Source organism: Acomys minous (assembly GCF_964271855.1).
Source record: "Acomys minous genome assembly, chromosome: 7".
Taxonomy (NCBI): domain Eukaryota; kingdom Metazoa; phylum Chordata; class Mammalia; order Rodentia; family Muridae; genus Acomys; species Acomys minous.
The window spans coordinates 19,844,186-19,988,364 of record NC_140488.1 but is presented as its reverse complement, the minus strand read 5'-3'; the positions used below and the strand labels follow the sequence as shown (position 1 = coordinate 19,988,364).

General features: G+C 42.2%; 2 protein-coding genes and 2 pseudogenes across 5 annotated transcripts; 2 read left to right on the top strand and 2 right to left on the bottom strand.

The window, feature by feature from the left end:
• Nucleotides 1-26,894: 26,894 nt before the first annotated feature.
• Nucleotides 26,895-27,209, top strand: LOC311601517 (non-histone chromosomal protein HMG-17-like; annotated as a pseudogene). Its single transcript has one exon. The product of its transcript is annotated as a non-histone chromosomal protein HMG-17-like (transcript).
• An 11,322-nt stretch (nt 27,210-38,531) lies between these two features.
• On the bottom strand, nt 38,532-51,873 carry MMGT1 (membrane magnesium transporter 1). The gene is made up of 4 exons (XM_084790095.1): nt 51,562-51,873; nt 49,192-49,244; nt 44,064-44,167; nt 38,532-42,274 (listed from the first exon to the last, which is right to left on the bottom strand). The coding sequence occupies exons 1-4, from the start codon at nt 51,638-51,640 to the stop codon at nt 42,115-42,117; spliced, it is 396 nt and encodes a 131-aa protein (XP_084646221.1). The 5' UTR covers nt 51,641-51,873; the 3' UTR covers nt 38,532-42,114.
• Nucleotides 51,874-64,428: 12,555 nt separating this feature from the next.
• Nucleotides 64,429-121,637, top strand: SLC9A6 (solute carrier family 9 member A6). Of its 2 annotated transcripts, XM_084790263.1 has the most exons (17): nt 64,429-64,786; nt 73,344-73,543; nt 76,445-76,522; nt 76,835-76,911; nt 77,216-77,328; nt 82,539-82,644; nt 87,591-87,732; nt 90,121-90,226; nt 90,517-90,605; nt 93,526-93,639; nt 102,202-102,313; nt 103,550-103,703; nt 108,219-108,308; nt 109,402-109,432; nt 112,438-112,517; nt 115,883-115,988; nt 118,965-121,637. In XM_084790263.1, the coding sequence occupies exons 1-17, from the start codon at nt 64,459-64,461 to the stop codon at nt 119,235-119,237; spliced, it is 2,199 nt and encodes a 732-aa protein (XP_084646389.1). In that variant the 5' UTR covers nt 64,429-64,458; the 3' UTR covers nt 119,238-121,637. The 2 variants fall into 2 exon arrangements, with proteins under 2 accessions (XP_084646389.1, XP_084646390.1); XM_084790264.1 differs by lacking the exon at nt 108,219-108,308.
• LOC311602337 (pyruvate kinase PKM-like) lies at nt 97,587-100,672 on the bottom strand (annotated as a pseudogene). The gene has a single exon. The product of its transcript is annotated as a pyruvate kinase PKM-like (transcript).
• Nucleotides 121,638-144,179: the final 22,542 nt, after the last annotated feature.

The window sequence follows — 144,179 nt, the reverse complement described above, 5'->3', positions numbered from 1 at the left end:
ACATAAACACACACACACACACACACACACACACACACACACACACACTCACAGATGATAGATAGATAGATAGATAGATAGATAGATAGATAGATAGATAGATAGTTTAAAAAGATGTTTGTCTTTATTTTCAGGAATGACTGTATCTCACACTTTTGCTTTCTTCTAATGTACTTCTAGCTTGACCATTCACATTTTTCTCTCTATCTCTGTCTCTCTCTCTTAAATAAATAAATAAATGTTTATTTCTATTTTCAGGACAGATTGTGCCTCATGATAGATCCAGCTAACAGATCTAGCTTATATACCAATAACTTAGAAAATCTAAAAGGAATGGATAAATTTGTGGGCACAAAATAAGCACTCAAGCCAACTTAAACAGATGAACAACAAGCAATGAGAGTAAAGCAATAAGAAAGAGCCTCTCAGCAAAGAAAAGCCAAGACTTGCTGTATGCATGGTTGAATTCCATCAGGTCTTGGAACAGTTAACATCAGTGCTCCTTAAACATCTACATAAAACAGAAAGAAAGGAAAGTAATGGTACCAAAGTATTTCGTGATCCTGTATCACCTGCACACCAACATAGAGAAAGAGAACAGCAGAGAAACCAAACTCCTCAACAGCGTATTTGCAAATCTAATCTGACGCCACATTAAAATGATTATCATCCTTTACCATGCTGGTTTCTTTCTGGGACTGCATCGTGGTTCAACTAATACAAAGCAATCGTGGTGGAAGGAGAGAACAAACTTCCACAAGTTGTCCTCTGATTTCCATACATTCAATGTCATTTTCAGTAAAGTAGCAATGCATGAAACCCAAATTCAGAAATCAGTAGTAGATTTGCTATACCCCAGTAACAAGCAGAGTGAAAATGAGGTCAAGGAAACAATTCTATTTTCTTTTTTTTTTTTTTCAATTCCATTTTCAATAGCCTCCACATATACCTAGGAATAAACCTCAGCAAGCTTAACAGAGCACTGCCATGGCAACTATAAGAGACTGAGAAAACAATTGTAAGAAAATGCTGGAAGATGGAAAGGCTGCTCATGTCATGGGTCAGTTGGCAGAAATTATGTTGGCAAATTTCCCATATTACCTAAAATAATGTTGTACAGGTTCAATGCAATCACATTCAAAATTGCAATAATATTATTCTTCAAAGAACTATAAAAGTCTAGATAGAGGCATAAAGGACACCAATAGGATAACAATACTAGCAATCCTGACTAAACAAGTCCTGGAGACATCATGATCCCTAGGTTCAAATTATACTGCAGAATCATAGGAACAAACGCAGCTTGTGCTGACACCCTGGGTGGGGGTGAGGAAGAGAGAGAGAGAGAGAGAGAGAGAGAGAGAGAGAGAGAGAGAGAGGGAGAGAGAGGAGACAAGATCTGGGAGGAGAGAGACCAAAACAGAAAAAGAAGGGAGAAGAGAGGGGCAAAAGAGAGAGACATAATGAAATAGAAAAAAAGGACACAAGAAATAAGACCAATAAACACAACTATTTCTTTTTTTCCACTTTTATCATTGAAAAATAAAATCATTCATATTATATCTCAATGGTTATCCCATCCCTTGTATCCTCCCACTCCTCCCTCCCTCCTGCTTTCCCCTTATTCCCCTCCCCTATGACTGTGACTGAGGGGGACCTCCTCCCCCTGTATATGCTCATAGGGTATCAAGTCTCTTCTTGGTAGCCTGCTATCCTTCCTCCGAGTGCCATTGGGCCTCCCCATCAAGGGGATGTGGCCAAATATGGGGCATCAGAGTTCGTGTGAAAGTCAGTCCCCATTCTCCATTCAACTGTGGAGAATGTCCTGTCTATTGGCTAGATCTGGGTAGGGGTTTGATGATGACTGCACGAAATACAACTATTTCTTAACAAATGGGCCAAGATACATAAATTGGAGAGATGGAAACCTCTTCATCAAGTGGTGTTGACAAACTGAGTATCCACTTGTAGAAGACTCAAACTAGATTGGAAGACCGAAATTCAAAATGGATTAAACTCTGACCTGAAACACCAGGACTGCTACAGGCAAACAGGAATAACACCTCAAGATATACCCATAGACAATGACTTTTCAAAAATGATCTCACTAAAGCAGGATGGGGAAGAAATAGCAAATAGTGTTGCATCCAGCTGCAAAGCTGTACACAGCAAAGAAACTATTACCTGGAGTGAAGAGACAGGACACAAGCTGGCGTGGTGGATGCTGGGTGTAACCCAGTGTTCAGAGAGTGGAGGATTGCTGCAAATCTGAAGGCAATCTGGGCTACAGAATGGCACCCAGACTCAAAAACAAAGCAGAATGAAACAAAATAACGTATAACCACCGGAGCAGACATGGTGAAGTGGGAGAAGCAAAACACTATTTTAAAAAAAAACTTAGGTTTAAAAACTGAGATAAAACAAAATGTAATACAATTCCCACAGAGCAAAAAATCTGAATGTTTTTGTATTTGGTAAGATTCATCAGGACAAAAATTGAAACCTTTGTATCTCTAAGGCTTCTAGTAAGGATTGTTCTAAACATTGGGTGAAAAGTTATTTCACAAAACAGAAAAAACAGACATGTTTCTAACTCATTCTCTGAAGTATTAAAAGTAAACAAAACTGTGTAGCATAGTCTCTACTGAAAACAGACACAAATATGAAGGAGAGGTAAAGATGGTTTTTGTTTAGATCCCAAGTGTGGGGTGAGGAACAGACTTGTGAGAGAGCAGGTGAGTTTTATCCCCTTAGAAGTCCAACCACCTTGTGGGGGAGCTTGACTGTTACCAGGTGAAAAACATTCTTGAACAAATTCTGAGAGGAGGTATAAATGTGAGCCAAAAACAGGGGAGTTGGGGTCTTGGGAGACTTGGGATAGTTTTGCTGTTAATTGCTCCACTTTGAGATGCTCCTTGGGAGAACCTCTGAAGGGAAGGCTTTGGGGCTCCAAGCTCCTACTGAGGTTCCCCAGGTTCCGGTTGCTCCAGGTTCCAGCAGAAGAAATCCTGCTGACTACGCCAGGAGAATAGTTCCTAGCAACTGATACCAAGAAGGTTTCAGTCTTGTGTTCTTTAGTCTCCTTTTCCTTTTGTTTAGGTTAGTCAGGTTATAAGTGAAGTACTCTTGGTTAATAAGTTCATAATAAAATATAATTGTTAAGAAAATTGAGTCTACACAAATATCTTCTTGAACATTTATTTGTGTGTGTGTGTGTGTGTGTGTGTGTGTGTCAAGTGTAAGGATCAGAGGACAACTTGTGGGTTCCACTAGGTGTGTTTCGTCTGGGTGTCAGAGATTTAAATGAGGTCATCAGGCTTGGCAGCCAGCAGCACCTTTACCCCCTGGTCATCTTGCTGGCCCTCAGACAAACAAATAAATGGCTATCAAGCAAAAACCAAAGGTGGGTGGGAACCATGCAACATGTTGCAGTTCAGCTCAATGTAGAAAGGCAAATCAGGCAACAGTAAGGACAAGAAAGGGGTCAGGGAAATAGCAAAGGTCATTGCAAGTTCTCTTTTTTTTTTTTTTTTTTTTTTTTTTTTGGTGATCTCAAAGGATCAGCAACTGAGAACGCAAAACAAATGATGTACTCATTCGAAGTGTTTGTACAAAAGCCAAATTAGCCTGTGTTTTCTCTCATACGACAATCTAGATTTAGCACTATGTATACACAACAGGAAGCAGCAGCAGGCCCATTTGGGTAGAAGAAGTGCAGTAGCAAAGGGAGAAAGAGGGGGAGGGGAGGGGAGGGCGAGGAGAGCAAGAATAAAATGCAATCATGCAGCTGGGCGCAGTGGTGCACACCTTTAATCCCAGCACTTGGGAGGCAGAGGCAGGCGGATCGCTGTGAGTTCCAGGCCAGATTGGGCTACAAAGTGAGTCCAGGACAGCCAAGGCTATATAGAGAGACCCTATCTTGAAAAACCAAAAACCAAAAAGAAGAAGAAGAAGAAAAAAAAGAAAAAGAAAAGAAAAACTGCAATCATGCATGAGGGATGCAGTCTTGATACCCATCACTATAGTGCAGGCCTACTCAACGATTAACAAATACTAAAGTATAGACAGAGTGTGGTGGTGCCTGCCTTTAGTCCCAGCACTCTGGAGCCAGACGTAGGAGGATCTCTGTGCGATGAGGCCAACCTTGTCTTTATAGGGAGCTCTAGAACAACCAGGACTTCATAGAGAGATCATCTCACTACCCTGCCCCACCCCCCAAAATCAAATAAATAAATAATGCAGTGTGTTTGCAAAACAACCCAAAAGACCTACTGTATGCCAAATCAAAATTCACTTCAAAATAGCAAGCATTTTCTCCTCAAAAATTCGAACAAGGCAAGGATGAATGAATTCCCCCCAACAAAATGTTAAGCATACTGATGCTGTGGCAGACCAGGGAAATGTGAAAGCACAGAGGCTGGAAAGGAGCAGGAGCAAGTACAAGTGTTATTACTTACAGGTGACATTTTTTTTTTTGCCAAGACAAGGTTTCTCTGTGTAACACCTCTGGTTGTCCTGGACTCTTCTTTGTAGACCAGGCTGGCCTCGAACTCACATCAATCTGCCCACCTCTGCCTCCTGAGTGCTGGGATTAAAGGCGTGCGCCACTACACCGAGCTACAGGTGATATTTCTATATGGAGAGACCATTTGAAATTATATAAAGCCAGGGGCTGAAGAGATCACTCCACAGTAAAAAGCATATGCTGCTCTTCCAGAGGACCGAAGTTCAATTCCCAGTACCAACATTAGGCTGTTCACAACCACATATAACTCCAGCTCCAGGGGGATCCTCTGTCCTCTGAGGGCAACTGCAGTTACAGGCACATACCCACCCACCCATACGCACATACATACACATAATTAAAAATAATAAAAATTAAAAATAAAATTATACAAAACCAGGGCTAGAGGAATGGCTCAGAGGCTAAGAATACTTGCTGTTCTTGTAGAGGACCCGTGTTAGGTGGCTCACAACTCCAGCTCTAGGGCATATGATTCCTTCTTCTGGCCTCTGTGGGCATAGAGAAAGAGAGAGAGACAGACAGACAGACAGACACACACACACACACACACACACACACACACACAGGGTGTTTGTGTACCATATGCTGGTGGAGGTCAGGTGCTTGTGTGTCACAGTGTGCTTGTGGAGGTTAGAGAACATGTTTGTAGACTCAGAGACTGAGTTCTCTCCTGGATCTTGGATTTGCCGTACTTCCCTGACGTTGTCAGGCTTCTGGAGTAAGTAACTAGAACTTGTCCCCAGCCATCTGTTTTTAGGGTACCGAGGACTGGACCTTGATCCTTAAACATGTTAGCAAACCCTGTACCCTGTGCCACAGGCCTGCTACTTCTTGAAATTGTTGTTTTTGAGACAGGCCTCCCTAGGCTGGCATAAATTTGCTATGTAGCCCAGACAGGCCTTGAACTTGGCAGTCCTTCTGCCTCAACCTCCCTTCCCAAAAGTTCGGATTACAATCTTGCACACGCATGTCCATACACATGTGGGGCATAAGCGAGGCACAAGGCGAGCTTGAGATGTGCTTTACTATTCCCTCCCCCCACCCTCCATCTCCCCTTCTCTTCCCCTTAGCACCTCTGCCTTCTCCCCTCCCTCTTCTGCCGCACTCCCTCCTGCCCACCTCTTTCCCCTTCTAGTCTCCCATCTCCCTCCTTTCGCCTGCTCCTACTCCTGGTAACCTTTGTGCTAATAGGTGCAGTCAGCTGCGTCAGCAGCTCTTTAGGTGTGTGCTGGAGATGTGAGCTCAGGTCCTGTACCCCCTTAACTCCCCCATGCCCCTCATACTACTATCCTCCCCGATCCGCCATAACATGGCCCAGACACATAAACAAAGGTCAGCAAAAATACTGAACTGTCTTCTATATTGACCCCTCTTTCCAGGCTCTGTCCCACCCAAGCTGAGCCTGCTATAGCTTGTTGACCCAAGGAAACCCTTTGTACTTTTGCCTCTGCACAGCTGGGGGAAATTCCCTAAGAAATCATGCTCATGTAGGTCTGGGAAGGATTACTCAAGAAAGAACCAGCTTTGTTGCAGAAAGTTACGCTTGACGGTACAACTCCCCATTTTCAAAATCGGCAGTGGAGACTGGACAAGCGGGCTGCAAAGAATCCTTGTGCTTGTGCAAGAAGAGGCTGAAGAAACAGTGTGTCACCTGCTAGGATACCAAGAAGTTCTGTTCCCATCCGGGTTAGAAGACCACACACCGGAGGGGCCTCCACTGACAGAAGTTGCTGGCTGTGAGGAGGGACTTCCCGTAGAGCACTGGCTATGTCTAGAACACCAGTTCCAAACAATTCTTTTGAGAAGTTTAATGGTTACAAATGGAAGTTTGGGTCAGTCCACCAGGAAAAAACAAATCACTGGACAGTCACATCACCAAATACAAAGGAAGTATGAAATAGTTACTGAAAGTTCCCGTGGGACATGGGTCCCTCTGGGGAAGAGTTGGAGAAAGGCTAATGGGATTTTATCAAGGTCCTTCCTCAGGGGAACCTGGCCATCCCTGCATGCAAGGGGTTCTGGATCGGCCAACTGGCTCAAGCCTAGAAATCGGTTCATGGGCTGAGATTCCCTTTTGCCATGATCTAATAGAGCCTTTTTTTTTCATTTGTTTGATTTTTTTCTCTTATATGGGTCAAACAGGCATTTAGTAGATTATCTAGTACCAAAGGTTCGTACAGCTCACTTTGCCTCTGCTGCCCGTTACAGGTCAGGCCGTTGTGAACATTGCTTTATTGGTGCTGCCTGTTACAATAACTATGATCACCTTGTCCTTGGGAATTTAGTGCGACCACCTGGCCCCTGCTCCTTTGGGGCCCAATTAAATCTATTGTATTAAATTCATTCAGCTGAAAGGCAGCATCTCCAACCCTAAGGCCTGACACATCCTCTACCACCACCACCAACAACAATAATAACACAACAGTAACACCACACATTCACACAGTCTAATTCCTGTGAGGGGCTGAATTCAAATACAAATTACATTTACAGCATTATGGAGATTCTTTTTTTTTTCTTATGGAGAGTCTTAATGTTGGGTCACTGGAAGAAATGGGATTCTGAAAATTGAAAAGGCCTATACTGTACAATGCATTATTGATCCTCTGAAAGACCTACTGCCATCATGAACCATTGCTTCTTAACCAGTACCCAGCTCAACTTCCCACAGGCAAAATTTGAGTTAAAAAGTGAGAAGGTATGATTACCCCCAAACTATGTTTTCATATATATGAAATATGTATTATACTATATGCACATACATGTGTACCTGGGAAAAACATATGAGTCTGGTTCTTAAAGATAAAAGAGGGTGCCAGTTGGTAGTGACGCATGCCTTTAATCCCAGCACTGGGGAGACAGAGGCAGATGGATTGCTATGAGTTCAAGGCCAGCCTGGTCTACAAAGAGAGTTCCAGGACAGGCAGGGTTATTACACCGAGGAATCCTGTCTCAAAAAACAAAAATAGAGCTGGGCGTGGTGGTGCACGCCTTTAATCCCAGCACTTGGGAGGCAGAAGCAGAGAGATCGTTGTGAGTTCCAGGCCAGCCTGGTCTACAAAGTGAGTCCAGAACAGCCAAGGCTACACAGAGAAACCCTGTCTCGAACCCCCCCAAAAGACAAAAAACAAAAACAACAACCAAAAACAAAAACAAAAAAGATATGAGAGGGTGGGTAAAGACACTTGTCTTGCAACTCTGATGACCTGAGTTCAGTTCCAGGAACCCATAGTAGAAAAAAAGAACCAACTCTAGAAAGTTATTTTCTGACCTACACACACACACACACACACACACACACACACACACACACACACACACGGGGGAGGGGCAGGAAAGAGGGAGGGAATAATAAATATTTTACATATTTATCTTTTATTATTTTAAATTATGTTTAGGTGTTGTCTTAGCCACTGTTCTATTGCTGTAAAGAGATACCATGACCAAAACAACTGTTAAAAAGAAAGCATTTAATTAGGAGTTTGCTTAGTTTCAGAGGTTACTATTATCATGATAGGGAGCATGGCGGCATGCAGGCAGACCCTGGAGCAGTAGCTGAGAGCTACATTCTTATGCATGGGCAGAGAGAAGGGGGGTGGGAGAGAGGGGGGGGAGAGAGGGAGAGAGAGAGAGAGAGAGAGAGAGAGAGAGAGAGAGAGAGAGAGAGAGAGATCAACAGGGCCTGGCATAGGCTTTTGAAACCTCACCGCCTACCCCTAGTGACACATTTCCTACAACAAGGCCACACCTCCCAATCCTATCAAATAATTCCACTCCCTGGTGACTAAGCATTGAAATATAGGAGTCTCTGGGGGTCATTCTTATTCAAAGTAGCACAAGCCTGTATGTCTGCAGGTAAGCATGTGCATGGCATGTGCATGCAGTGTCCCTGGGGAGGCCAGCCGTGGAATTATAGACAGTTGTGAGTCATCTGATGTAGGAGCTGAGAACTGAACTGGGGACTTCTTGAAGAGCATCAAGTACTTTTAATTGCCGAGCCGTCTCTCCAAACACACATACACACACATGCACACATACATGCACACACACACACACACACACACACACACACACACACACACACAAACACAGAGGCGCGCGCGCACACACACTAGTGCATGAATGTTGAAACCAAAGGTTGGCTCTGAAAATGTTTTTATTCCATTTTATTTTTAACATTTACTTATTTGTTAGGGACACGTCTCAGCACACATGGAAAAGTCAGAGGACAAGTTTTGAGAGCTGATTCTCTCCTACTACCATTGAGGATCCTGAGGTCAAACTCAGGTCATTGGGCTTGGCAGCAAAAGCCACCTAGCTGTTCCCTCCCTCTGTCCATGTTTATGTGCAAGTCTACGTGGCCGTACTTCCCCCATCCTCTTGAATACATATCCAAAAGCAGAATCGCTGGGTCATTTAATAACTTTAGGTCTCCTTTTTTCTAATGTTGGTGCACTGCTTCAAATTCCTGCCAGTCATGGTTGAACCCTCTTAATTTCGTTACACCATCTGCAACACCTATTAACCCCAGTAACATGAAAGGCCATCTCACTGTGCTTTTGATTTCTACCCCTTTAATGGCTATGATGGCGGGTACTTATTGGTGTGTTAAAGGGCATAGACATGAGATCCCCCACTTCATGGCTGAGTGTCAGTCAGGACTCTTAAGTCAGAAACTCCAAAGTTTCCCTGGCATTTCTTTCTTTTTTTTTCTGGGACCCCTTCTTTTGCAGAACAGTAAAGCAATGGAGTAATCTTTTTTTAAAAAAATTATTTATTTTTATTTTATGTGCAATCTATGTCTACGGGTGTCAGATTTTGGAGTTACAGTCAGTTGTGAGCTGCCATGTGGGTGCTGGGAATTGAACCCGGGTCCTCTGGAAGAACAGTCAGTGCTCCCAACCATTGAGTGAGCCATCTCTCCAGCCCCATCAGTGGAGTAATCTTTTCATCCTTGGAATACCTTCTTCTCTCCTTCGACAAAGACGTTTTCCTGTCAAGAGTCCATTTGAGTGACACGAAAAACCGAGAGTGAGATTTTACTATCTGGGAGAGTCTACCTCAGCCTATGGAGATCATGGCGACAATGACTGATGGACCTTAGTAATTCTCTATCATCTGGCACAAACTTGAAAGGGTACAAAGGAGATGTGTCACTGAGGAGCAGGTCCTAAGAAGAGACTGCTGTGATACTCCAGTGGGGACTTCTGAAGGCCAGGGGACGAACAAGGGACAAAGACTCCATAAGCACCAGGGTGGCTTCCCAAGGCACGCCAACCAGGTTCTTTTTTTTAAAAAAATGTTCCACAAGTCAGTCATGCTGGGCTTCTCTAAGCCCTGGTGGCGCCCCATAGCCCTCAGTTTCACTGTCCCTGGGATTGCAAGCTCCTGCTGGTCATTGCTTAAGCTGGGAGACAGAAATCAATGGTATGAAATGATCTGTCCAAGGTCCGCCCTGAGGAAAATAGTTTGCCTTCTCAGATTGTCGTATTGCAACAAGAGGGCAGAAGAAGGCAAAGGGCTTTTACGAAATGCTGCAGGTCAAAACGAGACAACTGGCACCAAGTCCATGAGCTCAGAGACTTTCTGTCTGCACCACGCATTTTCCTTCCACTTGTTCTCAAGAGTCTATTGGGAACTGGGGGAACTTCCAGCCCCAGCACCTGTGTTTTCTTTACCTAGAAGCACATTACTTTTCTACAAATTAAATCATATGAGCCGAGGAGGAGGAGGGGGTTGTTGAAGAGACTTTAGAGTTTAGAATTCTATGGCAGAAGGCTGGGTTGTTGAGAGTAGGGAAAGGGAGGCTAGGCACAGAAGGCAAATGTATCTTGCAGTTTGGGCGCAGTGACCTCAGGTTCCCCTGTAGATCTGTAGATGAGGTGTCTGAAAGCAAGGAACCCTGCTCTTTCAGCAGTCCAAGAGGTCAACCCTCAGCATCAGTGTTGCTTTTTGTATCAGAAAGTATCAAACTACCTCAGGAGGGGGCTGAATTTAGACTTTTGTTAAAAGAAGGTCTAGATTAGCTTAAGAATTTTGCCAGTTACAGGATTTTCCCACGGAGACAGAGAATTGCCTGATTCTGAATTGGAACGCTCCCCTTGGAAATACAGCTTAATAAGTGCATGCGTTTATTACATGGTTTAAAATGTTGGGTGGTACCAAGAAGAGACTTGATACCCTATGAGCATATAAAGGGGGAGGAGGTCCCCCTCAGTCACAGTCCTAGGGGAAGGGATTAAGGGGGAAAGCGGGAGGGAGGGAGGAATGGGAGGACACAAGGGATGGGATAACAATTGAGATGTAATATGAATGAATTAATAAAATATATTTAAACATGTTGGATGGATTTTACTCGCTGACGCCGCTGTCCCTACCTACTTTCCAGATCCATCCCACCCCCATAGCCTAGCTTAGTATGCCCTGCTCTATAGAGTTCATGTGGCATCCAGCACAGGGAAAATGCAAGCTGTACCTTAATAAGAATGAATTTCATCCACGTCCTTAGCAGAAATGTTCCCCGTGAACCCTGCCAGCCCCGGGGAAGGCTGGCTTTGTTTTGCTGCAAGGTGGAATGTAGCCTCAGCACACAGAACAACTAACTGGTAACCTCTGTGAAATGATGCTTCCTTGGCCAGATTTGGAGAACTAGTCTACACACATGCCCCCTCCCTTCCCCAGTTTTTATGTGTTTTTTCCTTTGGCTATTACTTTTGTTTACCCCACTTTTCAGATGCATTTTTTGATCCTTGGAGAGGGATTTACATGATGAATTTTGTTTTGATTTTTAAGGGATAAACACACTGGGACACTATGCCACAGCAACGGTATAAACTACAACAATCAAGGCTTATTCCTGGAACATCACAAACACCAATTGAGAGTGCATAACCTGGCATGAGGGAGGGAGGGTGGGACCAGGAGGAGACGAGGGAGGAGGCTACAATCAGGATGTCAAGTGAATAAATTAAAAATAAAATAAGAATAATGAAAACTTCCAAACCAGAATGCATGGCCTGCATTGTCCAATAGAAAGCCCAGTCATTGTGCAGAAGCACCATAGACATCCAAATATCTATGACATTAATAAGTCTTTAAGCCATTCACGGATTCCCAAAACAAAAGGGAATGAATGTATGTATATAGATATCCATATTGAGTCATCAATCAGGTTAGTGTGTCCTATACTTTGGTATATGGTTTTTTGTTTTGTTTTGTTTTTGCTGGATTTTGGTTTGTATCTGTGCTGGGGATTGAACCCAGACCTCATGTATGCAAGGCAAGGTTTCTACCTCAGTTATATCCCTTGAGACAAGGTTTTACTACCTGACAAGGCTGGACTCAAGCTTATTCTGTAGCGCAAGCAGACATTAAACTTGTAGTGCATATTTTCTCGCTACCGCCAAGGCTTGGATGAAAGTTGTCAGTTCTTATGCTCCCACTTACAGGAAAGTTCCATCTTGGTTGGGAACCCAAGAAAGCTGTTCCAACTTGGGTGCTTGTGGGAAGCATATTCTATAGTAGAATATGCCTGTTTGACTGCATAGGGGGAATTTACCACATATATAACAGTTGGTTTTGTTGTAGATTGCCATAGTGGTCACCACTCATTATGAGAAGAAATTCCCCTCAACTGTGGCTGGGAGCAGTAGTAATCTATGAGCACAAACAAAAATGTTTAGATGGTAGGTCCAGTCACATATTATATCCACTTAATAAAACAGTAGTAGCTTCTCTTTGTGTGCCTATGACTCCCCTCAGCACACATTTCTGAAGTAGCTTATTATACCAGATTCATAGATCCCCTCCCATAGATGGACCTAAGATCCCATCAAAATATAGTTGGTTGTACCATGCTGGTTGTGCCACTACCACACCAGTAAGCACATCTTATATAGCATAGATGTAGCTCAGCAGAGCCATTGGTAAGTTACTAGTAGCCCGAATAGCATCCTCTAGCACTGCAAATACTGTTTTTGCAGTCTTCTATTAAATCTCGCCTTTCTTTTTCCATGGCCTATATCTAGAGCATGTTCTGTCTTTAACATTAGGAACTTACTGCCCAGTTTGAGCTTGCACCTGGCTAAAGTACAGGGAGTAACTTGACTGCTTTCCTGGACAATGGCCCATAGGCCACCCACCCTGACACTGGATTTGTATTTAATAGGCCCATGAGTTTGTTTTGAAAAGCATCTTTAAAAATATTTTATTATTTTTTAAAACTTACATATGTACATAAGTGCTCTATTTGTATGTAGGCTTGTATAACAGAAGAGGGCATCAGATCTCATTATAGATGGCTGTGAGCCACCATGTGGTTGCTGGGAATTGAACTCAGGACCTCTGGAAGGGCAGACAGTGCTCTTAACTTCTGAGCCATCCCCTGGAAAGCATCTTTATTTACTCACATAGGATGCCTTTAATTAAACTCTTTTGCTGTTATTTTAACAACCCTTTCATAGCACCATCAAAATAACCTCTGGGGTTACAAGGCAGGTAGAGATACAACTGGAATATCAGAACGTCTGGGGACTCTCATTTCAAATGCAAGCAGAGACAGGAATTTAACCTTTAAGTTGCCGTTTGTTCAGAGAGCTGACAGTCTGGGAAGACAAAGGATTTGTGAGGATGTGTTTGCTATGGTGAGCATGTGAATGTCAGAAAATGACTTGCCAGAGTCAGTTCGCTCCTTCCACCGTGTGGGCTCTTGAGATGGAACTCAAGTCATCAGGCCTGGTGGCCAGGGCCTTTGCTCTTTGAGCCATCTAGCTGGCCTGAGGATGACAAGCTTCTCAAGACTTCCTTATAGCTCACCTCAGTCAGTGAGTTATAGGAGAGAGGGAACAGGGAAGATCTTCCCAGTCTTCAGTCTCTTTCCTCCGGTGAGCTAATCAGCCACACCTCTGAGACGTGCGCTATCTGTACTTTTGTCATCGTCTGTTGCACTCTCACCTTATTCTCTGCATGGCTGGGCTCAGGCTCTTATTGGCTCTCTGAATCTAGTTAGTATCTGTTAGTACAGGCCTTGTACTTTTCCAGACTATCTGAACTGGGGATAGGGTTAAGTCGGCACAAATAAGCAGTGAGGACATGCTAGGCTGTTAATAAAATGTATGTTCATATTCTTTTCTACAATATACAGTACAAATATGTCATATAATATAGAATAGTAAAGTGCCTCTGTTCCCTATCAAAAACAGCAACATATTTGGGTGTCCATTATATTTATGTTTTGATTGGTTGTTCAAATTTATACGTCAGTGTTTGTGGAACAGTTGTCCTTTATAGATACCTGCTTATAACCCTGAGCTGGATAATGCTTGTGGCTTAGCTAGTTGCCTGTTTATATGAGAACGCTTACAGGAATCCTGTGACAATACACATACCAAAGGCACAGCTATTCCTTACCCACAGGCTGAACCCCATGAAGTCCACCCGTCAATCACTTACTGGGCATATTGACTTATATACATACTGTTAGAGTCCTATAGTGATCCTTCAAGGCTGCATAGCCAGGGACAAGGCTGAGGTGCATACTCTACTTCAGTGGAGTGACTGTAAATGTTGCTGTTTGCCAGTCTGTGCTGTCCCATGGTCCATTTGTATTCTGACTTCACACCTACACAACGGATAACTTCTTCATATTTTGATGAGCAAATGGCTCACATGTTTGGGAAGGCATCCTCTTTCAGTGACAACAGGAGGGCCTGAGTCTGTGTGTTATAGAAGCCATAAGGAAGATTGTTAGTGGCTCTGGTTTATAATGTACTTTCTATGCTTTTATATCTGTAGGCCCAGCAAGAAGACGCAAGTGCTTTCCTTGGTACTGTGTCATTCATCCATAAAGACACGTGCCCCCCCTCCTGAAGATAGAGCAATTGGAAAAGCTAGTGGCCTTTCCTAGTGAGTCAACACTGTTCTTTGTATCCCTCCCCCCCTCCACTTTCAATTGGGCCAAAGTATTTTTCCTACGCGTATGTGTGTTTTGGCTGCATATATATCTGTGTACTATGTGTATACCTGTTGCCTACAGAGGCCAGAAGTTGCCTGACCAGAGTTACAGTTGGTTGTGAACCACCATATGGTTGCTGGGAATTGAACTCAAGTCCTTGGGAAAAAATACCCAGTGCTCTTAGCCTCTGAAACATCTCTTCAGCCCCACCATTATGGCCTGTAAGTGATTCTATTGGCTGATGTTTTCCTTCTTTTACCCAGATAGTTTCTATATTTATTTGAATTGCTACCACTGCCTGTTCCTGTTTTGTACCCCAGCTTACCAGTGCCACTGATGTACCAAAGCATCTTTAAAGATGGTTGGTATCTGTTCTAGCCCCTTATCTAATATGGCTATTTGGGTCAATCACTGGAAGTGGGTCAGTAGCTAGGAAGGACACCAAATGCCATTATGACACATTTGGTATTTGTCACAAGACTAGCAGGTGAGACTCCATGCTCTTGTAAGTATATGTGCCACTTCTAAAGAGTCTGAAATTTTGACATCTCTGGAAGGGGGTTGTCCATAAGTCTTTCAATACATCTCTTTAAAGTGTCTGTTTTACTGCTACCGTGATTAAGGTCCATCTGCTGCAGGGTTTTATATATAACAAGCAATTGCTGCTCTGTGCTGCATATGGGGCTCCTACCTCTTTCCAAGAATGGAACCCAGATCTTATCAGAACAATCTGTTCAGCTTGTTCTGCCATCACCCCCGCTGTAGCCTTTAGAGCTCTGTAATCTTAAAACAAATGGGCACGAGGACCCTGGAACATACAACTATTCAGTTTGTGCCACATCTTACTCAAAAGCCTCTTGAGCCTTTTTGGTCCAATCCAAAGTGATCCCTTATATCAGGTTATATAAAGGGCAGGCAATTTGACCAAATGATGTACAAAGGTGTGCCTGTGCTGGCTAGTTTTTATGTTAACTTGGCACAAGCTAGAGTGGTATTGGAAGCAGGAACCTCAACGAAATATTGTGTTGTGTAGCAGTTTCCTCTGATATTGAATCATTATATTAGGAAGCTCCTGAACAGAAGGTAAACAACTCAAAGTAGCTTCAGGAAGTCCCCCAAACTGAGCAGATTCACGAGGTCCCTCTTTTGCAGGAGTGAACAAGCTAAGCTGCTGAGAGTCCCCCTCAGAGAAGACAGCCTGCAAAGACCCTGAGACCAGACCAGAGGCTTGGAAGAAGCAGGAACCAGCTGAGTCACGTGGAAGAGGTTTAGACCAACTGAGACACTTGGAAAGGACACTCTCCAACCTGTTGAGCTGCCTGTAAGCTATACAGCATGCTCCAAGTTCCGAGCTTTGTGAGCCATCACCCATGCTGGGGTGGACTTTGGTGATGCTTTTGAGTCATTTCTACTCTTGTAATAACCCCTCACCCATAATCCTGAAAGTAACACCAATGCAACTCATTGGGTCACTGACCTGAACTTTGGTGTGATAATCCGAACTTTAGTCTGTCATGGCTCCTTATCTGGGGTGAGTAGACGTGTGTGTAGTATCTCCCTAGGAAAAAATCTTCTCATATAACAATGTCCTCAACAGATTGCCCTGTATAGTTTCTGCCTCCAGGTTTCTGTCCCTAGGTTCTTGTCATGCTTGACTTCCTGTCCTGATTTCCTTTGATGACAGGATGTGATGTGGAAGTATAAGCTGGAATAAACCCTTTTGTCCCCAAATGTCTTTAGTCATAGTGTTTCATCACAGCAACAGAAAGCCTACAACAGTTCCCATACCCAGAACTTATAGAAATACACATATCCACTTCACATTTATTGGTTGATGCTGCTGGGGGAAAAGTAGGCTGGAGAGACAACTCAGCAGCTGAAGGTCCTGGCTGTTCTTCCAGAAGGCCTGATCCTGATTTCCAGCAGCCATATGGCAGCCCACAACATATGTACTTTCAGTTACAGGGAATCCAATACCCTCTTCTGGCCTACATGAGCACCAGGCATATACATGATGCACAGACATACATGTAGGCTGTGTTACTTCCTTCTCAGTTGCTGTGACAAAATACCATGGCCAAGACAACTCATATAGAAGAAAGCATTTAATTTGGACATCATGATTCCAAAGAGTTAGAGTCCATGATCATCAGGATGGAGAGCATGAGAGTAGGAAGGCACAAGGCAGATAGAGACAGAGAGTGAGAGTGAGTGAGAGACAGAGACAGATGAAGAGCTAGAGGGACAGAGAGATAGAGGTAGAGAGAGAGACGGAGACTAGGAATGACACTGTGTGTGTGTGAGTGTGTGTGTGTGTGTGTGTGTGTGTGTGTGTGTGTGTGTGAAACTTCAAAACCCACCCCAATGACACACATCCTCCAATAAGGCCACACCTTGTATTCCTACCCAAACAGTTCTATTAACTGGGAACCAAATATTGAAACATATGACCCTATGGGCGTGGGCATTCTCATTCAAACCACCACACAGTGAAAACACCCATACACATGAAATAAGAATAAAATAAAAACGTCCAAAGTAAAAAGGTAGTGACTTTCATAGGTAGTGGTGTATGTCTTGCCAAATCACAAGAACCCTCCAAATTGTACAGCTCTGCTAGGCCCTTGGACCTTATACAGATTAACATCCCATCGTTGTTCTTATAGATGCACTTGTGTGACCTCCAGATGCTATTCTAAGTCTGTAAAATATCTAGAGGTTATAACATTATGTATATATTGAGTTATTTTTTCCCATGAGTATGTAGGATGACAAAGTGAGGTCCTGTGGTACCATCACATTACAAGAAGTGGGATTTGTGTACAGACCTAGAGGGATGCTATGAAGTCCCCCTGCAATCCATTGCCAGGCACTGTGCCCTGGTCATGGGACTCAGGGGTTATAAGAATATTAAAGAGAACATTAGCAAGATGTAAATGAGCACATGATCCCATCAGTTGTCCTAGCTGTCCCATCAGAAGAGCCGTGCTGTGTAGAGTAGAGTGGACAGTGGCTACCATTCTACTTAGCTTCGTGTAATCCATAGGCATTCTCCAGGAGCTGCACGCTCTCTTCGCTAGTCAGAGACTTCTTTTGCTCTTAAGGGACTTCAGGCTAAACAAGTGCTTTTTGTCTTTTTAAATGTTTCTTTTTCTTTACTCTTCTCTCATACAATACATTCTGATCACAGCTTTCTCCTCTCCTATTCCCAGCTGCCCCCCCCACACACACACACAAACCTCCCCTCTCGCCTAGATCCACTGCTCTTCCAATTCCTTCTTCAGAAAAGAGTAGGTCTCCCAGTGACATTAACCAAATATGGCATGACAAGATGCAACAAGGCTAGACACAAACCCTCATATCAAGGCTCGTGACACAACCCAGTAGGTGGAAAAGAATTCCAAAAGCAGGCAAAAGAGTCAGAGACACACCCGCTCCCGCTGTTCTTTTAAAATGTTTTGATGATGGCCATGATTTCCCTCTATCTCCCTGCAGTCTACACTGTTTGGTGTCATTACCCTGTGTGAGGTAGGCAGCTTTACCAGCGTTCATTCTGCCCAGCTGCGAGGTCCTATTTCACAGTTCTTATATTTACTGTTTGTCTGTTTAGAATAAAATCTCTGACTTTTGCGTGTAGACTAGTCCTCAGCACCACTTCTACCCCTAGGAGTTTGTCAGGAGGGAAAAAATATAAGCAGTATATTTGCAAAAGAGCATGGAGGGGGCGTAGTTTCTCACCGCTAGGAAAAGCTCCGATTTCTTGAACTATTTGAGCTCCATATCTGTTGATGGCTTCATATTGCCCTCTATGCTAGGAGAAATACCCACGACCTGATAGGCACTCTTACTTATTGGCCACTAAATCCCATGTGGCCTTTACATTAGTAGGAGGCCAATATGATTGCAGCTCAGTGTGGCACCTCCAGCTGCCCTGTATGCTGTGAGGAGTGGCTATGGGAATCCCACTGTATAAGGTCCTTTGATTCTAGCATAAGGACACCAGAGAAAGGATATACACTGTCCCATCTTCCCCTGCCTTGGGGACCCTTACCAAGACAGCATTGAGTTTCCTATCAATTGTACCTTGTGGCACACTAGCATGGTGAAAGTCCTACCATATTTGTTTCCTGGCCACTAGAATGGGTAACTTTTGGTTGTTTTCCCTTTTTATGCCCCCTTTTGGCTACCTTAACACTGAATCCTTGGTTTATACATCAGTTCAAATTGTTCAGGTTGGCCAAATCTTTTCCAACTCCAAAGGTCTTGTACTCTACCAATGGGCTTAATAAATCCACTAGAGATCAATACCTCTCCTGAGGCTCTGTTGCATTAAATATTGGGAGGGGTCTTAGTAAACGAAGTTCTATCTGGCCGGGTAACTTGACATCAAAAGCTGCCTCCTACATCCTCAGCTTTCATGACATCACCTGGTCCTCCTCAATGGTTTTCTAATCATTAAAATTTATCGATACATGCTTAAGCAGCATCGATGTGTCCCTAATGGCCCATACGAGCCAGTCCTTAAGGAGTGGGTGATGGCCTTCATACAATTGGAGATTCTGTAGGCATTGACAGAGAAAAGGATGGGCCATTGCGCTGCTTTGTTCCTTTGCCAGCAAGATGCTTAAAGCTGATGCTATTCACATTCATACAGTACAAGCCAATCAGTAAAGGGCTTCCTGTCTATGCCCATCGAAGAGCTTCCCTCTGTTCAAGTGGCTCAGAGGCAGAATATTCCCTAATGACCACAGGGTCTTAAATAGAGCCGTTATCACTATCTGTCTCCGTACTTACTTGGGAATGTTCTCTTTTTCTGTACCAAGAGTTGGGTATGCTGTGTGGGGATATGATCCACAGCTTTTCTCTCCCTGTTTTCCTCCTTACTATCCAGTTCTTTTTTTGGATTTTAGGGTTTCTGTACTCGTTTCCTTTTTGTTTCCACCGTCCTGAGAAACATGACAAACCCTCCATTTCACTCTCCTTTTTAAAATCAAAATTTCTTGTCAAGGCAGCGGCTAATGTGGAGGACACTCCTTGCATGTTGCTTTCTCCTTCAAGCCAATGACACCGAGGGTGAGCCTGTGTTATTAACCCTAACAGAGGTCATGGAACTGCAGCCGTGGGCTCTCCTGCAATCCCATCCCATAGGCGCTACTTGCAGGGATATCTGTGTATCCTCTCTTCCGTTAAGGGCTCTGGGCTCAGCACACTCATCAAGGAGGCATGCTGTTCCATAGCATATGGAGGATGATGTGAATTTTCTGGTATTTCCCCTGCAGTTGCTCCACCCTGACTCATTTCAGATCTGTGTGTGTGTGTGTGTGTGTGTGCGCGCGCGCGCGTGTCCCTGTTCAGGTGACAACTGCTGTGTCACTTTCCCAAACAAACAGAAAAGAAATGCCTCCTCTGAATCAATGGCTCTGAGTTTAGGGAACACTGGGGAGCGGGTGGAAGCAAACCAGAGAGAGCTATTGTGGAACTGTGTGTTTGGCTGTAGCCTGTCCTTCTTATAAAAAATGTCAAAAGTCTCAGGGGAGAGCATGTAGCTGTGTGAGGGATGGCTTGGCTTTGCTGCAGTCCGGCATGGAGCTTTAGAGCACAAAACAATCAACTGGTGCTCTGCTGGAAAAGGGGCTACTTTGGCTAAAGTCTGGAAGTTTATTCTCCCTTCACCAGGTCTTCAAAAAGTGCAAATAGTACAGAAAAGAGAGCAGTTGAGGGTGACAATAGGTGACAAGGAAGTCCTGAATGTAGGCCAAAGGGTACATGAGTCATGAAAGGGGATATAAAGGGTTTTTTTTTTCTACTTTCAACTCTGTGCTGCCTAGATTTATGTCAACTCGACACAAACTAGCGTCATTTGAAAGGAGGAAACTTCCACTGAGAAAATGCCTCCATAAGATCAGGGTATAGGGCATTTTCTTAATTGGTGACTGATGGGGGAGAGCTCCGCCCATTGTGGGTGGTTCCATCCCTAGGCTGGTGGTCCTGGGTTCTATAGGAAAAAAGGCTTAGCAAGCCATGGGGAGCAAGCCAGTAAGCAGCATCCCTCCATGGCCTCTGCATCAGCTCCTGCCTCCAGGTTTCTGCCCTGCTTGAGTTCTTGTCCTCACTGTTTTTGATGATGAATTATTATATGGAACTGTGAGTGAAATAAACCCTTTCCTCCCCAAGTTGCTTTTAGTCATGGTATTTCATCACAACAATAGTAACCCTAACCAAGACAAACTGTGTCATAGCTTTTTTTGTTGTTCCTAGTAAATGAGTGAATAAATATGTAATTAATAGTGAAAATAAAAAATGCTAAGTGATGCTCCATTGCTTCCAAATGGCTGGTCTAATAGTGTAGGTGCTCATTAAGGTGTAGACTGTTTACAACTGGACAAGTACTGGAGTGCCTTTTTAATGCCTGCTGTGTGGTTTTTTTTTAAATTAGTGAGTTAATTAGAATAAAGTGACTTTTTTAGTGTACAAATATTAGTACAACAAGAGTGCCCTGAGGGTGATGTCTTTTCTCTGCCAGTCACAAATTCTACAGTGTTACTCACAAATTAGATGTGAAATTTGGAAACCTGCACAACAAAATATGGGTCTAGCCTTAAATAAATATATATACATACACCCACATATATACATTTATGTGTTATAATGTATAATATATGTTATATATATTTTATATATGTATCAGAGATTCATTGGACACACAGGTTTTTTCTTTCTTTTTTGGTTTTTTGAGACAGGGTTTCTCTGTGTAGTCTTGGCTATCCTGGACTCACTTTGTAGACCAAGCTGGCCTCGAACTCAAAGCAATTCGCCTGCCTTTACCTCCCAAGTGCTGGGATTAAAGGTGTGCACTACCACACCTGACACATGGGCATTTTCTAAATAGAAAGTTATAATTGAGTCTAGACTCTAAAATAGTTGTGGCATAGTTTGACCTGATGGCACATACCCATGATCCCAGCATGTCAGAGGCTGAGCCACTAGAAGATCAAGGTAGAGAGGTTACTTGCGTTTGAGTCTGACATAGGCTACATATTAAGTTTTAGAGCAGCTTCAGCTAAATAATGCACTGTAAAAAACAACAGAGAGAGAGAGAGAGAGAGAGAGAGAGAGAGAGAGAGAGAGAGAGAGAGAGGGAGGGAGGGAGGGAGGGAGGGAGGGAGGGAGGGAGGGAGGGAGCGCACAACCATCTGTAACTTCAGTTGTAGGGGATCTGCTGCCCTCTTCTGGCTTTTTTGGGTACTGCAGATACATGGTGCACATCTGTACATGCAGGCAAAATGTTCACACACATAAAGTCATAAAATCAGTACGTTTAAAAAAAAGTTGTGAGACTGAACCTTTCAACTTGATTGTGTCTGTGACACTAGAAGCAAACAATGGTGATAGGAACAGCTTGAAATGGCTCCAGTTTCTTAAGCTTCCAAGGCTGCCCTCAGGGACAGGCCTCCTCCAACAAGGCCAGACCCTAAGCCCCAAAACTTGTATTTTTTCATCATGGTGTCAGATGGATGCTTTTTATTGTAAGAGATTCATAGATTACTATGCTAAGATTTGTTTCTATTTTTGAACAGCTTAAAAGACATCGTTTTTAGGTGGTTCAGAAGTTTAAACATTGTTTTCACCAAGAACGTGATTGTTTTGCTTCATTTTTTTTAGTGCTACCAAAAGAAAGAACTCATTTCATTTCTGCATTAAAAAAAAGTCTCACCACAACACTATTCATAATTAGATTTGACTGGATAGCCAGAAGACTAGAGTCCGGCAGGGTCACGACTGCAATAGTCTACCACACAGGCACAAACTATAGCTCCAACTGGGCTGGCCCTGAAGGTAGTGTTGAAGGCAAATCTTCTGGGAGGAACAAATGTGTATCATTGCACTAGGCTGCCCATTTTTCCAGAAGGAGAGGAATGATCGGTGTACATAGGCTGTGTTCAAGTCATTGGTCAACCAGCCAGCAACACTCAAAAAACACAATTTACCAGGAAACTGAGACAGAGTGGAGGACATTCTAGTGGGACTCTAGATGAGAGAAGCATGGGAGAATGGCAAAGTAAAAGGATCCAGAGGGTCCTAGAAGCCTACAAGTAGAACATTATGATAGGCAGATTTGGGCACAGGGGTCCCGCTCAAACTAAGGCATTAGCCAAGGACAATACAGGCGGTGAACCTTAAACCCCTACCCAGATCTAGCCAATGGACAGAACACTCTCCACAGTAGAGTGGAGAGTGGGATATTACTTTCTCACATACTCTGGTGCCTCACCTTTGACCACGTCCCCTGGAGAGGGAGACTTGGTGGCACTCAGAGGAAGGACAGCAGGTTCCCAAGAAGAGACTTGATACCCTATGAGCATATACAGGGGGAGGTAATTCCTCTCAGGAACAGTCATAGGGGAGGGGAATAAGGGGAAAATGGGAGGAAGGGAAGAATGGGAGGATAAAAGGGATGGGATAACCATTGAGATGTAACAAGAATAAATTAATAAAGGAGAAAAATAAATAAATAAAAATTCTAATAAGGGGGCTGGAGAGATGGCTCAGAGGTTAAGGGCACTGACTGCTCCTCCAGAGGTCCTGAGTTCAATTTCCAACAGCCACATGGTGCCTCACAGCCATCTATAATGTGATCTGGTGCCCTCTTCTGGCCTGCAGGTGTACATGCAGGCAGAGCATTGTATACATAAAATATATCTTTAAAGAAATTCTAATAAGGAGTCTAGAAAAAAGGTGTGCTGTGGTGTGGATGGGAAGACTCAAGTGTTAAAGTCCTGGTCTCTGTTTGTGGCACTGTGTAGAGGTGACAGGCCCATGAGAGAACAAAAAGTCCACTGATGGTATAATTCATGGGTGAGGTCACAGCTTAGTAGACGCCCATGATGCTATATCCTCATCTGCAATAGAGAGTGTGTTACAATTCAAGAAATTATTCGACCAGGGAAAACAACAATGACTCCACTGAAAGGGAAGTTGCAGCTGGCCACTTTGGATTGCTCATCCTTCTCAATGAACTGGCAAAGAGAGGGCTGTACTTGACTGTCCTCTCTGGGGTGATTGGAGTTGCGTATCAAATACAAGCTGAGCTCTTACTTCCACAAAGGGGTTAGTAGGGCGTGCGTGATGAGGCTAGACTCATCTTAGTCACCTATGGCCTGTGATGGGGCGCTGGGTCATGAGGAGAAGCAGACATGCAATGACCAGAGCATTCAGGGATAAGTGTTGGAGTCTGTCCTCTCTGGCCAAGAACAATGAATGGATGAGGTGTTGGCTGGGGCCATGGAAGGGAGGAAAGCAGCTCCAAATACCACATATGACATTGTAATCTACTGCAGAAACCTGATGAGTTGATCACATACCTCTCTCAAGTAGATAAACAAGAAAACCAACTGTATCTTTAAAGTAATTCTCAGAAGAATCCCAGATTTTACTGACAGAGACTCCTAACACACACACACACACAGAGAGAGAGAGAGAGAGAGAGAGAGAGAGAGAGAGAGAGAGAGAGAGAGAGAGAGACAGAGAGAGACAGAGAGAGACAGAGAGAGACAGAGAGAGACAGAGAGAGACAGAGAGAGAGAGAGAGAGAGATGCTGCTTTTTGTTGTTGTTCTGTTTTGTTTTTAGAAACAAGGTTTCTTTGTGCCACCCTGGCTCTCTGGAACACTCTCTCTCTGTGTAGACCAGGCTGGCCTAGAACTCACAGAGATCTGCCTGCCTCTGCCTCCCTGAGTGCTGGGATTAAAGGTGTGTGCCACCACACCCAGCCAAATCACCAATATCCAGCTCCGTTCTACAACAACAACAACCCTGTTGTTTTTAAAGGATAGTTGAGATAACATTATCAAATGGTTATGATGGTACTTAACTTCACTGTAAAAGTTGTGAAATTTCAGTTTTTACAAGATCTACACAAATGTCCCAAATTCAGGGTTTTCTTTTAAACCTCAAAATCAAAACACTTCATTTTCCCAAAGATATAAAAAAAAAATACCTGTAATATACAAGACATGTGATGGAACTTAAAATATACATAAGCTTATGACATAAATTTCATAGGAAGTTGCAGGGGAAAATTAATACAGAAATATTTGCCGAGGGCCAGCGAGAAGTCTCAAGGGTAAAGGAAGGCATTTGCTGCCGTGTCTGATGACCTGAGTTACATCTCCATGGAGTGGAAGGAGAGATCTGACTTCCAAAAGTTGTTTTCTGACCTCCACAGCAGGCCAGTGGCCTTCATGTACCCAAACACATAGACACACATGTGTACACACATACACACATCATAAAATGAGTGCATGTATAAAATTTTTAAAAATCTGCTGTGTCCATTTTCCAAGTGTGATGAATGATGCATTTAGAACCCACACCTGCTCCACTTACATGCGTAAAGAGGACTCAGCTTTAACCACTGAGCTCTCTCTGCTGATCTGCCAGAAAAAAACAGTGAGGATGATGGGAGTAGTTGGGTTGAGGCTGGGTCAGGGTCTATGACAACATCAGTGGAGGGGTGGAATGACATGTGCTGTCATATTCACAGTGTACAGTAGAGCCTATTTTGATGAAGAGCCATCAGATTGTTTTGTCTTCTTGCCTTCTTGAGGACAACATGAATGTCAGTCAGCTCTGCCTCCCCCTCCCCCTTTTTTTTAAAGACAGCGTCTCTCCCTATAGCCCCGGTTGACCTGGAACTCATTATGTAGTCATGGCCAGGCTGGCCTCTACCTCACAGAGATCCACCTGCCTCTGCCTCCCAAGGGTTGGGATAAAAGTGTGTGCCACCATGCCTGGCCCTAATTCCTGTTTCTTGTTCACTGCTGTTCTTCAGCTCCTGGCTGGTGCCTGGCATGGCAGACAATTTAGTCAGTGACATGGAGGTGTCAGACTGAGGACAAAGAGAATTCAGTTTTCTGAGGCAGAAGAGATGGAGACAGAAACTGCCCCCTCCCCTCCAGAACATGCAAGAGGGGGAAGAATACAGTGCAAGCACCACAGCTGCTCTCGTGAGGGGATGAGCCGAGCAACGATGGGAGAGGGAGAGGGCCCCTGGGTGCTGGCAGGGTTTTCTGGGAGGGTTCCTCTAGGTGGAGCCTGAGGAGGAGATAAGGAGAGTTCCTGGCTGTGTCGAGGACCAGGGCAGAGGATGCAGGGACATGTTCGGAGGCCATGGGGTAAAAGACAGAGACAGAGAGTGACAAGGAGACCACTGTGACCTAAGAGAGGAACGAATGGTGGGGTGGGTCATACAGGTTCCTGTAGACCACATTCAGGAGTCGGGTCGTGTCCTTGGTGCTAAGGACCACGGAGGATGGGCTTTGGACACAGGCATGGCATGTGCTCATTTACCTGTCCACATCCTCACTCTAATGCAGGGTTGGAGGAAGGATGAGTGGGGAGTAGACTAATCAGAACGGAAGTGCTGGGCCTTCCTGATGATCAATGACAAGAATGCCAGACTAGGCCAGAAGAATGGAGAAAACCCGTCTATTCTAAAAGTCTAGGTACAGAGCAGTGCCAGGGTTGGACAGGCACTGGGGCATGCCTTGTGAAAGAAGACTGTACCCAACTCTTTGTGACATCCATGGCATTTTTCATGGTGGGGGCTAGGCAATGTCTATCCCCCCCCTTCTAAGGCTCCAACAGCAAGACAAAATTTGAGTCCAAACTTGAGAATTTCAGACAGAAGATCACCCTTGTGGACCAATGAGTTTATTAGGTTTTCTTATACACCATGGGTGACTCTAACGTGATGCTGGAAGGTCTGATGCAGCACAGATGAAGGCTTTCTTTCCTATGGCTATGTCGATAGAACCCTCCCCAAGCCCTTTCCCATCTATATATTCTAGCCTCTGAGACTCTTAGGAAAAAAACTGAATTGCTGGTGAGGGTCCCATGATAGTCACTATACCTACCCTCTGGCATCAGTTGTCAACAAGTCCAACTGTGTGATCTTTTGCCAGCAGACCCAGCAGAATTCCCAAAGACGGCAGGAGTTTGTCTTAGGGGGATAGTCCTCCTTGTACAACATTGATTCACTGATGTTTTAAAAATATTTATTGTTTAAAATCTTTTCTTATGATTCACTGATGTTTTTAAATATTGTTTTTATGTTTTTCTTATGTGTGTGTATGTTCATATGTATGTGTTCAAGGGGTGGACCTTTGAATGTCGGATGTGCATGCTTTTGGGAGATTGAAGTCTTTCCTTCCACCACTGAGTTCTGGGTATTGAACTGATGTGACAGCAAGCAACTCCGAGCCATCTTACCAGCCGTGGATTTACTTTTCAAGAAATACATGTATGCACTTACAAAGTAAAGTTACAAGAAGCAGTGAGAGAACCCCAGGATGGACCAAACCTATGCGCTGCTGTACGCACCCCCCCCCCACCCTGCCCCCTGTTCAGCGCTGACGCCATGCCTAAAAGAAAGGCCAAAAGGGATGCTAAAGGAGATAAAGCCAAGGCGAAGGAGGAGCCACAGAGAAGATCTGCAAGATTGCCTGCTAAACCTGCGCCCCCAGAGCCAGAGCCGAAGCCTAAGAAGGCCCCTGCGAAGAGGGGAGAGAAAGGTGCCCAAGGGGAAGAAGGGGAAAGCTGATGCCAGTAAGGATGCGAATAATCCTGCAGAAAATGGAAACGCCAAGACAGACCAGGCACAGAAAGCCGAAGGTGCTGGAGATGCCAAGTGATGTGTGTGCATTTTTAATAACTGTGTGCTTCTGGTGACTGTACAGTTTGAAATACTATTTGTTTAATCAAGTTTTATAAAAGCAGAATTTTGTTTTACTTTTTTTAAAGCTATGATGTTAGCATAGAGAACACTTCATTGTTTGGGGGAAAGGGGCAACATGTGTCACTAACAAAATGTCTCCCAAAGTGGATTAATGATGCAAAACATCTTTCCCTGATAATTTTGAAAGGTTCCTGTTGGCTCCCAAGAGACATCCTAGTGTTGACATATGTGGCCACTATGGCACAAAATGCCTTGTGGTGTGGGAAAAGTCTAAATTCATTTTTGTATCCTCTTCCCTGGTACCATCAACATGGACTTAACTCCCTTAAAACCAGGTTGGAACCTGACCCCCAAAATTGTTTATCCAGTCTATTGGGCAATCTGGACTTTGCAGTGATGTCATTAAGTGTCCTCAGAAGAGCAGTGGTTCATTTTAGAAAAGACTGTGGATCTTCAGATTGATAATTCTGCCATTTCCATTTCATTTCCTGAAAGTCAGGGTCGGCTTGTGAAAAGTTGTAAAAACAACATCCTTAATGTGGAATGTCAACCCTCACTCTAAGCTGCTTCCTCCTTTTCAAAGCATTGAATGGAGATTTCGTTGGGTTTTATAGTGGTAGTCTATACAGGCAGGGAGTTTGGAAGTTCTTGTATACTGTTAATGATTGTCTGCCCACATCCTGTCTGAAATACCAGTTGTTTATGAAAAGTATCTTTAATAAAGCTGGATACAGTTAGAAAAAAACCAAAAGACAAAGTGAAGTTATGAGAAGTCTACATCACCCATTATTCCTGGGAGTGCAAATGAGAATCATAGGCCAAGCATGCTAGCACATGCCTTTAATCGCAGCACTTTGGGAAGCAGAGGTAGGCCAGTCTCTGTGAGTTTGAAGCAAGTTCAAGGCCAGCTAGGGCTGCATAGTGAGACTTTGTCTCAAAAAGTAATTAGAATCTTTCAAAGATAAGGGACAAGATGAATGTACTCTTTGTCACCAACTCTATTCAGCACAAGAATTCCTATCTTCCACCCAAAGATGAATGATGCTGCTGAACCAAAAGATTAAGTATAAATTCAGCATATGAAAATTGACTGAAGTTTAAAAAAAAACAGTACCCAAGAAACTTAGGAAATGCCAGTTTTTAAGATAACATTATGAAAACTATGTGAGGAGGAATAAGTATATAAACATATACAGAAATATACAACTTATACACATAGAATGCATGAAGTATATATATGTGACTGTATAATAAATATAACTACATATAAAAGCAGCATGAAATTAAGTATAAAATTTTACTAAAAGACATCAGAGAAGAACCACATGGTGGGTGGGAAGACTTGGTGGTCTTTTACTCCTGACATTGTGTGTGTGTGTGTGTGTGTGTGTGTGTGTGTGTGTGTGTGTGTGTGTAAAAATTACAATAAAAGGTATTCTAATGGAACTTGACGAGATGATTCTAAAATTTACATGGGAAAGAAATTCACAAGAATAGTTAAGACAAACAGAAGAAAGAACAAATTAGGTCGATCTGGCTTGTGCTTCTCAGGTCTTTCTGTTGACCCTGTAACTCGAGACTGTGGCACAGAGCATTAAGAACAGAACTATGGACAGGTGAGGGAGTCTGAGGTGGTTCTGAGGTGGTACTGCAGATCACTGTGGGAAAACACATCAGGCAACACATGGCACCAAGACAGTGAGCAATCTATCTAAAACATACTGCAAATGCCAGGGATATTGGCACCTGCCTAGAAATCATAGCACTCTGGAGGCAGAGCTAGAACGTCAAGAATTCAAAGTCAGGATGGGTATGTGGCAAGAGCTGGTCTCAAAACCACAAAACTAAACTGAGTAAATGATGCAATTAGATTGGGTTTTTAATCTCTCTCTTTCTGTCTCTTCTCTCTCTCTTTCCTTCTGTCCCTTTTTTTCTTTGTATGTGTCTGTATCTCTCGTGTGCTTTTCTATGCTTCTCTCTATGTATCTCTCTCTCTCTCTCTGTCTCTGTCTCTGTCTCTGTCTCTCTCTCTCTCTCTCTCTCTCTCTCTCTCTCTCTCTCTCTCTCTCTCTCTCTCTGTGTGTGTGTGTGTGTGTGTGTGTGTGTGTGTGTGTGTATAAGTGCAGACATAGCATGCCATAGCATCTGTGTTGAGGTCAGAGGAAACATTGGGTATCCAGCCCTTGCCTTTCTACTTTTTTTGAGGCAGGGTCTCTGTTGTTGGCCACTGCATACGCCATGCTAGCTGGCCCACAAGCTTCCAAGAATTCTTTGGTCTCCTCTCACATCTTGCTGAGGAGTATTTGGATTACAGCCTCGTGCTACTACATCTGGCTTTGTGTAGGTTCCAAGGTTTGAATTTAGGTCATCATGTTTGCTTACTGAACCATCTCCACAGCATCCTTGAACCATATATATATATATTTTTTTTTTAAAAAAAAACTTCTAAATGAATAATATACTAGAAGAAAAATATACTTTAAAAGAAAGTACAAAATAACTTTAAGACTTCAAAATAGGAAAAATAGTTCCATAAGAGGACATAGACAATGCTGAACATAACAAAGAAGGTTACTGCAATAGCATTGTCAGTACTTTCCTTTTTAAGTTTGGTGGTATATGTAAACACATGTCCCTTTTATTCAGTTTCATTTTATAAGCTCCTATTTCATATTGGCCAAATATTACATGGTAACACATTTAACTACAAAAAGAAAGGCATACTAATCAGGGCAGAGAAGTCAGTACTTTTAATAATTATGGAAAATTTGAGTGCCAAATTTGGAGGATTCTATGCTTATTTGTGAATTTGTGAAAGTATTATAAAAGCAGGTCTAGGGCCCACAATATAGCACAGTGGGTAAAGGTGCTTAGCATGCAAGTGTGATGAACCAAGCTCAGCCCTCAGATTCCATGGTATAAAGAAAGAGCCCGCTCTCCTGAGTTGTCCTCTGATTTCTATATGCACGCACACACGCATGCACAGGAGCACACACATACACAGAGGCAATACAAGTTCTATCATTTTATGTTATATACAGAATCTAGATTGTGTGTGTGTGTGTGTGGGAGAGAGAGAGAGAGAGAGAGAGAGAGAGAGAGAGAGAGAGAGAGACAGACAGACAGACAGACAGACAGACAGACAGACAGACAGACAGAATGTGTGACACAAAAGTAGTAGAAAGAAGACCATTTGGGAAGAGGAAGGGGAGCATTTGGTGAAGGGAAAGGGTTATGAACAGAGTATATAATTTATAGATATGAAAGCATGATAAAACATATCATTCTATGAAATTAATATGCAGTAATACTTTAAAAAGTAAGTAACACTGTAAACAAACATGAAAAAATCTAGGTAAGCTTTAAACTCATTACCAAAGCATGATCCTTGAAAGAGAACTTGGAAGTTTAGACTTTACTAAAATCAACAACTTCTTTACAACAGATATGAGAATGAAAAGATAGGCTGCCGTGTATAAAAACAACATGTGTAAAATGCACAATTTAAAAGCTAGTCAATATATACACGGAAGCCTTCATATTGATGAACATGAAAACAATCTCATTTGGAAATGGGCAAAGAAAAAGTGACAATGACAAATAAGCACATGAAAACGTGTTCAACAGCACGCCATAAAGGAAGTGCAAATTACAATAATGACGAGATATGTCACTACACAGTTAGCAGCACAGCTAAAGTTGAAAAGCAGACAAGAGCAGTAAATAAAGGGTGCCAAGCCACAGGAACATATTTATTGCTACAGAGATTGCAAAACCATACAGCCATTTTGAAAGACAGGTTGGCAATATCTTAGAAAGCTAAACATAATCTTAACATATGATCTAGCAACTGCGCTCCTTGGTGTTTACCCAACTAATTTGAAATTTTATGTCCACACAAAAAAACTGACATGTGAGTGCTTACAGTAACTAGGTTCAAGACCAGCCAAATCTGGAAACCACCAAGGTGTCCCTCAACACTAAGTAAACAAGCAGAGTCATCCAGAGAACAGTCTACTATGTAGAGATAAAAAGAAATGAGTTATGACACAGAGAGAGCTGCTGGATGCATATTCCTGAAAGAAGTCAGTCAAAAAAAAAAAGGCTGCATAGTTTAGGATTCCAACCATATGGCAGGAAAAATCAATATATAAGGAGGGGCTTAGGGGAAAGACAAAGAAGAGACAGGGCACCAGGCTTTTCAAGACTGAAATGAATCTATATGATAACACAGTTGTGGTCATATAACACGATGCACCTGCCAAAACTCATTACACGTTAGAACACAAAAAGTGAGTAGTGTTGGGCTTGCTCCCACAAGCTTCTAATCTCCAGTATATTTGGGAAGTTGAAGCAGGAGGATCTCAAGTTCACAGCCTGTCTAGGGTACTTAGTGAGACACTATCCCAAAACAAAAAAAATAAAGTAGAAATAAATAAAAAGAGTAAAGGACTCACCTAGCCCATGTTAAGGGCTAAGTTCAATCTCTAGTCCTGGAAAGAAAACGTAATAAAATGAACACATATGATCTAATTGTGTTGTAGATTTATGCAGTGGCTGAAACAGGGTAATTGCTGTGAGTCTGATGCTAGCCTGGGTCTGCAAAGCAACAATCTGTCTTAAAAACAAAAACAAAAACAAAAACAAAAACAAAAACAAAAAACAAGACAAAACAAAAAACCCTAAAAAGTTAAACAGTAAAATGTGCTGAAGACAGGGGACATAACCTGCCACTTTGCAAATAAGCAAAGTTTATAAAAACAAATGGCAAACAAGCAACTTGTCGTCTCTGCGCTCCTCATACCTGGGACTGTTAGTTAGCAATTCTACAATTACGTTACATGTGCAGTACATTAAACAGTTAGAATTGAAACAAGTCAACTAAGTGAATAGCAGATGCGGGGGTTCAGGTTTCAGTTGGAGTGCAACTTACAGAGACGCAGGGACAAGAGGTTCAAATGATCGGCTATGATCATTATGGTTATCATTGTCTGATTGTTAAATATCAGCAAGAACTCACTAAGCATGAATATAGATGTAATATGTTGAACTATTTACACTTACAGAGAAGCGCCCAGGTTAACTGAGCACATACATTTCCTTGTTATAGCCAAATGAGAAGATGTAAAAACAGCGAAATTTCCAGGAGCAATGAGCAAATCCCATGGCCAGGTCTTGGTTTCTAATACCATTCTTGACTCAATGAAACCAGGCTATTTTGGAGAATTGGCTAATTTAAGGACTGGAGAAGGAAGTAGACAACGCGAACTTTAGAATGTATTGTAGTGCCAGAAACCAAAGTGCTTAAACAGAACCCTACAACTATGGGGGCATGTCAAAGGGACACAGGAGTCCACAGAAAAAGCTCCCAGTGGTTTACCATGGAAAGAATTGCAGCAACAAAATAAAGTAGTATTCATATCTGCAAATCCAAACTTGGATAAATGAATGACTAAATAATTTAATCTTTGGACATATTTCGGGAGTTATTTCTACAGAAGTAACCTAAATCAGTTATGCTCTATGCTCAATGTAGGAAAGCATAAGTGCTCCCTGTGTAGGTGTGGGCTATATATAGGGACTTCTAATAAGTACTGCGTGGGGAGAAAGGGTAGCTTTACAGAGCAGGCTCCTGACAAGTCTTACCTTTGACATGTGAACTAGTGGTGAGTGGATGCATGGCCTTGCTATGCCATGACGAGGAAGGACGGTTTACCTTGGTTGTCTTTCTCTCCCCTCCCAACATATAACCATAGTCTAATAATGTCAGACAAATCCCAGTAGCAAAACATCCAATAATGGCTATGAAGTTGTCACAGCAAAGAGAAGCCAGGACACTATATCTGAATGTAAGATGGTACTATGGATCGATTCCTGAAACACACACACACACACACACACACACACACACACACACACACACACACACACCATGAAATCTAAATAGAGTATGGGCTTTAGATAATATCTTGCACTAATATTGGTTTATTAGTTGTCCCAACTGTCTTAACATGTTAGTAACAACATGAGTTGATTACAGGGTGCCTGAGAATTCTCTTTATTATCTTCCCAAGTTTTCTGAAAGTGTGAAGATGTTCTGCCAGTTTCCTTCCTACCCATGCCAGGCAAGCTAAATCACCTACCCCATCTAAGAAGCTGGGTGGGATAATTACCCCCACACAATGAGATGATGTATTTGTTTCTTCCCAGAAGTCCTTTCCCCCACCCCATATCCCACAAATCTTCCATTACATAGCACTGAGGTCTGCTGACTTTTCTGACTCAGGAAAACATAATTTTGTCCCCCCCCGCCTTTGTTTTTTACATTTCTGTCTATTCCTTTGGGACACTGGCCAAAGCCTTGGCATGCCTTCCACACACCCTGGGCTTCCTAGCTATTTCTCTATGAAGCCTCCTCCCCTTCCGCCTTACAGCTGCTTGTTGGCCTTGTGGCTGCTGGCTCACCTCCATTACTGAACTGGTCTGCTTTCTTTAAAGAACTATTTCTCTTCCACTTCTCCGAATTCCTCTTGCCATTGTCTTTCTCTCACACTGTAATAAAATTGTCATCCAGTGTCAAAAAAAAAAAAGTTCAAAGAACCAATTTTATTTAGCAAATATCACTTTCAAGAGACAGACTAAAAGGGACCCCAATCAATGCTTATTTGTGAACCTTGGAGAAGCTGCTATAAAAATTACTTGAAAGAAGTGTGCAAAATTTTAAATATAAAATGGTTCATCCTTGCATAGTTGTGAGACAGGCAGCGTGATAACGTGAAAGAATGTTCTCACTGTTGTAGGAAAGGCACACTGGCATGTTGAGGAATGTCATCAAGTGTAGTGATGTCTACAACTTGGCTAAAAAAATTTTAAGGAAGCAGAGAGAAAGCAACCGAGAGAAATAAACAATAGTGGCAAGCAAGTTAGGAAGGAAGATCTAAATAAATGGAGAGTCTCATGGCTCACTGAATTGTTCTTTCACATTTTACAAGCTTGCAAATTCCAAAATAAAAATAGGAGGGAAGATATCAGTATCATTTTAAATATGTTAGAAATGATAACTAGCGGTTATCTGGAAAAAAGTAAATATGTAAGAATTGGGGGAAAGACCTGAGAAAGAACAGTGAGGTTTGGAGTAGAGGTACCAAATATGAGAACACAGAGTAGGAGACACAAACCAGCCATGACTTATTGGTTATGCGCAAAGAAGTGGGCTTCTCCCCTTTATAGTGTACAGAGTCCAGTGGCAGATCTGTGGACACTCAATATATGAAGATGGTTCTTCCAATCAATGTGGAAGAAAATAATAAATGGGGTTGGGATGACCCATCGGCTACTTGGATAAAAAGTATTCCTACTGCCTAAATAAATTCCAAATGAACAAAAGATGTAAAGGATAAATGCAGACAAACAAAACCCCTTGAGCCAGTTATGGTGGTACACACCTGTAATTGCAGCCCTTTGGAAGTTGAGGCAGGATTGTGCTTAGTTTCAGGCCAGTCTGGCCTACATTACTACATATACATCAGTCAGTACAATATAGAAAGATCTTGTCTCAAAACAAACAAACAAACCCCAAAACAAAAAAAAAAACCAAACAAACCAAAGAACCATTTAAAATGCCAGAGAAGTATATTCAATTCATTCTTAAATGTGAAAGCCTTCCGAAACAAAGTGAATTCCCAGCAGCCACAAATACTAATAACTTTAAACTACACAAATAACTTAGGAAAACATGTTACTGAATAAGTAATTTTCTTAAGTTACAAAAAGCTCAATTGAAAACAGAACACGACCATAAGTTGGCTGAAAATATAAGTAATCAAGAGATAAAAATGTGCTCCACCCCCTCCATTAAAACATATTAAACCTTCATTAAGATGTAAGATTCCAAGAATTTGCTTTCATTTGATCAAACGGAGAATGCTTCCTATCCAGTCTTGGCATGAATCTGGTAAACAATCCCTCTCATACACTGTATGTGGAAGGATACTGGCCAGAGATGACTGCCGCTCAATTTGGCAATAGCTACTGAACTGAAAATGAAAACAACCCTTTGATCCAGGAATTCTGAGGTAGCAATGAACCCTGTGGGCATAATGTCATTAAATGCATAAGCATATTCATTTCAATATGGTTTAGTGAAGTACTGGAAATAATCTAAAAACTCACCAATGATTGCAATATCAGTTGTTAAAAACGAGATGTTTCTGTATATATTGATATAGAAAGATCTTATAAAAACAAGAAACAAAGAGGACAACATACAAAAAAAAACTGTCTGATTCCACTAATGAGAAATAATGAAGTATATGTTGGGTATCAATTGAAGCTGGTTACCTCTAGAAACACACATATTAGAAAGGAAAGGGACCAACGTGTATTTTCTTCAAAACACAGGAGAAAAGTATATTTACAAATTACACAATAAACACCTATCATACAAAACAACATATCAAATGTGACATATGTACTTCTCTAGCTACTCTGAGATTATTTCTGTTATTTAACAAAATAAAGGGGGTTTTTGTTGTTGTTGTTGTTGTTGTTGTTGTTTCAAAACTGGGCTTCTCTGCACAGCCCTGGCTATCCTGGACTCTGTAGACCAGGCTGGCCTCGAACTAACAGAGATCTGCCTGCCTCTGACTCCTGAGTGCTGGGATTAAAGACGTGGGCCACCACACCTGGTTCACATATAAAGACTTTTGACCATTCTAAATCAAGCCTCTTTAACAAGGGGCTAATCTTTTTTTATGCACAAGCATATTCCTTTTTTATTTATTTATTTTTATTAATGTATTCATATTACATCTAAATTGTTAGGCCATCCCTTGTATCCTCCTATTCCTCCCTCCCTCCCGCTTTCCCCTTACTCCCCTCCCCTATGTCTGTGACTGAAGGGGACCTCCTCCCCCTATATATGCTCTTAGGGTATCAAGTCTCTTCTTGGTAACTTGCTATCCTTCCTCTGAGTGCCACCATGTCTCCCCATCCAGGAGACGTGGTCAGAGATGGGGCACCAGAGTTTGTGTGAGAGTCAGATCTCCTTCTCCACTCAACAGTGGAGAATGTCCTGTCCATCAGCTAGTCTGGGTAGGGGTTCGAAGTTTACTGCCTACATTTTCCTTGGCTGGTGCCATAGTTTGAGGAGGACCCCAGGACCCAGATCCGTCTGTCATAAAGTTCCTCTTGTAGGTTTCCAGGACCCTCTGGATCCTTCTATTTCCCCATTCTCCCAGGCTTCTCTCACCTAAAGTCTCAACAGGATGTCCTCCCCTCTGCCCCAGTTTCCTGGTAAGTAAGGTTTTCCTGGGACGTACCCCTTGGGCTAGTGTCTCAATATAAGTGAGTATATACCATTTAACTCTTTTTGCTTCTGAGTGAACTCACTCATGATCATTTCTAGTTCAATTCATTTGTCCACAAATTTTGGGAATTCCTTGTTTTTAATAGCTGAGTAGTATTCCATAGTGTATATGTACCACAGTTTCTTTATCCATTCTTCTACTGAAGGACACTTAGGCTGTTTCCAGGTTCTGGCTACTATGAATAAGGCCACTATGAACATGGTTAAGCATATGTCCCTGTTGTGTGATAGAGCACTTTCTGGGTATATTCCAAGGAGTGGAATAGCTGGGTCTTGAGGAAGCCCTATTCCCATTTTTCTGAGAAAGCGCCAGATAGCTTTCCAAAGTGGTTGTACTAGTTTGCATTCCCACCAGCAATGAGTGTTCCTCTCTCTCCACATCCTTGCCAGCATGTGGTGTCACTTGAGTTTTTGATCTTACAAGAGGATAATCTTTTAAATTAAAAAATTGTTTTCATAGCTGGGTGCAGGGCGCATGCCTTTAACCCCAGAACTCTGGGAGATAGAGGCAGATAGAGCTCTGTGAGTTTGAAGCCAGCTTGGTTTACATAGGGAGTCCAGGACAGCCAAGGTTACACAGAGAGATCCTGTCTTGGAAAACAAAGAAGCAAACAAACAAAAACAAAACAAAACAAAAACAGGGCTGGAGAGAAGGCTCAGACATTAAGAGCACAGACTGCTATTCCAGGGGTTCAATTCCCAGCAACTACATGGTGGCTCACAGCCATCTATACTGTGTTCTGGTGCCCTCTTCTGGCCTGCAGGTGTACATGCAGGCAGAGCGCTAATAAAAAATAAATTTTAATAAAACAACAGAACCTATTTTCATACACTTTGATCATGTTCCTAAATTTTATGATTTTCTTCATTACCTAGTCTTTTATTCCATGTACATATATTATCTTTCCCTTTCTTTCTTAAATAAACACTTTGTCAAGTTATTTTGAAATATCCTATATGGATTTTGATACTGGTAGTTTTCAAATTACTGCAGGGAACCGGCAGGTTTTACACATGGGACTTGCCCTTATATCCTCATTAAACTTTTGATTTTTTTTTTCAAGACATGGTTTCTGTGCAGCCTGGCTGTCCTTAAACTCAAGAGATCCACCTGTTTCTGCCTCCCAAGTACTGGGATTAAAGGCATGCGCCCCCACTGCCAGGTTAAACTTTTGAGTTTTCCCTGATAGTCTAATTGATTTTTCTTTTGGCCAAGATCTCAGTACATAGTCCTGGCTGGCTTGGAACTCACTTTGTAGATGAGTCTTAAAGGTATGTACCACCATACCCAGCTCAAAGGTTTGTTTGTTTTTACATTGTCACTTTGACTGTGTGCTGTATTTGCAGTGCACTACATATTGCTGTTCAAGGACCAACTCTTGTGCCCTGCTGGGCACTTGGTTATTTACAAATGACATACATTATGAGTGTAAAACCAAAAGGACATTAAAACTTTACATATACAGTGGGTGTGATGGTGCACACCTGGAACCGCAGGACTTGGGAGGCAGACGCAGGACAATTATTGCCAATGCTATGCCCCATCTCAGTTTACCCTGTGGCATCAAAGCTGGCCTTCAGCAATTCAAGTCCAGCCTTGATTTTATAGGGAGGTTGAGGCCAGTATGGGCTAAATGAGGCATCATCTCAAATATGTATGTAAAACCAAGAAAAAGAGGCCATGAATTTGAAAGATGGCAAGAAGGGAAGAGATTGGAGGGAGTAAAGGAGAGGGAGAAATTATGTAATTATCATCTCAGAAACTAAAAAAAAAAATACTATCTTAAAGGAAGATTTGTGCATACAAAATTAAAGTACACATTAAAAAACAGCATCATACTTGAAAAAATACAGTATCATAAAATTAGTTCATTTGTGTGGGGGGGGGAAACAGAGAAACTGAAGAAAAGATATTAAGAGTTAAAAACAAACAAACAAAACACTACTAAAAACAAGGTGAGACAATCACTTATTTATTGGACAAGGCAAGGTCATTGAAAGAGAGAAAATATATCCAAAAATGGGTTTATTGGTGTTACAGGCATCAAGGCTCACAAACAACAGTATTCGATACATCGTGGAAACAGGTTACATACAGCCCGGAAGATGCTGTCATGTCACTCAAAAGTATGCCACAGGTGCGTAGAAAGCAATTATTAGAGAGTTACTGTGCATACTTGCCACCAATTCACAATTTTTATTCCCTGCAGCTGAGCTACTAGCCCACAGGATTAGGCTAGTTCCCTGGTTATGAAGTGTGTTCCTGCATTCTGAACAACTCTGAATGAGAGTCTCTGTCTCCTATTACTGAGTGTCTCTGAAATCCCGTCAGCTATAGGCTTTCCTAGCACTAGATCACATCACTGTTTTCAACTACTCTAGGCAGTAATCGACTACCACACAGTACTCTAAATAAAAGCCTGTACTGAACACACTTAGCACTGGTACAATGCACCCAAACCTGATTTAGTCTTATAGTACCATATTTCAAGAAGATAGCTGAAATTCAATGAAGTTGATTTTAAAAATGGGGTGTTTACCTGGTCTGAGGTATACAACCTGCCCACAAAGGTGTAAGTATCTAAATTTACCATGTCAATTATTTGCCAACAATTTTAGCATTATTTCTAGCAGGATTTACTTGGCTAGGTAGGCAAGAATAGATTTTAATATCCATCTTAGAAACTCGAATGGGCTGGGTGGTGGCAGGTGCACACCTTTAAGCACTTGGGAAGCAGAGGCAAGTGGATCTCTGAGTTCGAGGCCAGCCTGGTCTACAGTATTAGGTCCAGGACATCTGGAGCTACACAGAGAAACCTTGTCTCAAAAAAAAAAAAAAAGAAAGAAAAGAAAAAGAGACTAGAACAGACATTAGAAGCAGTACAGAATGGATGTTTGGGTAGAAGGAAATTACTCTGTGTTATAGAATTAGCTAAGGAGTCTGTCAGGTACTGTGATGCCGTGGATGAACCCAGGGCCTTGTACATGCTATGCAAGCATTCTATCAGTTACCGCCCCAGCCCCTCAAACAGTTCCTCTCACTGTGTTGGGTTCTGGGTTCTCCAGTTGAGCACTCATCTCACATAGGAAACCCTATTAATGAAACTGGTGGCAAAGGACTAAATATTGCATTAACTCAATTATAGTAAATGGTAAGATTATATATATAATAAGACTCTTGGTTTCCTAGGACCTTGGTGGGACACACTGGGAGGAAATCAGAGGGTTCTTTGAGGGTGGTGAATGGCCTAGATATATCAAGTGGCTGCACAATTTTGTGGATAAACTAAGTTACTCAATTGCACCCTTTTAAATTTATATACCTTCTTGCTGTGTTTCTGAATCTGGCCTTCACCTTGTGTGACAACTTTCCTGCCTTGGCCTCCTGAGTGGTAGGATTACAGGTGTGAGCCACATGTAGCATCTATACCCTTTAAAGGAGATTACAAAGCATGTAGATTAATTCTCAGTAACATTGTTATGAAACACATTAAGAAGGGATAACAGTCCCCAAAGAGAAGAAAACACGAGGCTCTTCAATCAAGGAATAGAGGAATCAATGAAGAGAAGAACGGCAGAAAAGCCTGTTGTACAGCATGCTTCTCGCATGCCATTTTGATTTCATTATCTCCTCCTTAGTCCTTGGATTCAGTTTTCCGGGGATTGTGGTTAAGACAGGGATTCACTAAGATAGCCCAAATCTGCCCTAAACATGTGATCCTGTTTCAGCCTCCTTGGTGCTGGGATTACAAGCACATGCTACCACCCCTGGCTTGACTTCACATTGTTAGCCTATTTCTAAATTATTGTAGGCGATCAGCTGATTTCTGAGTTTGTTCTCAGTAGAGAACAGAGTCAGTGCTCCGTAGACTTAGCTAGAAAAACAAAACTAAATAATCACAACCCAATATCAAAGGCCTGGGATATAGCTCAGCTGGTACAGTGCTTGCCTAGCATGCATAAGGCCTTGGGTTCAGAACCCAGAACCCAGAAAGCCAGGAAGAGTGGCAGCACCTATAATCTTAGCACTGAGGAGGTGGAGGCATGAGGATCATCCTTGGCTACATAGTGAGTGTGAGGCTAGCTCAGGTTATATAAAATCCTGTTTACAAACAAATAATGAAAACAACAAAAACAAATAAATGACAAAACAATCTTGTCCTTTGAGGCTGTGCATCACCGGGTAGAAAGGCTGAGGTTCATTCCTAATAGAAAAAAAAAATGCCTCCAAGTAAAAGAGCATCTTGATATCAAGACCCTGCCTGAAACACACAAAAAGCTTCAGGTGGGTTTCCTATCAAAATCTGCAGTCATTCCCTTTACACCTATATAATTTAACAAAAGTAATGTGTCCATGCTTGTGGAGAGCAATAATCTCTACAAAGTAATGCTGAGCTTCTTAGTTTTTTTAGCTGAAAAAGCTACGCCAATGTTCCTACAAGTAAGATGACTGTTTCTGAAAAACATTCAATGCCATGCCCTTATCCTCCCCTTCAGCACCGTAGAGTGAAGACGGAAAACTCCAAGCCAGTGCTCAGTCAGAAGCTACAGAACAACTTCTTAAATGTCCTTAATTTTCTAAGACAATTTAAATAGAGTAACTCCAAATATTTAGAACATATTTGGCCCAATTTCTTTATATGTGCCTTTAGATTAAATGAGATGTTTCCTTTATTTTCACTAATTCACTAGTTTAGTATGAAATAAACCAACAGAGTTTGAATGAATGAAACTGGCTAACGACGATCAGCTTTCCTCAATCAATACTATTCTACATAGGCAAGATAATGAAGTCATAAATTGTCTTTTTGGTCTACTCTCAACTAGTCTTACATTATATAATCAGTGAAACTTTTACAACAAAACAACATGAGTAGTTTTACAGCAAGATGAATTTGTTAAATATTTATGTTATGATAGAATTTCTAACACAAAAATTGCTCACTGCACACAGAATCTCAGAAGTGATGACACAAGACAGTTGATGTTACAAGGTATCTGGAAGTGGGGTCTGGAGAGAAACCACTGATAAAGTAAAAATTGGCAAGTATCTGTAAAAGCAGAGTCACTTTTTAGGGGACCCAAGAAAAACTGTGAAGTCACCATTTTGGTCTTCTTAAAGAAGTTGGTCTGATAAGAAGTGAAGACCATTTGACTCTAGTGCTGCAAAATGCAGGTGTTACATGGTATTTCCAGGATTCCTAAAAACTGTAGTGCAAAAGAAAAGAAATCTATGAAAATAAATACTCACAAAAATCCCAACTTTTTCAAGGAAATGTGTTCGAAACAGTGACTTTTACAAAACATGGGAATTGTTTCAAATGAACAAAAAACTCTATACGAAAGTTCAAAGACTCTTTTCACAGATAACTTATATACCATTTGATTTGATCAACAATGTACAAACAAGGGCCATAGATTATTTTACCTAGCTCTGAAATAGCAATATAAATACTGATGTTGGGGGGAGTGTTTTACACCCCAAACTCCAATACTCAATTCTGTGTCTGTCCTGTTATTTAATTTGTAAAAAGCTTAACGGCGCAGTGAGTCAAACTTTCGTAACTTCAATGATGTGTTAGAAGATAATGCATCGAGGTTTGAAGAACTTGTTGCATCTGAAGGCCGGAACAGCACTCGACCACGATGGTTAAACACATAAAAAGATGGGTGATTCCTTAAGGTATCAAATGTCCTTAAAAGAAAAAGAGCACCAAGTTTTAGATAAATGTTTATAAAAGCCCATTTGAAAAGTAAGCAGGCTTCTAATGAATTATGAATTTGCTGTGAATTATATTTTTAAATAAGAATAAATCTGGGATTAGACTACAAATGGTAATCATACTGTATTGCATATTTTTACTATACAGAAAATGCAAGAAACTTGGAAATGACCATGAAGTTTTCAGACTGACTTTTCTTCAGCCATTCCTTCTGGGATGCCTATTAACAATAACAAATACTAGGTGAACTTCAGTCACATCTGTAAATCTATCAGTAGCTTATGACATACGTCTTTCAAATGCCAGCACAGACACTACACCTCTGAGTATTCCCCTTTGGCCCTAAGCCATAGACATTTCATGGATCTGTTTTTCAAGTACAACGAAAACTTTCTTTTGGTGTTCTGCATATACTATTGGCCAAACAACTATGTTGCTGCCCCCTACTTGATGCCATTTGGTTTGGTGCCTTGCTTCCCTGAGAAATAATGATCTTAAGATATGTGGAAGTGATGAAGGAAATGGAGGAGGAGGAGGAGGAACTCCCTCCAGTATACAGATGCTTACTGTGAGCTCTTCTAAGCCAATACTATATGGGCTTACTATTTCTAGATAAGGAAGGTTGGAAAAGTTCACAAATGGAATTGAAGAAACTGAAGTAAAAATATGGGGCAGAGCTTTTTGATCACTTTCCGCTTGCCAGGCCACAGGGAAAGAGGTCATGCTCAGTCCTAATGTAACTTGATGAGCTGGGGTGGGTTGGTAAGGGGAGCTCTCCTTTTCTGAGGAATAGGGGAGGGGAAGGGAAAGAGGGCGGGGGAAGGGGCTACAATTGGTATATAAAGTGAATAAACAAATAAATAGTAAAAAAAAAGGGGGGGGACAGGAAAGCAAACAAAAAACAGGAGAAACATGCAGAATGACACTATGCTATTATTTAATCCGGACATAGAAATAGAGCTGAGGGCAGAGCTTAGGTGAAGATAAGGTTCAAATGACAGAAGAAATGGAAAAGTCAGTTGTTTTTCAAAGACTAAGCTGAGACGAGAGGATAAAAGCATAAGGAAGAAAGGGGACAAGACAAGGAGGAAGTAGACGGGAAGGAAAACCAGGGAAGAAACCTAATTAACGTTTCTGAGGGTTTTTTTTTCCTTGATTTTTCAAGACAGGGTTTCTCTGTGTAGCCTTGGCTGTCCTGGACTCACTTTGTAGACCAGGCTGGCCTCGAACTCACAGAGATCCGCCTGCCTCCGCCTCCTGAGTGCTGGGATTAAAGGCGTGTGCTATCACACTGGCCAAACTATTACCTTTCTGCACACTTATTCTCATCCACCTATCACTACATTCTAACCAATAAGTACTTTTAGGCCACTAGCAGGAATCACAGTCTAATACCTCATTTTTACTCCTCTCCTGTTTTATTTATTTATTTATTTATTTATTTATTTATTTATTTATTTATTTTGTTTTGTCTTGAAGGGTCTTCCTATATAGCCCACACTTTCTTGGAACTCACAATCCTTCTGCTTCTCACTTCTCAAAAGTGCTGGGCTTACAGGCGTGTGCCACCACACCCGGCTTTCAGCTTCTATTTGTCCTATGACGCCAAACACTGACTTAATATTTTTGCCTCATTATCCCTACAAACGACATAACTAGAAGATAACAATGAAACCAACTTTTATGTAGCTGAAAACACGCTGTTAACCACAGACACAAAACACATCTCTATGAAGTTAAAGGCTTCTGAAAAGTACTTACTTGTTCTTTAACTCTGAAGTAGCATCCATGTCTTTGAACTCCCCTGCGATATGAACGATGCCATAACAGGTGACTGCAAAGGCCAGAAGTGTCTGAAGAACTATCTGTGAGTGTAAAGATACAGATTAGCAAGTAGCACATGAACACTATTTGAAAACTGACCATCTGCTTTCCCCCCTGTGCAACTTCAAACAAGCATTCCTCAGTCCCCTGCATCAAGGAGTTGGGTCTTATTTGACATGATTTGCACTCACACAGCAACATGATCAGAGAAGCAAAATCCCCAAGTACTGAATGGTACTAAGCCACTTAGAACTCAAGAACCAAACTGTCTATTTCCAAGAGCAATTAAAACTCATTTTTATTATTTTATTACTGTTCAGTAACAGAGGACACAAAGCATATGAGCACAATATAAAGAAAAGCAATCTAAAGGCATCACGTACCCACCAACTAACTACACTCCTCTCTTTGAAACAGGGTCTCAATATATACTCCTACTTGGCATAAACTCAATCCTCCTGCATCAGCCTTTCCAGGTATAGCAATTAAAGGTACATGCCACCAAACATGGCTTCCCAGAACCTTCCAAGTCCCTCTCCGAACATTTCCTTTCCTTCCTTCTTAAATGAACTATTATACTACATTGTGTATTGATCTTGTTCCTTGCTCTTCTTGACAGTTTTCCTTTTGTTTCTGAACAATCTCTAAAACCCATTATTGTTTACTTTTACTTATTTTGAACCTCATTTAAATGTACTCAAATGGATTCTTTTGGGTCTAGCTGTCTTCCCTCAACATTGTGAGATTCATCGCTGCAGCAGCAGTCTATTCCTTTTTGTTGTGCATCTGAAACCACGATTCACTTCTTTATTGCTGGGAATGTGGGATGTTTCCTGTTATTTTTACAAGGCCAACATAAATCTTCCTACATGTTTCCTGCTACACAGGAATGGAAACTCTGAGTACAGAGTATGTATGTGTTCAGATATATTACATAACACCAAACTGTTTTCCAAACAGGTTGTGCAAGCAACAATGATGAATGTTTGAAATTAACCAACACAGGCTTATGAGCCTATTTTTTAAAATTATGATTACATGAATATAAATGAGTGTACATGTTTGTATATATCTACCAAAAAGAAAAAGTGAAAGGAACATGAGCTAACAGCCACATACACCATAACTTTACTTAAAACAGAGACAAAACTAGCTATAAGGTATTACTTTCTAAATTAAAACCCAATGACATCTGAAATGTTATTGCACATTCCAACCATCAATAAACCAAAAGATTTGTCTTGTGTTATTGCTGTTTTTTTTTAATCTAATTACTTTGGTTTTTTTTTTAGCTTTTCTTTTTTATATATATTTTACTATTTTATTCATATTACATCTCAATGGTTATTCCATCCCTTATATCCTCCCATTCCTCCCTCCCTCCCATTTTCCCCTTATTCCCCTCCCCTAGGACTGTTACTAAGGGGGATTACCTCCCCCTGTATATGCTCATAGGGTATCAAGTCTCTTCTTGGTAGCCTGCTATCTTTCCTCTGAGTGCCACCAGGCCTCCTCATCCAGGGGATGTGGTCAAATATGGGGCACCAGAGTACGTGTGAAAGTCAGACCCCACTCTCCACTCAACTGTGGAGAATGTCCTGTCCACTGGCTATTTCTGGGTAGGGGTTCGAAGTTTAATGCACCTATTGTCTTTGGCTGGTGCCATAGTTTGAAAAGGACCCCTGGGCCCAGATCTGCCTACAATAACACTCTTCTTGTACGTTTCTAGGACCCTCTGGATCCTTCTACTTTGCCATTCTCCCATGCTTCTCTCATCTAGAGTCACAATAGGATGTCCTCCCCTCTGTCCCAGTTTCCGGGTAAGTGGAGACTTTCATGGGACATGCCCCTTGGGCTAGTGTCCAATATAAGTGAGTATATACTATTTGAGTCTTTCTGCTTCTGGGTTAACTCACTCATTATGATCATTTCTAGTTCAATCCATTTGTCCACAAATTTCTGGATTTCCTTGTTTTTAATAGCTTAGTATTCCATAGTGTAAGTGTACCACAGTTTCTTTATCAATTCTTCTACTGAGGGACACTTAGGCTGTTTCCATGTTCTAGCTATTATGAATAAGGCTGCTATGAACATGGTTGAGCAAATGTCCTTGTGTATATTCCAAGGAGTGGAATAGCTGGGTCTTGAGGAAGCCCTATTCCCAGTTTTCTGATATATTTCCAAAGTGGCTGTACTAGTTTGCATTCACACCAGCAATGAAGGAGTGTTCCTCTCTTCCCACATCCTCACCAGCATGTGATGTCACTTGAATTTTTGATCTTAGCCATTCTGATGGGTGTAAGATGGAATCTCAGAGTTGTTTTGATTTGCATTTCCCTGATGACTAAGGAGGTTGAGCATTTCTTTAAGTGTTTCTCAGCCATTTGATATTCCTCTGTTGAGAATTCTGTTTAGTTCCAAGCCCCATTTCTCAACTGGGTTATTTGGTTTGGTGGTGTTTAATTTCTTGAGTTCTTTATATATTTTGGATATTAGACCTTTGTGAGATGTAGGGTTGGTGAAGATCTTTTCCCAGTCTGTAGGCTGTCACTTTGTTCTCTTGACAGTGTCTCCTGCCTTACAAAAGCTTCTCAGCCTCATGAGGTCCCATTTATTAATTGTTGACATTAAGGCCTGGGCTGTTTTTTTTTCTTTTTTTAAAGATTTATTTACTTATTATTGTGTATACAGTGCTCTGCTTGCATGTACTCCTGCAAGCCAGAAGAGGGCACCATATCACATGGTTATGACCTACCACGTGGTTGCTGGGAATTGTACTCAGGACCTTTGGAAGAGCAGGCGGTGCTCTTAACCACTGAGCCATCTCTCCAGCCTCTGTTTTTTTTTTTGTTTTTTTTAAGATGGGGACTTAGTTCAGTGTTGCTGAGGAAAACCTTGAGCTTCTGAGCCTGCTGTTTCTACACCCCATGTGCTACGATTACAGGTATGTGCCTCCATATAACACACTGTTAGCAAGAATGTGGTAAACCAATGAATTGTCACGAAAATACGCCCAGAAAAATTATGTCCATACAAAGCAAACTATAAAGTGAGTGTAGGAGCACACGCCTATAATCTCAGTACTCAGATAAGGGCAGCAGAATCAAGAGTTTCAGGGCCAGGTTTGGCTACCTATGATTTCAGTGCTAGCCACATACTCCTCTCTCTACAAAACACAGCTAGCTAAGTACAGGATGACATACACGCTTAGGATTAGATAACGAATTTGGGGGTTCCTCCCTGGTAAAGACTATTTTACTCTCAGTATTCCTTACTTGTCTGTGCCTCTTTGTCTAGGGCTGAGGCCCCATGGTCATCCCTGAAATCATATATATAATACATGTAACAATGTAAGAACTAGCAGGTTGGATTTATATATTTAGGATTATATAGATATGTATGTATGTATATATGTATGTATGTAACAACAAAGAAATAGAGGCCATGAGTTTGAGTGAAAGCAAGGGGTGAGTGCATGCGAAGTGTTGGAGAGAGGAAAGGAAAGGGGGAAATGATATAATTATATTTTAATTTCAAAAACAATTTTATATTACACATACATATGCATAACGCTTTTTTAAAGGATCTGGTTTTAACATTACTTTTGTTGTTTGTCTCATATTTACTTATAGGTGGGGGAGGCTTGGTGCAGAAGTTGGTTCTCTCCTACTGTGTAGATTCTAGGGATCAACTTCAAATCGACAGGTTTGGCAGTAAGCATCTTTATCTTGGAGGCATCTTACCAGCCCCCCAAAAGCTATTTCAGTTAAGTAAAACAAAGCACATGTAGCTAAGACAACACTGTATACACATACAAAAGAGCTAAACCCTGACCTCCTTAAACTATTAAGAGCAAATATGAAGTTGCCAGGAAATGAGATCAGTTCTATTGCCGCTACTGTTTTAATTTTGAATGGTTAGTTTAAGTTTTCACAATTATTGCTTAATTCTACTATAGAGAATTTACAATTTGTATAAGTTTAAATCTAATAACAACAATAAGTTGTAAGGCAAATGCAGAATGGGTATTAATTCAGGTTAAAAGCCACCTTCATTAATTGTTATCATCAATTCCTGTCTATAAATAATGTAGAGTCAGTGCTGCTTGTTTTTAAACTTCATTTTCAAAAGGAAGTACTGGGCCAGTGGAATGGCTAAGCGGGTGAGGATGCTTGCCGCCAAGCCTGACGGCCTGAGATTTTAGCCCCCTGGGACCCACACGGTGGAAGAAGAGAACTGACTTCGGCTGATTATCTTCTGACCCCCACACCTGTGCTGTGGCATGAACATCTACACACATAACAAAACATTTCAAAAGGAATTTTTATAACAACTTGAGCCAAATAATTTATTTTTATTTTATGTGCATTGGTGTTTTGTCTGCATGTATGTCTGTGTGAGGGTGTCAGATATTGGGGTTACAGATAGTCGTGTGCTGTCATGTGGTTGCTGGGAATTGAACCCAGGACCTCTGGAAGAGCAGCCAGTACTCTTTAACAACTGAGCCATCTCTCCAGCCCCCAAATAACAATTTTTTAAAGAACATTTTATACTGTCAATTCAGAAACTTCTAGAAAGGCACCCCCACTTCCTTCTTTAACTTTTTTTTGACAAAGGGTGGTACTCTATAGTCCAAGTTGACCTCAAACTTACAACAATCCTCATACCTCAGTCTGCCAAGTGATTACAGGTATAAGGCACCATGTCTGGGCAAAAAGCAAATAGACATTTTTTTTAAGATTTATAAATCTTTAGATTTTATAGAGTGATAAAAGCAGGTAATAGCTGGGTGAGGTAACACAGGCCTTTAATCCTAGCATTCAGGAGGCAGAGGAAGAAGCAGCAGCAGGCAGACCTCTGGGAGTTTAAGACCAGCCTAGTCTACATAGCAAGTTCCAAGCCAGCCAGAGCTACACAGTGAGAACCTAGTTCAAAACAGAAGCAGGTAACAGATGCTGTAACATGTTTAAAAATAATAAAAGAATAATAAAATAAAGTAAAAATTGCCCAAAGCAAAGCAGCTGGTTTCAAACACGTATTTAAAGAATATAAATGACCAACTTACATCTATTGGTAGTGATTCGTCTTCCTTTTCTGTTAGTCGCATATAAGAACGATCTGTAAGGCAGAAGCATACCATTAGGAAACTGCAGCCCATTTTCCTTTCTTAAAATGCAAGAAAATCAATATACCAAAGAAGTGGCTGACATATGCTACATAGCAATGATCCCAGATTCCTCAAAATCCTCTTCCAAATGTAGTAAGCCTTACCTTTATGAATTAGTTTATGCTTGTCATGGCCTGTCTTATCACCTTAAATGAGTGACAGATGGGCAGGTATGAAAAACCAGAAAAAAAACGAAGTATAATTTTTCATTAGTATAGAACAATCTAGAAATTCTGAAATTCTTTCTTTCACTAAGTGGTCAAAGAACTCATAATTATTTAACAATCAATAGGAACTACAAAAATCTTCAGTGCTGAATGACTCTGCCTTTGTGTAGTGAAGCCAAAGTGAAAATTGGTAGGGAAATGTTTCTCTTTAGTGTAGTGGTATAACTGAGTTCCAGGACAGATTTAAAACTTCAGGAGGCAGCAGGGGACTGAAGAAAGGTAACAGGATTTAGAAACTGGTAACCCTGAGTCATACATAGTACTAGCTCTTCTACTTACTGAAATTTACTGAATGAACCTCACTCAAGACATCCTCAGCAACCCTAACATGTAACTCAATTGTAGAATGTTCAAATGTGAAAGTGGGCAGAGTAGTTGGAGACACAAGGAGCTACAGAACAGTTACACTGGCTGAGTTTCCTCTGTGATAGAATGGGAGTATGAAAGGGAAACCGGGTTTGTTTAGTGCATGACTGCTGTACTGCCATATCAAAGGTCATTATGGCAGAGATGAGCATGCTACACCACCATAGGATGCTTTCTGCTGGCACAATTTCACATGACACAACTAGCGTCAAAGGTAAATGCCAGTCTTTTGCCAGCATGAGCAGTACAGAGGTCTTGCTGCAATTGCAAATCCACAAGGCATTTTAATCACTTGAAAAATATGAAAAGCCAGAATATTAATTCTAGATTAAGCAGGACAATTATTCTAGTTTAAGTAGGACAAGTCTACTTCTGGATTAAACAGGCCAATTTCTACTTCATAATATACTCAAGACTTAAAATACTCAAATTGTTTTATGTGAATATGACTCCCGTTTAAAAAAAAAAAGTATGTCTGCAGACAATATATTTGAATTTACAGAGCTTATAAGGACAGGGGTAAAAGCAAAAGCAATCAAAAGCAATCCAGTATCAAATTAGTGTTGGATTAACCTTCTATCATCCTACTTAGCTGTCTGGTTTGAATGAAGTGTACTCTGGCACTTTACCATTATCTGTCAGCTGGGCACTTCTTCATTGGTGAAATGGTGATGATGGACTCCAGGAAAGGGCTTTCCTAGCCCTGTGACTGTACAGTAGGGTCGAAGCTTACTTCTCTGAAAATAACACAGTACTCCCGTGTATCCTAATCTGCTCCGGGACAGTGCTTCACAAACTAATGTGCATGTAACTCACCCAGGGATCTATTAAAACAAATATTCCGCCTCAGTAGGTCTGAGGTGGAGCCTGAGTAGGCACTAACAAGCTCCCAGGTGATGTCAATGCTGCTGCTGTACTGACCACACTAAGAGGAGCAAGGCTCTAAGGCACTTTCCCCGGGTCTCACCAAATTACTACTCCCATGAGCATTTATACACACATACATAAATATTTAGCATATTCATCTTATCTTATTGTAATTATTTGTTAGCCCACTAGTGGTTCCAGTAGCCTAAGAATTCCCTTAAGGCATCACAGCACGTAAAAGCAGAAGCAACTTCAATCATTGACCTGAGGAAAAAAATTTTAAAACCCACCATATAGCGCATTATCTTTTGCCCAAGGTCACACAGATTTAACAGTTAAGCCAACTGTTATCCACCAACCCTTTAAGGCTACCAGTCTATTCCCCGTGTCACAGTGCCTCCCTGAGGCAATTGGTCACTTAACTTCTCAGTCTCTGCCTGGACAGCAGAGTGCCCAGGATGCGGTCTACTTAGCTGTCATGAGGCCACAAGCATTCAAAGTTCTCAACCCCACACTTTGTCTGATCTGCCTTATGCTGGACCTAACATCTCGTGTCTTGAGTTCTGGAACAGACTCCGCTCCGAATTCTCTCTTAAATATCAGCGACCGTCCTAAAATCTAGGTGCTCCACAAACCTCTAAATAAATCCTTCCACTGAGGACCCCGCACTGCTTTACTTAGTCACCCCACACAAAAAGGTCTCAAACGGCCGTCTCTCCAGCACTAGGTCCGACAGTCTTTAGGGGAGCGCCCCCACATAGCCCCAGGTGTCCCTCACGTGAGCGGTCCCAGTCCCTCGGGCACTTACGCTGCGCAGCTGAAAAGGCAGCATGGGCTAGGGCAAAGAGGCCAACGCCTACAAGCCCCTTCCACAGCGAGGGCGCCATGATTCGGAAGGAACAGTCGCCCAACAAAAGGAGACGAAGGGCAGCTGAGCTTTCCCTTCTTTCACCGGCGGGCGTCCACGAGGCGCAGAAACATGACGTCACCAAAGCCCTGGGCGCGAAGTGTGCGCTGTGCCGGGTGCTGCAAAAGCCAGCGAGCCGTGAGAACGCGGAAAAAGGAATGCCGGGAAGAAGGAGAAAGCTACACGGAAAAAGGTCCTCGAGGTCTCCTCCGAGTCTGCGCAGTGCCATTTCTCTGAGAGGGGGCGGAGCTGAGTGAAGGGCGTGAACGAAAGGGCCAAGTGAGACCAATGGGGAGACAAAGAAGAGCGCAGGCAAATAAGCACCAGACTTGGAGAAGGGGCGGGACTTACGGAAAGGCCTGGGAGGAGAAGAGGGTGGGGCCGGTAGCGATTGTGAAAGGCTGTGGGTGCAGGAGTCAAAATCCTAGTAGTTGGTATTTGTAAGTTGGCTGGTTTATTTGGTTTTCCTTCGAACAGGGTCCTTTGCATTCAGTAAGTCTTTCCTACGCTTTTGGCCCCAGAAAACTGGTACTGAACAGGGGGAGGAAATCCCCCTCAGGGACAGTCATAGGGGCGGGGAATAAGGGGAAAATGGGAGGGAGGGAAGAATGCGAGGATACAAGGGACGGGATAACCATTGAGATGTAACAAGAATAAATTAATTTAAAAATTTTTTAAAGCATTAACGTTAGGAGGTAAATAAAGTGTGGAGGGTAATAAGTTGGCGGGGGTTGGGCCCCCCAGTGCTTGGCATGCTGAGGACGCCCAGAAAAGTAGTTCAGCGTCTTACTTTTCTACCTTCTTTGAGAAAGATCCACAGCGGCACTGTTTTGTCATGAAGAAAGCTAGCATGCATTAAGGAAGAACTAAGACATACCAGAAATAAGAAATGAGATGTTTAAAACACAGTCTGATCAGGATACAAATATAACCTCCTCTCTCCATTTTTTTTGTCTTCATCTCCTAAAACGTAGGCATTCCCAAGTGAGGTGTTTCCTTCATCTCTTTTCGCTCTGCTGTCTGTTGACAAGCTCATTAATTCGTTTCCACTTCATGCCAGCATAGTTTTTACTGCGATTCTAAATCAACAGCCATGCCTCAAATACTCTTTCTTAGCTCCAGGTCAGCATTCTAAGCTACTCGTTGCTGGATATTTCTTTTGTGTGACTAGACCTTGTGGCACATGCCATTTATATGGCCAAAATGTAACTCGCATCCACAACTCTGTGTAAGTTACTTCAATGGCCCTGGCTGCGTGGCACTGCATTGTAAACTGCATTTCACAGAGCAAATGTAAAGCGTGATTTAGAGATTACCGTCCTTTCCCATCAGCCTCCAAAAGAATGGTATAATCTGAATCAGCCAACTCGCCAGTATCTGTTCAATGATACTGCTCCTTCAAAATTCCAAGCATTCCCACTTGTGATCTCCTTAATCTACTCTGATTTTATATCACCTTCTAACCCATGTAGTCTGTTTATAGTGTTTGTTGTGTTACTGTTGTTTGCTGCCTTTCTTCCCACTCTGGAATGTGAGCTGCAAGAAGACAGATTTCTCTGTGCATAGAACATTGACTGTCAAATAGTAGGCATTGACTGCATACTTGTTGAATGAAGAATGAATAAATGATGGAAAAGAACGGGGAGTGCTTTTTATCACTGAAAAGATCTTTATAGAGAGCCCTTGTAGTATTTTTAATTGAATTTCAAAAATCCTTGTGGTGTGTGTGTGTGTGTGCGTGTGCGTGTGTGTGTGTTTCTTCAAACTGGAAAAAAATGGAAATTAGGCAGCCGAGGTTCAACGTATTTCCTTAAACTTACCTATATCATTTTTTCTTCTGGATCCCGTTACTCAAGCATTAAGTCATGGCCATTACTGTTCTCTGGACCCTCTCCGCACAGTGCTTGATCAGCATCAGTTGCCGTACTTCACACTCAGAGCCATCCAACAAGCTAGCCACTGGTTCGTTGGCAGGAAAATGCTTGCTATGTGGCAAGATAGAAAACAGAGTCTTAAAAGCACGCCAAATTTTTGTTTTAGCTTAGATAATGGTTGGATTGAACTTGAAATAAAAACTTTCCCACATGACCTAGTAACAACTGGTCTGAAACAGAAAATGATTAGTAGAAGGTTAGAAGGTTTTGAGGAGGGGAGGCAGGGGGGAAGAAGAGACGGAGACTGACTCTCACTCTGTAGTCTCTGCTGGCCTCGGGATCATAACTGAAATTTTTGTGCCTTATCCTCCCACCCAGTGCTGGGGTTGTTGGCATGTAACACCATGGGCAGCTAAGAGTTTTCTTGAAGTGTCTGAGTTCTGGGTCATTTCTTTTTTTCTTTTCTTTCTTTCTTCTTCTTCTTCTTCTTCTTCTTCTTCTTCTTCTTCTTCTTCTTCTTCTTCTTCTTTTGAGACAGGGTTTCTCTATGTTATCTTGGCCTTCCTGGACTCCCTTTGTGGACCAGATTGACCTTGAACTCACAACTATCCACCTGCCTCTGCGAGTGCTGGGATTAAAGGTGTGCACCACCACACCCGGCCCTATGTCATTTCTTTAAAGAGACGGGGAAGAGAATATTTAGAAATACACCCACTGAGAAGTCTGGGGTTTGTATAAGCCACTGATGCATTTTCCAAAGCTTCAGGGAAGTCACTGGGTTCTAGAAACACAGTTTTGCTTTCTCTGTTAACTTAAGGTACATTTGCATCTCTCTCATAGACACTCTTACTCTCTTTCATGCATTCAGCACTCTTTTTAACTTTTATCAGTGTATCAAATACCAGAAAACTAGCCTAGTTTTATGTTTTCTAGTGACAAACTGTTAAATGAAGTCCATGGGGCTCTGCTTTCAAACAGGGTCTTGTTATGGTGCCCAGGCTGGCTTCAAACACTTACCCCCTCAGAATCTAAAGGACCTCAGATACGTACCACCATGCCTGTGGAAAGGCATTTTAATGATTGGTAGATTCCAACCTGTAGGGAAATCAAGGTGTTCATAATAGAAGCCACTCACACATGATTCTGCAGGCTGGAGTTAACCCGAGTGCAAGATGCAGCTAGTGAGAGCACCAGCTCCTTGCGTTCCTAGAACAAAACTCAAAGGGCATGGGACATAGTATTTAAATTCCCAAGTGACCACAGAAGTGCCTTAATTTTACACACACACACACACACACACACACACACACACACACACACCACTCTCCATATGTGCCATGGATTATTGGAGGTGGGGATAATGATAACTCAAGCATTTATAGAGAAGTGTTTCCCAGGTTAATCTGTAGAGAAAGTGTCCCAGCATTAGACCGTTGTTTCATGCCAGCTAAGTTCTCACATATCTTTATATGTTACTTGTGCGCATCTCGAACTCTCATATGCAGGTTCCCCTTCCTCAGGCATTCTCCACCTAATTTTAAAGATTGTTTTCCCTGTAAATATGTTCCAATTACAGACATCTATAAGAAGACTATATAGATTGTATTACTAAAAGCGCTGATGTGATGGATTAACAGGTAAGAGTGCTTGGTGCTCAGTCTAATGACCTCAGTTCAATTCACAGAAGCCACATGGTGGTACGGGAGGGAATGAATTTCTGAAAGTTGAACGTTAGTGCATGTGCAAACACACACACACACACACACACACACACTCACACACATTGAATTAAACATTTAAAGTTTATCTATTTACTGCATGTACACTTGCAGGCCAGAAGAGGGCATCAGATCACATGAGCCACCATGTGGTTGTTGGGAATTGAACTCGGGACCCAAATTAAATATTTAAAAATTTTCTTTAAGCTATTTATATTTTATGTTTAGAACAATTTCTCTGGGTAACAAATTCTAGAACTTTATTGCCTTCGACACAAACTAGCCTACTTGTCTGTCCTCTTTGTCCCCCTCTCTCTTCCTCCCTCTCTCCCTCCATCCATCCTTCTCCCTTCATGGACTTATCGGCAAACAAGGAATCGCATAGATCTTTCTCAGGTGAGGAGTCAGGTCAATAAAACAACAGAAAACGAATCATTCTGACAGGCAGATCCTCCACAGATCCATTAGAGAATGCTTGTCTAGGTTCCATGAATACCCGTAAGTAATCTGCCAGAGAAGAAGTCACACATTTTTAAGAACAACAACAACAACAACAATTAGGACAAAGTAGAATCCCTTCAACATATTTTTTCCTTCAGGCAAACAGCCTCATCAGTGCCTATGCCTCTCTACCAATAGCTCCTGGAGGCCCCGGGCAGCTCACTAGCTACCCAAACATGGAGTCCAGGTCTCTGGTTTAAAGCTCTACATAGAAAACTAGCACTTTCAAAAGAGATGCTGCGTCCTCTTACTTGTCTTCTTACAGACATAGGATGTACTTGGAAGACATTCAAGAGAGACACAACAAAACATGTATCTCAAAAGAGCTAAGTAGTACCTTGGTATTTGGAGAGTCCCATCTTAATAAGATTGTGTTGGCTTGACTACTTCTGCTACAGTAGCTTTCTAGAGCACACATTGTGGAATGGCGTAGGGTTGGGACTCTGGATTTTTCCTTCTGTAAGTCTAGGAGATTAAAGGAGTTACTCATGTTTCCTCACCAGCACCTTGAGGAATATCACAGTGCTCTTTGATAGCAATGCCTTAAAGTGTTTGAGTAATCTCACAGGTTGTAAGCACTCAGTAAATGACAGCCATTGTTTTATTTAAAAACCTTTATTTTTAAAATCGTGTGTGTGTGTGTGTGTGTGTGTGTGTGTGTGTGTGTGTGTGTGTGTGAATAGTGTGTACATGAGTACAAGTGCCTATGGAAGCCAGAAGTGCAGGGTCACTCCTTAGAGCCGGAGTTATAGATGGTTGTGAGCTAGCTGTCTGACGTGGGTGTTGGGAATTCAACTCCTGGTCTCTGGAAGAGCAGTATGTAGTGGATGTAAACTTGTTTTTGTTTTGCTTGCAAGTGTGGGATGTGAAACAGATTTGTATGAGGGTGTGCAGTATTTTTCCACTGGAAACAGACTTGTGAGAGAACAGGTGATGTTTGTCCACTAGAAAAGGAACCTCCTCTTTTGGGGGTATGGTCTTTCCCAACGGATAAACATCCTAGTATGGACTCTGAGAGGAAATATGTATATGAGGCTTGGCTTTTTGGTTTTGGCATTGTTTCCCACTGTTTGGCTGTTCATTGCTCCATTTCAAGATGTTTCTAGAGAGAGATGCTCCAGAGAATGCTTTAAGGTTTGGGGTTCTGGCTGCTGCTCTGGGTTCTGGTTGGTACTCTGGATTCCAGCTGCTGTGGTTGCAGTCACCTTTGCTGAATTGCTGGTTTGCTGTTTAATGGGCCTGCTGAAATCCTGCCTACGAAGAGTGGAATCATTCCAAGGAACAGAGTCTAAAAAGGTCTACTTCTCCTGTTGCCATTGACCTCTTTTCTTTCCTATCCAGGGTAGGTGGGTTGGAAGGGAGGTATAAACATTAAAGAATCCCAAATAAAGTAGGTTTGAAAAAGTTCAAAGCCTACATCAGTACATGCTCTTAACTACAAAGCCATATCTCCAGCCCTCAGATTTGTATTTATTGTTACTTTACTATTATTGTGTATGTGTGATGTTGGGGGAGGGGAGGGGGGTGCGTGTGTACCATGACACAGACAGGGAGATCACAAATTTGTAGAGTTAGTTCTCTCTTTCCATTCTGGGCCTCGAACTCAGATCCTCATAATTATAAAGTAAGTGCTTTACCTTCCTGAACTATCTCTAAATCCCCGCAATTATTTTAATATCTCCCCATGAGTGTGTGTGTGTGTGTGTGTGTGTTCACGTGTATGAGTACAAGCAAGTACAGATCAAAGGGCAAGCCTAGGAGTTGGTCCTCACTCTCTACCTTGTTTGATACAGGAGCTTCTTGCTTGCTGCTATGTATGCCCGATTTGCTAGTCCATGAGTTTACAGGGATTCTCTATCACTTCCTCTCTTCTTGCTGTAGGAGTATGAATATTGCAAATGTTTTTGCTACATGTACCCGGGGGATCCGAACTCAGATCCTCCTGCTTATGCAGCAAGCATTTTACCCACTGAGCCTCCTCCTAAGACCCTGTTGTTATTATTATTGATCCTTCTATTTGTCCAAACTGAACATAGTCCCTATCTTGATAATCTTTCCTAAACTATCAGTTGATTCTCCCCTTTGAGGGGTTTGTTGTTGTAGTTTTGTTTGTTTTGTTTGTTTGTCTGTTTTTGTCTTATTTGATTTTTTGAGACAGGGTCTCTCTGTGTAGCCTTGACTGACCTGGACTCACTTTGTAGAGCAGACTGGCCTTGAACTTACAGTGATCTATCTGCCTCTGCCTCCTGAGTGCTGGGATTAAAGGTGTGCACCACCATCACAGCCAGCACCAGCAGCTTACTTTTTTTTTTTTTTTTTTTTTTTTTTTTTTTTTTTAGAGACAGGGTGTCTCACTGTGTAGCTCTGGCTGGTCTAGAGCTGCCTGCTTCCTTTTCCTCTTGAGCGCTGACACATTGATTATTTTATTTTTATTTTTTATGTTAGTTTTATTAATTTATTCATATTACAACTCTTATCCCATCACTTGTATCCTCCCATTCCTCCCTCCCTCCCTCTTTCACCCTATTCCCCTCCTCTAGGTCTAAGAGAAAGGGGGACCTCCTCCCTCACTATATGGTCATGGGCTATCAAGTCTCATCTTGGTAGCCTGCTTATTCTTTCTTTGAGTGCCACCAGGCCTCCCCAACAAGGGGAGATGGTCAAATGTGGCATACCAGAGTTCATGTCAGAGTCAGTCTCCGCTCTCCACATAACTGTGGAGAATGTGCTGCCCATTGGCTAGATCAGAGTTGGGGTTTGATGTTTACTATTGTATTGCCCTTGGTTAGTGCAATAGTTTGAGCAGAACCCCCTGGGCACCGATTTAATTGCTCTTCTTGTAGCCATTTCTAGAATGAATATATCTCTTAGGGCTTTATCACCACACCTGCACAAAAGGAGCCTAGGGTGTTTTTTTTTTTTTTTGTATGAGATTAATACAAGCATGTACTTAAAAAATCTTTAAAAATCATACTTGCTTTTTTTTCCACATTGGGATGGTCACATGAGGGAATAAATCGTGTGAAATCTTTTGCATATTTACACTGGTTCCAAACTGGTAGCCGTGAGGTCTCTAGACTCTGTTTGGATGTAGGCATTCGCTTTCTTATTGCCTCAGGACTAAGCTCCTGATGCCTTTTGTTCTTGGGAGAAGTCAGGATCTCCCATAGTTTCCATACTGGACATATTCCTTCCAAATCCACTGCTGTTTCTGGTGCCACTCCTGAACCGCCATGCTACATTGCTGTCTACCACAATATCTGCACATGGATTGACCAACACTCTTCTTTTTAGTTTTGGCACATGGTCTTATTGTCCCTTTCCCCTGGCTGCCCTGGCACTTGTTATGTAACCCACATTAGCTTCAGACTTGTGACAGTTCTTCTGAGTGCTGTGTCACCATGCCTGGGTTCCTCCCAGTTTATTTCCAGCCTGTCCATAGCCAAGTTCAGCTTTATGACTTCCTGTTATTACTGGTAACAGGCCCGTGCTTCCCAGCTATGCAGGTTCAAAACCTTGGAATTTTAGGGTTTTTTAGTGCCTGTTTTTTTGTTTTGTTTTGTTTTGTTTTTGTTTATTTTTTGGCAGTGCTAGGGATTGAACCCAGGGCCTTGCACATGTTGAGCAAGTGCCCTCCCACAGAGCTGCATCCTTAGCCATCTACATTGGCTCTTGTGTCAGTTTGCCACTTTTATCTTTTATTCTTCTATTCTTACCATACCTAATAAACTAAGACCCTATTACATATTGGTATGACGTCTATTTTCTTTTTCTTTCTTTTTTTTTTCCGGGTGAGTGTGGTTCTTTGAATGAGAAATGCTCCCCATGGGCTTGAGGGTTTGAAGGCTTGGTTCGCCAGGCGGTGGTGCTGTTTGGAATGGCTCAGGTTGTTCAGCCTTGGTGGGAAGAGTATGTGTTAGGGACAGGCTTTGAGGTTATATGGTTCCACCCTACTTCCAATATGCTCTCTGCTTCTTGCTTGCCTTTGAAAATGTGTGCTCCCAGCCCTGCTGCCATGCCTCCCCACAATGGTGGCGTGTTATCCCTCTGGAACTATAAGCCAAGACTGTTTCTTTCTTGAGTCATGTTTTGTCACAGTACAGAAAAATAACCAATATAGAGAGGGTACAGAGCCTTGCTGTGTAACCCAGGCTGCCCCAAAATCTTGTTGCTCCTACCTCAGCCTTCTAAGTGCTGGAATTACAGGTGTGTGTTGACCATGAGAAACTGCTTTTCTAAATTTCTAATCGGTCTCCTAATACCCATCTTTTTGCATGTCATTTATTCCCCTTTTATGCCTCCAAACCTACACTGGGGAGATTTTCAATAGGGAAATGAATGAGTTAAGCATTCCAAGTGGCATCGTAGATCTTCCATAATGTGACTTCAACCAAACTTTCCCACCTTTCTCCCAGTACATGAATTAGTTAACGGTTTATCAGGCACTTCCAGTGAACTGAAGATTGTGCTGAGCCCTAGACTAAACTTATCTGTGCTTTTCAGATATCAAGTATTTACTGAGTACTTACTTTGTACCTGGGAGTGCCACACCTTTTTAATTTATCCTTGAATTCAATCTTTGTTCCCATGGAAATTTAATGCCACCTGTAATCATGGAGATTTCCTTTGTACACAGTGAAATTCAAGAAGCATTTATTGATGCATTGGTATGGTATATCTTATTGTTTGTTGAATTTTTTTTTACATTTTTTTGTATGTGTGTGCGCACACATGATGGCTCATGTGTGGAGGCCACGAGACAACATTCAGGAGTAAGTTTTGTTCTTCCAGCATGTGAGTCAGGCTTATCAGCTCGGGTCTTTACCCAGTGAGTCATCTTGCTGCCCCAGAGTACTTATTTTGGTTAAGTTCTGGCCTAGGTGCTATTGGTCAAAGACAAAGTAATATCTGCTTTCTGCCCTGGAGGTGGTCATGATCTTAGAAAATTAATAAGATAATGCATCAGAAGAGTTAGAATAGAGATTTGCCCAAGGGCTTCAGAAACCTTAAGGAAGAGGAACCTCCAAGTCAGTTTGAGGGCATCCTAGGAGTTTGGTGACTTAGTTTGAGTTTTGTCAGCCAAGTAAATAGCAGTTCATTTTGGAAGGAGGGGGTTGTAGGCCTCTCCGAGCAGGAGGGACACATGGGAAAATATATAGGAGAAACATATGACGCACTTATGGAACTATAAGGTGGAGTATTTTGTGTTTCAGAATATCTGGGATAAATATCTCAGGGAAGGACAGACCATAGTACTAAAGACACATCTGCAGCCATGGGACCCCAAGCATTGTGTCTCATGTTGAGAGGCCAGAACTGAATGGGGGCACTGGAGGCTCTGAGCAAGGGTTAATATATAAAAGTAGAGTGTACCTTCAAAAAGTGCTGTCTCATAGAAATGTGGGGGAATGATTGACAGGGACTAAGGCAGAGGTCAAACTTTTCCAGGAAGGGTTCACATAGAAAATACCTTAGACTTTGAAGGCCCCAAGGCTTCTTTGAAAATTACCCAACTTTGTCCTTGTTACAGAAAAACAGCCATAAAACAGTGAGCAAACAGATGGCCGCACTTTTCCCAGTGCTCCCCCACCATGGATGAGCACTGAACTTGTGATTTCACGTGATTGTCACCTCACAAAATGTTCTTTCTGGTTTAGTATTATTGTTTTAAAATGTCAAAACTGTTTTTAGCTTCCAGTTTAAACAAACAACAAACAAGCAAACAAACAGATGACATGTTTCTTTTGGCCCCTAGGCCGTAGTCTGATCTTTGATAATCCCTGCACTAGAGGATGTGCTCACAGGAAAGATAGAAATGCTTTTGAGACACTTATCTCGCAACCAAGAGGCGAATAGTGCAATAGCAATGGGGAAGCTTGAAGGAAGGGCTGGATAGCAGAAGATACCTCCCAAACATGTTGACAGAGTAGCAGGGAGCAGGAAGGGAGTCACTGAATGTTCTGGGGTAGGGTGGTGATGATAAGAGTTGTTTCTGGAAGAGGCAGAAAGCAAGAGATAGGGTGAGCTAGACTGAGGAACATGGTTCCTAAAGGAGGAGGAAACACTTTTACCTGAAGCTAAGGGGAGGGAGGATGGGAAGACATGAATGTGATATTTAATAATTTGGAGGGTTTCCCCAGAATGCTTTAAGTTTTCCAGGGAAAACAGAAGCAAGGCTAGAACTCTGAGTTGTTTACCTGACTACTAAAGTCTCTTAAGGGTGGTGGCAGGGCTGAGAGGAAGATAGAAAGCCTATAAACCAGACTCTCAAGTATTCTCAATGTGTAGGAGGGACCAGGAAGTGGTTAGGTGTGGAGAACAAGGAAAAGGGAAGGTGACAAAGCTTCCCATGAAGGGTGTAAGAGTAATGGGTTTGAATAAGGAGGAAGCAACGTCAGCTCCCTCAGGCTACATGATACATGGTGTGTATGTCCATGCACGGAAGCACGTGCTCACGCACACACACGTATGCAGATAGGACAATAAGGTTGGGATAAAACTTGAAACCACTTCAGAGCAAGTAAATGGAGGGGATAAGGGGCCACGAGAGCAGCAGCTGAGGAAGTCGCTGGGAAAGCACCACAGAAAGCTCACTGCCCCGGGCTGGTGGCAGGAGAGAGAAATGGAGCTCAGAACGAGAAGTGAGAACAGTGTGTGTTTGAAAAACCACAATCTGGCTGGGCGGTGGTGGCACACGCCTTTAATCCCAGCAGTCACTCGGGAGGCAGAGGCAGGCGGATCGCTGTGAGTTTGAGGCCAGCCTGGTCTACAAAGTGAGTCTAGGACAGCCAGGGCTACACAGAGAGACCCTGTCTCGGAAAAAAAACAAAACAAAACAACCAAACCAAAAAAGAAAAAAAAAGAAACAAACAAACAAAGAAGAAAAAAAAAGGAAAACCACAATACAATCCAAGGGCAGCCTACTTCCTTGGGTGTCTGGTGTGTTATTGTTGTGTAGATTGCTCTTGGAGCACTGCTATTAAGAGCGGGCTGATGGAGGGTATTGCATTCCTGAGGCCATGGAAACTGTGGTGGGATTCTGGGGCTGGAAGAAGTTTGTTCACTGTGACCAAGGAAACAAATCTGTGACTTTTTTTTTTTTTTTTTAAGAACCAGACCGTCACCAGAAAGTGATTTTGTGCAGAGGCAAAACAGCCTTGGAATGAGTGGCTGTGCTCAAAGAAGGTAGGCACTTTCAGGTGTTGTGGGCCTTCCAGCGAGGTCTGAAGAAAGCACACTGTGAAGCCTAGGGAGGCTCCTGCTCTGGCACTCTTGCCTGTGTAAGGTAAGGTGCCCAGCCCTGTGTGAACAGGGAAGTGCAGTTAGCCTGGAGGCAGGGGGAAGGAGGCCCGGTGGTCAGGAGGGCTCTTGGGAATGGACAGGGCCCCTGCCATAATAGGAAGGAATGGGCAGTTACTGCTGGACAGGCCAACCTTTCCACAGTTGTTTTGATTTCTCTGAAGGTCACCATCCTCACCGAACTTAAAAGGTTTATTAATGAAGAGGCATCCACATTGGGGTCATGACCCCGAAAGAAAAAGGTTTCAGAATGGTGTGTTAGACACAAAATGCTGGGGCTGGGATTGGTGTGACTACTAACGCCGTCATGAAGGTGTTGAGGAAGGCTATCTAGTCTGAAGGGGAAGAATAAGCTCATGTACAGGACATACTCAATACCCAACAGGTAGAGGCCGGAAAGGATGGTGACAGGCCAGGGCTTGAGACTTGTAGATTATTCATGGAGAAAGTCTAGAGAAAAAGAACCCCAACCGGCAGGTACAGAGACTTTTGGGAGAAGCTCCCAAACACAGCTCACCTGAGCTGTGACAATCCTGCCCTGTAAAGTCTGGAGGAATACACAGAAATTACTCTCTGCGAAGAAAAGTAGATGACAAGTAGGGAGTCAAATGTGAAAGAACTGGTGACATTCGCCTCAAAGTTACAATGAAAAAGAAAACAGGAGAGGGGCACAGCCTGCACCAGCAAAGACTTCCTCCCAAAGGGATCATGGTGCTTCTGAGGGAAGGTAAATTTGAGTACAGACTTGGTAGACTATTGGTCGCAAGGTTGATGAAGCTATGCATTCCTTCCTGACAGGGTGGATGACACCTATTAAGCACTGGCATCTAAAGAAAACCTGATTGTACAGATATGCACATGATCCATGCCTTTGTGTAAGTTCTTTTTCTGAACTCTTACAGTGTATCTGTTTTCCCAATAAGGACAGAATAAGGGGATCTCGACTTAAATTACAGAGATGGAGACTGAGGCCACTCCCAAGGGGACAACTTCTTCTGTCGTTAAGAGACACTGGGGGACGATATCCAGATGGGTTATGAAGATAGATTCCTGCCCCTTTCCCAGCTGTCAGAATAGAATCAAAGTAAAGAGCGCTCAACCTGTATCTGATTACATTGGGCCCATGTTTCTTTAGGGGAAGGCAGTGGGTTAGATTCGATATTTCACTTTGGGACAGAGCTCAAGCTCTAGACGTGCCTGTAGGTGGGCAGATGGGCAAAAGAATGTGGCTGCGAGGGCGGGAGCTGCGGCGGGCCCTTTAAAAGTGGAGGCCGTGCTGGGCGGTGCCTGTACAGCCGGCTTGGCTCCAGCCCCGCCCCTTTCCCGTGAGCCCTCGGGGAGTGGTCCGACCGCGGGCGGTTGCTGGTGAGGAGAGGGGCGGGGGGTAGGGGGGTGGGGGGGTAGACATGGCTGTGGTTCGGCGCGGCTGGAGGCTGGCGCCTGTTCGCCGTGGCGTCGGCGGGCCCCGGGTGCATCCGCTTATGCGGCCCCTCTGGTTGCTCTTCGCAGTGAGCTTCTTTGGCTGGGCCGGGGCTTTGGACGGCTCCGGGGGAACGACGAGAGCCATGGACGAGGAGATAGTGTCCGAGAAGCAGGCTGAGGAGAGCCACCGGCAGGACAGCGCCAACCTGCTCATCTTCATCCTGCTGCTCACCCTCACCATTCTGACGATCTGGCTCTTCAAGCACCGCCGGGCCCGCTTCCTGCACGAAACCGGCCTTGCTATGATTTATGGCAAGTGTCTCGGACCCCTGTCCCCGTAGCTGGCACTGTCCCTTTCTCTGCCTGCCCGCTGCTTCGCCCTCTGTCCTGGTCCTGCTCGGCCTACATTACGCTCCCTTTCTCATTCCATTTTTCTGCCTCGCCTTAAACCGTCCTCTGTTTCTCTGCCTCACCCCCCTCTATTTCTGCTACGCCCCCCATTTTTTTTTGCCTCGTTCTCAGCCTCGCCTCCCCATTTTCTCTGGCTCTCCTCGCTGTTTTCGCCTCGGACCCCACCCCCTTTTCCTCTGAGCCCCGCTGCCCCTTCTTTGCCTACCAAGCTGGGTACCAGGACGGGTGGGTGTTGAGGATGGGAAAGGGAGTTGGGTGCGGTGGATGGGATGGGGCTGGGGCTTGGGGGAGGGGAAGACATCCTTGCAATCTATGTTTCTAGGGTGTCAGTTTGTTTAAGGTTCGTTGAAGCTGCAGAGTGGCTTGTAAGGCCAGCATCTGGTATTCATTTGGAACCAGACTCGACCTTTACTCACTGCCCAGCGTTTGCTATGCCTCCTTTCCAGGTGCAAACGATAACCTTACTCAGGTGGAACCCACGCGAAATAAAAACCCGGAGTAGGCTACAGAAGGCTTAGGGCATTTGGAATGTCGTCCTAATTTAGGAAACTATACCTGTAATGCCTGATAGGGAGACGCTTCGGATTCAGGTTTATGAAAGTGAGGACGAGTAAGAGTTGTGGTTCTTCCAGCGGCATGTTTCATCCCATATGATGAGAACTGTTCAGCCAAGTAGTCGCTAAGAATCTTCACGTGGATGCAGGGGGCTGCCTTGCTGTTGGCATGAGGTTATTGACCAATTGCCATGTAAATAATTTTGGTTCTTGAGTCGCACTGTGTGCTGCTTCCTTTTGAGGTTATTTATCTGTGGGGGGGGGGCGCGGAGTGAGGGACAGCCGAGAGAGAGAGAGAGAGAGAGAGAGAGAGAGAGAGAGAGAGAGAGAGAGAGAGAGAGAGAGAGAGAGACACAGACACAGACACAGACAGAGAGACAGACAGACAGACAGACACACACACACACAGAGAGGGGGGGGGGAAACCTTTTAAGCCATGTTCCAGCCTTGTGAAGGAAAAGAAGCTATTGCTGACAGTCTCCTATCTTCCTGGGAGGGTATGGCTGCAGAGGGTAGGGCTTGAGGGCGGATAACCATTCTGCCTGTGCAGGGTTATCTTCACCAGGAACAGTCTTCAAGTGTTGAGCTTGGTGCTGTTGGTTTCTGAGACTTGAAGATAGGCAGGTATACAAAGGCTTGGAACTAAAAGGCATTTTTCCATGCAGCCCCCACCCACCCACTTCCAGTAAATCCCGATTTCTACAATGTGCATGCATCTCAAGGGTAGCAATAAAAGGTACTTGCTTGCCTTAAGAAAATGCATGGACTCGGGCTCCTTTTTCACTGGTAAGGTAATAAATTCTAAGCATGGGGACTGTCCTGGTGACTAGACTGTCAAAAATGGCATTTCAGTTGTAGTGCCCCTTAAGGCCTATCAGTCATACAAGCTATAGATTTTGTCTAATTTCTTGGTGTGACAGTGTGTGTGACTTGTTTACTATCTTCAACAGTCATTTACTGGTTAGTTTATTATTATATATTATGTACAGAAACGATAGACATGTAGGACCTTTAAGGAGAGTAAAGACAAGCCATCAAAAAGTACATAATGCCATTTGAACTTCGGTTAAATGCAAAGTGAGCCTTATATTGTTAAAATAAGGGACTGATCACAGACTGTCTCTTTCCTATTGAGAGAGATGTTTTGATGTGAGAAGTTGATGGTACAAGGCTTTAGACCAAGAATTGCCATTTTTAAAAAAGGGCTAGATAATAAAGATTGTTGATTGTAAGGGGCATGTATATTGCATGTTATTCTGTTTTTTTTTCCTTTGCAAAGTTAAAAAAATGTGAAAACCAGGGCATGGAGAGAAGGCTCAGTGGGTAGGAGCACTGGCTGCTCTTCTAGAGGACCCTAGTACTGTTCTCAGTCCCAACATGGTGGTGCAGAGCCATCTGTAACTCCAGTTCCAGGGGATCTGATATCCACTTATGTACTCTGGGCAGTGCACACACATGGTGCACCAACAGACATGCAGACAAAGCACACCTACACATCAAGGATAAATAAATAATTGTAAGAAATATTCTTACCTCTTGGGCCATGCAAAAACAGACTAAGGACTGAGTGTGCAAAGCCCTTGATAGTCAGCCCCAGATTCCACTGTGGCAATAACTACGTGTAATCTTACCAAGCCCCTACCACGATTTTACTATTATCTATGTACTGGGACTGAATTATGAGGAAACTGTTTTCAGCCTAGTACTTGGCTCCTAAGTAAATGCTCAATAAGTGATGGCTGTGCTGTTTGTTATTGCTGTTGCAGCTGCAGCTGCTGAGCCTCAGAAGAGTTTCTTTCATTGCTTAGTCATACAAGTCACAAATGAATAGTATTTAAAAAAAAATCAAATAGAGACTTGGAGTGACCCTGAAAATATTTGTTCTTTGCTATCTGGTGTCATTAACTTCCTTTAACTCATGGATAGAAGTAGAAAAAATGAGATTGCTGATGGCCTCTCCTAAAGCTTCTAATATGAAGATGGATGGTGCCACCACTCCTGGCTGCTGCTGTAGTACTATTAAGACAGCTTACGTTTTAGTTTCATTTCCAGGTAAAAAACGAATCCCTGCATATCTAAGCTCCAACCTAATGGTGATCTAATTGTGATATCGGTTCTAGTAAGTACTCTCAGAAAAATGTCATTTGTTTATTGATTGACTGATAAAGATGGGTCTTGCCCAGGCTGGCCTTAAATGCGTGGCAGTCCTGCCTCTGCCTCCCAGATACTAGGGTCACAGGCTTACATCACTGTGCCTAGCTCGTTTACCTTTGTAACAAGCAAGGGTAAAAAGCTTAAACCACAGCTGGGTGTGGCACTGTACACCTCTGGTCACTAAACTCAGGGAACTGAAGCAGGAATAGAACAAGTTGGAGGCCGTCCTGGGCTGCAGAGTGAGACAAACAAACGAAAGGCAAACTTAAGTCACGTATGTGGTCACTTTCTATATTGTAGTATAGATTAATAATTGCTGTAGTTAAAAAAAAAAAGACTCTAACATGTGTGCATGTGTGGGTGCACAGTGGAGACCAGAACTCAACACTGGGGATCTTCCTCAACCATTGTGCACCTTATTTTTTTATTTTTTTGAGACAGGGTTTCTTAGGGAGCCCGCAGTTCATGGATTGGGCTAGACTAGCTGGCCAGCAAACCCCCTGGCTCTTCCTGGCTCCACCTCCCTAGCACTGGGAGTACAGGTGCGGTGTGCAGGAACCTTGTGTTTACGTGGGTTCTTGGGACCCACATTGTTTTGTTTGCACAGTGCCTATTGAGCCATCTCCTGAAGCCCTGCAAGTGCAGTGTCAAGGCACCCACGTGTTTTGCTCAGCGGGCTAGCCAGCTTTCTTAAGAAGCTTAAAAGTGAGTCACTGTTAGTAGGAATTGTTGAGGTAGTTAATTAAGCCTGAAGAGTGATCACTCACTGCAGTGTGCTTACCAATAAGAAGCAAATGACAGAAAGGTTTGTTTTGCTTAGAGAATCTTGCGGAGTTAGGGCCTAGGGGAAACTGTTAATTTTGTCAGTAAACATTTATTAATTGTCTGTGCTATGTGGCATATGAGGGGAAATACATGTGTGTGCCCCATTCCCTGCCCTCAAATTACTTACTGTCTAGTGATGTAACAGATCGTGCAGATTGAGGATTTCAGTGTGTTAGGCTTTGTATTATTTACTTTTAAGTAGCATCTCATTTAAACCTCGTAATAACTCTGTGGTATGGGTACTGCTTATTATCTTTCCCATTTTACAGATGAGGAAATTAGGGCTCAGAGAGTTTAAATGATCCGATTGATATCATATATTTAGTCAGATTTTAAAAAGTCTATGTGGTTTAAAAGCCCCCATCTTCTTAACCAGTACAGCACATGGCTACAGTAAAAGCTTGGACTTTTATTTTTCTATGTTGAAATTCAATTAGCCATTGCCACAGAATAAGCAGCGTTCTTGAAAAGATTTTATTTTTATACACGAGTGTTTTGTCTTCATGCATCTCTGTGCACCACATACCTGCACTGCCCTCAGAGGCTAAAGATGGCTTCAGATCCCCTGTAGCAGGAGTTGCAGGTGCTTGTGAGCGGCCGTGTTGGCGCTGGGAAGCAAACTTGGGTCATCTGTCAGCGAAGCCAGCGCTCTTAAACCACTGAGGCACCTCTCCAGCCTTCTCTAACAGTATGCTGGAAACAAGTTCTGACTGTTTTTATGAATGCACACACAGTTTTGCTGGGGGGTCCTGGACATTGAACCCAGGAACTCACTCATGCTGGAGAAGCATCCTGCCACTGAGCTGTGTCCTCACAGCTGTCTTTTTGCTTTTTGTTCTGAGATGGTCTCACTAAATACCCTGAGAACCCTCTAGTTCTTCCCTCTGTCTCTTGAGTGCTGGGACTACACAACAAAAACTTCCTTTTTCACTTTATTATTGTGTGAATGTGTGTGTTTGCATTATGAGTTGTGAGTGCAGGCATGCATATTCCACAGTGCACATTGGATGTAAGAGGATAACTTTGTAGAGCACTTTTAGCAGCTGAGCCATCTTGCTGGCCCCAAACACGTCTTAGAGTGTAGAGATTTTTGTTTTGTTTTATATTTTGAGACAGGGTTTCTCTGTGTAGCCCTGGCTGTCCTGGACTTGTTTTGTAGACCAGGCTGGCCTGGAACTCAACGATTTGCTTGCTTCTGCCTCCAGAGTGCTGGGATTATAGGTATGTGCCACCATGCCCGGCTGAGATTTTTTTAAAAATCAGTTTTGACAATACTTAATACTTCAGTGACATTGTCTGAGCACCAGAGTTTTCAGGTGCTGTAGGCAGGAAGACTGGCTGGATTCCCTGAGAAAGCCTTGCTCCATTTTCTAGAGAAGCAGTCAGCAGTCTGGTGGGGGTGCCCTAAGTTCCTTATCACTGGGAGGGCTTTCAGCACAAGTAGATTATGAATGCAGGGGAGGGGTAGGCTTCTGTTTTGTGAAAATATCTCTTGTTGCCTGTTACTGATTTAAATGTTGTAATATCAATATATTCCGTGCCTCTATATGTGTAGGATGCAAAAGTTTCTGCTTCATCTCCCGGACAAAGCACTCTTTTGTGACCTTCCTCTTCACTAGGAACTGTTTTCATCCCATGACTAGGATCTGACCTTCTACACAGCTTGAATTTTACGGATTTGTCAACTTTTTTCTTCAGAGAAATTCCATTTTTCCAGATGCTGTAATGAAAGCATCTGTCTTGTTTCCAGCAGAAGTAATTGTTGCCCATGCTGTTGTTTTATTTTCCAAGGTGTGTGTTTCAAATCTGCTCAAGTGCTGGGCCTGGATGGAGTGCCTGATGTTTCAGTGTGGATTCAGGTGTACAAGGGAATCAGCGGTTACTGTTCTTGCATTGGAAAGAATTTATGCTTCTCTTGTTAATATTTATAGGAGCTAAGCTGGGGTGCTTTTTTTTTTTACATGTAAATGCAAAGGGATAACTTTTACTGAGCTTCTCAATTGCGAAGTCTTCTGGGATGGGAGAGAGCAAAGTGTTCCTGTGTCATCCGCACAGGGGTTATATGGATGAAGCCTTTTTGCTTAAGGGTCACTGACAGCCTGTCATGATGTCCTTCCTTTTCTCTCCCTGTCCATTTCTCCTTCCCCTTCTCCCTCCCTGTCCCCTCTCCTCTTGCTGCCATCCCTTTCCCTGCATCCTTGCTTTCATCTTATTATGGAGGTTAGTCTGGACTCAAGAGCTCTCCGCCTTACAGGTGTGCTCACCCTGCTTTCTCCCTGGCTGCTCAGGCCGATATAACCAAGTCCATTGCCAAATCCATTAAGGCCCCTCTAAGTCTTTGATCTCACTCTCCCTAGTCTATTCTACTTAGCCACCAAAGCTTTCTAAAGCATACTCTCTTCCCGCCACCCCCACTTCTTGCATTACTCTCTTAGATGATGTCCAAAGCTCTTACTGCCTAATGGTTGCACTGTTCACCTAGACAGTTATTTAGACCCTCTCAAGTCTAGACCAACTTTTGAAATAGATCACTCATGTCAAGCTCACACTTAGGACTCTTCAGTGATTTCCTTTTGCTTTAGGACAATAAAATAAAAGCTCCTGTCTTCAACCTCTGTGGTTGTTCATGATTCAATTCCAGCACATCTTTCCAACTTCACCTCTTGTTAGCTCATAATGTAGTCACACAGAAACACCTTGTGATCCCCCTTATCAGCCTTGTTGTGTTATTCCTTGAGTAGCTATATATTTTACTGCACCTTTACCTGGTAATGATGTTTACTTAGGTGACATCGCTGGAAAAAAATCTAATGTCCCATTCCCTTAGACTTGGTTAGCTATTTTCTGTATTTAGAACAGTGTGTGTGTGTCTGTCTGTCTGTGTGTTGCATTATGATTGTTAAAATTGCCATTTTTGCTAGCTAGAATAAGAACTCTTTGAAAAAACTGTGTTTTTATCTGTTAACCCTGGGGATGTATCTAGCTTAAGTTGTCAATTTACATCTTAAAATAATGGGTGGGCAGTCAGAAAAAAAAAGCCACAGGAAGGTAAAATCTAGTTAGCACTGTGACTCTTTGCCTTAAGGGAAAACTCCAGAAATATAGGTTGTGTGTTTAGTTGAGGTGTATGTGTATAATGAAATATTAATTTGCTGTACAAGTGAAGTTTTTATATATTGTACAACAAAGGTGAATGCTCAAATATTGCATTAAGTGAAAGAAGCCAGATATAAGAGGCCATACATCATAGGATTCCATTTATATGAAATGTCTACTATAGGCAAATCTATTGAGATGAAAAAGCAGATAGATTATTGGCTTTCAAGTGTTGGAGCTTACAGACCTAGAGAGAGAGATTAGTCAGTAAACTACTTCCTGTGAAGGCTTGAGAACAGCTTCCCAGCACCCAAGTAAAACTAGGCATGGTGGCACGTGTCTTCAAGCACAGGTCTGAGGGAGGGTAGCGCTAGGCAGATCCCTGGAGCTCCCTGGCCACCCAGGCCAGCCCAAATCAGTGAGTTCTAATCTCAGGGAAAGACCCTATCTCAGTCAGGTGAAGACTGGCTGAGGAAGACAGCTAATGTTAACCTCTACCCTCTACACACACATATCTACATATGTGCATGCATGTACATGTACACACATATATACTTACTCTTTTTTTTTTGTTTTTTGAGGCAAGGTTTCTCTGTGTAGCCCTGGCTGTCCTGGACTCACTTTGTAGACCAGGCTGGCCTCAAACTCACAGCGATCTGCCTGCCTCTGCCTCCCAAGTGCTGGGATTACAGGTATGTGCCACCATGCCTGGCTACATACTCAGTTTTTTAAAGTTAAAAAAGTACCAAAAAGCTGGAATTTGTGGATGGGGCAGGGAGGGTCAGGGTTATTCTGTTATTTTTGGAGCATTGAAAATGCTTTGGAATTAGTGGTGATCGAGTTACACTTTGTGAATATGCTAAAGGCCACACCACTGAATTGTACCATCCAAAAGGATAAGCTTTCTACCATTAGAATTATGTCTCAATAGTTTATCAGTGTGGTTTTATAGAACCTGGAGAATTGTGTGTATCTGAGTATGTTAGGAGTAAAACCTGTATGCTGATCACTTAGGGCTGCCAGCGTCAGGGGTTTTCTTTCATTTATTGATTTTGAGGTGAGTATTTTCTATTTTAATTCTGATCTTTCAGTAGTAGAAGAATTCAATCAATCTATAAATAGGATATTTCCTTTGCCATTTGTTAAATATATATTACTTGGTCACCTATGTGTCTATGCTTTGGGTATAAAGACAGGGAGAATGCATGTTTGTTTTGTTAATTGATGGACTAAGCTTTTAGAAAAAGACACTTTTGTGGTCTTGGGCTCGTCTACGGAGTATAGCACTAAAGAAACACATTGCCTTTTCCTTCTTGTTTGAAAATAGGATTTTATGTAACTTGGGCTGTCCAGGGGCTACTATATAGCCCAGGCAGGTCTTGAACCTAGACTTTCCTCAGCCTCCTGAGTGCTAGGATTATAGGTGTGGACCAAATTTGGCAGGTTTAAAAACACATTCCCAGTAGGACTACATTGTTGGCTTGACACCACTTAGGGTATAACTTGCTTATGGATGATTTGAAAGTATTTTCTCATTTTGTTACTTTCCTCATCAGTTATGTATGTGATGACTTAGAACGGTAGAGATCTGTGTTGTTACTCTAGGGCATATGTTTTCTCCTGTCCCAGCGGATCACATGAAGATTAGATTCTTAGACATATGCATGTGTAATACCTTTAACTATGACCGCAATTTGGTCTAAAAATTGGTTCTGATCCACGAGGGACTCTAATCATAAAATTTCTTTTCTCCATGTAGAGATATGTGCTGGGTACAAATAAGCAGTTTCTGTCTGCGAGAAGAGCTGATGTGGTTCTTTCATTTCCAGGTCTGCTGGTAGGCCTTGTGCTTCGCTACGGCATTCATGTTCCAAGTGATGTGAATAATGTGACCCTGAGCTGTGAAGTGCAGTCAAGTCCAACTACCTTGTTGGTCAACGTTAGTGGAAAATTTTATGAGTATACGCTGAAAGGAGAGATTAGCTCTCATGAACTCAACAATGTTCAAGATAATGAAATGCTTCGGAAGGTAAGGTTATAAGGGAAGTTTGTTTTTTTTTTAAGGTGTGTAACAAACGATTAGGTGAATCTTAAGAAAAAGAATAACCTGTTTTGTTTTGGTTCTTTTTATTTTTGAAGCAATGTCTTGCTTTGTAGCAATCAATCCTCCTGCCTCTGTCTCCTTGGAGTTCCAGGCACTGCCTACCTCTCCCAGCTTGTGCCACCACACCTAGCTGTACGTTTTTTATATTTAAAATAATAATTTAAAGCATAATAAAAGCTGTTAATAAATGTAATGCTGTCAGGAGATGGACCTGTCTGGGTTTTTTTTTTTTCATGATTAAGGCTAAGGTCTATAACTCTTTCTATTTTATTGTGTGCAGTGTTTTCATAATTGACCAGGACCCGAGTTCAGAAGAATGCATAAGCATTTCTTCAATTTACAGATGGTACATCAGCACATTGAATTCATTTAGTTCTACCTATGGTCCCATTAATATTTCCTTGAATTCATCCATGCCTTGCTTGTATTCTAGACAAGCATAATCTAACTTTTCTTTGATTCATAGTGTAGCACAACTCAGCTCCCCCTTCACACATTGCTCTACAACAACACCTGCCTTTTTCCTCTTGTCTTCTATGTTAGCAGGACCTGAGTTTTATAGCCTCTTGGTTGTGTTTATATCTGTTATCAGTTTACAAATTCCTACAAACTCAAAGTTTACTTTGCAACCAGAGTACTTAGTAGCCATGGGAAAGTCCAGTTCCTTAAAAATTCTAGTAAAGCAAGTTTTAGCATGGTTAAGTGTGTAGCTGCTTTGTGTTCATAGCAAATTCTCCTGCAGCCCTTGGAACAGAAGCGGTGCACCTACATTGTTAAAGCAAGTAGGTTTTAAACTGAGTGGCCGTGAGGACTGGACACTTTGAGTTGTATAAGAAGTTTTGACTATGGTATGCTATGGAGCTCTAGAGAGATTCCCTGTATAACAACTCAGTGTCTTTTTATCAACAAGAAGTATAGCCCTGAACTCTGTTTATGGATTTGGGACTCTTTGTATAAAGCAAAAATATATTTATGTTTTTTTCACTTTTATAAATTTTAAAAATTTTACTTGGCTAAGACATGCTATGTGGTCCTGGCTGGTCTGTTACTATGTAGTTCAGGATGACTTTTAGCTCATGGCAATTCTCCTGCCTCAACCCTTCCAAAAATGAAAAGATCACAGGTGTGTATTATTGTGTTCTGCTAAGAATTTTAATAAACTCTTCTAGTATAGTTTCCATAGAAATGGTATAACTGATTATTCCAGCATTGTCCTCCTGTCATTTGGTTGAAAAGTAGGACAATAGCTATACTGTATTTAAAAATTATTATGTGCATAAAGCATAAAGTGTTAGGTTTCCTATCTAGAATATTTCTTTTAAGTTAGCATATAAAATAATAAGTTTTTAGCCAGATGCAGTGGTCATGCCTGTAATCTCAGCACTTGGGAGGCAGAGGCAGGCAGATCTCTTAGGAGTTCGATGCTAGCCTGGGCTACAAAGCAAGTCCAGGACAGCCAAGGCTACTCAGAGAAACTCTGTCGTGGAAATAATGGGTTTTATTTTCTTATTTTCATGCATAGGTGTCATTATACTTAGTTCTAATTTGTTTCCTATCCTATTGCCCTCTTCTGTCTCCCCTTATCACATGATATATTCTATTACTCTCTTTTTCTTTATTTTTAATTTATATAATTACTTTACATCCTGATTAAAGCCCCCTTCCTCCTCTTCTCCCAGTCCCTCCCTCCCACCCTCTTCCTTCCCCATAGCCCCTCCCCTTGTCCTCAGAAAAGGGAAGCTCCCCCACTCAGTCCACTCCAGCACATCAAGTCACATCAGGACTGAGCTCCTCCTCATCCACTAAGGCCAGGAAGGGCAGCCCAGTTATGGCGAAGTGATTGCAGGCAGGCAACAAGAGTCCATGTCCCATTCAACTTGCTAGGGGACCCACATGAAGACTATGCTGCCCATCAGTTACATATGTGTAGGGGGCCTAGGTCCAGTCTGTACCTGCTCTTTGGTTGGTGCTTCAGTCTCTGAAAGTCTCCATGTTCTCCGTTATTTGACTCTGCTGGTCTTCTTGTGGAGCTCCTGTCCCCTAATGGGTCCTTCTATGCTTTCCCCTCACTCTTCCACAGGACTCCCTGAGCTCTGCCAAATGTTTGGCTGTGAGTCTTAGCATCTGATTCAATCAGCTGCTGGGTGAAGTTAAGTTAGGCTCCGGTCTGCAGTCATAGTTGGATCTTCCCTCAGTGTCAACTCCATCTCCTCTTTTTCCTCTCCTGATCTTCTTGTATTTTCATGTTACACAGACAGACACACACACACACACACACACACACAGCATAGAGACAGATTATTTAATGGGAAAAGGATCTTTGACAAGTGCACATAAATTAGAATATTAAAACGTAGGATATGTAAAAAACACAAAAAGCCCTTCCAAATCTATCCAATTAATAAATGTACTAATAGAGTAAATAATTATCAAAGGAAGAAATAAAAATGGCCAATAAATAAAAAGTGTTTAGCATCAGAGAAATACAACTCTAAGCTTTTACATGAAGTATTGTGAAGCTGACATAGAAATGTTCTTGCTTGGGCTGGATTGATGGCTCAGGAGTACAAAGTACCGTCTGCTCTTCCAGAGGTCCTGAGTTCAATTTCCAGCAACTGCATGGTGTCTCACAACTGTTTATAATGAAATCTCGTGCTCTCTTCTGGCCTGCAGTACATGCAGATAGAGCACTCATATACTTAAAAGTAAATTTTAAAAAATTTCTTGCTGTTGACTAATTTAACCTTGAGTACTTTCCTTTTGATAGTTTGGTAATGTAGTGAGATATTCTAAAGGAAATAATTGAGAGGAATTCTGTTTTAACAGGTTACTTTTGATCCGGAAGTCTTTTTCAACATACTGCTTCCTCCTATCATATTTTACGCAGGTTACAGTCTCAAAAGGGTAAGTGCTCTTGCATTTCCTGTGCTTTGACCGGCCTCAGCTTGCCCATACTTTGGCAGAGCTTAACTTTCCCATGTACTTCATAGTACTTGGCACTTCCAAAACAGGCCATTTCTTCCAAGTTCTCCTTCCTTCTCTCCTTCTCTTTGAAATGTTGAAATTTATGCCAGTACCAGAATGCTTTCTCTTACTGCCTTCTTCTAGAGAATGATGCGTTTAATATTATCATAAAACGCTCCAATGGAAAGATGTCTTTGTCAGTACTCAGTAGACAGTTAAACAGAGCGTAACTTTTTTTTTATTTTTTTGTAGAGACATTTTTTCCGGAACCTTGGGTCTATCCTAGCGTATGCCTTTCTTGGAACAGCAATTTCTTGTTTCGTTATTGGGTAAGATTTGAAGCTTGAAATGCCTTTTAGCCTTCAGATTATAATTCTAAAAGAACACCCTTTGACTTGCATCTGATTTGTGTGTTACTTTATTCTCAAATGTGTCTTTAGAATTCTTGTGGTACTTATTCATAATACTTTGAATTTTCTATAAACTGAAGGTATTAGCTATATTTAAATACCTATTAATTAGATCCAGGATTAATTGCAGAGTACTATCTTAGATTCCTATTCTTATTTTTACTTTATTCCAGCCTCTTTACTAGTTGGCATGTTTATAATATGGGAATGTGTTTGTTGACAGGTCTATAATGTATGGCTGTGTGACCCTGATGAAAGTGACTGGACAGCTGGCGGGAGATTTTTACTTTACAGATTGCTTGCTGTTTGGTGCCATTGTGTCTGCCACAGACCCAGGTATGTCTTATGAAAGGAGCTAAAATGCTTCAGTTGCAGTGGTTCCAGTCAAAGCATGTGTGGATGCTTTTCTGAGGTGTAAATCCCGATTGGGTTCTCTACTAGCACGATGCTTTCCAATTAAGGAGGTGTAACAATATTTAATTTCTTTTGTTTAAGCACATATTTGGTTGTTTTACTTTTTTATTATATTTGCCTATAACTGGTTCACAAATCTATGCTGTTCAGATTAGAGTTATTAAATATATATATATATTTTTTTCTTTCTTTCAAAACAGGGTTTCTCCATGTAGCCTTAGCTGTCCTAGACTCGATATGGAAAACCAGGCTGGTCTTGAACTCAGAGTGATCTGCCTGCCTCTGGCCCCCAGAATACTGAGGTTTAAGATGTAAGGCACCATGCTGGTCTTATTTCTCTAGAAATTTAAATTGGTCTTTATACCCCAGTAATTGGGTGTAATAAAAGAAAAGTTGGGTTATAGTTTTTAAAACTTCCTTTTGCATTTTTAGGGAACCGTTTCTCTAAAAATATTGTTTATATTTAGCTGTCTACATTTTTTAGTAAGAAAAATAATTTGTTTGTTTTTTGAGACAGGGTCTCATGTAGCCCAAGCTGCCAAGATGGCTTCTAATTCATTAGGTAGCCAAGGATAACCTTGTACCTCTGATCTTGAACTTGTCCTCATTTCCTGATTGCTGATATTACTGGGGTATGCTATCATGCCTGAGTTACACAGCACTGGGGATCAAACACGGGACTATGTGCATCCTTAGTGTGCAATGTACTGTTTTGTTCTTTTGAGGCTTAACTGTAGTCTATCCGGTCTCAAACTCATGATGGTCTCTTAGCTCAGTATTGCACGTGCTGTGATTGCTGGCTTGAGCTACCATGCCTAACTAAGGAAAATAAATTTAAAATGGCTGCTATACAGTGGCTATGCTGATAGGGAGTTGCTTTAGAGATATTAGTAGTCTTCAGTATATTAAAGAATTGCTTTTTATAAAATTGGTCTTATGATTATAAAATTATTGTATTATTGACAGAGCTTGCTTCTTTGTGATTTCAATGTCAAACACCTAAGAATTTGTGTTAGTAAATGAATTTAATTGCTAAATAAAATATATATTTTAAAAAATTTAGAATATGTGTTGGCAAACTAACAGCTATATTCAAATGAGTTTGTAGAGCATTTTAGAATGAAATGGTCAGGGTAAACATCCAGAATATATAAAGATTTCAGTAAACTCAAAACTAAAGGAATAAGTAATCCAATCTTTACATTGCTCGACAAACTGATAGGATAGCACTCAAAAAAGGTACAAATGGACAAAAAATACATTTTTGAAATGTTCCACACTTTTAGTGATTGGGGAAATGAAAATCAAAACTACACTGAGATTCCATCTCACCCCAGTCAGGATGTCTATCATTAAGGAAACAAATAGAAACATATATTGGTGAAGCTGTGGGGTGGGGTGAATGGATGCTTACTGGATGCTGTGGCTCTGCCTGCAATTCTAGCATTGAAGCAGCTGGAGCAGGTTGCGTGCTGTGAGTCTGAGGAGAGTGTGGGCTCCAGAGTAAGAGATTGCCTTAAGGAAAGGGAACTGTGTACGCTGTTGGTAGGAATGGAAATGAGTTCAGCCACTATGAAATCAGTATAGGGGTTCCTAATAAAACCTTAAGATAGAACTACTATGTGTCCCAGATGTATCATCCTTTAGGTAGAAGGAATATAAATCAGCATAGCAAATATACCTGTACCCCCATGTTTTTTGCAGTACTATTCATAACAGCACACTGTAGAGTCACACTGGTTACCCATCTACAAATAAATGATAAAGTATGATGTGTATGCATAGATGCATACATATATACCATGGAGTTTTACTATTCATAAAGAATGTAGTTGCATCATTTCCAGAAGAAGAATGGGTATAACGGGAAATCATGTTAAGTGACATCAGCCAAGTAAGAAAGACAAATTGCACCAATTTTCTTTTACATGCAGAACCAAAATGAAAGCAAAACAAAACATGGAAGCAGAAGGGGAACTATTTGGAAAGAGAGGGGGCACCGCACCAGATGATTAGGGGGCCAAGGAGTGGTAGTAGGATGAATATGACCAGTGCACACTATATACATGTATGAAAACATCATAGTGAAACCATTAGTTAATATGGTTAACATATAGTAATAAAAGTCAATAGGAAGAAAGGCCAGCATAGGAACAGACTAAAGGGCTTTCGGTTTTATTGTTTGGTGTTGAGAGCTTTGCTCATGGTAGGCAAGTGCTTTGCCACTGACCTATGTCTGTCCCCTGAAGCTTTAGAAGCTGGGGATCAAAGTTTTCATTTACTATTTGTTAGGATTACCTAGTGGAGGCTCGTTCTGGCTTATCCTTTGCCCTTTAAGTTTATCATCTTCTTTAATTGTCGTGGAGTACAATTGAAGCGATGTCCTAAGGTTGTCTTTGAATTCTTTCCTTAACTCTGATAACATGGGGAATGATAGCTAGGAGAAAAATGTGTTCCTTATGCCATGAGAGGCAATTCTGAAAGACTGCTCAGGGCTAGCCAGGCACAGTGGTATATACCTGTAATCTCAATACTTAAAAGCAGAGGAAGGACTTTAGAGAGCTGTCGGCTAGCCTTGGCTATCTAGTGAGACACTATTTCAAAATGAATAATTTAAAAGACAAATGAACAAACAAAAAGTTTCCAGAGGGCCATTTTAGACAGATGCCTGTATAGCTTAATTTTTGTTTTTGTAGTGCTGAGGATAGATATAATGGAGGGACTCATGTGCCCTAGGCAGGCGCTCCATGGTTTAGCTATATCCCCAGCCCCTTTGGGGCTACTTAAGTAATTAATTTAGTATTGAGTGTATGTGCATTGTGTGTGTTCCCGAGAGTATATGTATATGTGTGTGCATGTGTGTGAAGTCTTCTTTTATCCCTTTACACCTTAGTTTTCTGAGACAGGATCTCTCACTGAGCCTGGAGCTAGCTCGCCAATGTCTAGCCCGGGAAGATGGTGAGCTCCAGGATTTACCTGACTCTTTCTCCCTATCACTGGGTTAGCAGGCATGCCTATTATGTGCCTTGTCACATAGGTGCTGCACACTGAAACTGGGCTCTTCATGCACTCTACCAACTGAGCCATCTCCCAGCTCCTGTATTTTTGAGTTTTGATAAAGGCCCTTGCTAGGTCCCCAAGGTTGGCCTTTAAACTCACTCTGTAGCCAGTAGTCCTTGAAGATTGGATGCATCTGCCTCTGGAGGATTTGTCACTATAAATTTGTGCCACCCAGACTTGGCTCAGATTAACATTTTGTTTTGATTTTCCTATGTAGCTCAAGGTGGGCTGTAGACCAAATTGGCCTCCAACTAACGGTAATCCTCCTGCCCTAGCCTCCTGAGTACTGAAATTATAGTCATGAGCCAGCACACCTTGTTGTAGCTTAACATTTTTTTAAAACTAGAAATCATATTGCTCCCTTAAAGACTGGGCCGAGGCTGCCCCTTACTGTTTTCCAGGAAGCCCCTGGCCTTGGGTGTTCTTGTCTTGCAGTAGAAGCAGGGCTCCTTGACCTTTCTAAAGTCTGTGAGAAGTGTAAGGGGCAGACAGGCAACATTACTTCAACTTTCTGGTTTGTTTTGATTAGAGTATTGCCTGACTATTTTGTCTATATAAAGTTTGACAGACTGCTTTCCTAGGGAATGTAGGCACTTTCTCTAATTCTGTTCCATTGCATTATCTTTCTAGATGTTTGAGCCATAGGTTCTCTATGCAAAATGTGACAGTATTTTTCTACTCTCTGTTTTTCTTTCTCTTAGTAAGCTTTAAAAAATCTTTTTCTTGGGGCTGGAGAAAAGTAAAGAGCACTTACTGCTTTTCTGGAGGACTCAGGCTCACAACTCTCCAGTTCCAGAGGAGCCGAAGCCCTCTGTTGGCTTCCACCTGTACCAGATACTCACATGGCACGCAGACATGCATGCAAAGAACACACACACACACACACACACACACACACACACACACGCAATAACAATAAAATAATCTCCCTCAAATAATTTTTCTTTAAAAGATTTAAAAGTTTTTCCTTTATTTTATATATATGGGTGTTTTGCCTGCATGTATGTTTGTCTGCCGCATGTATGCCTGGAATCTGAGGCCAAAAAAGGGTGTCGGGCCCCCTGGAAGTAGAGTTAAAGTATGTTTTGAGCCTTCATGTGGGTTTGGGGAATTGAACCCTAGTTCCCCAGAGGAAAAACCAGTGCTCTTAACCACTGAGCCACTTCTCTGGCCCCCAGTTTTTTTTTTGCTATTCAGAATTTCATGCTTGGATATGTAAATACATGACATATCTGTATTTTGATAGAAGTGTACTCCAGTGTTTTTCAATAGAAATTATATCTTTTAAAATGTAAGCATTCTGTTTTTATGCTTCCTATTTGAAAATGCTCTCTGGTTTATTTCTGTATTCATTTTTCATATCTGTCCGGGTTTATTGAGAGGGTGAACAGTATGTGACCCAACAATGGAAGTTATGCTCTAGCGTATCAGTCTTATCTGATTTTCTAAGAATTCTAATAGAACCGCTCCACCAAAGGAAGGGTGTGTCACCTTTTCTATCCTTCTTACCCTGCAATGGTCTCAATGGTCTGGTGGGGCTTCTTCATCAGTTAAATAGGGTAGCTGTTATTCTGGTCATAAACCTTAACGCCAACCAAAAACTAAAGTAGTGATTTTATTTTATAAGGTCTTTACTAAATTTGCTGTGCTTCCAATATGAAGGTCAAATAGAAATGAGTTGTAAAGCTCCAAGGGAGAAGGGCTCTTTGCAGAAAGAGATACTTTTCATATTTTCTTCTTTATTAAAAATTAATTGCCACTTGGCCTATAAGAAAATTTGAATATACTCTTTGAAGAAAATACATGTACAAAACCAGACTCTTCAAATTTGCATGAAGACTATAGGCCAACTCAGGCCTTCACAGTTATTTTCAGCTGTTTTTTGAGAAAGATGGTATCACATGTAGCCAGTTAGGAACAAATATTGCTAGAAAATTGTTAACTCTTTAATTCAATAAGAGGATGTTAGAATGGAAGAAATGAATGTCTAAATCCCGTCTACCAGTTACTTAGAGGGACATAGGCTGTGTTTGTGATGTCTAAGAATCCCTCTGCCTTTCTCTGTCTACTAGTGACTGTTCTTGCCATCTTCCACGAGCTTCAAGTTGACGTTGAACTCTATGCTCTTCTCTTCGGGGAAAGTGTCCTCAATGATGCCGTTGCCATAGTGCTGTCCTCGTGAGTGCTGATTTTGTTTTTATACTCTTAATGCTACATGCAAGGGGACGAGGTGCTGAAAGTCAGTTGTTGAAAAAAGTACATAGAAATAGTTGGAACAATGGCTCCTTTTTTCCTCACTTTGACAGGAACATATAATTTTATGGATAACTTGGAAAAATACATGGAAAAATGTCAAAGAAAATATATTCCCATTGTATAAAAATAATTCCTGTGAAAATTCCAGGGTAGTCTCTCCTATTGGTTTTTGTTTGTTTGTTTGTGATGCATTTATATAATAGTCATTTTAATGTCTGTAATTTTATTATGTTTTAACATTATAACATGAAAACATTTTTACTTAGGCATAAGTTTTGAATTCAAAGCTACATGAAAAGGTTTGTATAGAAATTCTGTTCTTACTCTAGTCCTCGTCTTCCTAGCTCCTTAGAGCTGTTTAATGAAAACTTTCTTTCATATCTTAGCATTCCTTCAAATCCAATCACAGATATGAATATACTTTTATTGCTTCTCATTTCTGTTTTTGTTTTTAATTTTTGGCAGTTTTGGAGATTGAAGCTATAGATTTGTACACTCTAGACAAGTGCCCTAACCCTGAGCTATGTCTCCAGCCACCCAACTCTTAATTTGAAATTATCTTCCTGTATGCATATATGAGAACATAGGTATATCCTGGCTATATTTTCATATAAAAAGAGTTTCTTATTCTTTGCAGCTTTGCCATAGTCTCTGTGAACTGTCCTTCTTTTCTCTCACAGTCTCTATCTGCTGGCTATTTGAAGAACTTTCAGTCCTTTGCTATCCCAAAGGTAGTTGCAGTATTTAACCTAGAAATTGCTTCATTTTGCACAGGCAGAGGTATATGGTTGAACAAACTCTCAGAAGTGACTGAGATTTGTGGTTGGTTTAAATGATACACGCAATATCAGTTTTATTTAATATTGACAAATTGCCAGTCAAAGGATTGTATCACTTTATACTTCAACCACCACAATCTGAAAATCTCTCTTTTTGCCCAGCTTTACATTTTTGCCCACTTGATAACTGAGAAAATATACTGTAGCTTGATTCATCATTCTCTTATTTACCATAATCATCTGAGAAACAGTTTTATCTTAGATGTGTTAAAGATACTTTTATTGAAGGTAATTGTTGAATGAGTAATGCCCTTATCTAATTATGGAAACTGCTATGCATGTTATTACAAGGCATTTTCAGGTGGAAGAGGTACTGTACCCCAAGAAACTGACTCTTAACTAAGGGCCTATGCAGTCATGTGGGCAGCCACCTTCACCTTATACTAGAACTTTCTACGAGCAGGAAGCAACAGCCCTTACATTTTCTCATGACTTCAGTTTTTCTCCCTAACTTCTACTTGGTTAGCTATGAAAGGCTTTAGTCACAGGCTCTGCTTTGCACAGCCTGACTACCAACCACTGTTGCCTTGCTGCGCAGTGAGAAATCACCCTTTCAGAGATGTAACACTAACCTCTTCAGTGAAGTGGAATGCGATATTTTAAAGGTCAAATCCCTTTTTGTGAATGCACTATGTGTAAGCATTGCTCCCTTTCCTGCTGTGTCTATTGCCAGAATTTTTTTTATAACTAATATAAACCTAAATTAAGAAACAAAACCCAATGGCTATATGTAATATTGGTGTCAATGCTAAATATAACTTCAATGAAGATAGGTGCAAAATAAAAACATACTATATGAATGGAGGAATAGATAGTGTAATTGTAATGTATATATTTCAGAAACATGAAACAATAAAGATTGAAACATTTAGTATATAAGTACACATGAAGCCCCCCACCCCCAGTCCTAAATGAAAAGAGTAAGATGTAAAGGCAGTTACTTTTAACATTAGTTCCTTATCCTAGGCACTTATTTTGCTCTTTAATCATCTAACTGATAAGCATTCCTTTCTTGTTGTTCTAATGGGTGAAAAGAAAAAAAATCTTTGTTCTGTTCTGGTCCTATCTTAAACTGTTGTTCACCATACCTTACAGATTCCATCAATAAAATAATCCATTTCCTGTAACTTTAGCATTGATATATCAAAGGTATTTGAGCTTTTGTGGTGAAGAAATGTGTTTAAAAGAAAGAGCTTTTCCATGGAGGGTCTCACAAAGGGCTGCACTTCTATTGTAGCCTTTCTCAAATTGGGTTTTGAGTGAGTGGAGCATTCTAGAAAACAATTTGATTCCTTTCTGACTTCTCTTAGGAATGATTCATAGGCAGTACCTTTCTGAATATTTAGGAGTTGAGTGAACTCCTGCCATCTCTGCTGCAGCCTTCACAGAGGGTATCATTTGTAACAAGGGAGCTGTTAGCTCTGGATCTGTCTTGGTGGAGCTGAACAAGTGAGTTCCTGGCCCAGTAGTGTTGCTTGTTCATAGGAAGTTCCTAGATGATGGTACTCAGTGGTGTACTGACAGTCATCCTGCAGTCACCTTTGATGTGGTTCAAAGTGTGAGAAGTAACTCTACTTGTATTGCATTCCCCTGCTTTGATAATTGTTGTTTGTGGTCTGTAAGGCAAATTTTGTGTCACAGGTATGGAGGGAATGCCTTATTGAGAGAATTGTTCAGCAGTTAACAGATTAAGGCAACCCTTTAAAATGTATTCAGTTCCGTTTGGAGCTTGTTTCTGTTTCTGCTTGCTGGAAGCCAGTTCTTTCCTTCCACCATGTTGATTCCAAGAGCTGAACCCAGGTCCTGAGGCTTGCCAGCAAGTATCTTACCCACTGAGCCATCTTGTTGACCCCAAGGATACATTTTCAAACTGAAATGTCTAGGCCAGTGAGAGGCATCGCCATGGTGCTCTCCAGAGAGGTGACCAGTACATAAAGAGTCATAGATTCAGCAGTACTCTATTTATACGATGAGGCACAAGGGACTAGGCCAAAATATAGAAAAGTCACAAAGATATTCTTCTATGCTACTGTAGAAAAAAGTATTGGGAGCAGTGTGTAAAAATCCAGCTTATTTTGTAATTTTTATTTATTTGGTATAGGAATCAAAACACAAGACCTTTTGCATGTCTTTTCGTATGCTGGGCAAGTGCTCTGTTATTGAACTTTGTCCCCTAGAAGCAACTTTTTTTTGGTTTTGGTTTGGTTTGGTTTGGTTTTTTGAGACAGGATTTCTCTGTGTAGTCCTGGCTGCCCTAGACTCACTTTGTAGACCAGGCTGGCTTCAAACTCACAGAGATCTACATGCCTCTGCCTCCCAGAGTGCTGGGATCACAGGCATGCACCACTGTGCCCAGCTTAGAAACAGCTTCTAAAGTTTAACAATGGGCTAAATAAATTATGCTGCTGATACCACTTTGAATTCTCAAAATATCTTGGTTTTGTAATTCTTGTTTCATTTCTCATTGAAGAAGACAGAATTCAAAACCATGGGCTTGGTATATAGCACAATTTATAGAGTGCTTGCCTAGCATTCAGGAAGCTCTGTGCTTAATCCCCAGTACTGCATTAGAACCAAGCACTTGGCTGGTGCAGACAGAAAGATCTACTGATCAAGCTACACAGGGAGTTCAAAACCAGCCTAGACTACTTATGGAACCATGACTCATAAAGAATTCAAAACAACATACACGTAACAAAAAGAGAAAATAAATACAGACAGATAATAAGACACATCTGTTAGGGCAGTAGATAATGGGGTGGTTTTTCTCTTGAGCCATATGTTGCATTGGTATTAGGAGTTTTTAAAAAGTGTTCATGTATATATTTATGCCACAAGATGACCTGTTTCCTTATATGGAAAGATGAGTCAAGCTTTCAGCCTAGAGGCCAGCATTTGCCTAAAACAGAAGACACACATTCATCATCCTGCCTTCTATGTGTTCTTCATTTTAGTGATTCAAGACTATAATAAGGATTAGTGTGACACTGGAATTCAGACTGATCCAAAGAGAGCAACCTCAGGAGGCAAAGCATACACATTTTGCTTCATTCAATATTTTATAAAAACTATTATCAAAGAGGATGAAGGTTGCGAGCTTTACTTCCTGCAGAATAGAGTTTAATGATACATAGCACAGTCATACCACACTTACAATAGTGTGACTTCTTGTGTGCATGTAAACTTATCATACTATTAAAGGCCATTCCATGTTTGTCAAAGCAACCCATATCTTAGTTCCAAAGTAATCTTGTTACTTTGAGCATTTAAACACAAAATGTGTAAAAATTTCAATTCAGATTGAGTGTCAAAAATTCGTAATGCTGTTACTAGAAATTGGTGTTGTGCTTTTAATAAAACAGGTACTAATTAGGAAATCATACTGTGGTCTTAAATTCTAACAGATTAACCTGGGAAATATGAAAACAACTTGTTATACATGGTATAGGTAGCGCGTTTTAGCCTTAAACCAGAAAAAAGTTGTCATAAGCTCAGGGTGAATTCATTATTCTTAGGAATGTGCTTTGCTGCCTTTTCTTTGACATGCCTCTGGTAATGTGATTGAGCCTGTACTTTTCATGATCCTGGTACCTTAATTAACTGAGAAGAGAATTGATTTGGTAGCGGTAAACACTGGTGGCAGTGACCTGCTGGCAAGAGTGGTTTTCTTGGTCATTTCTGTTTCCTGAGGTGACTGTTATGAAAGAAGCTTTTTCAGACCAGATTTGGACTTGAGTTCAAGACAAGAGAGAGTCCCCTTTAGTTGCCTGGCTTGACTTGGTCCAGATGAACTCTTTCTGAAGTGGAGGGTGGAGGATCGAACTGAGACTACTGCCCAGAATATTCCAGACTGGATCTTAAGTCCCTGGAAGGCCTTTTGAGCCCATTTGCCTGAAGAAGTCTGTTTCAGTGGATAAATACATATTGGGCATTTGGCCACTCTGGCACTTTAAAACTTGGAAAGATCCTTCATTTTCTCATAAGAGGAACCAAATGCAATGAGGCTGAGAATAATCTGTCTTTTTGTAGCTCAATAGTGGCATACCAACCAGCTGGAGACAACAGCCACACCTTTGATGTCACAGCCATGTTCAAATCTATTGGAATCTTCCTTGGGATCTTCAGTGGATCTTTTGCAATGGGTGCTGCTACAGGAGTGGTGACAGCTTTAATATCCTTTTATTATATTTATTTTCTCTTATTAACCTACTGAGGTAATTTAATGAGGCATGGCTTTTCCTAGTTCCATGAGTGCAATTGTTTTTTTATAGTTATTAACCTTTTAACCAAGAAGTTGTTCTGAAAATATGAAACAGAAATCTTTGTAAATATGTCACTTAATGAATTCCATTATTTTGCATAGGCTCAGTGTATTTCAGGCTGGCCTTCAGTTTGCTCTAGAGCTGAGGATGCCTGGGAAGTTCTGGTTTGCCTGTGTCTTCCTCCCAAGTGCTGGGAATATAGACATATACCACCATACCCAGTTTAGGCAGGCTTAAACCGAGGGCTTTGTGCATGCCAGGTCAGCATTCTGCCAACTGAACAGTAGCCCCAGCTCTCAACTCCTCTTTTTGTTTTTAATCATATGTGATATATATATTAATATTACTGTTTTGTTTGTTTGTATATCTGTGCACTATATACATGCAGGTTCCTGTAGAGGCCAGAAGAGGATGTTGGATCCCTTGCAATTGGAGTTAAAAGACAGTTATTAGCCCCTGCAGGTGGAGGTCCTGGCATCTGCACCAGGTCCTCTGAAAGGGACGCCAGTGTTGTTAACCACTGAGTGATCTCTTTAGTTCCTATTCCCTTTCTTGAGACTAGATTTTATTATGGTAGACAAGGATGCCCTCAAATTCATGATCTTCCTGCTTTAGCCTACTGAGTGCTAGAATTGCTGTCATGTACCACAATGCTAAAGTGCCCCAAAACTGTCACTATAAGAGTCTGTGTAAGCTGGATGCAGTGGCACACGCCTTTATTCCCAGAACCTGGAGAGGCAGAGCCAGGTGGATCTCTGTGACCAGCCTGGTCTACAGGGTGAGTTCAGGGATAGCCAAGGCTACACAGAGAAACTGTCTCAGGAAAAAATAGTCTGACACTATCTCTTTGAGGATGAATTTTAAAATTACAGATTGATTTGGCGTGAAGTAAATAGGCTCCCCATAGTCTCTGGGTATTTATGCTGCTACTCATCTCTGTCACCCTTCTCTCCTTGTTTAATAGAACAAACAGAAAATGTGTGGTTCCTGGGTGAGGACACATATGTGTTCATCTTGTCTCTCTCAATTGCAAATTTTGTTCACCAAAACTCAGGTTGTAGCCCTGATGCTGTCACTAGCTAGCCACAAAAAGTACAGGGCAAATGATTCTTATATTCATTTGGGAGGCAGTTACTGATGGCCTACTACTTGCCAGATGCTCTGTCCTAGGAATCAAAGAGGAAACAAACATGGCCCCTGCCTTGCATACATAAATATGATAGTGATTTCTGCATCTCAGTGTAGGAGAGTGGAGGCTTGGGAAAATTGAGAGCTGGATGATCCCCAGAGTTTCTAGCTATGAAACATTTTTAAGTTTGTTTTAAATTTATGTGTATGTGTGAGTATATGGCACATGTGTACAGTTGTCTACAGAAGCCAACAGAGGACGCTGAATCCCCTAGAGGTACAGTTACAGGCTGATGTAAGCCACCAACTGAGGTCCTTTGGAAGAATATCTAGTGCCCTTAACCACTGAGCCATCTCTCCCACTTCATCCCATGAATCTTTTAAGACACTTTTATGTAAAACATATGTGTGACTCTTTCTGAATCCTCTTGGTTTGCTATCCTCCAGTTTTATGCTGGAAGAGACTGCATTCATGGCTTTTTAATAGGTGAACTGAGGCGTAAAGGGCAGTCAATGGGCTTTGAAGAGAGCCAGTACAGGCTGTTTCTCTTCTCTGGTACAAGGCCCCCGGGGCTAGGAAGTGTATTTTGTTTATTATTTGTTGTGGTGCTAGTTCATGAATTGACTCGAGATTCTAGCCATAGACTTATTACAGCTTGGCACAGGCTCTTCTGCTGTCAGCCACGCCTACTTTTTTAGATTAGTATAAGGGACTGAAGTGCCTCAGTTTCTTCATCATGGGATGAGTGCTTTATATTGCATATGAGTTAGAAGATGAAATCAATGTGACACTCCATGGAAATTACATGGTTTTATGGATGCAAATTGTTGTAATTATGGAAACTGTCTTGCTTTGGGCCACAAGTTCATAGAGTTTTGGCACTGTTGTGTCTCAGTCTGCTACTCTTGTCTCTGTCTTTTATTATTTGTTTTTTTCCAGGGTTGCTATAGTGATAAATCAATAGGAACACCTAGTTTGTGAGGTTTTCTCTCCCTGATAGGGGGGCAGTGCCATAAGATCGCATTCTAAGCATTTCTTACCATTGGTGCCTTTTGTGTTAGATAGAGAGCCCTTCCCTACGTGTCACTACTACCTTGGATTGACCGTTATTCTCTAATCATAGCTGTGTATTATTATGAGATCTTGTTACCAAGCTTAACAGTCTTACGTGACGAAGTTCACCAAGTTGCGGGAATTCCAGTTGCTGGAGACAGGTCTATTCTTCTTGATGTCCTGGAGCACCTTCCTTTTGGCTGAAGCATGGGGTTTCACAGGTGGGTGACTTGCTTTGCATTGTAAGCTCCTATAAGGAATGTCTTAGCCACTTTCCCAAGTGAACCAACTCCTTTAGGGTTTGAACATACTTGTTATGGTTGGACCTCTGAGTGGAGGTTCAAATGTAAAAAGGATTCCAAATCAAAGCAATTGGCTACTTCCAAAAAAATAAGTAAAAAAAAATTAAAATGTCAACACTATGCATGGAATCTACTTCTGTAAAAGAAGAGGCTTAGTATATACTTTGGGAGCCCTCCTTTTCTGTGAACTGGATTTTCTGTCTTTGCAGGTGTCGTTGCAGTATTGTTTTGTGGCATCACGCAGGCACATTATACGTACAATAATTTGTCCACAGAGTCTCAGCATAGGACAAAGCAGGTATGGGCAACTTTAGAATCGGTGTATAAAATGTTTCTTTGCTTAGCAAAACAAAAGTTTTTTTTTAACTTAAATATGTGATCATTTCAAGGCATGATCTTCTCTTCCTTTGACTCTAGAAATGGGTGGGGCTGGCAGATTGCAGGTAGCAGCTCCTAGGGTAGCAGTCAGTTAGCAGAGTAACCAGACACTGTTACTATTGGACTTCCAATACCGAGTCAATTGGCCTCTCTTAGTGTCTTCCCTAACCCAGTGGCTTCGAGGAGGAACGATTTGAAGGCACACTCCAACTTGATCAGGTTTTCTCCTGTGCAGTGTAGAAAAGATTACTTTTGTTTTTGTTGTTGTTGTTTTATTTTTATTGAGACAGTGTTTCTTTGTGTAGCCTTGGCTGTCCTAGAACTTGCTTTGTAGACCAGGCTGGCCTTGAACTCACAGAGATCTACCTGCCTCTGCCTTCTGAGTGCTGGGATTATAGGTGAGGCATGCACCACTGCCTGGCGAAAAGGTTAATTTCGCATCTGGATCTGCTGAGCTACATGTGTACTAATCTTCCTCCAGTCTTCATTCAGGCCCTGAAATAAATACTGTTGCTTTCAGGAGCCTCAGGGACGGTCATTGACTGGGCACTGCATGAGCAGGAGGCGTGAGGCATTAGGCACATGCCTCTCCAGTCCTTAGGAGATATAGAAGGCACGTTAGCAAACAAAATGTAATGTCTGCAATAGCAACATGTGCATACTTGATGACTGTAATGAGACGTAGGAACTTCTAGATTTGTAAAAGGCTAGAAAACGTGAGTTGACTCTCGAAAGGATCAATGCTAAAGTAAAAAGTCCTCCCTCCCCTCCCCCCTTGTCCTGGAGCTACAGAGGTAGTGTACATGGTTTCCCTAACACTTCAAAGGAAATTAGGCTCCCCCTCTAGAACACTTACACGGAGGTTACAAATCCCTTTTGTCAAATAATTTAGCATACTGAGTGTAGAGAAGAAAAATAGCCAGGGGGTTGGTCTTTTTTAGGTAGCAAGATAGAGTGTAAAAGCAGCAAGCAAGACTGTCCAGCCTTGTTGGTGATATGAAGATATGAAGCCTGTGTACAGAACACACACACACACACACACACACACACACACACACACAGTGAGAGAGAGGGGGAGGGAGGGAGGGAGGAGAGAGAGAGAGAGAAAGAGAGAGAGAGAGAGAGAGAGAGAGAGAGAGCGAGAGAGAGAGAGCGAGAGAGAGAGCCTATGACTGCTTTTGCACTAAACTGGACAAGGTGAGTTGTGACAGAGACCTCATGCTTACAAAGCCTTAAATGTTTACTCTCTGGCACCTATTGGGTTTTGCTATTGGGCTTTGCTAGCTCCTGTGTTCAGATAGAGCTGAAAGATAGATCCAGATCCACTGTGGCTCTCACCTCTGATTCCACTGTCTTGTGGCTATGTTGTCAGGTAGAAGTTAGAGAAGTTCTCTTTGTTTCAGTTTAAAATGAAGATATAATAGTACTTTTGTCCTGAGTCATAGTGTGCATGGAGTCTTTATTTAGTACGATAATCAGGCCCATAGTAAGAAAGAAAGAAACTTCACTTATTGCCATTAAACAAATAGGAATAAGAACATATTAAGTCATTCATAGAAAAATATATGCTTATTTTAATGCTTGTTATTATATTTGGTGATAAGCCAGTTCTGCTTTTTTGTTTAATTTTGGGAATAGAATCAGGGCCTCTTATTTGGTGGGCAAGTGCCCTACCATTGAGTTATAGCCTCGGACCCTCCAACTCTGCTTTAAAAACATTTTTAATTCTGCTCTTGAAAAGAGTAAATAAGCCAGGTTTGTGGCATATACATATAATAAAAATACTTGGGGACTGGGGAGATGCCATGCAAGTGTGAGGACCTGAGTTCAGATCTCCAGAATGTACGTGTAAATTGGATGCATAGCATGAGTGTCTGTAATCCCAGTGTTCCTAACAGAAGATGGGAAGGGAGACAGGAAAATTCCCAGACACCTGACAGTCAGCTAGCCTGCTATCCACAGCAAAACCTCAGCAGAGAGGCCCTGTCTCAGGGCAGCTGGAAGGCAAAGACTAACGCCTTAGATTGCTCTCTGAGCTCCCCATGCATGCTGCAACACATGTGCCTACATTTATATACAAACGCATGAACAGATGTACTTAAGGGATTAGAAGCAGGACACTCTGGAGTTCATGGTCACCCTATGCTACATAGTAAGAGTCTGTCCCAAGATTTTTCTCTAAACAACAACAAAAACTAAAACAGAGCTAACTAGCCTAAAGCCATAGAGCTAGCAAATAGGGAAGGAATGGTTTGAGCCTAGGCATTCTGACTCCCGAGCTCAGGTTCTTTCTTTCTTTCTTATTGTTGTGGGCCAGATGACTCTGGGGAAAGATAGAGGAAAGGTAGAGTTTTGGGAGGGCCTTCAGTTTATTGGGAACGTCTTATACATTTGCTGTAGAAACAGTGGTGTGAATAGGTTGGCCTTGACAGGCATCAGGGGAGGGTGCTGAGTACATACTATCACAGAGAAGCCCTACAGTGAGAGGCGAAACCTAGGGAAAAAGTAAAAATGACAACACAGCAGTGATTCCACAGTGGTTGTGCAGTATCCTCTGCCAGGGCAAAAGAAGTTGAACTGTGTTTTGTAGCTTAGAGAGGGAAAGTCTCTTAAAACTCTTAAAACTGGATGAGAAATGGGCACAAAGGGCTTACCATTTAGGTTTGAGACTATGTATATAGTAAGTGATGAAAGCGAGGCTAGGGCATTCAAGAGACATTGGGTTTGGGGGAAAAGAATAATTAATGATGGGAACTGCTAGGGGAGCTAATGGGGGATGTGGGAATGCCGTCTCTGCATGTGCTCCCCTACTTACTGGAGCCTTTTACATTTCATTTCAGCTGTTTGAGCTTCTCAATTTCCTAGCGGAGAATTTCATCTTCTCCTACATGGGGCTGACGCTGTTCACCTTCCAGAATCATGTCTTTAACCCAACGTTTGTTGTAGGAGCATTTGTATCCTTTATCATGTGTCTGCTGTGGAAACTGTTTGAATTGAGAGCCTCATGTGGTCTTATGACTGAGAAAACAAGTAAGGTTATCAACTGTTTCCCCAATTCCATTCTCATCTTTTTTTCTGCTCTATTTCTGTTTGAAATTTATTGCACAGAAATGTTGGCAGAATGGAAAAGTCTCCTCCTACTCTGCCAACCTCAAAGGTAGAAGTATTTGTTCTTAGCTAGGCCTGGTGCCATGTAGCTGTCATCCCTGTGAAGGTGAGAAGACTGAAGTATGATGCCATCTTCACCTACCCTGGCTCAAAATCAAATCTGAAAATGGAGCAGGGGAGCCGGGCGTGGTGGCGCACGCCTTTAATCCCAGCACTCGGGAGGCAGAGGCAGGTGGATCTCTGTGAGTCCGAGGCCAGCCTGGTCTACAAAAGCGAGTCCAGGACACCCAGGGCCACACAGAGAAACCCTGTCTCAAAAAACAAAAACAACAACAACAACAAAAACAAAAAAGAAAGAAAGAAAATGGAGCATTGGAGTAGCTTCAGGCGAGCTGCTTTCCTAGGGGAAAGCTCTAACTTCTATCTCTACCACAGCACAACAGAAGGAACAGAAACTACCCTGTTGCAAAGAGAGACTGAGAGAGAGAGGGGGGGGGTGCAGACAGAGAGAGACAGACTAGGGATGAGGGATGCTTGGATATGGGAACAGCTACAATATATGGCACAGGGCAGTGTGTTAAAGGTTGAATAAGGCCTGTTCTTTCCCATCATTTTCTCTGTTTCATATAAATGAGCACTTTTACCATTAAAGCCAAGTTGAGGGCCCAATAAGGAAGCTCTGACAATAAAGATGCTTGTCACAATGGCTGACAATCTTAGTTTATTCTTTGGGATCTAAGTGGTGGAAGTTGAGAGTTGTCTCCTGAAAGTTGGCTTCTGACCTCCACACTTGCATTGTGGCATGAATAAATAAATGCTGTAAAGTAAATAAATAAAAAGTAAGAAAGTGGAGTTCCTAGCTGATGGCTTCTATTTTCCTAAAGTAGGAAGTGATCTTGCCTGCTGAGAGCAGACTAGTGAAGTGTACACACTACTTGTTGTATAAGCAATGATCTGGAAGCTTCCATTCTTTACCTTGTGTGATATATGGGGGTTAAGAACCCTGGGATGTCTTAGCTGGGTGACTCAGGAGGCTGTGGTGACATGGCTTGCTGGTAGACTTATCTGGATCTGAGATGTATCATGGTGCTGAGGGTTTACCTGCGTCTGCAGGAATATACCAACCTCATTCACACAGGTGTCCACAGAAAGGACCATCCTTCTGCAGGACCTGTCCATCGGAGAAGTTGCATGTGGATTCCCCAGAGTGAGTGAGCTGAAAGAGTACAAGAATGGAAGCCAAGGTGCCTTTTATAGACTAATGTTAGAGGTGACATCTCATCATCTCTGCAGTATTTTTCTGGACTTACAGACCATATAGTGTGAATACTGTATACCAGGCATTAGGGACCATCTTGGAGGCTGGATTGCACAGATAGGAGTTTGGTGGAAGGTAGAAAGAAAGTTCATGAAAAGGTCACAGAAAGTTGGGAGTTGACCAAAGAATTACAATACAATTGCCCAGTATTAAATGGGGACCCATTTGACTTTGAGGAGTAGGTACTTGCAAGATACCAGTCTTCCATGCAGTATGACTTTGTCCAGGAAGACTTAAGAGTAAGCACAGAAAAGAAAGAAGCACTGGGTCCATTGAGCTTTGTGGTTTTGTTGGGGAGCAGGATGGAAATGGAAAAGAGCAAAGCAGGTGTAGGCTGCGGGAAGAGTGTCTTGGCCACACAGAGAAGACATGAAGTGAAGAAAGAAGGGGACTGGCCATCAGAGGCAAGCCTAGAACAGTCTTCAGACGAAGAGCCTGGGGAGCTGGACTAATCACAGCCCGATAGTTGAACTTGAGATTGCTGACAGGGAAATGAACGCTTAGATAAGTGATTTTCAAAAGAAGCCCTAAAACACTTCAGAATCCAGATCTGACAAAGAGAGCAGTAAGTTTTTTAAAAACATTAAAAGCATACAAGATCCATAGCCAGGTACGGTGGCACACGCCTGTAATCCCAGCACTCAGGTGGATCCCTATGAGTTCGAGGCCAGCCTAGACTACAAAGTGAGTCCAGGACAGCCAAGGGTACACAGAGAAACCCTGTCTCAAAAAAGCAAAACACCAAAACCAAAAACCAAGATCTATGTTAGAAAGTGAGATTTTATTGAAATGCAAAACAACAAAGCCCTGTCAAGTGTGAGTTCAGTAGCTTCAGAGCTCATCATTATTTGAATTTTGCTTCATCTACAGTAGTTAATCTAGAAATAAGGTTAAATAGTCATGAGGTTTCTGAGTCTGTTAGGATTTGAAGTTCTCAATAAAGAATCTATGAAAATGATTCTTAACAGGTCAGAGTTGTCCAGTCTCTGGTAGCCTGGGTTACGTGACAATGACTAAAGTGAATCCAGATTTAAATGTGTTCAAGAAAATGGGAGTTTATTTCTTATTTCAAAGTCAGAGCTTGTGGGAGACAGACAGCCCTGGTGCTTGCTGCTCTCCTTAGGAAGTTGCCTGCATTCTTGTGGTACATGATGTCTGACACTTGTGCCTCCTGATTACCTTTAAGGACACTGTCCAGAAATGTACATAGCATTTGTATGTAACAACACCAGTACCACCTACCTGCGAGAGAAGCTAGGGAGCATATTCCCTATGTGGGGGGCTGTGTGCTCAAAAGTTGGAGCTAAAAAGGAAGCAGGCCTTGTACTTAGAAGAAGAGACTAGGTATGGATTTGTGAAAACTAGTAAGTGTTGCCACATGGCCTCCCATGCCTTCTTCTTTCTTTCTTTCTTTCTTTCTTTCTTTCTTTCTTTCTTTCTTTCAGATAGAGTTTCTTAGTGTAGCTTTGGCTGTACCTTTTCTTTCTTTCTTTTTTCTTTTTTTAAATTTATTTGGTTTTTCGAGACAGAGTTTCTCTGTGTAGCCTTAGCTGTTCCAGACTCACTTTGTAGACCAGGCTGGTCTCAAACTCACAGTGATCTACCTGCCTCTGCCTCCCAAGTGCTGTGATTAAAGGCATGCACCACCACTGCCCGGCTTTTTTTTAAAGACTTATTTATTTATTATTATGTATACAGTGCTCTGCCTGCATGCACACCTGCAAGCCAGAAGAGTGCACCAGATCTCATTATAGATGGTTGTGAGCCGCCATGTGGTTGCTGGGAATTGAACTCAGGACCTCTGGAAGAGCAGTCAGTGCTCTTAACCTTTGAGCCATCTCTCCAGCCCCCTTTTCTTTCTTTTTAAATGGAATTTATTTCAAAGGAATATGTCATTTTGTATATTTTATATTTATAAAAAGAGTACCTGGCTGGACACAGTGGCACATGCCTATAATCCCAGCACTCGGGAGGCAGAGACAGGTGGGTCGCTGTGAGTTCGAGGCCAGCCTGGTCTACAAAGTCAGTCTATGACAGCCAAGGCTACACTTATAAACCCTGTCTTGGAAAAACCCCCAAAAAACAACCAAGCAAACAAAACAAAAATAAATAAAAAGAATGAAGGAAATACAGAAAGCTTTCCTACACTTCCCAGTTCCTTTGCCCCTGCTAATCCTTCACATTCGTCATGAGGAACACTGAGCCTGCAGTGATGCAGTAAATAACTTGATGCTTTTCTCGTGGCTTTCCTCTAGTGTGCTGTGCTATATCAACCCACCCAGGGCAGTGCAGTCCATTTCCTTTGTAGGATTCTTTGGGTTCCATTTGACTGACATTTTCTCACTTGTTCCTTTAATGATCCCTGAAACATTTGAGGGCACTGACAAGGCATTTTGTAGACTGTTTCTAATTGGAGTTTGTCTGATGTAATCCCCGGGACTACAGTGGATTACATGTATTCTTTTGGAAGAATACTAGGTTATCATATCATGTCACAGGATAGTCTTAGTCACATGGCTGACAAGTTTCCCCATTGCAAAGTGACTCATGTTTTTCTTCCTTCCTTCCTTCCTTCCTTCCTTCCTTCCTTCCTTCCTTCCTTCCTTCCTTCCTTCCTCCTTTCCTTTTTCCTTTATTTCTATACTTCAGCTACTGTTTATTGGCATTCAGGTGGCACTAGAGCAACAAGCCTGGGGATGCTGCAGAATAGAAGGTAGAGAGTGGAGTGCACAGGCAGGAGTTGGGGAGGCCAAAGTTGTTGGGAAAGCAAGTCTAGGCCAGGGCCGACGGTTACCTGAACTCCTGGGTCTCAATGTTCTCAAGCTCTGAACTCTTGCTATATCTCCTGACTCCAGACCAGGGCTGAGAGTTCTTTGGGCAGCTTTCTACTGGAGCAAAGTACACAGATGTGTCTGCCCTTTTCTGATAAAGTCAGAGGGTCTCCACTCGTGCATTCCTCCTTCACTCTGGGCTCTAATTTTCCCTGTTGTCTTAGCCCACCAGCGCCACACTGTGGCCCAGAATCAGCACTACAAGCATTGCTTGCCTAGTGGATGGGATCGGGCCCAGAGGGCCATCAAGGCACAGGCACTACACATGTGCTGTTGGTGAAGCCAGAGCGAGGGGACCACCTGGTTAGCACAATGACCACATCTCTCTTCTTGAAGAAGCCTGGAGCCTTGCCAACATTCGTGGCCAAATTCAGATGAAGGTCAACATCCTCAGCTCCAGGCATCCTCCACGGACGGCATCCTTACACAGCACAGGGAAGATGCTGCGGTACAGATGGGCCTGGCAAAGTGTCTGGGGATTGCATGTCACAGGAATGATGGGAGCAGGAGGGAAGTACCTAGCCACTTGGTGAGCACTCCTGCCAGATTTGGCGAGCACAATAACAGCTCTACCGCAGCACTTCAAGGAGGCCTCTATGGTGCCCATGCTGCAGCTTCTGTGGGGTAGCTGGTAATGGGTGCCAGCTGCGGAGTGCTAGATGGCAGCCTCTGCCTCACGGGCAATGTGGTGCTGCATGCACACAGCCTCCAGAGGGTAATCCCCTTTGGCTGTTTTCTCCTTACAGTGTGATGCCCCATCTAGGACTGCATCTGCCACATCACTGGCCTCAGCACCAGGGGGAAGTGATTTCCTGAGCCTGTTCTCTAGCATCTATGCAGCACAGATGACAAACTTTCCAGATCAGTTGCATCATCCAGTCATCACAGTCATCATCTCCTGAGCCAGGAAGACCTCTGCAGGAATCTCAATGCCTAGGTTGCCACGAGCCACCTCGATCCGGTCCCTGGCCTCCTAAATCTCACCAAACCTGCGGGCGCCTTCATGGTTCTCGATTGTGCTGCTGATCTTGATATTCTTGCCCTTCTCTCCCAGGACCTTCCTAACCTCACACGCATCGGCTGCCTTGCAGATGAAAGACACAAGCACCATGTCTACATCCTGCTCCGCTCCACACTTCAGATCCTGGATGTCCCTTTCTGACACAGCAGGGAGGTCCATAGCAGCTCTGGAGATGTTCACCCACTTCTTGCTGCCCAAGGAGCCACCATTCTCCACCTCTGTCACCAAGGAGTCAGCACCGTTCTCTTTCACCTGCAGTGAAATGAGCCTGTCATCCACGACCATGCTGCCCACCTCCACCACCTTGTAGATGTTCTTACAGTCCAGCCGCAGGATGTTCTCATCACACCTCTCCATGTATGCGTTGTCAAGGGTGATCTTCAGAATGGCTCCCTTCTTCAGCTCCACTTCTGCAGTGCCGCTGCCCACAGGTGCCACCGCAACAGGCCAGTAGAGGATGAGGTCAGATGCCAAGCTGTCTCTGGCTGCTCGTAGGTTCTAGATGATCTCTGTATGGTACTCATGGGATCCATGGGAGAAATTCAGATGAGCCACATTCATTCCAGACTTAGTCATCTTCAGCATATCCACAGATTGGGAAGCAGGACCAATGGTACAAATAATGCCAATGTTGCAGCTGTGATGGGCACAGAGTCAAGGTACAGGCAGTACGTGTCCAGTAAGGTGTTGGCCATGGCTGTATGGAGCGGCTAGGTCTGAACGAAGGCAGTCCTTGCTTCATCCACTGTGTGTCGTTGGCATGATTCCTGAGGTCCTTGGGCGTATTCCAGATCTTCCTGCGGTATCTGAATCGGACATCTGCAGAGTCAGGAAGCATCACTGCTGTGCCTCGTGTTTTTCTATCCTTCCTTACTTAGAAAAAGAGCCACTCATGCAGTCTACATTTGGGGAGTATGTAGTTAGGTTTTATTTCCCCTGGGACTTAATTTTTACAAAATTGCTTGTAGTTCTTTACATAGGAGGCTTATCTCCCTAACTTGATGTTTGGTTCACCTGTTTATTTATAGCATTATTTATATATTATTTATATGAATAATAGGTATTATTTTATACATTGGATTATTTACATTTAAAAAAGTCTTGTTGTTCAGACTGTCCCAGCTTTAGCCATTAGGAGCTTGTTCTGTAGATCCCGCTTCCATTTGGCATGCCTTGTCGTTGTGGTTTGGGCATTTTTTTTTTTTAACACTTCCTTACTTTCTGGAACTATAAAAGGCTTCAGCTCATCTTATGCATTTTCTACTTTAGCCCAAGAACTGTCCATTTCTCCGAGGAGCTCTGGCTCTTTTTATTGGGAAACTGGTTTAGGAAACCAAGATTTGGGCTTTGTGTGTGCTTAGGACACCAAATGTTCTCTCCACATATATAATAAGTCATATCTACACACGTACAGGCATAAGTATTTTTGATTCTCCCATTATGAGCTTGTACTGAAGTCTCCAACTATAACCTGTTCCCATTAACAGTCAACTGTCTTCCCTTGTTAGTCTGTACACTTCTATCCCAACCATAAAGAACTTGACTGTTGGGATCTTCTATCCAGTTGTTTGGTTGTTCAGTTGCTGTATATGTGCTGCTTAAAGGTGGGGATGCTTTGGAGAAATGTGCCATCAAGCAGTTTGTCATTGTGTGAGCATCATAGAATATGTTTACATAAACCTACATCATGTAAGTCAGTTACTGAAAGAAACATGTTGATTCAGTTAGGGCAGTCAATAAACATGAGAGGCTGTTGCTGGTGTAACAGCATGCTGTTTCACAGTAAACTTTTTTTTAATGCATACCATGCAATCCATGTGGACGTTGGAGGACAACTTTCAAGACTCAATTCTCTCCTTCCACTATGCGGGTTCCAGGAAGTGGCCTAAGGTTGTCAGACTTAGTAGCATCACCTTTACCTACTTAGTCATGTACCTTGCCCCAATTTTTTGATAAGTAGAAAGAATACTGTCAGAAAGTATAATATAGTAAACATGTAAAGCGGTAACAGTCACTTGCCACATTTTATGTACTACATACAATTGTATGTGCTGTTCTTGTATATGAATGGCAATATAGTAGTTCTATTTGTGCCAACATCAGCATAGACACATGAATGATGGTGTGATGCCATTAGGCAGTAAGAACCTCTAGCTCCATTATAATTAGATGGACCACCATGGTGTAAGCACGCTCTTTGCATGAACTCTTGTGCATTGCATGGCTATATGACAGTGCTAATATTGTTAACTGGTATTTCTCTGGAAAGCAACTCTATCAAGCAGCATATCATTTTCTCTCATGTTGGTGGTGGGTTTATGTTTCTTATTTTTCAGGTGGGGTCTCATGTAGCCCAGGCTACCTTCACACTCACTCTTCAGCTAAGGTTAACTTTGAACTCTTGTCCTCTTGCTTCTATGTCTAGTGCCTGCTAATGAATATATAATTCTTACATGCAGTTTCTTTTGCCTTTGGCCTTAGCAGTTGCACTCTCTCTGATCTCTGAACAGTACTTACACCAGCACTGTTCCAACCACGTTGCTTTGTTTTTAATGTTACATTTCCCGTTCTATTATTCCTTTTAGGAAATGTGGTGGTGATAGCATTGGGAACGCTGCAGTAAATTTTGCAATTACAAAACACAGGTTTCTGTAGACAATGAATGGAATAAAAAGACACCAAAATTGCGTCTTAGTGAAGCCCCACCTGAACTGATATAAAAGCTGACCTTTTTTCCAGGTTAGAAGTGCACATTTAGTAAGAGCCAGCAGGGCTCTGCAGGGAACTCAGCAGTGTGAAGTGGCTGGGTTGCCCGCCTGCCCTTTCTTTCTTTCTTTCTTTCCCTTTCTTTCCAGCCCTTTCTTTCTTTCTTTGTGCTGTTAGGAAGGACGAGGACGTTTAGCTAAACTCTCCTTCCTAACAACACTGCAGTGGAAGTGAATGAGTTTGTGGTGTTGCAGTAAGAAGGTTCTCTTTTATACATTCTTCCCTTCACCTAATGACTTTCCTACATACCGGACATAAACTAGCAAGTTTGGTAGCAACTAAGCACGTGTGACTATTTCAGTTCAAATTCATTTAAATGAAATAAAAGCAAAGTGACCATTCCCCAGTCATGCTGACTGTATTCTAGCTGCTCTGTAAACACAATAGACAGACTGCTTGCTCATCTCCTTGAATGTATAGTTTAAATGACCAGTAGTAAAAGAAATGACCCTTAACCCCTTAATGATTTTAGATTGCTATTTTCTTGGGAAGAGCTGCGAATATTTACCCCTTGTCTCTCTTACTTAATTTGGGTAGAAGAAGTAAGATTGGATCAAATTTTCAACACATGATGATGTTTGCTGGTAAGTTTCAATTTCTCTCTTGTCTACCTTGCAAGCCACATGTTAACTTCCATAGCCTGAGACTGAAGTGTTGTGTCAGAAAAATTGAGACTGCATTCTCAAATAGACTCTCCATTCCCTTCTGTGGGAGCTTTTCACACTCGGTTTCCAAATCGTTGGTTCCAAAATATGTCACACAAAATAAAGAAGTTAAAGGTGAATGCATTTTTACAGGACAACCTACAAGTAAATGTTGGTAGTAGTTCTATCTATAATTGCTCCCCCCCCCACACACACAAAACAACCTGAAAATAACTAACTTGTTTTCCTTTTTCAGTACTGGGGATTGAACCTAGTGCCTCATGCAAGCTAAGCAAACACTCTGCCATTAAGATATCTATATCAATGTTATCTATATCGATTATCTCCCCAGCCTCTTCCCTTTAAAAATTTTGCTTTTTAACATGGGATCTAAGTTGTTCTCACTGACTTTGAACTTACTCTGTAGTTCAAACAAGTCTTGAATTTATTTGTGACTCTACTCCCTCAGCCTCCCATATTGCTGGGGTTAGTGCCCTGAACTACCAGACCTGGTATTTGTCCACTTTTTCAATGGGAAAATGGGGCAGGAAGGACTAGATAAATCTATGCTGCAGAAGACTACTAAATAATAAAAAGGAAAAAAACCATTTATTCACATAGTGGCATGAATGAGTCTCAGAAGTCTTATGTTGAATGAAGGAAGACAGTCTCAAAATTTACATGTCTGATACTCTTGATATAATTTTTAAAAAACAAGATAATAGTGGAAAGCAGGCCAGCCAGAGTGATGAAGAGGTTGGGCTAATAGATGGCAGAAAATAATTTGTACAGGAAGAATAAAATACTCTGTCTTGATTGTGGCAGTGCTCACACCCTTCTATGCATTGTCAAACATCACCATACATAAATGACTAAAGAACTGTTAAAAGATCAATCTGCAATCCCAGCACTTGGGCCACTGATGCAGGAGGATTATGAATTTGAGAAGAGCTTTGGCTATATTAGCAAAACCCGGTCTGAAAATCAAACAAACAGAAGATCAATGAAAATCAGTATTGTATGCTAAATCTGTCAATTATTCTTTACTTATGTTAATATTTATTTCATAGTTGTCTATATGCCCCTAAGCATTGAGGTTATGATTTATATCTCTTGAGTTTATAGAGTCTGCATTGGCAATGAGTTACTGAAGAAGCACTTTTGTATTCCCTGTAGGCCTTCGTGGTGCAATGGCCTTTGCCTTAGCCATTCGAGATACTGCCACTTATGCACGCCAAATGATGTTTAGCACCACACTTCTGATTGTGTTTTTTACTGTGTGGGTATTTGGTGGTGGCACCACTGCCATGCTGTCATGCTTGCATATAAGGTAAGTGGGAACTGGGGACCTCATTTTCATGTTCCATTTTAATTCAGTTTATTTTAGTTGATTTATTTTATTTTTTAATTCAGTTTATTTTAATTTATTTTTAATGATGAGAAGATTCTATGCTTTGGGAAATCTAAGCTTTAATTTTTCCCTCTTAAAAACTGCATAACATAATATAGAAAAAATGAAACTGTAAGAAAAAGAAATGAAAAGCATTGCTACCACTCTGAAAGGTTAGTGTTCCAGACCTTTGCTGTGCGTTTTATGCATCTTAGCAAACAGGCAACACTAAAGTTCTCTTCTATACTGGTTTTGAAAAGTTATAATAGGGGAAAATATATTACAGCATGGACATTTGCACTGGTAAACATCTCCCTATTATTTGAATCGCTATATGTATCCTGGCTGATTTAACCAAATCCCTATTTTGGTAGCTTGTATTGTTTTTAGGCTTTGCCTATTTCCATGTGGGAGTTTTGCTGCTACTATTACTATTACCAAATGCATGTTCTGAAGACAACGGGCCACCATGCTCTTGTTTAATTATTTCCATAGGATGCATTTCCAGAAATAGAATTGATTGATCTGTAATCTATGCATGTATTTAAGGCTTTTTGTTAGGTTACCAGGTTCGACCCATCAGCAGTGTACGAGTCCAGTTTACTTCAACTCTAACTGATACTGAACAGTATCATTCCTTTTCCTCTTTCTGATCAGCAATGTTTCTAACCTGACAAACAAACTGGGGCCAAAATCCTGTAGTCGTGGTCTTCAGTGTGTTCTGCTTAATGTATTCAGTTAGAAAGCTCTCTTGTATCTCAAGAGTTCTGCATTTGTTTCCATGGATACAGCAGCTTGTGTCTGAAGCCTTTGTAGTTTGTAGTTCTGTGTTTGGCTGAAACTTCATAGATGTTAAGAGCTACCAAGCTTCTGGGATACATTTGCCTTATTCGGAAAAACAATGTTTCTCCTATTAGAGAATCTGTCACCTGTTTCTTTAACTTTCTATTATGCTTTTTATCATTGCAAAGATAAGCTAGTGCTGAATTGCACAGTGAATGTTGTAAATGTCTTAATCTCTACTATTCAAATCCCTGTCTTATTGTTGTGCTATTTCTGTGTGTAGGTAATACAGTGCAGCATATGCTTTTATAAGTCCAGTAATGTGCTCATAGCCCTACTTATTACTTGTAAGAGGACTTGACATTTATTAAGCACCTACTATGTGCCAGGCATTCTGTTAAATGTGTTTAACATGTTTATCTAATCATAATAACTTTTTTTAAAAAATGGGCTTTAAAAGATTGTTCAATGGTCAGTATCATACAGGTAATTGAATGGCAGACAGAGGCGCCTCTGCTCTTAGTGCCTGCAGACCATGGTACATCAAGAAATGAGTGTGGTAAATTTTGAAAGGACGAAAGTCCTTTTGTCTAAAGCTTGTAATGAAAGACTCTTCCAGGGAGAATACAACAAAATATGAGATAGCTTAGAAGAACTAATACTCAATGGAGAATCAGTTTTGTTCCCCTCACTGCCCACCACACGGAACAAACAAAACACCCCTGCATTACCATTCTCCTCAAAAGAAAAAACAAAACCCCAGCTACCCACACTGGGTTTTCTCTACATCACTAGATCTGACAGCTCTGCGGCTGGCCCCATCTTGCCTGCCTTGCAGCGCAGTTGGAGGCTGACTTATATCCATTGCCTTTTTGTCTTAGACTACTTCTTAGTTTCTTGTTTCACTGCAGTGGTTTGGCCTGCTTATGAACAGAGGCGATGTGTTGGTTTTCAAAGTATGTTTCCAATTGGAGTAGAAGTATAGGACTATCCTCCCTCCAGTCCCTCCTGGGTACCATCGTCCAACTCCTCCCATGGCCCTCCACTCTCAAGCGAGGTTGTATATTTTTATAGTCTTTACTGGATATTTTTTAATACAGTGAAGACTAGCATGTCAAAGAGTTGTAAAACATATAGTCTTCATTTTTACATTTTCATTCACATTTATTGCTTTAATTTTTTAAAACATGTATTGGCTTAAAATGTTATCACACTTATTTAATAGTTATATCACAAATCCTACATTTTCTCTATTTTTAACTGTTAGTAAATTCTTTTTTGTATTTATTTTATTTAATTTAGTTTTGTAAATTCTTAATAACTACCATAAATAGAAAATGTTAGTATTTCTGAGGCATTTACTATTGCTGTAATTATTATTAGTTTATCTTTATATTGGCATTTAAAGGCTAAAAAGTTGTCTTTTTCTTCCTACCTGTGTTTGGGAGTAAAGGGAAAGGCTTTGCTTAAGTGTCTCTTTCCTTCCCTCTCATTTTGGAGTATAATCATGAAGTTGCTGGTGAGTTGGGACTGTTGAAAACTCATGTACACACAAGCTTAACCTTTGCATTCTTGATCCATCCTTCTTAATTTTGGGCAAGGCAGTTGACTATTTAGGGCCCCAGTTTCTACATCTGCAGTATGAAACCTATTTCCTGGAATTCAGCGGATTTGGTGAGCTAGTTTCTGCAAAGCTCTTTGCACACCACTTCAACTATGCCTTTTACAGAGCCACTCAATCAGTGTCTGCTGAGCACTAGCTGTTGGAAGGACAGTCCTTGTTTCAGCCTCCAAGTCACTGGGTCTTAGCAGATTGTTTTGTCTCCTTGGGATATTTGACAATATTTGGAGTCATTTTTGGTGGCAACGTCCAAGAGAAGGAACTGCCATTTCCATCTAGTAGGCAGAGGCCAGCATCCTGTTAGCATCCTACAGGGCACAGAATAGGCTACTGTCTAGACCTAAAATTCAAGAATCATCTGACCTAAAATGTCAGTAGTGCTAAAATTACATAACTGTATTCAAAAGGACAATGAGTAAAAAAATAGAAAATGAAAAAAAAAGGCCTTTGATCCCATTTAGTGGGAAAAGTGATAATAAACAAACAAACAAGCAGGACAGTTTTAGACACTACTACTTGTGATGGAAACTAGGTAGCTGTGGTAGTGACTGGGAGTGGGGTACATTTAACATGAAGAAGCCAGGGAAGGTCTCTTGGAGAGGTTATATTTGAGTTCAGTCTGCCTGAGTGGCAAAACCCTGCCAGCTCATCGATGACCAGGAAAAGCAGTCCAGACAGAGGGAACAGTCAGCAGCAAAGGCTCCAAGGTCTGTTTGACACAGAGAAAAGCTTACGTGATCAAATGGTAAGTAGCAAAAGAGGTGAACAAGACCCCAAGGGGTCAGCATTCTGAAAACTGCCAGTGAACGACCAGTAGCAAAGATGTTCAACTGGGGAGTCATGAGGTCTTTGTCTCAGCTACCCAGATCAGGTGATAGGGAATCGAGTAGTATGGCTGTGTTCCTTATTTATCACTGGATGTGCATGAGAGCTGTTGTCTGTCCCTCCTGCTGGAGGGTCTAGTAGTATTGTCTATTGAAGACTTTGAATTTGAAAGTACAGTGGCAATCTTGAGGCTATTAAAGCAAGGGAATGACATGGTCTAATTTCTAATGTAAAAAGATGATGTCCTACTGTCTTGGAAGCAGTGGATCGCCAATGAATGAATCAGCTCAAATCCTTTCACACAGTTTGTGACAGTTGCATTTGGCTCCCTACTATTTAGGTAGCGCACATGCTTTGCATTTCTTTGTCTGTGAGCCTTTGCTTGGCCTGTGATTCTCTTTCATTCTCTAAAATTGACACAACGACCCTTCCCCTCCCCCATTCTTTTTTCTTGGAGTTGCTGTGTAGCATTGGGTCTGTCTATCACAGTGATTATCCCATTCATCCTTGTAATACAGTACTGCTAGAAGAGCTACTTACCGCTTACCACTAGCAATGCACCAAGCACTCTAAATGCTTCCAGTATATTGTTCTCATTTAATACTTATAGAAACACTTTGAGGTGATATTAGCTCCATTTCTGGGTGATAGAACTCACCTAGCTAGAAATTATTTTGAAGTAGTCTCAACCCCATCCTCCCTTAAACAGCAAACTCTTTGGAAGTCTGCCATAGTTGGGTCTGTTTCTCCACGGGCCTGTGAGCTCCTTGGGGACAGGAACCATGTTTAATTCATGTCTATGCCCTGTGCCTAGCGCAGTGCCTGGCAAATAGTAAGTGCTCTGTAAATGTTTATTGCATTGGTTTTGGATAGTGTGCCCTTGGAATGTTCTAAGTGTTCTATCATCTTGACCACTAGATGTCACTTGAGATACACAAATATGGTTAGAGTCCAATGTGGCTGGTAAGCTATTAAACAGTGTCTGGCCAGTTTCAACAAAGTGAAAATGAGCCTTTGTTTGAGTTTTGAATCTAGTCGTAGCCACCTGTTTTCAAATACTTGACCATGACTTCCTCACTTTCCAGATGTAGTCTTGTATCATTTTCCTCCTGTGAGTGTTGTCTTTGCAGATGTTGTTGCTACAGCTTCTTGTACTTCTGTGTTGTCTGTGCTGTCTGTAGTTGGTAACCGAATCAATAAACATTTGAGCACCTATTGTGTGTCAGGTACTATGCTAGACTCTGGGGATACAGAGATGAATTGAGACATGGCCTTTACCCTCAAGGAGCTCACAGTCTTTTTGGGGAGACGGACAGGTAAATAACTGTACTGTGCTGTGCTGTGTTTTGTAATAAAGAACTTAGAAAGTGCTGCAGAAGCACAAGGGGACATCCCATTGAGCAGCTACTTTGGTACTTAACAAGTGAGAAGAAAAGGGAGAGGACACGAACTACAGCCTGAGGGGATGAGCAAACCCAGGCCTGACTCTTGTTGCTGACAAGTGTCTGGGGAGAGGAGTGGGTTAGGATACATGGAAGAAAATGGCTAGTGATGGGGGTGCGAAAGTAGGTTGGAGTAAGGGCTGGCCACTACTCTACAGAGATTTTGGAGTGCTCTGCAAAGGATCTCTCCTTTGAATTGTCCACCCCAAGCTGTAGAGAAGAGAGAGAGCGTGAAGGAGGATCAAGTGATCCTAAGGTTTGTGACCTAGAGAGCTCCAGGCTTTGCAGACTTCACCCTGGGAGAGAGAGCCTGGCAGCTGGAAAGGTTTACTCAACAGAACACATGAGTCGGAAAGGGGGCTGGCCCAGTGGGGACGGCAAGGAGAGGAGACCTGGCAGGCACGGTAGGAGAAAGGATGGAGTTGGCAAGTTTGGAGTCTAGAGAGGAGACTCAGAGAAGTGGATAATGAACTTGCTCCCTGGGATGTCGAAAGAAGGAATTGGATGTAGGTACACAAGGATTAGGAAGAACCAAGGCTACTGCCCAGCAATTACCCTGCAACAGGACCCCCTTCTGTCAGCCTAACAATGTTGCCATGAGAGCAGTCTGCCAGTTTTGTTTGTGAAGCTTTCTAATCGTTCACACTGACAACCTGGGCCCGCAGCGTTTCTCTCCCTCACTGCTTAGAGTGGGCTGGCATTGAGAGAAGAAGTGCTGTTTTATTGAAACTGGTAAGTGGGGTTTTAGGAGTAGAACATCTGCCCTGCTTGCCTTAGACCCAAAGCTGTTACTAAAGAAGATGGTGGGTGCCAGAATTGTCCACCCCCAAGCTGTAGAGAAGAGAGAGAGCGTGAACTATTCTGGAGCTTGTGTGTTGAGAAAAGTATTTGCCTGACAATGTACACATGTGAGTAGATCTTCTGTTGGATTCAAAAATCTCATTTGTTCTTTGTGTTTTTCCTTTAGGGTTGGTGTTGATTCAGACCAAGAACATTTGGTAAATATGCACTTGTGTTGTCCCTGTGTTCCTGCCCAATGTTCAGTCATTTGGAAAGAAAACTCTCTCTTAGACTTCATGCCTTTTTGGTACTGTTTTGTTTGCCTCGGCTTTGAACTGACATCATTTCTGGCTTTTCTCACTGCTCCATAGAAACAGAGCCATAGTTTAGGCAGTAAGTGGCTATCAAGGGTGACAGACAGCTTTCCTATCTGTAGCCATCCTGGGCTTTTGCCACCGAGGAGAATAGGCTCTTAGGCGCTCCTGGGTGTTCAAGTGACCGCTCTGGCACAGGGAGTCTTTTTCCACTCCAGTTGCGCATGAAGGCTTGTCTCTGATGTCAGCCCCACTCCAGCTGCTCTTCCTGTGCAGCTTTCAAATTGGACGGCCAGCAGCTGCCCTTGAGAGCTGCCTGGAAGCTTCTCAATCTCCAGCTGGTCTCCCCTGCACGTTTTGGGGGTTACACTCTCTTACCCTCAGCCTCAGCGTTTTCAACACAGCTCCTCACTTCCTTCCTTCCGTGTGTCAGTTTCTCAACCCCTCCTATGATCTCCTGACTTGTAGACTGAGCACAGCATAGCTGTCTGCCCTTGTGAGGCTAACCCTTTCTGGTATTTTCCACCCTCTTTTTAATGGTTTCTGATCACTGCTGAATAACTGATTCTTTATTATTACACATTCGATGAGAGATCACAAATGAGGTTTTTGAAGATGGAAAATATCTTTTGAAACATAAGTCCTGAAATAAGCCATGCAGTATTTTCCGTAGGGCATGTGTGCTTTAAACGAAAACATTTACTCGATTCATTTCCTAGATACTAATTTTGGGTGATGACTCTGTGCGTGTATGTGTGTGATATAGTAAGTAGTTGCCCATTTTGTGGTCAGAATCTTAAAGTAGAATTCCTTGGACAAACCAGATTACATACATTCCCATCCTGCCAAGCTTCTGGGATAGGTTTGAGGGCTTGTAGCATCTCAGTGCCTTTGTGATAAAGCAGTACATTAACACAGCCCTGTTGCCATCACAGGGGAGAAGTATAGAAAGTGCCAGATCGGTGACTACAAATTGTGGCAAATGGAAAGAAAGATTTTTCCATTGCTTTCAGAACCCTTTGGACAAATGTTAGCAAGATGGCCGAGTGGGGAAAGGTGCTAGCTGTAAAAGCCTGACATGACAGCCTGAGTCTGAGCCCTGGAGCCCATGTAAAGGTGGAATGAAAGAAGTAACTCCACAAAGTTGTTCTCAAACCTCCACATGCATCTCTCTCCCTCTCCCCTTCTCACATTCACACACTCACACTGATGGAAATAAATACAATTTAAAAAATTAAAGCCCATACGGACATCTCAATTGCATTGTTTACTCAGTAATGCTTATCTCCATTATGAAACTCCAGGAAGATTCTAGTCCATATGGAACTTAGGGGTGCACAGTAGTTAACCGGTAAGAACTATGGATGATTCGCTTTACAAGAAGTGAAGGCAGGGCCAGCATGATGGCTCAATGAGTGAAAGTGCCTGCTGAGCAAGTCTGGTGACCTAGTTTAATCCCTGCAACCCATGCTGGAAGAAGATAACCCCTAACACATACCATAACAGTAGCAGCAGCAGCAGCAGAGGCAGCAGAAGTCATAGTAGTCCCAGTAGTAGTAGTAATAAAATTAAAAAGAAGTGAAAGCAAAAACTAAAAAATAAGGCAGTTCTGTGGGCGAGAAGCATAGCTCACTGGTACAATGGGTAATTGGTTTGCATGAGGCCCTGGTTCTATCTTCAACACCAAAAAGTAAACAAGAAAATAAGAAGTGAAGGCATGAGAAATATACCGATGTATAGGCAAGGACAGAAGTTCTCCTGTGTTTGTGAGCACACGCAATGTTCTCAAATAGTTTTGTAGTTTTTAATGTATGTGTTGACACATGTTGAGGGGGGAAAGAAAGCTAGTTTGGGATTAGAGAGGACAGGAAGGAAAGAAAACCCAGACTCTAAACTCTGTGCCCTTAGGAAATCACAAAACCATGGAACATTAGTTCTGGAAAGGACCTCGGGGAGCCTGCAATGCTTGAATTTTATACATGAAGAAATTCAGGCCCAGAGAAGGAAAGAGATTTTCCCAAACTAATTAATGTTCATGAGCCAGGACTAGGTCTAGATAACCTAATTGCCCGACTACTGAGCATGGTAGCAACTTTGAAAATGAAGTTCACAACACAGCTCTCCAAAGATAGCATGAGATGTTTTCTTTTGTAGGTACCACTTCATGAGCAGTGCAAGTCTTTCAGATGGAGGACGTAGATTAGCCTATATTGGCTTTTCTTTAGTGTGTGTGTGTGTGTGTGTGTGTGTGTGTGTGTGTGTGTTTTCATGTATGTATATGTGCACATGGGCATGCATGTGCCATGGTACATGTGGAGATCAGAGCAACCTTGGGTATAGTAGAATAGGATCTCTTTGATGTTGATTGCTATGTACACCAGGGTAGCTGGTCCATGAGCTGCCAAAGATTCTTCCAATCTCACTCGATTAGCATTGGAGTTACAGAGCATTGATGCCATGCCTGGCTGCGTGTGGGTTCTGAGGATTTGAACTTGGATCTTCATGTTTTGCATGACAAATACTTTTCTCACAGAGACATCTGCTTAGACCCCATACTGATGTTTTTTATATTTTTGAAATTATAATTATATGTTGCACCCCCTCCTTGCTTTCCTCCCTTCAACCTCTCCCATATACCCTCCCTCCTTGTTCTCCCTCTCAAATTCTTTTCTTTAATTGACCCCATGATGACTTTTAAGTGGTAACAGAGTCATAAATTAGCAAGCTTCCTGAGTCATAGAGATGCTTAGAAAAACATTTCAGTTCCCTACACCAAAGCTGCAGGATACAAGCCCCTGAATGTCTAATGTTACCTGTCCTGGACACTACCTTTCTGATGCTTCAAAGGAATGGCTTGAAATAAACCTGTCTGTATCCTGGGTATTGATTTATGTATCATCTGTCTGCAGGGTGTTCCTGAAAATGAAAGGCGAACTACCAAAGCAGAGAGTGCCTGGCTCTTCCGGATGTGGTACAACTTCGATCATAAGTATCCTTAATGATAGAACATGATAGTGAAGGCACAGATAACTGTAGTTTAATACAACAACTTGGTGCACGCATATGTGCATATGTGAGCACCAACATATCTGGGGGGTGTTGGGGAGGAGCCCAGCGACTTGCGCATGCCAAACACATACCTTACCACTAAGCTGCAGCTGCAACCCAGAGCAGAATAGAAAACCTGCCTCAGTGTAGTGGAGAAGACTTTCCCGCCAAGGAATTCCTCTACAAACCCAGGGAACCAGTAGGCACTGGTTATTACAGAGGGAATTCAGAGCCTAAATGGCATGCTATTTTTTTTAAGATAGAGATTTATTTATTGAGGAATCTTTACAGTTTGATGTCCTTGGGCTGATTGGGAGAATCCTGTGTAAGGTATTTGTTCCTTGTCAGTGTGTTTGCTTGGGTGGAAGCCTTAGGGGAGAGCATGAGATGGAAGAAAAACGTGGTGTGCTTGTCACTGCACTGCTCAGGAAGCTGGGGTGAGGGAAGAGTGTATCTTTCCAAGTACTCCTATTCATAATGTCTTTGTGATCACAAACCTTGTATGCTTAGGAAAAATACACTTGCCCTCATGACTGGAATCCCTTCACGATATTCTGTTGACCAAAATTTCTTTTTTATTAATTTATTCATATTACATCTAAATTGTTATCTCATCCCTTGTATCCTCCCATTCCTCCCTCCCTCCCGCTTCCCCCTTCTCCCCTCCCCTATGTCTGTGACTGAGGGGGACCTCCTCCCCCTGTATATGCTCTGTTGACTATATTTTCACCTCCATTCTTTGGCAAGTACTTTAAAATTAAATGACCATGTGCATGCAAAAATTCAAGCATATCGGTGGCATTAAAGTTCCCATTAGGGAGTGAGAGTCTAAGTTTTCTAAATTGTTTAAAGATTATGTCATTACTTTTGACTCCATTACCAGCATCTTGGATGTATGCCATTCCCATATCTCTTGGGGTTTTTTCATTCCTCCTATTTAACATTTTTTAGTTTTCTAGAATAAAACATACATTTTCTATATAACAATTTAAATGATTCCAGTTTAGAAAAATAACTTACTTTCCTATATAATCTTATAGGAGTAAACACCAAAACTAAGCTCTACCAATTTTAACACCTAGAGCCCTGGAAAAATTAATTATTCATCAGTCTAGATTTCAGTAAGCTTATTTAACCAGATTGTTACAATACAGTTGTAATTTAAATACAATGAAGTATGTAAATCTTGAGAAAACAGATTAATGAATTTTGACCAGCACCTATCCCTGTGTACCTCTTATCCATATAAAAATATATGTAAGTATTATAGCACAATAGAAGGTGCCCTGTTTCTCCTCACTCAGTAACACCTCCCCACAATACCCCACCAAGGAGCAACTCTAATTCAGAGTGCCATCAACATGAATTAGCTATACTCGGAATATATCATGTTTAGACTTTCTGTGCCTTTTTTCCTTTGCTGAGCACCTGTGTAATTTAGCCATAATTCAGTGAGCTGAGGCTTGGAACTAGGGCACCATGCATACTAGTTATGCATTCTGTTTCAGTTCTTGTTTTTGTTGTTGACAAAGCCTGCCTAGTTAGCCTCAAACTTATGATCCTCCTGCATCTGCCTCCTGTGTGCTGGACATACAGGCATGTTTTCCCATGTCCAGCCTTTTCTTTATTTTTATAATCACATGAATCTCTCTGTATGTATGTATGTATGGTCTATTTGTTTGTTTTGGGTTTTTTGTGTTGTTGTTGTTTGGAGGCAGGGTTTCTCCTTATAGTCCTGGCTGTCCTAAAACTTGCTCTGTAGACCAGGCTGGCCTTGAACTCACAGATCTACCTGCCTCTGCCTCTCAAGTGCTGGGATTAAAGGCGTGTGCCACCACTGTTCAGCTAAGGACAGAACTCTCCAGAGTTTTCTTTTGCTAGATTGTTTGGTAATTTGATATAACAAGGCCCTGTTCATACTACCAGGTAGGGCTTTTGTCACTTATGTATGTTCAGCGTTCTGAGTTTTCCGTTCTGCTTTTAGTGGCTTTGCGTACACAATGTGTTTAGAGTGAGAGCTTCAGTCTTTATATTAGTAGAATATGCTAGTATTTATTGGTATAGGCATGGATGATGTTGGCATTGAAAGATTTATTAATGTGTGGATTGGGCATGTGTTGTCAGCAGAGGTAAGGTGCTAAAGAGCTCGGAAGACAAACTGCAGGAGTCGGCTCTCTCCTTCTGCGTGGCTTCTGGGGTTGGTACTGGGGCTCTCAGACCTGTTGGCAAGTGCCTTCAACTTTGAACCATTTTGCCAGCCTCACCTTTTGTCTTTAAAATGGTTTTTGAGGTGGGCTTGCTATGTGGCCCAGTCTGACCTTGAACTCACACTCCTCCTGCTTTAGGGATCACAGGTGTGCACCACTGTGTATAGCTAATAACTTCTCATGAGGTCTGGAGATTGAGCCCATGACCCTGAGCATGCTAGGCACGCGCTCTACCACTGAGCTACATGCCCCAGGTTCTCATTTTATAATGTAAAGGATGTGATACGCATTCTTTTCTCTTTTTCTTCCTCTTTCTTTTGTTCCAATCACCATGAATTACCAGTTCTGCTGAAATGAGGATCTGTGATATAGGAGTTCATGATATGTACTTGTTTGTTTGTTTATTTGTTTGTTTGAAGTCTTGGGATTTTGTTTTTCTTTCCTCCTTCACCTCCTTCCAGCTTTGTAGGAAGGAAAGCAACATGATACAGAAATTCAACTCAGCTTCCATCAGAATCCATAATAAATGATCAAAGCCATTCCTGTTAGGATACGTTACCGCAGTATTTATTCTTCCCTCTGAACACCATTATTCTTTACTTTTCCCCTTATTTTCTTTAGCACCAAACTCAGCTTGTGTTCCTTCAGTCCCTGAAAGCAGAAAAGCATTAGGATGTCATGCAATAGGCTCATGAGTTAAAATTAGACCAAGATCAACTAGCAGATATGTCTGCGTTCCCTTAGCTGTGTGACTTTACGTGGCTCATTGAGCACTCGTGTGTCAGTGTCCCTGTCTGTGAACTCAAGATAATAAAAAGGTCTCCTATTTTTGCCTTACTGCTGCCGTGTGGCAGTGAGATGAGCTGGCATATGTGAAGCCCCTTGCCAGCCTGAAGTGTTTGGCATGCTGTGGCACTGATGAGTAAAGTGTATCGTTTGGGGGCTGAGTTGTACTTTAGGAGCAAGTAGAGCACCTGGATAGCACGGGTAAGGCCTCAGGATTGCTCCCCAGTGCCACTGTAACAACAACAAAACTGCCACCGTTCTCTGAAATACATGAAGAAATGAGTGCAGCCCTTCCTTAACCATGTGTGCACAGCTACCTGAAGCCCCTGCTGACCCACAGTGGGCCTCCTCTCACTACCACACTCCCAGCCTGCTGCGGGCCCATTGCCAGGTGCCTCACCAGCCCCCAAGCATATGAGGTAAGTGGCATTTGTTTATTTACTTACTCACTTGTTACTGTCATCTTGAGACAGGTTCTTGCTGTATAGACCAGGCTGGCCTCAAACTGAGATTACAGGCATGTCCGACCTTGCTCCAAAGTAAGTGGCTTTTATGCACTAATTGGAATTCTTTAGCAAGTTCAGTTTAGTAGTCCTATGGGTTTTATTTTATTTTGGTTTGAATTTCTTTGTCTTTGAGGTATAAAATCCACGAGAAGGAAAAAAAAATCCATGAGAGGGAATTTAAGCATATTTTCTTCAAGTAGAAAATAGATATAAATGTGTAAATAGAGATAACAGCCTTTGAAAATGGGCCAGTTCCTTATCTTACAGCAGGTGGTTTTAGTAGGTCATTGTTTCCATGTCAGCTTTGATTTCTTTGCAGTGGGTGTGGATGTCTCCACATCTTCATTAGACTCATCACAGTTCAGTTGAGAGGGTTCTCAAAACAATTTTTCTTAGATTTAGTTACATTTCTTTAAACTAAAAAAGTGATACGATGGAGCTTTCCCTCCAGTGAAAAGTAATCATAGTTGAAATGGTATGCCACATGACACCATGCTTTGCTGGACCATTTTGATGTCTGTTAAGTACAACAGATGTTCTGTGCTTTAGTATAACTTTGAGGTTTTCAGGAAGTGCATCCCTGTGTGGTCCATGTGGCCGGGGGTGGAGATGCAGCTAGACACAATTTAGATTCCATATATTTTCACTATCTACTACATGATTGGTGGTTTGGTAAATATTGCAACCAAGATGAAAGTGAAAGTTATCTAACTAGTCTGGATTCTAATATGTAAACACTTAATTTTTCTTCCATGCTTAAATAATCAGTGATACTGATTGGGCTTCCCTCATTCAACCCCCACCAGGTTTGAGTGCTTTAATGTAATGTTAAGAACATCAGGTTAGGGGCTGAAGAAATGGCTCAGAGGTTAAGAGCACTGGCTGCTCTTCCAGAGGTCCTGAGTTCAATTCCCAGCAACCACATGGTGGCTCACAATCATCTATAATCTGATCTGATGCCTTCTTCTGTCATTCAGGCAGAGCACTGTATACATAATAAACAAATGAATGAATAAGTCTTAAAATTTAAATTAAATTAAATTTAAAAAAAACACCAGGTTAGTGAGAAGTTGCAGTGTAGACGTGGACCTTTCATGGATTCCATCTTCCTCAGCACTTTGTTAGAACACATTCAACAGGCAGTGTGGCAGTGGTTCCTGAGCCAGGGTAGCAGCCAGTAGCTTTGTTTTGGGTTGCTGTACATTTGACACATTGTGCTTGTAGTGTGGGGAGAATACTCCATGCTGCCTTGTCTCCCTCCCATATGGCCCAGGATCTGCATGCAAGCATTGTTCTTTGCCACTGTGCATAGGAGTGCTATTGGCTCAGGCAGGGGCTTGGCTCTCAGACCCCAGAGACCCAATAACTTATACCATCCACACCCAGAAGCTCCATAGCGCTTGCTCCCTCCCTCCCTCCCTCCCTCCCTCCCTCCCCCACCTCTGTGTGTGTGTGTGTGTGTGTGTGTGTGTGTGTGTGTGTGTGTGTGTGTATTTCAGGTGTGGTGGCACATATCTGTGACCCAGTTCCTTGGGAGGTGGCAGCAGGACCAGGAATCCTATATCATCCTCAGATACACAGCAAGTGAGAGGTTAGCCTGGGCTAAATTAAGACCCCCCCCCTTAGTCTCAAACAACAATAACAGACAAAAAATCTGCTACCAACAACCTTTAAAAACCCACAGAGGAAAATGAAACAGCTATGTATCCTGTGGTGTATAGTAATATAGTATGAGTTTCCTGGTGCTCCTGTGACAGACTAAATGGCTTAACAACAAAAAAGGACTTTACAGTTCTGAGGTTAAGAGAGAGGCGGGATTGGTTCCCTCCATCTCATAGCTTCTGATGCTTTGCTGTCAATCGTTGGCATTCCATGATGTTTAGATGCTTCAGCCTAGTCCCTGCCTTCATCACCTCTTTTCTCTTTGTCTTTTCTCTATGCATGTGTGCCTGTGCTATTTATGCTATTACAAACAGTTCTTACAGTGAACAACTGCCTTTTAAATATACTTTTACATAAAATTTGTTGAAGGATATATGCTATAAGTATGATTTTTAAAGGGGCATTACTAGATCAAAAGGTATGTGCCTTTTACAGTTTTTCTGTACCTCAAACTTAAAGGAAACATTAATTAGAAAGTGCTAAAGAGCCCTCACTAATGTGCAAAGGCACCACAGAGCTTTGTTTTAACCAAATTGCAGACACTAGTTAGGTTTTTTGTTACTATATTGTTATATATTAGACAGGAAGTCATTTCGGTTGATTGGTGGCTATGGGCTTACCTTTTCAATTGACTCTTTTATTTTAATCTTTGCATATTTAAGGAAATTTCTAGCACTAGTAAGTTTTTGATAGCAGAAACACACACACACACACACACACACACACACACACACACACACGAATAGAATTCACCAGCAACTCCATCATAGAGTGCTTATGTTGAATGACATTCCAAATATTTCTATACCCATATACATGGTTTTTTTCTTTGCAAATTAGACTATATATTGTTGGCTAGTGACTTGAAGGGGTTGGACGGCACAGCATACCTAATGGCTGGGAGGTGGGAAAAAGACTGGAGAGTGGGAGGGCTGTCAGTGTTTCAGTGCACCCTGCACAGCGAAGGGGCTGCTGAAGGGAAAGGCAGCTGCTGATGGGAGAGAGCACTGAAAGGAACAGGTCACAACTGTCTTTTAAGTCAAGGTTAGGACTTTAGACTTTATCCCAAGTATACTGAGCTACCAGCCAGGCATTTTAACTAGGAGTCATCAGATTGTTTCCTTTTGGAAATGGTTCCCTGAATAGCTGGGCTTACCTTACCATCTTGCCTGGCTTGGATTCTTGTATTGCTTAACTGCTCTCAAAGCTTATATTGTTTGTATTTAGAACCAGGAGCAATTGAAAGATGATGACTCCGATCTTATTCTCAACGATGGTGATATCAGTTTGACGTATGGGGATTCTACTGTGAACACTGACTCCGCAACAGCCAGTGCCCCAAGGAGATTTATTGGCAACAGTTCTGAAGATGCCTTGGATCGGGAGCTTACATTTGGGGACCACGAACTAGTCATTCGTGGAACACGCCTGGTTCTTCCAATGGATGATTCTGAACCTGCGTTAAATTCATTAGATGATACAAGACACAGTCCGGCCTAAGCTTTCTAATACTCACTTAGTGGTTTGTAAACTTTGCACACGTGATTGTGAAGAAATGTGTACTACCTACAAGTCCTAGTGCATGTCTCTGAATGTGTAAGCTATATAAATGCTATTTATATGGCATAGGAAGAATATAAATACCCTGTACAAGGCAGATTGTAACAAACTGTTCTCTTAAGTTTTGTTGGCTGCACTACTTTGGCCAGATCTGTTTTAGACAGTTACTTTCACAGTGATGTTGTGTGTTCTGTTAGTTTTGTGTTTCATTTAAAGTATAAAAAGTGGAGTGACCCTTTCTCATATTTATCTGACACTTAACCGGAATACCAAGTTCTTGTGATGTGAATTGATTTGTGTGTGGCAGGGAAGGGGGAGGGGAGGGGAGTTGTTATTCCCTCGGGAACCCAGGGAGAAGAGGTTCCTTTGTTGGAAAACTTTTGTTGATTGCTGCTGCCTTTGTCGTGACTTTTTTCTTTCCCTTTTCTCTGGTGGCCCTTTGTGGTGCAAGGAGCTGATGGCATTTTGATCTCACCCCATTCAGGTTGGGGACTGAAGTGTGGGGACCTTTTTTCCCCATTGATGTGAAAGAACAGATTTCTTGACTACAGTATATTGATGCTCTGAGAACGAAGGCTACAAATGACCTCTAAGACCTTATTTCTTTTCTTTCACACCAAGCCTATAGGAATTGCATTGAGCTGGCTTAGCCAAAGTACAGGTGTATATAGTTCAGGGCACTTGTTACAGATTTGGGGGCTCTGGAGCAAGTGGACATGAGGCATAAGATGGTGATGTTGGAGGTCTCTCTTCCCAAATATGTAAATATTCTATACCACATAAGTTGAAATAGGAAATGTAATTGCTGCTTCATATTTTATTATGTTCTCTGTGTGTATAGCAAGCCTTGTCATCACAAGTTTTTTATATCAATTTAAATCGCTGCTCTTTAGCAGCCAAACAGGAGCAAAATGTAAAATTTTTAAGCTCATGATGTTTAACGGTTACGTGTTAGTCAGTAGTTGATGTTAAAAGTTAATTTATGAACCCACGATTGTTCTGTACTACACCAAAGGCAGCCGTAAGAGGAACCCAGTGCTCTGCAGCGGCTCTGAAAGGATTCTCCTTTGTGGAAAGTGGGTGTAGTTGTCGTCATTGTAGTGTTATTTTTAATAATAGACACATAAGCTGCCATGTGTTATTTTTGATGGTTTTTGAGGAAGAGCACAGAACAAATTTTCATTTCATATCCATAGTATGACAGTAGTTTCTATTTTGTAATGCTGCAAATACCTAAAGGTACATTGAATACATGGAAGGGGATACATTTTGATGCTGATTCTGACCTGTTTGTGATTTACGAGAAAAATACAAATTTTGTGGATTTTCCCCCCTCAGGTCTGAGTAGCATTGCCTTAAATCTAACCCAATTAGACAATTGAAAACTTATGTGATGTTCAAAATTTCCACTGAAAAATACCCTTCCAAAACAAACCTGCACTTACTCTCAAAAGGGTTCTGTGCCATTGTAAACACTCCTTGAGATTTTAAGGGAATTCTTATGTTGTTACCCTTCATGGCAGCCTTGACTGTTGGCATAGCCATTTGTTATGTAGTGGTAGTGACTTTCCTGCTATGCAGGAACTCCTCCTGTGAAGTGTACGTTTTATATGATGTGTGGCTCTTCATGCAGTAAATAATTTCTTGTTAATCTATGTTTGAGGGGTTTTGAATGTCAGCCTCATTGACCCACAAAGTTATTCAAGTTGTAAAGGGGTATACAATAATTTAACTATTATCCTTTTTTATTCTGTCACATTACTGAGCTCACATTATGAAAATGGCTACAAATACTTAGCATGACAAATTATGTATCCTGTTTCTCTTCAGCATGCATAAGATTTCTCATTAAGGAAACTGACAATGCTTGAGTCCACTAAATCTGCCTTCAGTATGTTATCAAAGGGGAACCAAGCTTGTTGTGCTTACGTATTCATTACGTATTCAGAGAGTTTTTTCTTCTCTCATCTGTGTATACATCCCCATGCAAAGAGAAAACCACCTCTGTTAAGGCAGCCATTGGAATTAAGCACCTGAATGAATGAACTTTGACGAAGTACAGTCTGAGTTACCATCGTGCATGAGTGAACTGCTCTTGGACCTGTTTTTCTGTTGTTTGTGGAATCTACATGTTTGATTGACTTGAACATTGCATCTCTCAGAGTTATTTTTTAAGATCTCTTGGCATTTATCCTAGTCTGTGTTTGGCAGTGTGCTGTTAAAGTACTAGACTTCTAATCTTTATGTGCTTTTTGTTTTCCCTTGGAGTACTTGGAAAGATGTTATAGTGGTTTCTTTTAGGAAAATCTGTCATTAAAAAAATTATAGCCTTGCAAATAACCACTCACTGTTATTTGAGTCACAGCTTATTCTAGAGAGACATAAAGAATGCTGACTTCATTTATTTTCTACCTATATACATACTGGAAAGGGGGAGGACTGGTGTTTTTAAAAGAAACTTGACAGAACTTAACTTATGAGGTGACAGAGTTGGGGTACTTAGGTATAAGGGCAAATGTATTTGCTTATGGCCACAATTGTACCATTTAAGAAATACTGGTCAAAGCCATCAAGTTCCATTACATTGATTTGTAGCCTGTTAGCGCAATAGCAGAGAATGTCGTGAAAAACAGTCGCATTGTGCAGGGGGTGGGATGGTTATGGATTGGGTTAGGTAGAAAGGCAGTCCCAGGTTTGCCTGCAAAGCATGGCCACATGAATAGCCCTTCATGTTAAAGATATGGCTCTCTTTGCACAGGAGATGTCTTGTGAGTTAGAGTTTATGTTAGTTAGGGTTCTCTAGAGGAACAGAACATACAGAATTTATATGATTTAATTAAGAAAAAAATTCCTCACAGATGTGCCTAGCCATGTGGGTTTTAGTTAATTCCAGATGTAGTCAAGTTGACAACCAAGAATAGCAACACATGCGCGCGCCGCGCGCGCACACACACACATTGTATATATCTGGGATTTATTAGAATGCTTTTCAGGTTGTGGTCAAGCTAGTCCAACAATAGCTGTCTACCAATGGAAGGTCTTAAGAGTTCAGTAGTAGTTCAGTCCACAAGGCTGGATGTCTCAGCTGGTCTTCAGTGTACACTAGAATCCTGAAGAAATGGACTCTAATGGTAGTCAAGGAATGGACTTGCCAGCAAGATCAAGCAGTCAAAGAGCAAAAGTGTCCTTCTTCCATGTCCTTGGTATGCTCTGCCAGGTTAAAGGTGGACCTTCCCACCTCAAAGATCCAGATTAAGATGGGTCTTCCTACTTAAGTGATTTAATCCAAGTCCCGAACAGGTGCCCAGTCATTGGGGGTTTAGTTCATTCCAGATATAGTCAAGGTGACAACCAAGACTAGCCGTCATAGAGTCTGCCAACAGCAACTTTGACTAACCTGGTGAATGATAGAAACCACGCTGTCAGTCATATTTGTTTATCTGTTTGTTTTTTGTTATCCACTCCACCTTTCTTAGGGTTTACTCATTGAGGGGCACAGGTGGGGGATACCCACACCCAAGGCTTTTGCCTTGAACCAACTTGCTTTTATCACCACACAGAGCAGTATCTCGGTTAATCTAAGTCAGTCTTAGACCATAAGGGCATGAATGGATAGATACATTTTGAATTAATTTGAAAATTCTTGACAGGAAGCACTTATCAAGATGGTATAGGATGAAGCTTGAAAATAAACTAGAAATGTTAATAAGAGTTGAATTTCTGAGTCCCTTTTAGGTACAGGTAATGTGTCTACAAGGCATTTTTATTGCTTTAATTTTTTGACATGTGTGCCCTCATTTTTCAGTTGAGACAGAAGTGCAGAGTTTATTTCACCCAAGGAACTATGACTCGAATCCAGCCTCAGTCTGATTCCAAAAGTCCAGCTTCTGTTGTTTTGTTTTTGAAATGTGACCTTACCTTAAAGGTCAGTCTGGCTTTGAATGCACTGTGTAGTGCATTGTGGCTTTGAAACAAATGAGTCTCCTCTCTCAGCCTCCCAGCTTCGAGTACATGCGTGCGGCACCACACCTAACATCAAAAGTCCACTTTGTCAACTGACTCGAGACACAGACTCCATACTAATTTAGAAGTACAACCTAAAGGTGAGGCAGGGAGTTGTAGCCTTCAAGCCTGCTGTCCACCAACTGCTTACCCTCAGGACCGAGTAAGACCCAGAGCCTCAGCTCTGCACTGCCTTTCCTGCCCTGTTGGCTGTTGGCTGTTTCTCTGGGTGGGGGCATTCTGGCAGCCTTAGCCAAGGGCTTCTCCTGTATTTTGTCCAATCTGTGAATAAAGCTGGCTGCCTTATCCTTTTCACCAATGGCCTAGCTTTCATGCCAGAGTATGTGATCACAAACAATGGCTTTGTGGTCATAAAAGTAGGGGGAATGCTACATTTTTAAATTAACTTTTTATTTATAGTTTGTTCACATTGCATCCCGATTGTTACCCCCTCATTCGTATCTTCCCGATCCCACCCACCTCTCCCACCCTATTCCCCTCCCCTAGTCCTCTGATAAGGGGAGCCCTCCTTCCCTACCATCTGATCACAGCCTATCAGGTCTCATTAGGACAGCCTGCATCCTCTTACTCTGTGCCCCCCCCCCGGAAGGCCGCCCCACCAAGGGGAAGTGATCGAATCTCAGGTACCAGAGTCCATGTCAGAGATAGTCCCTGCTCCCCGTACTAGGAGATCCATGTGGAGAATGAGCTGTTCGTCAGCTACATTTGAGCAAAGGGTCTGGGTTCTCTGCATGCACTGTCCTTGGTTGGTGCAACAGTTTCTGCAGGGCCCCTGAGTCCAGATTTGTTGGCTTTGATGGTCTCTTTGCTGAGCTCCTGTCCCCTGTGGATCCTTCTATCCCCCCACTCTTCCATATGACTCTCAGTGTTCTGCCCACAGTTTGGCTATGAGTCTGAGCATCTGTCCCGATCCCCTGCTGGGTGGACTCTCTCAGAGGACATCTATCTTGGGCTAATATCCACTTATAAGTATATACCATGTGTGTCTTTCTGGGTCTGGGTTACATCACTCAGGATGATCTTGAGAAAAGATCATCACCAACCCTACACCTGACAGAGGGCTAATATCCAATATATATAAAGAATTCAAGAAACAACCAACAAACCAAATAATCCAATTTAAAAAATGAGTCACAGAGCTAAACAGAATTCTCAACAGAGGAATATCGAGTGACTGAGAAACACGTAAAGAAATGCTCAATGTCCCTAGTCATCAGGGAAATGCAAATGAAAACAACTCTGGGGTAGTGTTTTAAAAAGTCCATGCTTTAGGGTTATACAGATTTAGGTTCAAACTTAGGTGCTGCTACTGAGCATGATGTTGACCAGTTACCTGACTTAGTGGAGCTGTTCCATTTTCTTGTCTGTTCAAGGGATATGAGCTCACATGTTGAGCTGCTTACAGTGGGAATAGCAGCAACCAACTGAACAGCACTCACAGCATTGTGCCAAGTGCTATACAGAAGACATTGTCTGCCATCTCTTGGGGTACTTGGGGAGTACTCATGTAAGAAGAACTACTTGACTTTTAGTGGGGACATAGTCAATTTTAAGTAATAACCTCAAATGCAACAGTATAAAAACTATGACCAAGATGCAGGAATCTTCCCCAGAGTGATAACAGAAGCCCTGTTAAGTTGATGATACAGGGACTGGGGCAGATTGTTCTGATAAAGTGATGTTTAAGTTTAGATCTCAAGAGTAATTCAAGGGTCAGCTGAGTGAAGTGATGAGGACTGTTCCAGGCAGAGTGAGATGACATTCCTCTAGTTGGGTGTCTGTTGAGTGACAAAACATACACTGTGTCATATAATTCAGCAAGAAACAAAACAGAGCTACCTTCACAGCATTTACAAATCAGTTGCGAGCACAGAATCCAAGTTCCAGTGTTAACCAGCATAATGAACACCCTGAAACAACCGCCTCCCACCCAGAGTAGGACGACATCCCCCCCCCCAATGTCACTTTAAGGGCCTTGGAAAAGAGGACCTGATGAAGGACTTTTCTGAGTCTTTGTGTCCTTGGGCTAAAAAACCTTATTCTTTTACTATCTTCCTATACCTGAGACCACCCTGGCTTGCTTATTGTCTGTGGTGGCATCAAGTCTTAAGAATCGACAGGAAAACTAAGCCAAACACACCCTGCTCTTCGGTCTACATTCCCTTCAGGGAAAGCAAACCATAAATTGCACAAATGAGAAATAATGAAGGGGTAGATAGTTAGCAAACAAGAAATGGGACAGAGGGTAAAGGGCATGAGGAGAGGCATTGAGAGTGGAAGAGGCAGGCAGGAAAAATGGAAAGAGTCAGCAATCGGTAGCATCACAAATTGAAGCCCAGCCTTAGCTGTGCGGCACATTTCGGACCAGCCTGTGATATATAAGAGCATCCTGTCTCAGAAAAAAACAAAACAAAACAGACAAACAGAAACCCAACTACATAGGTAGAGGACAGGAGTGTTGTAGAGGTCTGCTTCAGAACACATGCTCTATGCATGTTTGTTGGCAGAAAAAGAAAATGTCATCTTGTCCTTGATTGGGTTGGACAGCTAGCATCATAGCAGAATGGGAGAAGCGATGACAATTAGGAAGTCGGAGTCCTAGCCCTGTTTGGCTGAGCACTTCTAGAAACCTACTTGAATCTCTCAGCCTGCTTCTCTATAAAGTTATGACAGGTCAGAGACTCAGCAAGCATTTCTTGAGCTCTTACCATATGCCAGGCACTGCGGTAGGTGGTGGGCTATGATTTCCACTGCAAATAGCCGCCATCCCTATTAGGGGATCAGATGAAGTGATGTACATTAAAGCAGTCTGACTGAGGCTGGATATTCTCTATGGTTTTGGTGATGAGGTGCTATTTGAATATGATATGGAAAACACTTCATAGACTGCTTTCCTTCAGAGTCTCCAGTTCAGCACATTGGAAGGCTCCCAAGTGCCTGTCATGGCAAAGACTGAGAGCTGCCTTTATTTAGTCACTGCCACCAGCACAGCTGGAGCCTCAGGTCAAGTCCATGAGTCCATTTTCTAGTTTATTCTGGTAACCAAAATAGTGTCTCTTTTTTACTATGACCCCATATCACAGTTGTAGCTTAGAAGCCCTGCATTCTGTGTTTAGCTTGAACACCAAGTTCCCTATCAGCACTGTCAGGTAGGTACTGGGTCCCTCTCCAGAGACAACTTCCAAGTCATTTATTTTGTAGTGATGGAAAAAGATATCCAAAGCACTATGAATATGTCTTAGACACAAGGCTTAATTTCACCTGTTCAAAGAGAACTGAAATGGTTCGCTGTGTGAAGTAGTCAATTCTTGCTTGCCTTGGGTGTCACGAGCCTTTGCTGCCTGGTTTTGTTGTTCATTTGAATCTCCTATACAGCTGTGTGCCCATGTGGCTCAGGCAAAAATTATGCGCTATTTTTCCATCTGAAAAATCTGGAGGATTTCTGACAGATAATGGAGGTTGTCCCACCATCACCACCTCAGTGCTAGTTTTATGTGAGAAGGCAAGATGATGGCAGTTAGACCCCCTGGGTGTGATACAAATTTTTTTTAACCCTTTGGAAAAAGTCAACCAAGTTCCATTTCTTAAAGAGGAGCCAGGAGTTTGATATTATAATGACTTTGGCCAACCAGGATTTTAAATTCTAACTTACAGTCAACAGACCATTAGAGTCTCATCTGGGCTGAGACTTGAGCCAGGCCCAGGGCAAGAGATACACAACACAGAGGTATGAAAGCCATGGTTTGCGTCTAAAAGGAGAATGCAGCTGACTAAATAAGAGTGACTGGGTGGTGGAATAGCATCAGAGCGAGATTGTCAGGTAGAATTCTGGTCCTTCACATTGCTTCTGAATATGACCCACCAGAAATGTCCACACAAAGGGAAGTAAGGAATGAAGATTGCCAGTGGAATGATCTTGAAGTGGGCTATACAATTGGGCCAAGCAGAATCACACAGGTCCTTAAAATTCATCAATTGTTCCTGGCCGTGGTCAGCGAAGGAGAGCTGATCACAGACACAAACCCAGACGCATGCCACCTGGCTCGCTCTACAGCTAGCGGAAGGGGGCCTCTAGACGCCAGAGCAGGGAGCAGCCTGCTGACACAGTGGAGTTAGCTCAGTGAGAGCCTTGTCTGACTTTTGACCTACCAAGCTGTGAAATGACGAATGGGTGTTGTTTTAAGCCACTAAGCTTGTGGGAATTTGTTATGGCAGCAATAGGAAGTTAACAGACTGCCTGTGAGGGAAAGAACATTGTTTCTGTTACTATCTCATTCAGAGTGTCTAACTTGTGCCAGGCACTGTGCATGGGACTCTGGCACAGAAAGAACTGAGCCGGGCACAGCCAGTTAGGTAGGGGAGACTAGGAACCACACAGACAACCGTGATAGAGCACAAGAGGACCACGATGGAGACAATGCCACATGATAGATATCTATACTGGTAAAGGATGGGGGGAAGCGACATGTGCTGGAGAAGGCCTGACTTTTCTGTGACTTTAATCTGTCACTGCTATGCCCATGCCACAGGCTGATATAAGGATTTTTCCCTAAGCCACCTCGCCTATAGTGATTTGAACGTGGCAGTGTACAGAGGACAAAATGGTACCTGGTTTTAGCAAGATCACTCTTCTTGTGGCTGTGGCTACTTGGATAGGGGCAAGAACGGGCATTGAAATGATGCCTTAAAAACTTGGCCAGTGAAAGTGTGTATAGTAGTGTGGACGAGAGAAATGTCAGTGAGGACAAAGAAGAGCAGTAGATTAGGGAACGTTTAGTATGTAGGCTCAACAGTAGTTGTTGAGTAGTTATGTCGGTGGCAATGGAAAGATGGATCAATGGTTCAGAGCGCTTGTTGCTCTTGCAAAGGATCCAGGTTCCTTTCCAGTACACACATGACACTTACAAGTTTCTATTACTCCAGTACCTGGGCATCTGATGCTCTCTTCTGGCCTCTGAGGACATTGCACACACACAGTACACAAACATACATTCAGGAAAAGCAAGCATAAAATAAAAATAAACCAATCTCTAAATGTGAAGTGTAAATGAGGGGGCATTCTCATGATCTGAGTGATCCAGATTGAGCAAATGGATGGAAGACATGGCAATACACACACACACACACACACACACACACACACACACACACACACACACACATTCCATGCTGTGTCTTATTGTGGAGGCTTAAAACAACAATTTCAAAGTAGAAGAGAATAGTAACGATTAGAGACCAAACAAAGACAGATGGGAGAAGAGGACATAAGAAGAAGTCGGCTAATAGTAGACACAAATAGGAAGGTACATTTTAGTGTTCTGCAGCACAATAGGTGACTATAATTTATCATAGTCCATTATGTGTTTTTCACAAATATACAAAGGAGGAGCTCAAAGACTCCAACACTGAAAATGATAAGGAAATGAAAGAATGATTTGCCCCAATTTTACTACCATATACTGTTTTCATGCATTGAAATATAACACCACCCCAGAAATATGTACAATTGTTATGTTAATTAAAATAGGAAATAAATGAAATAAGAGAAAGGGACAAGGGTCCCAAATGAGGTTGGGAGAGAGGACAAGCTTGAGTACCACCAGGATTGTAAGCTATTCTCCAGTATAACATAGGAACATCTGGGGCTTTCTTCTTCTGGGTGGTGTCTTGGGAAAAAGAATTGCTTTAACTGAAGTACAATGGATGGAGGAAAAATAAATGATTTCTACTCCTTAGAAGAAACAGAGCTTCAGAAGTTCTCAGGAATGATGGGTGGTGTTATTAGGAAACTTTAAAAAGTGTGTCACTCCGGATCTTAGTGTATCCATCACTGGTCTTAGCTGGAAGAATGAAATATATATGGCGGGCTCTGTTGAGTGCAGTTCTTAGTATTTTCCAAGAGGGTCAAGGGCCAGACAATGGGTATTGGATGTGGAAAGGAAGCCACAGCCCGTTGGCTAGACCCTCTCTGGTTCTGTGGAGATTTACATGCAAGCTGAGACTCCTTTACCTTTCAACTTCCCCAAAGACTGATGCAACAATTTCTAGCCCATCCGTGGAGTGACCTAAGCCCTGGGCTGTGCCATGCTCTGATGCCCTGTTCCAGTCACAAGCTGCAGTCATCAGAATCTAGGCTGACACTTTAGGGGAAGTTTGAGCCAAATAGCAAGTGGTAGGAGAGATTAATCCAGCATGCTTGGATTCAAATGTTTTAAAAGTTGATTTTTGATATTTGCTTCTCACTAGAAGAAAATCAGCAAATGACAGTGTGGCTTAATTTTTAAAAGCATAGAGCTCAACTATATTAAAATTAAAGAAACATCTGGGGTGTTTTTGTTTTCTCAAATTTATTATTTCATCTGAGGTGTGAGTCACCAGCTTACTCAGCCAGGATCTCCAAACTTTGTTGATGCTAGAGCAGTTGGGAAAATTCACTTCAAAACTACCTTGAGGGAAGAAAGATGATCTACAGAGGTGTGTGTGTGTGTCTACATCTGGGTTAGTTAGCCAAGCTATGTTCTCAACTCCTCTAGATGGTCCACACCTGCCTCAAGTTGACAGCAAGCCAGTGGTTACAGTCCATGGCAAAACTGGCTTTTCTGTGTAAGGAAGAAACCAACCATTTTCTCTCATTACACTGTACTCTACTCAGCTCTGGCCCATTGGTAGGGATGTCAGTAGTTGGAGTCAAGCCTCTGTCTTTCCTAGGAGATCAATGGCTTGATTAGCACTCTCTGTCTCTCTTCCCTCCCTCCCTCCTTCCTTTCTTTAACAGACTTAGAGTGCCTGTCCACTCTAGGTACTGAAAATCCTGAGGTGAATACAGCTTTAGGTTATTTTCCTTATACACGAAAATGTCAGCATTTGTAAAGAATGTAATACATTTAGTGTTCCATTTTTTCCTATTCCTCATCAGATTGACTTTAGATACAATACTGGCAAGAATAACGATAAATTTTCAATTAGTGTTAGGTCTGGTCCAAGGGGGAATATGCTTTAACCATATAAGCAATGACTCCAATAAAAAGTTTTATGAGGTGTTGTTACAGATGTAAATGTTTCCTAAAGATATCACTTGAGTTGTTAATCATGTTCTCAAATTCATACTAAAGTCACCTCATTAAATAACAAGGGGAGCTATGTTTTTCACATAAATGTTGGTCTCCAGTGACTGGAAAAAAAGAACAAAAAACAGAACTCAAGTCCAAGTTGTGTGTGGCTCAACTTCAAGAGCTTGACAGGAGTATGAAATTTTTTTCTTACTCCTTTTTAAAACTTGCCTTTCTAGACCATCCCCTCCAAAAGTGTCTTCCTAGGCCTGTCTTATTCCCAAGAGACAGACCTGGAGAAATGAGGCAGAGAAACTCTTTAAAAACAAAATTCTGGCTTTTTGAAGTAGGATTGACAAACAACAAAGTTAATCCTTTCCAATGCACAGTCCTGTGAGTGTTGAAAAGTGAATGCAGACGTGTAACTGTCATCACAGTGAAAATATGGAGCATTTACAACTCTCCAGAACATTCCACCATGCTCCTTTGTAAGTTAAGCCTTGTGCTTCTGACAGCCTGACCTGTTTTCTGTCTCTGTAGTTTTTGCTTTTTCCAGAATGTCATAGAAACACAATCATACAGCATGTAGCCTTTTGCAGACTTTCATTTTTTTAAAATTTTCACCCTTTATTATATTGTATTTTTTGTATGTTGGGCATGGTGCATGTGCCATAGTGTAAGTGTAGAGGTCAGAGGACAATTTTGTGGATTTGGTTCTTTCCTTCCACTATATGCATAAGGACCAGACTCATATCTTCAGACTTGGTGGAAAGTGTCTTTACCAGCTGGGTCATCTTGCCAACCTTCTCTCATTTATAAAATTAGTAACATTATTTTTTCAGGTAATAATATATCTTCACTGTGGTAGATTTTAAATATTTTAGTAACAAAGAAACACAGATTCTTCGCTGTGATAAGCATGGGTGGGCAGCTGTCCCTCTGGCTTGCTGGTTTCATTGTCTTTCGGTATATAATTACCAATGCAAATTCCTGAAAGGAAGCTGTCTGTGTCTGCAAAGACTGATTGGCTGGTTAAAACTGCAGTTGTTTGGGGGAGGTTGGAATGTTGCAGGTCTAGAGGCTAATTACCTTATCTCAGGATAGGTTTAATTCCCTAAATAGACACTCCTTGTCCATTTCTGTGGTGGAACTAACATCATGTAACTAAAAGATAAAAACCTTTGAGAATCCATTAACTTAGCAGACATTTCCACTAACCCAAGTGCTAAGAATGTTATCAGGTAGCATCTGAGGCCCACAGAAAGACCTTCCCCCACCTTGATGTAACCACCAATGCGTTTAAAATTTGCTTTGGCTTACGATGTTCTTCTGTAAAAGTATAAAACTTCATAAAACTGCTTCCACAAGGGAACATGGAATTTGTAGTAACCTAATCCTGTGTTCCTGGGTCATGGTCACTCAAACTTAGCTCCAGAATATTTATCTCTTATTCCCTTGAAGGTCAGAGCTCTGTTTCTGCACTAACATATGCAGCAATGGGCTTGCTTAGATCATGTAGTGGGCCAATTTAAACATTTCTGAGAACTGCCTCTCCACTTTTCTCAATCATGTATATTACCAATTTTCATCCCCACCAACCGTGCACAAGCTCTACTCCTTGCTATATAGCATGCCTCACATGTGGAGGCAGGCCAAAGCTGGATTGTCACAGAGATGGAAAGTACGGAAGAAGAAGGCACCTGTTTGGATGCTGTTGTGATAGGCACGCAGACCTGGGAATAATTAGTGCTTCAGGGTTGAAGATTTGAAAGAGTCTGTGCTTCAGTACCAAGGTAAGAGCAAAAAGAGACTGGGCCATAGAAGTTGATCAGCAAGAAGCAGAGAGAGAGAGAGACAAGGGAGGATGGGTGGGCTGTGATCAGGAGAGAAAGAAGTACAGGGATGCCCATGCATGGAACGCCATACTGAAATGTATTATTTTGTATCAAAACCCACCGAATAGTACACTGCAAGCACATATTTTTTTAAAAGAATCAGAGGTAATGGGGAAGAGGGAGGGGCAAAGGAAAACAATTGAAGTCCCTATCAACTTTACCTTTGCTCCTAATATTTGCCTAGGTCTCATGGGTAACAATAGCAGTTAGTGATTGTTGACTTGGCTGACCTGGGACAGGCACAGGGCAGGCTGCTTCACATAACTTGCCTTAATGGAATCTCACAACAACTTCCTGAGATAACCAGCTGGGGGGAGGGGAGAGACTTGGAGAGGTGTTGTGACTGCCTCTGGTGACACAGTGACTTGCTGAAGTGACTGTGCCCCCGAGAACACCCAGGCAAAAGGCAGCTGTTATGGCTACTAGTACTACTAGCACCCTAAGACATAACTCGTGCCACAGTTGGCCCACAGCAGACCATGGGCCCCAAGGCTCAAAACAAAAACAAAACAAAACAAAAACAAAAACAAAACTCTGAAATGGAGATTCCAGAAGGCCTCTTGGATTCTGGGGACCTGGTGAAAAGACTATGGGGACCCTGGCTTCCCCTTCCTCTTCTTTAAGGCTTGGGAAGGTAGCTCCTTGGGTGGTGGGGAAATGATGCTGAGCTTGTGCTTGGCTCCATCTTAGTTCCCACAAATGTCCTTAACATTTTCCATTTTCTGAATGCTTTCTGAAACGGCTCTGATGTGGTTGACAGCATTTGTAGTGCGAGCCAAGTCAAGCCTTCCTCGGGAGGAAAGCTGGAAGCCTTTCAGGGGCCCTTCAGGGCTCACATAGCACACAGCCTCTTGCTCAGTGTTGCAGAAGGGCCTGGGCTGCCAAGCACAGCACTTGCTTGGATTCCCCTGCCTTTCTCCCGGTGGGGAACTAACACCCTATCAGCCTGGCCTGGCCTTGCAGAGACTTTATCCAGGGACAGCTTGGCTGGAACCACTGATCCACCTGGGGTGCCTTCTGTGGTTCAAGGGCCGCTGAGGCCAACTCAAGATGACTTTCCTTTCCATATTTTCTGCCTGGGTTCTCCTGCCTGCCCCTCCACACACTCCAGGCCCTTGGAGGGTTTGAAACTAGGAATTACCAGTATGCCAAGTATCCCCACAGCCTCTTTTTGAAGATAGGTGAACACCATATGCTATGGATCTAAAACTGAATGGCTTTCCCCAATGGAACACATGGGCCTGAATCACTGGCTAACCCCTCTTTTACCTTAGCAGCTGGAGAAATCACCCTCTGGGCCAGGATACATGTGCAGATAGAACTTTGGCTCCAAAATGCTCCAAACTTGTGTTTATGCAAGTGCCTCATCTCTTAGCAAGGCAGGTGGTGGGCAGTCCATTGTCCCCCTGGGGAACTAGTTGAAGAAAAGACCAAGAGTCAGGGCTGAGCTACTGTCTCTTCAGACTTTCACAGAGGTCTCCCTCGTGCTCAATATTTTCCCACATGGTAAGGGATTCTATTGTGACAATGACACTGTTAAACTGAAACTGTTGCAAGTAAAAATGCTTAAACTACCAAATGTCCTGGGTTGGATTAGATTATTTTGACTCTAGACCACTTGTAATAACTTACAGTTAGGCAAAGCTTTGAAGTTAGAGCCTTGGATGTTGAAGCATTGGAGAGCTTGTGTGAGTCTCTGAATGTGGTACAGAAAGTAAAGCACAGAATGATTGTAAGGGTTGTGCCTTGGCATCATCATAAAGTAGTAAAATTGTAATCAAATCCTATTAAACTGGGGACCATTCTATTTGCAACCATTCCTTGCCGTGGCCAGTAGTTGTTTCTCCATCTATCCATTCACTCATCAAGAAACTATTAAGCTCTGTGCTCCTTAGTTTTTGTCACTTTGAAGCAAACTAGAGTCACCAGGGAGGAGGAAACCTCAATTGAGAAATTACCTTCATCAGATTCACTCATTATGGGAAGGCCAAGCCTGCTTTGAGTGGTGCCATCCATGGCTAGGGGGTCCTGAAATGGCTTTAAAAAGCAAGCTGAGCAAACCATGGAGAGCAAGCCAGTGAGCAGTGCTCCAGCTCCATCATGGTCTGGGAATGATGGTGGAAGGGTAAAACTAGGATAGGAATCCTGAGTTAGTTGCCTTGAAATTGTTACTATTACAAGAGCAAGCATGGCCCCACCCTTTACTCTGTTTTTCTGTCTAACCATGTGATTTGTTCTCACACTCATGTTGTTGTGGTGCCATTTTTCTAGTAAATCTTTCATTAGAGACCAAACTAGGAAGACCATTTTGGACTTCCAGATTCTGCAACTGGAAGCTAACTAAATCTCTTCTTTTTATACAGTTACCCAGCCTCAGGGGTTTTGTTATACTAAGTGGAAAAACAGACTAATACAGTCATGTAGCCTGAAAGTGACAGAAATAAATTTGAACAATTCATGTGCGTCCAATGCTTGGGGCTGTGTTCTTTGCAATTACTGTGCGTTACTGTGTACTCCAGAGTTAGCCTGCCAGAACCCACAGGTCAAATGTGACCCACTATGAGTTGTTTGTTTGTTTGTTTGTTTGTTTGTTGTTTCCAGACAGGATTTCTCCGTGTAGCCTTGCCTGTCCTGGAACTCATTTTGTAGACCAGGCTGGCCTCGAACTCACAGAGATCCATCTGTCTCTTCCTCCCTGAGTAATGAGATTAAAGGCATGCACCACCACCACCCGTCTTCCACACACCACCCAGCTTCTACTGCGTGTTTTTGTACTACCTAAGAGCTGCAGATAGTGTTCCAATTTTTTAATGGTTTAAAAAATCAAAAGAATGCTTATGTAGCATGTGCAAAATATCAAATTCCTATATCACTGTCCCTCAGTAAGGTTTGAGTGGGACAAAACCACATCCATTCATGCTTCATGTAATCTTTTCCACTAAAAAGGTTGTGTTGACTCTTGTGACTGACACCACATGACCCCAAATTTAGCAGAGAGTTTGGGCTGTTGTCTGGCAAGAAGGGCAGCAGACCTCAGTGGATCTCTGAATCCAGAGCTCTGCCTCCACTGCAGCTCTTCCCCAGCAGCACGGTATGATGTCCAGGTGCCTTCAACGAGCATTCTGGGTGATGGCTGCTGCCTTTGAGCTGCTTGAAGTGCTTCTCTCTGTGAGGCCCACGATGCTTAGGGCGGTATGAGGGTTTCCATTAAGTGTTTAGATGAAAATGTAGACAGCCGACCTGGGGTTATTTATGAACAAATCCCTGAGAGCAACCCAGTTGGTCTTTGGTTGGACGTGCCAAATTATGTCAGGCTCTCCTGGGAGCTATGTGGAAGCCATATATGGACATAATCTCCTAAACCACACTTCTCCTGCTCGGCAGCATGGTCAGATCTGCTTCTTAGTTTGTTTTTGTTTTTTTAAAATATGTTTATGTTTAAGTTGAAATATAAAATTGCATACATTTATTTATCTTCACAGCATGGCATTTTAAAGTGCATATATGTTATAGACTGACACACTCCAGCTAATTAACACGTGTGTTCAGATCCACATTTCTGGCTGTGTAGGCTTCTCTTCTTCCGATTTAATCAAACCATGCTCAAGGGAACACAAATGCTGTCAAGTCCTGCACACATCTTACTGCTGCATCAAAGATGGCAGATGCTTTCCTTTGGGTGCCTGTCGCCCTTTCCAGTTGCATGTAGGTGGAAGGATATGTTTCTGTACGTGCTGGAGTGGGTGAGATGTCACTTCAGCAGTCTCCTTGCTTCCTGGAATCACAGTGCTTGAGGATGTTGGTAAAGAGCTCTTACTGTGGGCCTGAAGGCCGTGGGCCTGGGCAAGGCATTCCATGGGTGTTAGCTTACTCATACCTTATGGCATGCCTTCATTCACTCATTCAACAGATACTTAGCGAATGCTCGAGAAGTGCCAGGTCTGGTGCTATGCCTGGGCTACCAGTAGTGGATGCAACAGAGAGTACCTGTCCCTCTTCAAAGCCTCCGCCATACTCATGAGGCCAGCCTATGGGTGGGAGCTAATAATAATAAATAAATCCTTAAAGAATGTGAGTAAATGATAGAAAGCCAATCAAAAGAACTGTAGCCAAAACAGAGGAATGGTGGCCCTACTCGAGACTGGGGAGTGGGGAAAGGCCTCCCTTAGAGGAGGGAACATTTAAGTTAGGGACTCTCTCGGCACCTGGCCTGGCAATCGTAGTACACAAGTTTTTGTTAACAGGTTGAATGAAAGCAATCTGCTTAGAGCTTTTCCTGCAAAAACCCAAAGGCTGCAGATATTTCTGTTCTAGTGGCCTCAGACTGAACCTTTAACTTTGTCTAGTCCTGGACAACAACATACATGTGGTCCAAAGAAGAAAGATGTGAGGGAGCCCCCTCACCTCCATCCTTGAACATCCAACTCCACAAATGCTGTGGAACTCCTCCTGTGAGTACAACACTGTGTATACTCTGAGAAGCCAGAGATGGGTCAGAGAGAAAGGCTGTCAACAGACCAGCAGAAGTCATAAGATACAGTGTCAGCAATTGCAATGTAAAGAATTCAAATTGCGGGGCTAGAGAGATGGCTCAGCAGTTAAGAGCACTGACTGTTGTTCCAGAGGTCATGAGTTCAATTGCCAGCAACCACATGGTGGCTCACAGCCATCTATAATGTGATCTGATACCCTCCTCTGGCCTGCAGATGTACATGCAGGCAGAGCTCTGTATACATAATAATAGATAATAAATCTTAAAAAAAAGAATTCAAATTGCAGAACAAGCAGGCAACTTTTATTGTGAATCCCACTACATGGGAATAGCTCTGAGACGGGCTGAGATATGAATGTCTATGCATAGACAAGGCTTCATGTTGGTCACAGATTCTCTGACTTATCATTAGAGGCCATTCTTAGTATGGCATGAAGGAAGATTTGCAGAAGTCTTACTGCTGCTATACAATGAGCAGAGAACCAGCCTTAATTGCTCTGTACATCCTGCACACCTCATATCTTCACAATGTTAGAACTGTATAATGCCTCTGAGAAATTATGTTTTCAGAACAAAAGAGCCGGACACTGATGCTGGATCAGACCTGACAGGATTCATTCCTCTCAGCATGCCGGGCACTGGCATCCTGTATCCTTCATGTTCCACCCCCAGGCGCCTCAGTTGCTGTTACCCATCAGAACTGGACAGCTTCCAGGGCAGTGTCGTAGAAAGCTTCTGATTCCAATTGGTCCAGCATATCAGACTGTCCCACACAGGAGTCTTATTAAACCTGGAATTTCACAACTTATGAAAAATGGACCACAAATGCTATCCCTGGCTTACTTAACCATTTCCTCCAATTTGGGGGGAGGGATTCAAAGGTATTATTTACTCTAAATCAGCCTGAAGAAACCTTAAGAGAATGATGTCCCATTTCCTCTAAGGGGGGTTGGGTAGGTTTCTGTTTACTCTCTTGGTCTACAGATGCTTATTCTCATCGGGAGTTTGTTATAATTATTAATGGTCTTTTACAGAGAGGAAACTATGTTGGACTCAGGGACATCTCTTCTTTATCTTTCTTTTGTAGGTAAGGAGATAGGAGCTGAAAAGAAAGAAAGGGGGATATAGAAATATAGAGGGAGGACAGAACAAAAGGTAGATTACTGATTCTACTCCTCAGCTCAAGGCCTTGTTACTCACAAAGAAGGTTATTTTTAATTCATTGGTATAGAATTTTGTATATTGATGCAAATCATGATCACGTCAAAAACTAGTCTAATTTTACCACAAGAATATATATCCTAGGTCTAACAGAAGATATGATTCTATAGATACATAGGGTAAAATAGTTAAATAAGATCTTCAAAAGCCTCAGAGACCTACAGAATATGGCATTTAAAGATGTTTTTATTATTCTAAAGATTTTTTTGACAACAAGACAAGTTAACTCCTGACAACACCCAGTCTACCTCAAAGAAGATGATGAGCATCAAAGAACCTCCTTATGGAGTTGGCTTCAAATGTGACAAACAAGCCACTGGGCAAACTGTCCTTGTTTCTGCCACAGACAGAATTCTGCCTTAAAATGGCCAAGCTTAGATGCAGGGAGTGTTGATGGCTGAACTCTGCCAAGACAGGGTAAGCAAGTCCTCAATCGTTCCTGCCTCGCAAATATGCCTGTCAGATGTACTGGGCCAGAAGGCTGAAGATGATGCTCCAGCGTTATAGAGAGTTTTGGGTGACTGTTCAGGCAGTAAACTGTCTAAGTCATTTTTTCATTTTGGAAGCTGCTAACCTGCACTTCTGGTTCACTCAGGTATTTAAGTTTTATCCCTTCTCAAGTCTCTGATGGGGTTGAAGACCAGATAATTTAGTCTTACAATTAAGCTTAGTTGGTTAGGGGTTAAGATGTTTTTAGATCAAAATAGATGTTTTAAGTTAATAGAGATGAAATATGATAGATATTGATTTTCATTCAGAAATTTAGACCCCACAAGATAGGAAAGATGCTTTCGTCAAGTTTGACAAATACAAATAGCCAAATCACTATGACTGTAACATTTATATAATTCCCTATTGTCTCATGGTTCTTCCTGCTTTATATAGTTTATTGTATTCATGTGTAATAATATAAATGTACATGTTAAGATTAATTTTAAAAAAGGATACCGTGTCAGATAAATGGTGTGGCAGATTCAGCTGAAGAAATACAGCAAGAATCCCAAGGTGTGCCAAAAGAAGGGTGCTGAACACATTTGAAGGAGCCAGGAAGCAGCCAGAGGAGGCTTTCAAGGAACAAGGCCTGCGCTTGAGGACAGAGCAGTGGCTATTGAGACTGAGGCAAGTGCAGCAAGTCTTGGGACAGTCTGGGCTATAAGTGTGTTGGATTTGAGCTGCACTAAAGGTATGTAAACACAAGAAAGGAGATCCCCCTGGTGCTTTGCCTTGATAATGTCCTTCTTGTCATCCAATCCCACTGCTTTACATTCAGTTTTTTTAGGAAGCTATGATGTTTCAAAGAAACCGCCCGATCCTTCTCTACACAAATTTCATGCTTTGGGAAGTGGCTTTTTCCTCCTAAGTACTTTGTATTTCTCTTACAACTTTTCAAAGCATCTACCATATGGTATTTTTCCCAAGCCAGAGATTATTGTCCCTCTATCGGGGTGTGGGGGGGGGACTGAAATGAAGTCATCTGTCCACTGAAGTGACAGCTGCAAGCAGGAATGCTCTTGGTGGAGCAGCAGGCTGCCATGTGAGCTCAACCCAGACTCCCTTCTCCAAGAGTGGGTGCCCTCCTTCAGCCTTCTATTACTGACTTCCCTTTCCCTGCTTGTTTCCCTTTATAAAAAAAAGCCCCCCCACACACACAGATGAGCTGTGGCTTGTTCTGAATGTTTTAGGTGTCAAACATCCTGTTTTCCTCTGAGTAATATGACCCTGTCAGCGACCCACTGCATTTCCGAATGACATCATGGGATTCAGCTGAGAACTGCTGGAGAAAAATGATTATGGGAGCCAGGGGACCTCTGCTTGGCCCTCTACCCTTCCAGTAAGTTGTTTGGAGATGTTGTACAAGAAGCCTGTGAATGTGTGTCAGCTTTGCACAAAAGCAGGGGTTGGCAAACTAGGGCTTGAGGACCTAATGCTGCAAGTCTGGCTCTGGCTGATTTTGCAAAGAACATTTACTTGGCATGCATCCATTTTGATGTGCTTCAGGACTGGCTGTGGTCATTTTTGTACCACCTGTACATAGAATTGAGTTGATATGCCAGAGCCCATATGGACCATGAGGCTCACCATCTTTCCCACATGACCCTTTCAGAAAAAGTTTGCTATTGGATTTTGTTTGAGTTGTTGATGTTGTTGTTGTTTGGTTGAAATAGAGTTCATGTAGCCCAGGCTAGTCTGGAACTCACTATGTAGCCAACAATAACCTTGAACTTCTGGTCCTTCTGTCTCCACCTCCAGAGGGCTGGGATTGCAGCATGCACCATCGAGATCGCCCACCCTTAAGAAGCCGTTTGTAAACAGAGTGACAACACATGACTTGGCGAGCCACCACTCGTGCCCTTCCTGTCTTCCTAAATGTAGTGTACAGGAAAGACGAGACTGGGTTTGCAAAACACGTCAAAACACTTTTATTTCTTTAAATTATATCAGATCTTGCACATTTAGTAAATAAGAGTTGTGCTTCCAAAAAAGTCCCCTGAGAGGCCGTCTTATTCCATTGTTCTTGCCAAGGTGCTGGACATTGTCACTCCTCAGAGCCAACAATGGGACACCTGAGGTAATCCACTTTACCTTTTTCCTGGAGCCAAGGATGAGCAGTCTAGTTGGACCATTTGCCTTGTTGGGCAATATTTGACCATTTAAACAAAGCCCATACCAACCAAGCAGCAGGGCTACTCCAAGGAATTAGCTGTAGGGTCTAAAGGTAGCCCCCTGAAAGATAACTGCCATACAGTGTCCTCAGAAGCTCACTACTCTCGTCCTTTGCAAGGCTTTGGAAACGTCTACTGAGCTTTGGATGAACAGTTTCAGCATATGGATCATTTCCTTCCTTCCCCGCCCCCCTCCAAATGAAATAGTGTGTGGCTATTGCCTCTCTGTTTAGGGACTGATCCCCTACTTCAAATGACTTCACCATATGTCCTGGAATTCCTTGTCTCCTTCCAGCTGCTGCCAATGGATTGTGCTGCGGCTTGGTGTATTATACCCATTTAGCTAAGAATGGTCTGAGTTAAAGTTGAGTAAACCCTTTGCTCCATTCCATGTCTCATAGCCAGGTTGGGTTAGGAAAGAGTCCTTTAGAAGCAAACATGAGGCATGCTGTGGTGGGCCTGGCATTGTTGGGAAAGACCGGAGGCAGTGGGCATGTCAGGATTTGATGATCCCTTCCATCTCACGGACCACCATGTGCTCTGGTACTGTGGGGACAGAGTATAGAGGTTAGTGGTTTTGGAAAACCATGAAACATCTACTCATTGCTCCGTGGTTCTGCTTTCTCATTTTCCTTCACTGCATTTTTCAGAGAGGATATTGTGTGGCCAGTCCTGAGGCTGAGTGATAACCAGTTAAGCCACTTACTCTTTTTGTCTTTTTTTTTCTTCTCCACTTTTTTTTTCTCTTTCCCTTTCACTGAGAGCTGTTGTGGCAGCACTTGTGGCAGCAATGGGGAGGTGGAGACAGAGGAGTCAGGAGTTCAAACTCACCCCTGCTTACATAAGCACATTTGAGACTAACCTGAGCTACATGAAACCCCACTTCAGCAAAAAAGGTACTACCTCCCCGCCCAAGTCTAAATCTTATGAGTTCCCTTTGCTTTATTGATTTCTCCTCTATGGGTGTCTCCAATACCCAACTCCAGGAACTATTTGCTCAGATCCACATTTGTTTATATCCTTCCATTAAATTGAATGTTTTTGCATGATTGAGAATGATCAAATGGATGACTGCTAAGCGATGAATAGGGCTGGAGCCACAGCTCTAAATTCCTCCCATATGTTTCTGGATTTTCAGTGCCCCCCCCCACTCTGAATGAACTAGGGGGAGGGGAGGCACTCTTTTGTCTTGAGATTTTTCCTGTGCTAGGGCCCAGAGGTTAAACTTGAACTGTTATCTTTAGCTCTGAGTGAGGGTGGGAACTTGGTTCTGATGTTTTGGATCTGCGTCATCATATCTTGCTACCCAAAGGAGAGCTGAGAGCATCAGACCCCTTGGCAGTGACAGGTCAGAGATGCTGCTGACCACGTTGTCGTGCATTATGTGTTCTTCATTAAGTGATGTCCTTTGCACATATGGTGGTCCAGTCCACATGGACCCTTCCAAGGGCAGGAATTATGCCTTGTATTGTTTCTGTTCCATGCCCCCAACAATATGTGTAAAGGCATGCAAGTGGGATTTGGGGTGTTTGCTTTTATAATTGGAGCTTTGTGTCTATTCTGGTAGTACTTAATAATCAGGCGCCTTTGGGATGTGAATCCTCCAGGGGTCAGATCCCACAGGACTTCCATCAATCAGACAGCATGTGAAGGAATGTGGGCTTTGTTCATAAGTCTGGCATCACTGGTCCTTGGGAGACTTCCAACTGGCATGTTTTACCTCCAAAGGGAGGAGCGAGGAGGGGGCTCTTTGCTCTTTAGTTTGCAGTTTTCAGAAAAGCAAGGGGGCTTCAGACAGAAAGAGGTTGTCTTGGCAAGGGCTCTGATTAAGTTCACTTCTTACTATTCACAGGAGTGAAAAGCTCTGCTTAATAGGTTGGAAAAGTTCCTCTGGACAGAGCTTCTAGAGGTAAAATGATGATTGTCTGTTGCTTTTGGTGCTGAGCGGGTGGGGGGGCATGTGGAGCAGGGAGGTGGAGGATGCAGACAGCTAGAGGCAAAGCAGTGATGGCTTGGGGAGGCTATTAGCCAATGTTGCAGTGCCCTCCAAAAAAGATGAGACTAGTCAAAACAGCCTCAGACATCAGGACAACACGGTCCTGCTTCAGGCTTTATCATTAGCCCAAATAGCATGTATTTTGTTAGGCATATTATTGTAAAATCTATGTCCTAGGTCTTTACCTGTCACCAACTAATCAAGCATCATTGCCCTGATGAGACTGTTCTGAGAGGGTGCCACCTTCTGCTATCCCTTCCCATCAGCCCAGTCTACTTGTTGTTCTTTCCATAGCAAGGATCTGGGCTAGTTCTTGCCAATGTTTAAAAAGAACCTTCTCCAGAATTGATTCATGCTGGAAGAATGCAGACCACAGCCCTTAGCAGGCCACTGATGACCCCTCTTGGACCCTTGCTGAACTTCATAGACTCCTCTCTTGGTCTATTGCTTTTATATGAAGACTGTCACTCTCCTCCAGGGTGACATTTAACTAATTGAGTTTATTGTACACCGGTTCATTCATTCAATCCATCCAATGTTCATTAATCCAGCATTCAGATGCCAACTTTTAATCTGGGTGCTCAATAGAAATGAGATATGATAGATATTGATTTTCATTCAGAAATTTAGACCCAACAAAATAGAAAAGATGTTTCCTTCAAGTTTGCCAAATACAAATAGTCAAATCACTATGACTATAACATTTACATGATTCCTGATTATCTAGTGGTTCTTCCTGCTGTATGTAGTTCATTTTATTCATGTGCAATAATATAAATGTACATGTTTTAAAAAGAAACATAATAAAAGACTGAAAATGGAGGGGTAAAGGCGTCCTAGTCTGGCCTCAGTTTGAGTCACTGATCCTATTGTGGAAGGAGAGAACCAACTCCTGGAAAGTGTTTCCAGACTTCGTAGCAAGTGTGTCCCTGCATGCATGCACACACACATGTGCACATGCCTGCACACATACAGCACCACCACCACCCCACCATCACTCCTTACCCCTTCCCCTCCCCCCGAGAACCTGAAGAAATGCCCAGGGAGAAATGCATGTATGAAAAGCTAAAGCCCAGCAGAGAGTTCTCACCTAGTCACCTAGGAAGTGCAGCCAGCAGAGTTGAGAGCTGTTTCAGGTGAGACCACGGCCTTGGAGAGGCAATCTCAAGAGAAGCAGGCAGAAAAGGGGGACACAGATCAAGACTGAGCTTTGAGGCCCCCTAATCACTCCACTTAGAGGTGCAGCACAGGAGAGGAAGCAATCAGCGGGGAAAGAAGGCAGCTGTTTCTCAGAAGCAGTTGGGAAAAGCCAGTGCTTTAGGAAGGAGAGAGCTGGCAACATGCCTCATGCTACTGCTGAACACTGAGCCGGAGACAAGAGAATGACTGTGAAATTGGGTTCAGGGAGGTCAATAGTGTCCTTGGCAAGAGCTAGTTCAGCAGAGCCGATGGAGAATGGAACGATGTGTGGAGAGAGGGCAATGGAGCCCCAGGGAAAGGCCAGGCTGAGGTTGCAGGGCTTCTTTAGGCTTGCATCACACCT

Coding starts and splice junctions, on each gene's coding strand:
- MMGT1 (XM_084790095.1), bottom strand. CDS start 51,640: ATGGCGCCCTCGCTGTGGAAGGGGCTTGTAGGCGTTGGCCTCTTTGCC. Junction 44,168..49,191: donor ACGAATCACTACCAATAGAT/GTAAGTTGGTCA, acceptor TTACACTCACAG/ATAGTTCTTCAGACACTTCT. Junction 42,275..44,063: donor ACTTCAGAGTTAAAGAACAA/GTAAGTACTTTT, acceptor TTTTCTTTTAAG/GACATTTGATACCTTAAGGA.
- SLC9A6 (XM_084790263.1), top strand. CDS start 64,459: ATGGCTGTGGTTCGGCGCGGCTGGAGGCTGGCGCCTGTTCGCCGTGGC. Junction 73,544..76,444: donor ATAATGAAATGCTTCGGAAG/GTAAGGTTATAA, acceptor CTGTTTTAACAG/GTTACTTTTGATCCGGAAGT. Junction 82,645..87,590: donor GTTGCCATAGTGCTGTCCTC/GTGAGTGCTGAT, acceptor GTCTTTTTGTAG/CTCAATAGTGGCATACCAAC.